This window comes from Patella vulgata, chromosome 5 (genome assembly GCF_932274485.2).
Source record: "Patella vulgata chromosome 5, xgPatVulg1.2, whole genome shotgun sequence".
Taxonomy (NCBI): Eukaryota; Metazoa; Mollusca; class Gastropoda; family Patellidae; genus Patella; species Patella vulgata.
Window position 1 is genome coordinate 80,530,764 of NC_065883.2, and position 144,179 is coordinate 80,674,942.

Consider the following 144,179-nt stretch of genomic DNA (forward strand, 5'->3'; position numbering starts at 1 on the left):
CCTTGGGTTTCTCTTTATTTAAATCTACCTCATTCACCTGTTGATTAATAATATAATTTGTCTTTCATACTATCTCCCTCTCATATACTCTCTCTCCCCCTCTCATATATTAAATTAGTGTTAACATACCTGTGCTCCTAGTTTTACAGGTAAAACACCTGAAGTAACGAACCAACCCAAGTTATTCTCCAGTAGGTTTATAAGGTAAAGATGATATAACTGTGTTAATACTGGTTGTAGAGAACTATCAGCTTCTAATAATCTCGCTGCAAATTGATCACTTATTAAACGATCTCCAAATGATCGTGCTGCTGCCTGTACTAAATCACTCTCCTAAAATAATCAAATTTAAATAATTAGACTGTCGTGCATTATATTTAACAAAAATTCTTTTTATAGGAACAAATAAAATGTTTAAGATCTTCTCATCACATTACATGGTTAATTTGGGGTCAAGATTATAGTATTTTTTTTTCACTGGTTGTTTAATGGAACTGACAGTCCTCAGATCTTTACTTAGACAGGGTGTGCACAAATCAGAACATTTAAAATTCCAGGAGTTTTTTAACAGATTCCAGGAGTCCCTATATAGAATTATACATCTTATGTCTTTTTTTATGCTTGAAGAACCTTTACGGAGACGAACTCGTGATCTTTTGAAGCAATATTTGATGAATACGTTCAGTTTTATATCTTAAAATATATAGCGAAACCACAAATGTTAATTTTGCAGGAGTTTCAAGGAGTAACCTTCCAGGATTTTTCAGTACTGGAAATCACATTTTCAATTTTCCAGGAGTTTTCAGGAGTTTCAAGGAGTGTGCGAACCTTGTAGTATATTTTGAATAACTAGTAACAATGATTTAACCTTCCATCAATATCACAGAAGTTTCATCAAATAAAATAGGGGTTTAACATCCTACTTGTCTGCACCAACAGTGCTAACAAAGACAGGCTTATGTCCTAGAGTGTGATATGAGGGGAATTTTGCCCAGACAGTGGTGCTGTGAACTAATCTTAATCCTAATTCCAAGCCATTGTGTACACAGGACCTTGTTCTTTTCATTAACGACTAGAAACTGTCCTTTTCAGACCGTCTGCCCTGCACCAGTTACCCTAGAAACTGTAGCTAGTTGTTTTAGAAATCAATAAATAATAAGACCATTGATAAAAATATTCTGGTTCTGAGATAAACCACGTCACTTGAAAAATAGAAATATTTCATCCTGTTGACAGGAAGTAAACCTGTATAAATATTTGAATCAATCTATAGACTCAATTATCAAGTACACAACCCTGATATATGTTAATGATAATCATAAATAATACTGGATAATCATACATTCCTATAAACAAAACTTTCATGTGTATAGAAGTCATTTAACCAAGTAGCCCACACCAGATTTTTGGTAAGGATTGTCTGAGATTATTCACCTTCAACATCCATGTATCAAAGATTCCAGCTTTTCCTGCTGACATCATTTTTTTACCGAGTGTACCAAATAAAACTTGTTCTCTTTGTTCCAGTAAATATTGTAAATATTGAAAACTCGATAAATCTTCTTTCGGTGCCTCAAGTTTCTTGGGTTTAAACACTGTTAATCTCTCTTTAGCTACTTTCTGCATCAAAACACTAAAATAGTAAAAAAAAAACAATTGGCAATTTTACCTTAAAGATACATTATGGGAGAATAGATAAAGAACTGGAAGTTCTCATTATAATAGTTAAAAAATAGATACTGTAAAGGGAATTTGCTGGAAATTTCAGTCAAATTGCTCTACTCTGAACCAAGATATTTGCGATTCAATTTTAAGCCAAGCCTCGATCATCATTACTAAAGTCTATACGATAAAAAACATAGTCTTGATTATCTATTTCTTGATTTAATCATTTATGAGCATTGAGCAGCAGATCAGATCCTAATCCACTAAATATCACAGGCTAGCGATGACATGGAGAGTTGATTATGGTCTGGATAAGTTAATTAATGTCTAATTAATAATTCAGATAACATTTCAGGCCTAAAGAACGACCTGCAATAAGCAGATTTAGCTCTTGCATAATGTATGTTTAATTAAAGTAAAGAAAACGAGATGATTAGGGCGAGTTCACACGACACAAACTAGGTCATTTTGGGACTAACATATGGTTTAATTTTATTTCAATAATTCACTTACACGTAGGGGGGTCTTTAGCAGTGGGAGGAAACCGGAGGACCCGAAGAAAACCCACGAGGTTGGACAGACGACCCTACACCTTGTCAGGTACAACCGGGGAATCGAAACCAAGCCACTTAAACCATTCGACGACCCAAAACCCTACCACATTAAAGATCCCTTGAAAATGGAAATAAAGAGTAGGCCATATAAGGTATAACGTACCTATTATCACCCTCCGCTGTCATGGCAGCATGAGCTAAACCAATAAATACACCGAACCTATTACACGACAGATAACCTTGACCTCCACATCTTTCTCTCGATATTGACGCCACTTCTTCTGTATTCCACGATGCTATAGGTTTAATAACACAACACATTGTCACAACCTGTCAAACAATTAACTTTATTAATCAGAGAATAATGTTATACAGGCATAACACAACACATTGTCACAACCTGTCAGAATGATTAAACTATTGGTAAATCATAGAATAGTGAGCAAAAAATAGTAAATAAATGGTGAAAATGATGAATCGAAACATAACTTATTGCATGTCATTAAATGAAATGGGGTTTAACGTCCTACTGTTCTGCTCCTATACTGGGCTAATGAAGACGGGCATACGCCATACAGTGTGCTATGAGGGAAATTTTGCCCGGGCAGGGACACTATCGCCTACTCTTATATCGAATTCCAACTGCCAGGGGATCTTTTACGTGCATTCCAATATATACACGGGACCTCGGTTTTTCGTCTCATCCGAAGGACTAGACAGCTGTCCTTGTCAGGCCCTCCGTCCTGCATCACTGACACGGGGGAACCACGCCGGAAAATCTGGATGAACTTTCTCGGCCAATGCAGGGATCGAACACCTGACCTCCAGGCTAGCGAGCCAGCGTCTTACCCACTTAGCCATGTGATCCCCCTGCACGACACTAAAGCGTGAATAAGCCAACAGGGCTGGTGTTAACTTTGATGTCACAGTTTCATATCAATACTAATATTTGTGACTAACATATGGTTCAATTTTATTTCAATAATTCGCTTGGGTGTAAGGGTCTTTAAGAGTGGGAGGAAACCGGAGGACCCGGAGAAAACCAATCAGGTTGGACATGCGACCCTACTCGACTTGTCACGTACAACCGGGAAATAGAATAACAAAGACTGATGTGTTACAGATTCTTGCACTGTAATATATATTGAGCATCGGTTTTTGAAAATTGTATTTGTCATTGTTTGTTTTTCGGATTCTAGTAGCTAGTGTGGAATCAGGCTCTGACTATTACTAGCATCAAGCAATAAAAAAACGAGTGAATTACCTCAGGATGTTCTGATCCATCCTCTTTCTGGAACGCCCACCGATCTTTAACATAATCCAAACCAAAATTTATAGCAAATGTATTAGCTAGAAGTGGGAGTAAAGCTCTTTGTTGTAACTGATAGGCTAAGATAGGTGTGTCAGATTTACCTTAAAATAAAACAAAGATAAATGAATAGAAGAATACATACACAAGATCATACTCCTTGCATTGTTTTGTTTGATTAGACCAGATCCCACTCAACACTGCCTTAATGAAAGGAGATTTCTGTTCCAAATTATGACTGGTCAATAGTCTGATTAACAACCAATGCCTTACTGCGTAACAATGTCAATCGGGTTTAAACTGAGCTCCACATTGTTTACATAACGTTACGTTATGACTCACGAAATATTTAAGCACGATCAACCAGTGAATAGCAGAATATTGCCGAAAAACTAATAGAGTGACAAACAAGGCCATCAACGGTTACAATGTAAACAATACTGTTTGGAGACAAACAATACTTTCAACAATTTTAATACCTTAAATCACTGTCCCAAGTTTTAGGGAAGACCCCAGATTAAACAAAGGGCCGTCATATTGCTGTACTGATAGACACACTCCCTCAAAGGCTCAATTATCATAAGTCAATCCAGCAATGGCCAGAGAGGGATTTCTCGGACCATTGCTTCAGGAATATGGTTTAACTGTAACATTAATCAGGTACTTGTAGAAATCCCTCTCTGGCCTTCTGGTTTAGTATGGGAAGAACTGAGTCACCATGATAAAATCTGTAAAGTTTACCTTTTGGTCCAACAGTAAGTCTGGTGGCAGCATATCTCATGGCTATAGTTAACGAGGCTTTAGACGCACCTTGAGCCATGCTAGCTATACATATTCTACCTGATAATAACTGATCGGCTACGGTTAAAAACCTACAATATATAAAACTTGTTAAATACACAATAACTGATCAGCTACTGTTAAATACCTACAATAAATAAAACTTGATAAATACATAATAAAACAATTTCACTGAGTAAAATAAACATAAAAATAATATTTTGTTATAAATGCTTGGCAATAATTGTGATATGCAATGTCAAATCGATACAATGTATTGTCTCCCTACTATTTAACCCCAACTGTATAACAGATTGGATCTTGCCTGTACTGTACCAGGGAACCTTCCACCTTATTTACTGTATTTTCATTAAGGAGTTTATTTGTCACAGTCTCTGATCAATGATACTGCTTCTATAGACAAGTGTTTTCCAGACATGTGAGTATTTCTTTTTAAAGATACATTATGTAAGATTTAGATAAAGAACTGACAATTCTTGCTATAATAGCTCAAAAATAGATAACGTATAATGAAAATTTCATTCAAATTACTTCATTCTGAACCAAGTTATCACTATTTGTAGTTTTAACAAGATATGTGCACTGTGGTAACCAGGGCACTGGTATATTCAAGACTGAACCTCGCTTTCCCATCTTTAAATTTTTAAATGGCGAACTATTCTAATCTAGTTCAAATCTCGAGTATCTGATGCCATCAAGAGTTGATTATGGTCTTGGTTTTTTTTTATAAATGTCTAATTAATAATTTAGATAAAATTTAAGGCCTAAAGAAAAACCTGCAATAGGCAGATTTAGCTCTTGCATAATGTATGTTTAATTGCCGATGATTAATACCTGTTTCTAATACCATCAATACTAGACGTGAACGTTCCATCTTCTGCTACATCAGACCAACGATTTAATAAATTCTCTCTTGGAACTCTCACATTGTCAAAAAATAACTTAGCATTATCAACTCCATTGCCAGACATTTTATATCTAAAAATAAACAAAAACAGAATGAAAACCAAAATTAAAATGATCTGATTCAAGTTATAAATGAGAAACTCTTTTTAAAAATATGATAAACAATATCCGAACATCCCCTATTTCAAAACCATTTTTATATAACCAGATCTATAAATAGTAATATTAGTTTTTTTTCCATCCGAACAACCAGACAGCTGCCTTTGTCAGGCCCTTTGTCCTGCATCACTGACAAGGGGAAACCACATCAGAGAATCCTGATGAACTTTCACGGCCAATACCGTGATAGACCCCCCCCCCCCCCCTAGGCTAGCGAGCCAGTGTCTTACAAATAAAAGAAACCCAGACGGCACCTCCAGGCTAGCGAGCCAGTGTCTTACCCACTTAGCCACCATGGCTCCCGTACAACTAATAGAAACCGAGAATTATAAGTTTAAAATCTTACCCCATATCTTCTACTCGTACTCCATCTTTTACTTTCAAATTCTCATCTCTAATAGGAACCAAAACACCATGGATACCTGATATTATAAATATACTTAATCGGAACCAAAACACCATGGATATATCAGATATCATAAATATCAAAATGCACTTTTGTCCAAAATTTACCCATAGAAAAACAGAATTATTTTAATGAATTAATTCTTTCTCTATTCCCATCTATAATTAATTCACATTAATTATTTTATTCTTAAAACACCTAGGAGGGTAATTTCAACCCCTGAATAACTTTCATGTCTATTCAATAATTTATATAACATTTCAGGCTAAAAGAAAGACTTGCAATAGGCAGATTAAGCTCTTGCATAATCTATGTTTAATAGAACCCAAGTAAAATTATAATCTTTTATATAACAAAATAAAAACCTCACCATACTTTTCACCATTAACAATGAGTTGTGAAAAAACAATACAATGCTTAGCATGAACAGCTCCATTTGTAATCCAGTATTTCTGAGCTAATGTTGATGGGGTGTTGACGATAAATTCTTTAGTAGCCGAATCATAAGTTGCTGTTGTCTCCATTTCCACTGCATTGTTACCGTAACCAAGTTCAGTCAAACCAAAACATCCCACGTCATCCAGTGTATCAATACCTAGTAAAATAAATAAACAAATGACATGTGTGTTAGTTTTTATAATAATAAAACTAGGTCATTTTGGGACTAACATATGGTTCAATGTTATTTCAATAATTTTCCCTTGCGCGTAGAGGTCTTTAACAGTGACAGGAAACCGGAGGACCTGGAGAAAACTCACACGTATGGACAGGCAACCCTACTCCTTGTCACATACAACTGGGGAATCGACAGACCTTATGATACAATGTGCATGTGCTGACCATTCGGCCATCCACCCCACCCCATCACAGTAACAGTTCCAACAATAAAGTATGATCTGAAAAATAAAGGTATGTAAATCATTTGATTTCACAGAAATGGAGCTAGGTAGAAGATGGTGCCCATGCTTTTGTAGATTTCCTAGAAACCCAATGAGGTTGGGCAGCCAAGCCTATTCCTTGTCACGTTCAAGCGTGGAATCGAAACTATATTACTTGACTCAATGATTGACCTTATGATCTAATGCGCACGCCTCAGACGATTTGGCCATTCACCCAACCCCAAAGTGTTAACATTACTAACCTTTTAGTAGTGTATCATGATTTGGCCATTCACCAATCCCCAAAATGTTAACATTACTAACCTTTTAGTAGTTTATCATGATGTCTTTGGGTTCCTAATTTTAAAACAGTTCCACCAAATAGATTGAACTGTACGGTCATCTTGGTTGTCATGGCAGGATCAATCACTGATGCCAATTCATGAGCAGCAAAAATTCTCAATGGATTATTTTTAAAGTCAAGAACTGAGATGAAACCAGCATCACAAATTCTCTTCAATCTCTGAAGAGCAATATCTCGCTCTTCAGCCAGAGTAATATTATACCGTGGTATCATCACAGGTTCACTCACAAATTCACGAAATTTTTTTCTCATCTCATGATTGTCATGATCTAAAAGTTCTGTCATTTTTTCGACATTAAAAGAAGGTGGACTCTTCTGGGCGATTTCCTGTCTTAGTTTGGGTGGATTATCTGCGTTAGGTACAGCAGACATCATACGCTGTGTTGGTGCAACCATTGCTGGAAGTATCTGATATCCCTGAGTTAGCATCTTTCTTGTAGACATGACTGCTGCTCCCTTGGATATAACTGATACAGATTGTCGCCACATTGTAACACGCTGAAATATGCAGAATAAATGTAAAGAGAGGGATAGAGAGAGAGAAATGGGGTTTAACATTCACTCGACCCAAACAAGGTTAGTTCGGGACTAACATATGGTTCAAATAAAAATCAATACTTTAGCAGTAGGAGGATACCGGAGGACCCGGAGAAAACCCATGAGGCTGGCCTTAAAAATATCTTTGTTTCACCAAACCCGACCCACAATCGAGGAGAAGGGTCGGTAGGTCGTTTTTTTTTCAGATTTTTTTTTTAAAGTCAGAGAAATCAATACAGAAAACTTATTAGCTGTATACTACAGATTCATTAATTTTGTTTAATGAATTTTGGGTCTGACGTAAAAAGTAACGAACTTAAAGTTTTTATTAAACTTAAGAGCTAATTTGACAGCTTGATAATTTTCCGGGTGGAAACGACGCCCCAGAGACATAGAGGCAGAATCATTTCGTGGGAATGGACGTGCTTTCGTCTGCAACCATTTTGTTGAGAAGCGACACCTGTGACGCTTTCGTCTTGATTAACCAGTTTCAATAATAAATCAAACCATAGCCATAGTAAAGGGAAATAACTCTCGTGATATATTTCAGGTTGACACACAAAATAAAATAAAAAGATCGTGGAAAAGTGCAATAAAATAATTTAAGTCGGGGGTGGTTTTAGTTAGTCGGTCGCGTTAGGCGAAACAAAGATATTTTTAAGGTCAGCCTGAGATTGAACAAGGCGACCCTACTCCTTGTCACGTACAACCGGGAAATCGAAACCACGCCAGTTGACTCAATGACTGACCTTATGATACAGCGTGCACGTCCTAAACATTCGGCCATCCAACCCTAAATGTAGCCTAGGCGCATGTTGGGAGCCATTATTATGATAGCTCAAGCAAGATTGACAAGTACAATTAGAAATATTGTACATAATATAAGTAATATTTTACTTGCAAAAATGTCAAGGCTAAGGTCATTTTTTTTGTCACTTAAAGATACATTATGGGAGATTAGATGACGAGTTGGCAGTTCTCACTATAATAGTTAAAAACTACATAATGTAAAGGCAACTGAAGTCGATAAGACAAAACTAACAGTCTTGATTATCCATTTAATCGTTAATCACGAAGGAAAGTTTTGCAGCAAATCGGACTGCAATCCAACAAATATCGCAGGCAAGCCTTGACATCGAGAACTGATTATGGTCTGGATAAGTTAATTAATGTCTAATTAATGGTTTTTATAACATTTCAGGCCTAAAGAAAGACCTGCAATAGGCCGATTTTGCTCTTGCATAATGTATGTTTAAATTTTAAAAGTTTGGTTCCTTGTTTTTATATGGTACCCATTTTCTAAGAACTAATTTATATTGTTGCTTCTATTTAATTCTTTGTCTTTATGTAACTCTCGGGGGAGTTCCGAAATGACCTAGTTTGTGTCGAGTCTCTCTCTCAAATAACTCTCTGGCACTAGAATGCTTTTCAACCTCAAAATTGTTATTTTTGGTTTGTTCATGGACCTTATAATAATATTACATGTTTGTACATCATAATAAGGTCCATGGTTTGTTGTTGTTGTACTTGTTTTAGTTGTTTATTTGTAATTTGTCTTCCTGTATACTTATTATTATTATTATTAACAGGTTTATAATTAGTGTATGGTCTCAGATTTTATTTGCCTATTTTCTAAGTAACTAGGCTAGTTTAGATTTCTTTTAAGAAATTCTTAGAGTTTTAAAGGAGCTAAATCGCTAATATTTTGGATCTAGAAATTGACACAAATGGGTCGCAACGCATATAATAATGTAATGTGAATGTATATAAACTGATTTACATTCAATCGTTTCTGTTTTTACTGCAATTTCTAATCAGTTATGTTCGGTGAAATACGCCAGAATCTCAATCGAATGGCAATCTCTAGCGCCTGGTTATTCCACTCTATACCGATAGTATTTATTGCACATGCTCTCCAGATAAGAATATGGCGTCACCGATTGACATGACTTGTGGAATATATCTAGCCTCTTTCTACGAGTCCTTTGTTAAAAATGGCACTGAAATGCACCATGGTACACGATTCGTGTACCAACGGTAAAATGTTTATTTTGACTTAATTATAGGATATCAGAAGCCCATCTTTTCCCCGTAAGGTCACAACATCAATGTTGATTTAAATTGACAAATAATTTGTGTTTTCAATGTCGAAGATTTTGGATGATATTGAGTTAGAGACTTAGCTACTTTAACTCTAGCCTTTAGCCTTGGCTAAAAAAAAAAGTACACCGTATTATCGTTGCCCTTAAGGCTTATAATACATTGTTTTATTCAATATTGTACAATAAACCACTGACACTGACACTCACACTGCCTCAACCTATAAAAATTAATGTAGGACACTTCATGATGACCCCAATTATATCAATAACCTTCGCATTCGGCACTCTCTCTTGCATTAATCGCGCTTTTTTTTTTTTTTTTTTTTGTTGGTTTGTGCACACTTCAATTTGTGCAAGCCAGCCCTCAGGTTAAAATTAAAAAAAAAAAAAATGAAAATTCGTCTGCTAAATTTACAAGCAGCGTGATGACACAGTTACTGTGTTAGAGTTGAGCCTCTTGGTTTTGACCGACATTTTGCTTGTTCTGCATGGCAACCAAATATTGGAATGTAATATAACAAACCTTTCAAACACAACAGACTTTGGTCAAAATCGTACCACGAAATTCCGATAAAATCTGTTTTTGCACGAACTTTGCACCGTCCACCAACAACTGTTTTCACGACCTAAACTTCCGGTTCAAAGTCTGCCGATAAAAACGTCACAAACATTCGGTACATCCTCAGGTAGAAACTATTTGATAAAATTCACGAACGGATCATACGTATTGGTAGCAAAGCAGATTGTTTTGAATGTTTTTTTTAAATACTACCAAATATTTTATTGCTCCAATATAACAAAATAAAGAAAGGGCCCTGAGGCGACATGTACCTTATATTAAGCGGCAATTTGTTGCCGAAATGATATTATTAAACTCGGTACAGCCGAGTGGAGACAAGACTCGAGAATCCAGACATAATTTGCTTTAGTAATTGTTAGTAATTCAGTAATTCATCGAACGGACTAAATGATTCAGACTACCGTTTCCAACATTTGTTCTTCCGGTTCAACGAAAACAACATCCTTTCTTCAGGTTTAAGCGTGATTCAGTGTTTTTGATTCTAGAATCGACAATAAATATGGCCGAAAACGACGAAAAAATTCAGCATTTCATCGCCGTAACAGGCGTCGATGAACAGAGAGCCACATTTTATTTGGAATCGTCGGCCTGGAACCTAGAAATGGCAACTGCCAGTTTCTTTGAGGATGGCGATCAGGATGATGTTGAAGAAATGCAAATGGAAAGTGCGGACATTGAAGAAATCTCACAGCCAGAGATGGCAACAGCTGCAATTACAGGGCAGGGACAATCTAAAGATAAGAAAAACAAACCAGCTTCTAATTCTAGATTTGGCACAATATCCAGTTTTCAGCAACAGTCGTCTGAATCGGATTCCAGTGAGGAAGAAGGTCAGGCGTATTACGCAGGAGGATCGGAACGCAGTGGTCAGCAAGTCATTGGACCCCCAAAGAAAAAAGATAAAAATGTTGTTGAAAATCTGTTTAAGTCTGCCAAAGAACATGGTGCTGAAGCCATAGATAAACCAGAGGATCGAAAGTCTGCGTTTTCTACATTTCGTGGCACAGGTTACAAGCTCGGCCAGACGGACGATGATTCTGAAACAGTTCAAGGTGGAGCATTGAAGACAGCACCTCGGCAGGTGGATATGGTCTTGAAATTATGGAAAAATGGGTTCAGTGTTGATAATGGACCCCTACGTGAATTCAAAGATCCAGGGAACAAAGAGTTTCTTGATTCTGTATCGAAGGGTGAAGTTCCCCGTGAACTTATCTCCATGGGTAAGGGAGGAGAAGTCAGTCTCAACATGGAGGATCATCGAAATGAGGATTTCGTCAAACCAAAAGGACAATTGAAAGCGTTTACAGGTGAAGGTCATACATTGGGAAGTCCAGTACCGAATGTTGTATCTAATGCTCCCAGTACATCAAGTGCTAGCAGTGCTAGTAAACCTGTTTCCGTGTCTGTTGACGAGAGTCAACCTACGACCAATTTACAGATTAGATTAGCTGATGGAACCAGATTAGTGTCAAAGTTCAATCACTCTCATAAAGTCAGTGACATTCGTGGCTACATCGTTTCAAATCGACCACAGTACGCAGGCACAAACTTTGTCTTGCAGACGACATTTCCTAATAAAGAATTGAGTGATGAATCACAAACTTTAGTAGAAGCTAATCTGATTAATGCTGTGATTGTGCAACGACTAAAATAAAATTGATTGGACTTGTTATTGGAGTAATTATTTTATTTATAAATATAGATGTTATTTGTACCTGTCCTAACTACGGTACCATACTTCATGTATAACTAACAACTGATATTCTTTTGGTGAATTTTAAAAATAGGATGACAGGTAAATGAAAGTGGAGGAGAAACAATGGACTAATAAAATTCTTCAGTTCATGTTAACAAGGGATATTGAACAAAATGGAGCTTGTTTTTTTTTATGTTTGGAGGTGGTTTTTCGGTTATCTGTCATCAACTGTCTATGAAATTAAAACATGATACATTTAAAACTGGTTGAATTTTGAAGGATAACAATTCTATTTTTGCACTTGATTATGTTTTAATAGTCGAGGATTGATTATACCAACTATTGATTTGACTGTTTAATTTGTTTATTAACCCTGGGAATCGGGCACATGTCAGAATGTCAGTCACAATCCCTCGGATACTTGTCACCTTGTCTCTCACAGATTTGGCGTATTCCTGTGTTTTAATTGATACAGTAAACCTCGCACAAGTCGGATCTTGGCTCAACTTGGATAAAATTGTTTGGACCCGTTTGATCCTGCACGTTTTTCTTATTAAATTTCTGCGTGTAAGTCGGATATTCGCTCAACTCGGATCAAAATGGTTGGTCCATTTGATCTAATTCCAGTCTTTTCCCTTTGCCTAAGTTGGATCGGCAGTATGTTCAAAAATTTCACTGTCAGTTTCGCCTGATCTGATGGTCTAAAACGGGGTTACTTTCCTCTATCATTTTGACTCAAATCAGCCAATTTGACGCAACGCAATAATAGAATTTTCCCTGAAAATTTGAAACTCGCTGTTTCCGAGAAAATTTAGGACATTTTTGAAAGACGGCGACAAAACGGAAGTTATCTGCTCGCACCAAAACGGAAGTTATCTACTCACACATACGAACAAAAGCTTGAAATGTGCCTTCAAATCAATTATTACCCGACTCTTGCAGTTTATTTCTAATCAAGCTAAGATTGGATTTCGGTCTTCGGCTAACTCGGATCTTCGCTCTACTCTGATAAATTGGTCAGTCCACTTAGATCCGACTTATGTGAAGGTTACTGTATTTACACGTCCAACTCAGAGTTAAAATGCCAGGTACCGGTACTAGTTTACTGTATTTACACGTCCAACTCAGAGTTAAAATGCCAGGTACCGGTACTAGTTTACTGTATTTACACGTCCAACTCAAGAGTTAAAATGCCAGGTACCGGTACTAGTTTACTGTATTTACACGTCCAACTCAGAGTTAAAATGCCAGGTACCGGTACTAGTTTACTGTATTTACATATCCAACTCAGAGTTAAAATGCCAGGTACCGGTACTAGTTCAGTATTATTGTGCCTTACAATTTGTCAGCCATGTAAGTCACAAGTAAAATGGTTATTTCGAGACAGACCTGTTTTTATTATGGCCCGGAAAAAAACCCTCAGACCTAATTACTCGGCATCTTTCAGTCTGCAGATGCACAGTCCCACCTGTAGCTGGATCAGGTTAATTGGGAAATGAAAGGACATTGGGCTAAACATTTTACTTTTCTACAACTGTAAAAAAAAAATTATCCTTCCCAGCCCCCTCCACCAATAACAAGGTGATGGTGCCAGCCCCCCTCCACCAACAAGGGGATGGTGCCAGCCCCCTCCACCAATAACAAGGGGATGGTGCCAGCCCACCTCCACCAATAACAAGGGGTTGGTGCCAGCCCCCTCCACCAATAACAAGGGGATGGTGCCAGCCCCCCTCCACCAATAACAAGGGGATGATGCCAGCCCCCTCCACCAATAACAAGGGGTTGGTGCCAGCCCCCTCCACCAATAACAAGGGGATGGTGCCAGCCCTGTTCCACCAATAACAAGGGGATGGTGCCAGCCCCCTCCACCAATAACAAGGGGATGGTGCCAGCCCCCTTCCACCAATAACAAGGGGATGGAGCCAGCCCCCCTCCACCAATAACAAGGGGATGATGCCAGCCCCCTCCACCAATAACAAGGGGTTGGTGCCAGCCCCCTCCACCAATAACAAGGGGATGGTGCCAGCCCCCTTCCACCAATAACAAGAAGATGGTGCCAGCCCCCTCCACCAATAACAAGGGGATGGTACCAGCCCCCCTCCACCAATAACAAGGGGATGATGCCAGCCCCCTCTACCAATAACAAGGGGATGGTGCCAGCCCCCTTCCACCAATAACAAGGGGCTGGCACCAGACTGGAAAATCCTGTGGAACTTTTCAACCAACACAGAGATCTCCTGCTAATGTAGTCTGCATTCAAATGACATGTACATGTATAATAATACATTTCTTAATTTAAAAAAGATAATTCGAAGCCCAACAGATTTTAATTTACTTTTATTTACAAATGATCTATTTATACATCAACAAATATCAACCCACAGGGACTTGACACAATCGACTGATTAATAAATACCTGTATACAGGATACCTGTTTGAGAAACGCCTGTTAATAGAACAATGCCAGGTCTGAAGAGTATGATGCTATTCATAAATTTGAAATAAACAGTGTTTCTTGTTTTCACTGGTAAATAAACGCTTTGAGAACACATACAAATTAATAAATTTACATGCATTAACCCCGGATGAAAAATCTGGCAACAATATTAACCCTTCAATTAGTCCCTGTGGTATAACAAGAACCCTTCAATTAGTACAAGTCCCTGTGGAATAACCATACATAAAACAAAGATTATCAGATACATGTAATGAAAGCCATCACCAGCTTTCTTTCAACATGATTACAAACAGGGAAGGTACAGATACTCAGTATTTGTTAAACATGATTACAAACAGGGAAGTACAGATACTCTGTTAAACAAGATTACAAACATGAAGTCGAGTGAAGTACAGATACTCAGTATTTGTTAAACATAAAAACACAACAATTAGATCCAACTTGTTCAAAATTTTATACTCTTAATATATTTTACCATTCATTTTTCTCTGTAATTTTTTTTTCTTTCAGTAATAACAAAAACAACATGCTAGTATATCATATCGTTACTGCTGATTTAAAGGGTTTTAAATTAATTGTATCCAATGTTTGAAAATTTAAAGGGTTATATCTGACATTTACAAAATTGTTCAGGAGAGCCATTTTTCGCTCTTAATATTTTTGGGAATCAAATCAATCGATGTAAAACATTTTGAAAAAATATCTATAAAACCCCTTTTTATTGGCTTAGAATTATGGGAACTAGACAAAAAGGTGCATAAGAATATTATTTTTTAAAATATGCCGGATATAAACTTTTGACTCCCAAACACTGAAATTTTTTCTGAACAGTAGTTAACTTTGAATACGCTAAAAAATAAATGGCTTCTACATACAATAAAAAAAAACCCAAATGGATTCTACATACAATAAAGATTGACTTTAGTCTGAATATTAAATAATTAGAAACAATAAAAAAATTAACATTTTTCTTAGGAATCATTCACACTGAACGCTCTATCACTCTTCACGATTACTCTGAAAATCACCGTTTTTCAAAAACAACAATAATATAGTTATTAACGTCATATATTTATGTTATTGTCTTATCTGCATGGGGCATGGGTTTTCAGTGCACTTTCACAGTGAGATCCTGCCATAAAGACAAGTTTTGGGACTGTCATATATTGATCTTAGTAAAGGAGCTAAAATACCAAGTAGATAGATTTGATAATTGTTTTAAAATACAGTCAGATATATTTGACTGACTCGTAATAATGGGGTGATCTTTGAACAGATAGAATCTACATGCTGTTGAAAACTGGTTTGTGAAAGTGCTCCGAAAACCTGAGGATATAAAAGATGAAATAGCCGACAAACGATGGCCAGAACTAAAAATCAGAGAATTGGGAATTTTTTTTTAACAGTTACAAGTTTTAGGTTTCTTTCTTTCTGTCCTTAAAATTCGAAACTAATATTTCGAGAAACAGAAAGTCTGGAAAAGAAATTTTGATAGTTGTTTTAAACTGATAATAACACAATGAATACAAGTTACTTAAAACGTTTATTTCTGGCGACGTTACGACATGGTTTCTCCCGTCTTTATCAAGCAAAGAATGATTAAAATACGGATCTATATTTCATTTCGTTTTCTGAATTATTTCAATGGCCTCCACTACATGAAGATCTGACCAGTTTTAGTGAAAGGTCGCGTCACGTGCCACACGAGCGGCTTTCGATCCTATGACATCAGACATTTGATTAATCAATCAGTGTTGACGTTTCTAGTTGTTTTCCTAAAGTTCTGTGCACCTCATGCCAAACACTCGCCGTAACAGACCATTTCATTGGCTAATCCCTCACACCATACACAACGCGGCTTATATAACAACTCTTCCAGATCCTAGTGTAGTAAAGACAAGTAAAACAAAATTTTGAACTATAAAAAACGAAACGAAATAAGATCTGTGTTTTAATCAAATTGACCCTCATTGAAACATCACCAGAAATAAATTTTGAACTTGTGTTATTCGCATTCAGTTAAACAATCTGTACTAAATATTTCCATACATTTTTCATCTTAAATACCAAAATAAATGTATATTACTGGTTGCCGTGGTAACCATCAACTATTTATATACCAAGATGATTTCCATATTAACAATAGATATCGTAACTAGTCATGTGTGATATTTACCCATAATCCCCTGAACACGACAAGAACAGACAAACACTGCTCGCAAGACGAGGCGATAAACCAAGAAAGCAACGCTGTAGTGCCCGCAACACAAGCCATCAATTCCCCAGCTGTAATGTTTATCAGTTTGAGTGCTGATGTCTAGGTCCACGGTACTCGATTATCAAGTAGCAACTTTTCAAAAGCCCAGTCTTAAGCCACTAGGTTAGTAATCAAAATGTCCAAATCGTATCTTAACCGGCTTGAAACTGAAAATAACAAATTCAAATTCATCCAGCCATGTGGCAAGACATGACAGACAATTTTTTTTAACTGTTTGTGACATGCATTAAAATTGTCCATAAAAACAACATAAAGCCAAATTTGTTTGTACGTGACAGAATGAAAGGGACTGGAGACACTGTAATAGTATTGTCAGTGATTGGTTACTTATTAATCCCACATGACTAGTAACGATGATGATGTTAACGCGATGATGATATTAACTATAGTACTGATACGTCATCAGTTAAACATATTGCCCATCTTTCCTGCAGCACCCTGTTGAAATTGTCTCATCATATTCTGTAGACCTTGCATACCACCTGAAATATAATTAACATTTAATCAGATTAATGTACACATATTTCTAAGGTTTTCGGAACATAATCCTGGACTAGATGAAAATGAGAGAAAATGAAGTTTACGTCACCGTCCAGGATAATGCTGTGACCTATATGAGAGACAGTAGGGTTCTCGCCTACTCTTCCTCACATCATTCCTTGCCAACCCTCCATTCTACATAACCAGCCCCTCATCCTACACCACTGATATTGGGAAACCAGCCATCCTCCTACACCACTGACATGGAGAAACCAGCCCCCAGTCCTACACCACTGACATGGAGAAACCAGCCTCCAGTCCTACACCACTGACATGGAGAAACCAGCCCCTGTCCTACACCACTGACATGGAGAAACCAGCCCCTGTCCTACACCACTGACATGGGGAAACCAGCTCTCCATCCTACACCATTGACATGGGGATACCATATTGGAACTTTTTTCAGTTTGCAAGGGATTAAAAGTGCCAACAGTTCTTGTCTCCTGTCTGGATTAGAATCCATAGATTCCAGTGCCTTGACTCTGTATCATAACAGACCATATTGAATCCCAGATGATGATGCTACCTACCCATTTGTTGAAGAACTCGAGGATCCATGACCTTGGCCATTTGTTGATTGAGTTTCGCCATCTGAGCTGGATTAACATTTTTACTAATATCTCCACCTGTAAAAAAATAAATACATAAATAATTATAATAATATTGACATCTGTCATAAACTTGTATCGAGGAGTAGCGGAGCAATGCTGGTTAGATCCAATAATTCTTTAAACATACATTATGCAAGAGCTAAATCTGCCTATTACCGGTCTTTCTTTAGGCCTGAAATGTTATCTAAATTATTAATTAGACATTAATGAATTTATCCAGACCATAATCAACTCTCAATGCCATCGGTAGCCTGCGATATTTACTGGATTTGAATATATTTTGTGACGGATGATTAAACATCAAAATGGATAATCAAGACTTTGTTTTTTATCGTACTGACTTTAGTAATGACTTTAGTAATGATGATCGAGGCTGGCCTAAAATTCAATCGCTAATATCTTGGTTCATAGGGGAGCAATTTGACTGAAATTTTCAGCATCTTCTCTTTACATTATCTGTCAGCTCTTTATCTAATTTCCCATAATGCCCCATTAATCAAGTTTATCTTGGCCTGTTACTATTAATTACTACATCCCTATAGTACTTCTCGTCGGAAGAAAATCAAATGCTGAAACATATTTCAGCTGAAAACTGAAAAAAAAAAAGTATCCCAAAATTTCTCATGTTTTATGAAACGTGCTTGTCGCCATCTTGAGCTGTGACATCATATCAACAATCAGTCTGTCAACTGATGCGCAATTGTCCAAGGAACAAGGATGCGAAGTTTGTGTATCAAAAGAGAGAAATGGGGTTTAACTTCGACATGAATCAAACTAGGTCATTTCGGGACTAACACATGGTGCAATTTTATTTCAATAATTCGCTTGCGCGTAGGGGTCTTCAGCAGTGGGAGGAAACCGGAGGATCCGGACAAAACAGACAAGGTTGGACAGACAACCCTACTCCTTGTCACGTACAACCGGGGGAATCGAAATCACGCCAGCTGACTCAATGACAGACCACATGATACAGTGCACACATGCTAACCATTCGGCCATCCAACCCCCCTTGTGTATCAAAGGACAAACCTTTTCCTCCTTTAAATAAGCCTTTTATTCCTCCCATCTTCTTCACCATCTGAGCGAATTTTTTATACTGACTCAACAAATCATTGACTTCTTTTATAGATACACCTGAACCTCTAGCGACTCTCTGTACACGATTCGGTTGACGGGAAAACAACTTCTCTCCTTCTATACTGTCTAATTCTACAAATACAGAAAATAAAACGTCGAAAATTTGTGCAAGATACAGTAAATGAAACGTCTAAAAGTCCTGCTACATCCTTACAAATATACGGGAAGTAAAATGTCCTCCTGCTACGTCCTTTATTGAATGTTTCTTTCCTTCTAATGTTCATCTATTAAACTTGAAGAATGGGTAACCAGACGGCGATTATGGCCAGACTTTCTCTATATATGGCTATATAATTGTCAAAGCAGAGCTCGTGAAAACAACGTCAACTTGCGTTACCTGAATTTTGCCTTTCCAGAAGGTTTACATTTTGTTAGGAGGCTAAAAGAGGGGCATCTTCAATAGAAGGCTTCATCTCGCTTTAACTCTGTACATCTTATCAAGCCCTTCACGTAATAGGCTGCATATTTCGGCATTAATTTCGATTGGATATCGAGTGGCAAAATTCAAGGTTCGTTCAATGTCAAGGTTTCCGTGGAGGTTGCCATGTTTGATTTGAGTGTGTTTGTGTCACAACCTCTGATTGAATGCTATCGTTCACATGTCTGCGTTAAAGATAGATAATGTAGCTATAAGTTCGGTAATTACAGACCAGTGTAGCAAAGTCTAAATGTTGTAAAACTTAGGGTGGTTGCTTCAGGAACATGAAGGGGGTGGGGGTGGGGGTACTGCTGGACTAATCTATTTACCTGCATCGTTCATGCTATCCATCATCGTCATCAGTTTCTTCAATCTAGCCATTGATTCTTGTTCTGTACCTTTTGACATAAAATCAGGACTAAATCCCGGGATCATACCCTGAAAAAAACATATAAATTATTATATAAATAATCATAAATACAAGTAAATTATTCACGTTCTAACAATTTTAATTCATAATAACATTATATTTAAAGGGGCATTATGGGAGATTAGATAAAGAGCTGACAGTTCTCGCTATAATAGTTCAAAAATAAATAAGGGAAAGAGAATATGTTGAAAATTTCAGTCAAATTGCTTCACTCTGAATCGAGATATTAGCAATTCAAATTTAGGCTAGCCTCGAACGTCATTACTATCGGCACGATAATAAACAAAGTCTTGGTTATCCATTTTTACGTTAAATCATCCGTCATAAAAGGTATTCATATCCAGTAAATATTGCAGGCTAGCGATGACATCGCGTTAATTATGGTCTGGATAAGTTAATTAATATTTAATTAATAATTTATATAACATTTCAGGCCTAAAGAAAGACCTGCAATAGACAGATTTAGCTCTTGCATAATGTATGAGCCAAAATCTGTAAATTGTGAAGAGAGAATACAGCGCCCTTAGGCCACATCAATCTGAATATTTGTTCTACAGGAATATGTAACAAGGTTTTCATTCTTATTTTAAGTTTTAGAATTTTGTAAAAACAAAACATAGTACAAAGATATTCAAGTGGACTCTGAACTAAAAAAAAAAAGTTGCTTTGGCCTTAACTTGGTACCATAGAAAAATGTGCACATATTTCTTTCAACAAAAACAAACATATTAGATGTGCCAATTTAAACTAAAGAGCTATAAACTAAATTTTCATCGCTTGACTGGATTACAAATTTGAAATCAAGGGAGATAATTCCCCAATTAATTAGAAAAAATTACAGAAAATTAAATAAATTAACAAATATTTTTTAAATGTACATCATTATATGTCTTACCATGATTTGACTGAAGGGCCCCATCTTCATAATATTCTGAAACTGTTCGTACATGTCTCGTAAAGTGAACTGACCTGAAAAAATCCATAAAAAAACTTGCATATACATTTTATGACTTGGAGAAATGTAAAGTGATTTCCATCTTCTTTACTTGAAAATCAAACCAAAAACAGGCAGTGAACACATTTGTTAAATTAATCATAGTCAATTCATATTGTCATTCATAGAATAATTTATAAACTTCAATCTATTTCCAATATTGCCTCCAAAATGCTGCCATTATTTTTCTAAGTCAGTAAAATAGCTGGTATATAATAAACTGAGCACCCTCCAACAGTGTACTACCTGGATAATCTGTGATGGGGCTACACACAGGGTACTAGTTACTCTACTACGCCCTAGGGAAAGTCCCCAGACCTGGGGTAGAAATACCGCAAGTTAACTTGTCAGCCCCTCCCCCTCTATGTTATAACACTGTGATACCCTTGGGTTGAGTTCTAGATGGGTGGGGTGTTCGTCAAAGCATAGTGATACAGATAATGTTAAACATAACATGTACACAATGGGGCTTACATCTAGGTAGTTCACTTTTTTTGTTTCCAGGCCAAGGAATAGAGTTATTTTGGACTATATAACATCACTATGTAATTACCTAAGCCACAAAGGGGGGGGGGGGGGGAAATAAATATCTACATAAATTATACACAATTTTTTACCTATGATTCTTCACTTAAGACATTGGGTTTAACTTTGAAACAATACAAGATAGATAGAGATAGAGATAGAGAGAGAGAGGGGGGGAGAGAGAGAGAGGGAGAGAGAGAGAGAGATGGGGTTTAACGTCCACTCGACACAAACTAGGTCATTTCGGGACTAACATATGGTTCAATTTTATTTCCATAATTTGCTTGCGCGTAGGGGTCTTTAGCAGTGGGAGGAAACTGGACGACCCGGAGAAAACCCACGAGGTTGGACAGGCGACCCTACTCCTTGTTACATACAACCGGGGATTCGAAACCACGCCAGTTGACTCAATGACAGACTTTATGATACAGCGCGCGACTCAATACAAGCTAAGTCACTTTGGAACTAAAATATGGTAGTATGCTATTTCATTTCAATAATTCTCTTGCATGTAGGGGTCTTTAACAGACCCAGAGATTTGAAGTTAAACATTGAACCAATACAGGAATTGTATATTTAATATTTACAGCTTTTACCATCTTTTCTTGTTTTAACTTTTACCATCTTACCTTGTTTTAACTTCTTCATTAATTCCTCATTATCATCTAATTTTAATTCATTAACTTTATCAATCAATCCTTCAATATCTCCCATACCTATAATATATAAAACATTCTATTATCATAACGTTCTTCAATATCTCACATAAATATAAATACAAATACAATTTATAATCAATATCTCCCATACCTATAATATATAAAACATTCTATTATCATAACGTTCTTCAATATCTCACATAAATATAAATACAATTTATTATCAATATCTCACATAAATATAAATACAATTTATTAGTTTGGTTTAATGGTCAAGGTAGAGAGAGAGTCCACTTGACACAAACTGGGTCATTTCGGGACTAACATATGGTTCAATTTTATTTCAATCATTTGCTTGCGTGTAGGGGTCTTTAGCAGTGGAAGGAAATCAGAGGACACAGAGAAAACCCACAAAGTTTGACGGGCGACCCTACTCCTTGCCATGTACAACTGGGGACTCAATGACAGATCTTATGGTACAATGCACATGCGCTAACCATTCGGCCATACAACCTGGCTTTAAAGGTCCAGAGCAAGATATTAAACATACATTATGCAAGAGATAAATCTGCCTATTGCAGGTCTTTCTTTAGGCCTGAAATGTTATCTAAATTATCAATTAGACATTAATTAACTTATCCAGACCATACTCAACTCTAGATGGCCTCGCTAGCCTGCGATCTTAAGTGATTGTAAGCCGATTTACTGCATAACTTACCTTCTCGATTAAACGATTCAGAGGATAATCGAGACTATGCTGTTTATCGTACTGATTTTTGTAATGATGACCGAGGCTAGGCAGAAATTTCATTCGCTTAGTTCTTGGTTCATAGTGGATCAATTTGAATGAAATTTTCAGTAAATTGCCTTTATGTTATCTAGTTTTTAATTATTATGTTGGCATATCATTATTTCATATAATGGTACATTATTTATACTAATTAAAATTTTGGACATGCGTGACATATTTCATTGCAAAGCATGTGCAAGTGTCTGTATTTTAAGTTGTTTAATGGTCTCAAGCTTTAAACATTAAGTAATATATTGTACAACAACTAACATCACTCGTGTTGTTACAACATATTACGCAATGTCCATTAAACCACACATATTCAGCAAGCCTTAATATATCACATGGCAGTTGAGGTTTAATATTCTCAAGCAATACTTACCCAATAATTTACTAACAAATGGTTGAACTTTAAACGGTTCAAAATCATCTATATGTTCTCCTGTTCCAATAAATATTACGGGACTCTTTGTAGCAGCAACACTAGAAAAATACAATCAAAATTTCATTTTAACTTGTGTTCGCTTGTGTGTAGGGGTCATTAGTAGTTTGAGGAAACCAGACGTGTGTACTGTCTGCTTCTATGCTTGTGACAACACAGACAATTGGGGTTTACATTGATGTATAACGTCTGTTTCCACACTTATGATATCGCACAAAAGTCAGGATTACAAGTGTGAAAATGGTGACATGATTCTGCAGAGGTGACATGACAAACAAGTGAAAAGGATCTATATATAACATCTGTTCCCACGCTAGTAATATCACAGACAACTGCGGCTTATACATCTTATAATAATTTTATACTTACGCACTGAGAGCTCCACCACCCTTGGCGTGACTGTCTAATTTAGTTATAATAACAGACGCTACATCAACTTTATCTTTAAAAGCTCGAGCCTAAAAATTAAATATCAAATTAAACATCATAATCATAAACATTTACTTAAAAAAAACCCAAAGAGTATTTATCAGTACATACTTTAAACCAAACTCTGTAACAGACTACACGTTTGTGATTAGGCTAATGCTCCTAAGAATTAGGACATTGATTTGGATTTTGGATTAATGTCTGCTTCCACTGAGTGATATCGTAGACGAGAGTAAAATCAGTACATGTCCAGATACCAGAGTAAATCCACAGGGTTGTGAAGGAACCTCAAACGAAATACTGCGAGGAGTATGTAGGGTTGCGAAGGAACCTCTATACAGTCACACCAAACAGTGAATATTTTAAAGTTTTTACCTGAGCTTCACAAGCTTGACCAATAGAGGCATCCATAACAAACACAACATTATCTGGGTTCTAAAAATACAATAAACAAAAATACAAAAATATTACGAGAACGAAATAGAACTATATTAATACTGTAATTTTTACTAGTCATATCTACAGCAAACATCACTTAATAATTTGTAAAAGATGGGTTGCCAGACAACAAAGCATAGCTAGGTTGTCCGGGGAATCAACAAGGGTTGTCACTTATTTTTTCTGAAATTCCTTTGGCCTAAACGTTTGACAAGGAACTTTCTCAACCATTTCCTGGATTGAACTAGAGACTCCCGGTCAGTCAACAAGCACCCATACCCACTGGGTCACAGTGTCTAGGATCCTATCTGAATTTCTGAAAACATCGTCATAATACTGCAGCTATTATACAAAAATCCCAAATTTTTTGTCATACATGTAGCTAGACTTCATCTGATTCAGAAACTTTTGTGTTTTTCTAAAAAATATATATAATAAAAAAGTTTTTGATAACTTACAACAGCCTGATGAACTTGTAACATTTCTTCAAATAAAGAATCTTCTTGTTTGTGTCGACCACTCGTATCAACAATCACTATCTCAAAATTCTCATCTTTAAATTTATCAACACCTTCTTGAGCAATCACAACAGGATCGGACTCGGAATAACTACAAAATAAAACAGCAGGATCACTCTCTAAATAACTACAGAATAAAACAACAACAGAGAGTCAGACTCTGAATAAATACAAAATAAAACAACATATTTTGAACATTAAACAAATAAAACAAAGATTTGAATACTACAGCTTTACTGACCTAATTCCATTAATAAACCAGATAGTGATAGATTTAAAGACAGATTGCGATAGATTTAAAGACAGATTGCCGGGAAACAAGTCAAACAGAGAAATGGTATTTAATTCTTCTTGACACAGATTAGGTCATCTCAGGACTAGGGTTGTCACGATTAATCGGTTTAGTCGTAGTCGATTTGGTTTCTAGCTCAAACCGATTCACATTTTGAAAAATGTTTGACTTTTACTGTCTGCTAAACACACTGCTAAATTGCTGCCTATTAAAACCGTATAGAAAGTAGGGCCCTACGTAAGTACGTCGTTTGAGACTCTATACAGAAATTCCCATTTACAGTGGCACGATCTCAATGTCGCATGGAATTCTTCGCCTACCATATTAGGCATATCTTACTACGAAATGTGTAAAATGGTTGATTTTGGCGCGAAATAGCTGTCAACAACCGACATGAAAATCATGGGCATTATAATACATGGACTGAATGCATGCTGCACGAGACAGGGAAGTTGGCTATGCCTTTTTATGAGTGATAAACTGCCAATGTAATTTTAATAAAATACCGTTTTATAAAGAAGAAAACACTGCTCCAGTATAAATTAATTTTAAATCCATCTGTAATTTATCATTTAATTCACAACCAGAATGTGCCGTTACTGTGTACGAGACTCCTCTATCCTGTGTATGAGGATCTTCTATTCGTCCCCCCTCGGCATACGTTGCCGTCTTTTTAAATGACACGTGTTCTTTTCTATTTGTGCTGTCTTCCGCGGCTTCTCTTGTTGTTTTTCGGCAATATGATTATCGCTATATATGTTAAAATATTATGTACGAGAATTGTTGTACTAGAGAATTGTAATCTATTGCCAGTATTGGATTTTTAATTAGTAGTTAAAGCTGTGGGGGTAAGTCAGAACACGGGAATGTCTTACTCATCTCAATCGCATAATTAAATATCAAAACTAATGACTTAGTAAATGTTGTTTATTGCCAATTTAAACAATTTATTCCAACATCTATTTAGGACACACTCAACGAAATGTACTACATTGATATACAATCAGCTATTCAGTGTTCACGCGCCATTTTATAATTTACTTATTAAAAAAAAATCACAAGAAAAAAACCTCGGTGGGCAGTACAGACATTGCCATTATAGATTTATACGACATTCGATTAATCGGCACCGATACGATTTTGGGCTGGCCGATTAACCGATTCAAAAATTTTGTAATCGTGACAACACTACTCAGGACTAACATATGATACATTTTTATTTCCATAATTTGCTTGTGCGTAGGGGCAATTAGCAGTGGGAGGAAACTGGAGGACCCTAACAAAACCCATAAGGTTGGACATGCCTAGTCATGTTCAAGCTTGGGATCGAACCCACACCACTTGACTCTATTACAGATCTTATGGTCTAAAGGACAAGGACTAGACCATTCAACCCCTCGCATTATATGACACAATCCTGGGTAATAACTTCAGAAGTAACAAATCTGTCAATGGTTTGCAACCCAATCTGTAGAACCCTTATATACACAGAAACCATCATACATATCTTAACCATTGTCTGACCTACCTTCCATAAAAGGGAATTCTTGCTTTGGTTGCATTTTGTTTCAGCTGATCGAAGGCTCCAGCACGGAAAGTATCAGCACAAATCAAACATGTCTTCCAGCCTTTCTTCTGGTAATAATAAGCTAACTGAAAAAAATCACCCAAGATTTTCATATTTTAGCGTGCAAAATATCGAGATTTCGTCTAATGGTTTGGATGCAGCTATGGCGTGTGTGGCGCCAGGCAGGGTAAGCTTACTCTTCCGGACACCTGTTACCACTGTTTGTCATGTATTTTGTACACGCTGATTACACTATTCTGCCGATACTTTTTTTACACTATTTTGTCTTGTCTAATGATTTGGATTGTTCATACTTGGATTTATATGAGCGATTACTGAGCTAGATCTATAACCATAAGGCTTTGTGTCGAATACTTATTTCTTTGAACAAGGCAGATTATCTCAACTAAGGTCTTACAGGGTTACTCCTTCATCAACCAAAACCATAAAGTGAATATGCTGTTTTTTTAAGACTCCTTTTTTCAGGACAAAAATCTATAGATAAATTCATCAGAGATAGAGAGAGAAATGGGGTTTAACGTCCACTTGACACAAACCAGGTCATTTCGGGACTAACACATGGTTCAATTTTATTTCAATAATTTGCTTGCGCGTAGGGGTCTATAGCAGTGGGAAGAAACCGGAGGACCTGGTGAAAACCCACGAGGTTGGACAGGCGACCTTACTCCTTGCCACGTACAACCGGAGAATCGAAACCCCGCCAGTTGACTCAATGACAGATAAATTCATCCGATGTTATCTATAAATTTGTATTTTGTAATTGTAAGGATAACCATTTACCTGCTTAATAAATAAAAATGGTGGTTTATAAATAAATTGGTTTACCTTAGTACAGGTGGTAGTTTTACCACTGCCTTGTAACCCTACAAACATAATAACATTACTCTTTCCTTTTGATGGTTGCCATGCCTTCACACCTGGATCAATCAACTACAAATAACAAAAAATAGCCAATATCAAAATTTAGATTTATTTGCAGAATTTGCATACTGATCTAGTATATCTAATAAAACTGTGCTATGGGAACACCAACCATTTTGACATGGTCATCATTGTCACTAACTGTCATTCTGTAATGAGGGTTGAACAGCTTGTCAACACAACAAATATATCGGTCATTTTGAGTTAAGTGCATGCTAGTTTTCATTTCAGTGGACAATTTTCGTCATCCAGCGGGGTTTCCGCAAAGTCTTCAAATCAAAGAATTCCAAAGATTTTTTTACGCAAACCTGAGAAACTATAGTCAAGGGTCCAGTGATTCAACTCTTGTACTTGACTGTCTTTCAGGATTAATGAAAGTATATTTTATTCTCCTGTGAGCAATCTGCTGATTAGATGACACTAGGTTTTCTCTAGAACAAGAGCTCCTTATACAAACCTTGACTAACCCTACCCTAACCCCCCCTCATACAAACCTTGACTAATTCTTTATAAACAGCAGATTGTATCATTCTTCGTTTATTTAAACCTCCAGCCATTTCATCAAAATCTATAACAGACCTGAAACAATCCAACAAAGTAACTAATTATACCTTTAATTACAAAATCAACGGAATTGAACGTCAAGTCTACACATCCATACTCAGACATTTCTATATCGATAGAATCATTTTTGGGTATGTTAATAATATTTTTTTTAAACAATATTTTATTCAGGTTGTCTGAATGGGATTGTGGAAGAGGTTTAGCCTACATGTATGTAAAACCCCTCTCCATTATGTTAATAATGCTGAAGAACTTTGTCTGCATAAGATCTCTATCTAGAAAAACTAGACTTTTATATAATTAAGATAAAAAATGATGTATACTGATTTTCCTATTTCAATATTCTATGTCACTATGTTAGAATATTTCTTTAATTTATGGACCATTTTTAGTGCTCTTAGAAATGTCTATAAACCCTATGAAATTAATGTATTTTCATTTTATCTGTTGATCTTGTAGTAGAATCAATAAATATCTTGTAGTAGATAAACAAGAGACCAAATCTCATACTGACATTGATTAACAATCTTAGTTTTAAGTGTCTGGAAAAATTTTTGAATTTGAGTATTCAATTATTTGTGTGAACTCTACAAATTTCAATTTATAAATGGTACATTTCAAAGTTTGGCAAAAAGGAAGCAATTCTGTCAAGCTGTTGTCTGGGGCTATACTATATACCAGAAAACACTGTCGAACAGTGGAAAACAACTGGAAAACTACCGGAAAACGCTATGTTATACTGAATACCGGAAAACACCGGAAAAACACTAAATACCGGAAAACACACTAAATACCGGAAAACACACTTAATACTGGAAAAATACTGGAAAACACACTAAATACTGGAAAAGACCCTAAGTAGGTAACTCGGAGTCTGGTTCTCTGGAAAACACCAGAAAAACCTAACCCTAACCCTAACCCCCCGCAAACAGAGGACCAGGCTCTGGGTTACCTATTTAGGGTGTTTTTCCGGTATTTAGTGTGTTTTTCCGGTATTTAGTGTTTTTCAGGTATTCAGTATAACATGGTGTTTTCCGGTAGTTTTCCAGTATATAGTATTGTCGGTTGTCTGTTAGCCTCTATCACTACAACTTTGGTATCACTTAGACTAATTAATTACTCGACACACCTAGTGAAAGAAAAGAGTTGTAAACACTCATAGACCATTTTAAACTATGCAACAGTATGGATCACAATCTTGTTTGATGATTTGCAACGAATTGAACAATTAAATACAGAACCTCTCACTAAGATATCACAAGTACACGATGCTCACCTGACATTTTCTCTGAGCGCTTTGACTAGTCTAATATTTACATCAGCTTCTAACAAGGCTTTACAGATCTCTTTTAACATATCATTTAAAACCTGAAGATAAAAACAAAATATACACTTGTTTAAAGGTACCATCCCCATTTTAACACAGTCCCAGAAATAAAAGTCTGTCTACGTATGAAATTTAAGCGCCAAAATATAGAGGAATGGTGTATTTACCTTGTGTCCAAATTTCAGCTCAAATTATTGAGTCGTTTGGACATGGATGCAAAACCGCTTATCCGGACACGTAACCCTTTTAAGATTTGGGATCAATTTTTTTGCTGGATGACCTGATAATCTGTTGCCGTACTGCATGACCCACATGCTGTACTTGATAACGAAAGGTAAATTTCACCTACACATTATTTTTATAAAATAAAAGTCTGGTTTTATAAAGACATTGTATAATACAGCTTGGGACACCAGTCTCCATTTCTAAATGAAGACTGACAGGTTTAAGTTGTTTGAAAACGTATCACAAATACTGAGTTATTGCTCGGCCCTAAGGTAGAGGATTTTAAGGGCTTTTCACACAAAATTAAGCAGTTTTATTCTCCAAAATATAATCGAGATTGGCCCTTAAATGAGACATGGGAAATATGGCTTACCAATTAACAGATCCCTTATTTGATCCCTGTATTGGTCAAGAAAATTGTGTTTGATCCCTGCATTGGCCAAGAAAGTTCATCCAGATTTTCCGGCTTGGTTCCCCCCGTCAGTGATGCAGGACAAAAGGAAAGCTGTCTAGTCATTCGGATGGGATAAAAAACTGAGGTCCTGTGTACACATTGGCGTGCACGTAAAAGATCCCTTGACAGTTGGAATTCGATATAGTGCAGCTGTCGAGTAAAATTTCCCTCATAACACACTGTATGACGTATGCTCATCTTCATTAGTCCTGTTCGGAGCAGAACAGTAGGACTTTAAACCCCCACTTCATTTCATTTCATTTCGAGAAAATTGTTTGAAGATAGGATATTTGTACAATATGGCTACTTGACTACTGAACAATCTCTTACCTCTTCATTAATAATAGTAGCATTACTCAGCGACTTCAAGGCTGAAGTAATCTTTCTTCCTAAATCAGCTAAAACCATCTTGACTGTTTGTTGTCTTGTTGAATCTTCAAATTATATTCTAATTCTGTTATCTGTAAATATAACTAATACATTATTAACTCCTAAACTCGAATTAAAATGTCATTTCGGTCTCTCGTCATTTCGGACTAAAAAAAATATGGCCTAGTGCATACAAAGAAAACTCTTTTTGGAAAATATTAGAAATGGCAACGATCAAAGTGGGATAATTAAAGCTGATTAACCGATGTTATATTAGTATGCGCAAAGAAACCTTACAGTTCTTTAGTGGACGAGGAAAAATGTGAGTTGTCAATCGGCGATAATGGCGGCCGTGTGTTGATATGATTTTCCGACTTGCGTAAAAGACATTTGGGCTTCCAGAATTATAAAAACATTAGCAGTATTACTAATAGTAAGTGCAGGAGGACCACACTACATGTAAAACAAAAATCTACGAGATAAACCTGCGGACAAGACAGAAAATAGATATTGTACCAAATAAACAAATATCAAATCAAGTGAATGTACACAAATTTTCAACAATTTTTTATTGTTAAGTTCAATACTCGCCGATGAAAAAAACCGAAATAGAACAAGCAGTGTAAAATCAGTTTTATCTTTTTATTAGCGGTCTCAAGAATTGCTGATCAATTAAATAAATCAAAACAACTATCGGACTCACATAAAACGAAAAAAAAAACCAGCTGTTACAAATATATCACACAAATTTTCAACAGTCTTTAACTCATCTGAGTCCGAAACGTTGCCAGTAATTCTGAACCGTCGTCAAAGTGAGTCCGAAATGACGTGCTACCATAAAACTTGTGCAAGGAAACTTTTACTAAAGTTGGACAGAAACAGTATCTGATGCAAGATAAAAACAAAACAATCTGAAATTCTATTCAGTCAGGATGTATATCTACTTTATTCTAGAAGATCCGACTTGAAGATGGTATTTAAACATTCAATTGGAAAATCCTTGATCAATGATGCAATTCTGATGACATAAAAACTAATTTTTACCAATCATAACCTACTCAAAATAGTGTGCAAGTATCAGTGAACATAAAATAGGATAGTGAAGAGAAGCAGGCGGAAAAAGAAATGATTAGATTAGGCTTTCTAGATAAACGGATATTGGTAGGATCAGAACTGTATGCACGTAGAAAAAGTAAAAATTTAAGGAAGTACCAAATCCACCGAACAGAAGGAAATTAGGAATACTCAGTAGTGTAGAAAGGGCGATACTTTGAAGTTCTCTAGATAACCTAGATAAAAACTTTGTGGATTTTTCAGAAGGTAGAAATATTCGAGTATAAAATAAAACAATAATTTAGTTTAACGGATCATACAAATAAACTCACGTCATAAAAAAATATCTTCACATATGTCCAATCTGTAATAATTGTAAACACGTTTACGGCGGTGATCGTGCAGCCCAACCACAAGTATTATGCACCTATCCTATAAATATCCATGCGTAACGAACCTTTTTCACGTATATTAGCTTGTTATATTGTTTTGTTTTATATTTTCACCTACACAAATGTTCTAAAAGTATTTTTGGTGGTTTTATCCATATAAAGGTAAAACAAATTTGGAGATTTTGTTTGGGGATTTTATTCCATCGACACCGTTTAGTAGATTCGGTGTTAGTCAAATCTTTATAAAACTGTAACACGCAATTGTTATAATTCAGTCGGCAGAAAATTCTTCTTACTAATTTCCGTCATGCTTGCTGCTGTAAATTTGAAAGAACATATTTTAATATGCTGCTGAATTAACAAAAGATAAATAATGAATTGTTCGTCATAGACATTGCGACGTCTGATTTTAGATGCTGCATAGTACTATTATTAATTTTTCGGTTTTTTTCCTTAAGGGACGTAACTCATGCGAGAAATCGAAGCCGATGAAATAAAATCGGCTTATTGTTTGTTGCTATAACCTTGATACTGTATAGGTAATATCGATAGACCCTCATTAGCGCCTTAGAAAATATTTATTGGTGATGTAGAAGAACGTAAACAAAGAAACGGGCAATTTATTGTATTTCCCGGTGAGCAGAAGTCATGTTTATTATTCACAGTATTCACACAATACAATATGCTTGATGCATTCATTTTCAGTTTCATTCAAAAAACATTATTTTTATTATTTAGGCTATCTAATTTACATGCATAGCCCTATTATGTCGATTTATTACATTTGCAAGAAGCCAAAGATAAAATAAAACGAAAATCATCACTAAAGTGTAAAGATTATTTCATGCAATGCAAACAAAAATTAAAAATTCAATTTCAGAAGTTGACAGATTAACTCAACTGTGAAATGTCAATTATCCAATAATTTGACAAGGTTGATAAAATCATGATTGAGCAGTTTTATGACCAACCGTACTTTTCATTATCATAGTTAAATTATCTAGATCCGTGGTCTAGATCAGATCTAGATCACTTATTGATAACCTATTTTTATTTCTTATCTTTTTTCCCCCCCATGCACATCAATATTATTATTGCCATTTTTTTCTCAAGTCACTGGACCATGTAATGATATAGAACACCTTTGTTATTTTCCACTGTTCTTTCTTTACTGATGGACATTATGTAAATGATCATTTTATAGTTAAGGCCATTGACCGTTTTAACGAAGGCTACATGTAAATGTATGTCGTTATTTATCTTGTCAGTAAATGTAGGCAATATAATATAGATCGTTATATATATATATATCTGTCATATTGTTCTTTATGTATACATGTATGTGACAATAAACCAAAACAGCCAAAATTCGTCAAACAGCCAACAAAATATTAATATTGCAAAAACAATATAATATACATAGTTTATATATCATTTGAAGCCAAAATAAATACCTACGCTCACCCCCCTTAGCCAGCCATTGACGACCATAGTTGTAAAATAACTTTTGTTTGTAATAGACAGCAGTCAGGGATCATCATGTGGGGACGCGGAACCGTGCAATCTGATTAAAACAATTATCCTATTTTTGTTTCGTTTTTTATAGTTCAAAATTTTGTTTATTTGTCTGTACTACACTAGGATCTGGAAGATTTGTTACATGTATATAACCTGCGTTCTAGATGGTGTGAGGACGTCAACGCTGATTGATTAATCAATTTCTGACGTCATAGGATCAAAAGCCGCTCATACGACTCCTGACGTGACCTTCCAGTACAACTGGCCAGATCTTTATGTAGTGTAGGCCATCGAAAGTATAAAAAAAAGAAACGTAATATAGTTCTGTACTTTAATCAGATTGCAACACTGTGCACACAGCCTCATATTATTGGTTATGTTCTAACATCTATCTGTCGTATATTTTGTACTGTCTTGTCACTATATTCATTGCGGCCATTCAAATGTTCGGAGGGTAGGATCAGTGACGGTTCTGGTGAGGGCAACAGATCCAAATATTTTTTTTATAATGAAGACCAATTTCCATAAAATCGTGGCGTTTTTCAATGACACCACTGACAAGGGGAAACTACGCCGACCGACAAATCCCGATGAACTTTCTCTGCCAACACCGGAAGCAAACCTGCGAGCCCCCAGCCCAGGCTACAGAGACAGCGTCTTACTTACTTAGCCACCGGTGTTTATGTGTTTGGTCAAAACATGTATCATATTCGTAAGAGTTTTTATTATTTTACTTTTTTTTTTTGCCGATTTTAGTCAGAAGTTGAAGCAAAATCTATGCATGGTGCAAACATTCTGCCAATGTAGATACTGTTGGCCTCCATGGAACTAAATATTAATTATAAATTGAGTCATTTTTGACAAACGGGAATAGTTTTACAGATGGGACAACAAATAATCTAAGATTTCACATATCTCAGTTATTTGTCAGAAGATATCCGTTGTGTTTTAATTTTGGGATTCTTTTGACGATTCCCATATGGGCTCTGACTGACGGTTTTTCGAAATTCAGAAGTTTTAGCATCACAGATTTGTGAAAGTTTTCTTCAGCATTTTTTCGGCATTCAAGAGGGTGCATCTCCTTTAGTATTTGATGTATCAGGTTGAAACTTAGTAGGAATAATGAACACATTGATGCCTTCAAAATGGTGGAATTTTACAAAAATTACAGAGGCCTTCCGATTTTTCTCGAACATGAATAGTTCACTCAATTTTAAAAATAGACCCAAAATGACATACGTGTATGGTGGTGTTACTGTTAGCTCCAGATATTATCTTTCATATTCAGAAACCTTGCTCCATAACAATTTGAACCGTTTGCTGCCATATTGGATTTTACAAACAACCTTCAAAGCTGCAATTTTGGTTCCAATTTACGTAAAAAAAAAATTTTGAACCTACTCCAAATGGCAACAATTCTCAGGGAGTTGATTTTTGAATTTCACATATATCGATACATGACAAAGATGATTGGAAGATATTGATAAAGTCAGAGTTTATCACAAAGCACTTTTTTATTGTTTTTACAACTTTGGTCTTGGACACTTACTGTTTACTGTAAAACCTATAATATCACTGATTATGTGAATACACATTTCACTTTATTTGTTTTTATAACTTAGATCTTGTCTTAGCAGAATTATTGTTTACTGCAAAGCCTAAAAGTAGGACTGATTATGAAATCTTTATAAACAGTCTAGCTAAAATTTGAATATAAAATAAAAGTAGAAAAATATAGCGATACAGTGTATCACGGACGGTCGTATTGCAATATATTGATATAGCAATATTTTTTGTATTTATTTCACAATATGTAAAACATTATTTATATATAACAGAACATACATTGTAATAGATATTATACTAAAGATAAATCAATAATTTATGATGTACATAAAATGTAAATAACTGTGATAAACAAGGTTATAGTACTTGAATACAGGAAATAGGAGAATGTCTACTATAAGTTACAGTAGTAGGTCAAAGTTGAGTACAGTTGTATACAACTAATATTAATAGTGTATATATACGTTTAGGTATTAATCAATTATTAATTGTCAAGTCAAGCATAGTTGGCCTTAAATATGAATGAATATAGGTCTAGTTAAAGTTATTCATATCCTACATAGTATTCATATTTTCGGGCCTCCCAAATTGGGTCCCGCATTTTGTACACCCGGCCCTGTTGGGCGAGACTTGAGAACAAAATAAATTTGCCTCTTTATTATTATTATATATTTTTGTCTACTTTCAGTTTTATTGCCGTCCCTGAATCTAGTCACTAAATCAACATGGTTTCCTTTAGCTTTATTTTCCGATTATTTTATCGATTTTTGATTTTCTTGTCCACGAATATCTACACAGTACCATCCTACTTCATCTGGTTCGTCTTCCTGCAACCCTTGCGATTTTTGGCACCCGAATTATTTTGGAAAGTGGATGCTGTATTATTTAAAGGTTTACTATCGATGATTATAACATGGCATTATACAGGAGGATATCGAGGTAAGTTATTATGGGTTAGGGTTAGGGTTATCATGGATCGGGTGGTTTAATGAGGTATTATACAGGAGGATATCGAGGTAAGTTATCATCTGTCGGGTGGTTGAATGAGGTATTAATTATACATACAGGAGGATATCGAGGTAAGTTATGAGACGTGGTTTCGATTTTCCGGTTCTACGTGACAAGGAGTGGGGACACCTGTCCAGCCTCGTGGGTTTTCTCCAGGTCCTCTGGTTTCCTCCTACTGCTAAAGACCCCTACACGCTAGTTAATTATTAAAATAAAATTAAACCATATGTTAGTCCCGAAGTGACCTAGTATCTGTGTCTCTCTCATCAGTCATCATACAGATCTATATTTTTTTTTTTTTTTTTATACTCTCGATAGCCTACACTACATGAAGATCTGACCAATTGTAGCGATAGTTCGTGTCAGGGGTCATACGAGCGGCTTTTGACTCGATTACGTCAGACATTTGATTAGCCAGTCAGCATTGAGGTTTCTAGTGGATTACCCACAGTTTCGTGCACTTCACGCCAAAAGCTTGTGGTAACAGACCGTTTCATTGGCTAATCCCTCACCTCAACCAAAACGCGGTGTAGTAAAGACAAGTAAAACTTTAAAAAAACAAAACAAAAAAGTATCTGTTTTAATCAGATTGCATCATCATCTGCTTCTCAATCATCATCATCATCATCATCATCATCATCCGTATAAATTTTGTATATTTTGTGTTACAGTAATCGAAGCTGGTGATAATATCTGTAGTTTAGAAGAGAAGGAAGCCATTTTTATAGCCAATCACCAGACAACTTCTGATACGACCTTGTTAATGACAGCGCTTGGGTCTCGTGGACTCGTTAGTGGTCGAGTATTATGGGTTATGGATCACATGTTTAAATATACAAACTTTGGTTGGATCTCACAAGTACGAGGAGATTTCTTCATTGCTCAGGTTCGATTTTTCATTTTATATTTTAAAACCAAACAAAAATAATAAAACTATAACACATGGAAAACACCTACTAATATATTTATAAGACGCTTCAAGGGTTTTTACATATGGTTTGATGGTATTGTAAGTAAGACACTGGCTCACTAGCCTGGAGGTCGGGTGTTCGATTCCTGCATTGGCCGAGAAAGTTCATCCAGATTTTCAGTGAAAGCAGGACTGAGGGCCTGACAAGTACAGCTGTCTAGTCTTTCGGATGGGACGAAAAACCGAGGTCCCATGTACACATTGGTGTGCACGTAAAAGATCCCTTGACAGTTGGAATTCGATAAAAAGTTGGCCGTAGTGCCGCTGTCCGGGCAAAATTTCCCTCATAGCACACTGTATGGCGTATGCCCCTCTTCATTAGCCCAGTTCGGAGCAAAATATTAGGACGTTAAACCCCATTTCATTTCGTTAATTTTTTGATGACAATGACGTGAATACTATTCAATATGTAGTCTAAATATATCAGTAACTGTTTCATAGACAAGACACAATAGAATTATTATTACATGTGACTTGATGACGTTGACGTGAATAGGGTTAGGTAGTCTGAATATATCAGTAACTGTTTCATAGACAAGACACAATAGAATTATTATTACATGTGACTTGATGACGTTGACGTGAATAGAATTATGTCCTGTGTATTTCAAGTTCAATTACTAAAAGTTTGATCCCGATGTTAACCCAGAAAATTCATCAGGATTTTCCGGTGTGGTTCCCCCGTGTCATTCGGATGGTGCGAAAAACAAGCTCCGATGTATTGGCTTGTACGTGAAAGAACCCTTGGCAGTTGGAATTCAGTATAAGAGTAGCGCCACTATCCGGGGAAAACTTCGCTCATAGCACACTGTATGGCATATGCCCACCTTGTAAGTCCAGTGGATGTTAAACCCCATTTTATTTTATTTGTGTATTTGTGCAGGGTAAAGATACGAGACAAGCTCAACTGACAGCGTTTAAAGATCATTTGATCAATATTTACTTGACGAGGTTCAGGAAATGGATCGTTCTGTTTCCAGAGGGAGGTTTTCTTAGAAATAGATTAGAAGCTAGTCAAAAGTAAGTATTGTTTATTATACCTGTTACTATAGTTACTGTATCTAAAGTCACTGATTGATTGATTTTAAATCTCTTGGCCCTTGAAAACTAAAACAACATTGTGAAGATATGATGAATTGAGAATTTCCTGTGCAGACATTCTCCATCCTATTAAAAATACAGTGCCACCTGTAATTGTTGGTTGAAATCTTTTGATGAGCCTCTTTATAAAGCAATTGAATCGAGTCGGAAGATTATTTATCAGTGATATTTTGGTTTATTTTCTTAACTTAATGTTAAATAATCAATTTGTATGCATTTTAGCTTGCCCCTTTATTTATTAGTTGGGGGATAGATGGCAGAATAGTTAGCACGTGCGCAGGTTTGTCATTGAGTCAACTGGCATAGTTTCGATTCCCCAGGTGTACGTGACAAGGACTAGGGTCACATGTGTCCAACCTCAGTTTTCTCTGGATCCTCCAGTTTCCTCCCACCGCTAAAGACCCCTATGACCCCTATGACCCCTATGCGCAAGTGAATTATTGAAATAAAATTGAACCATATGTTAGTCCTGAAATGACCTAATTTGTGTCGAGTGGACGTAAACCCTCTCTCTCTCTCTCTCTCTCTCTCTTTCTCTTTTGTTTCCTGGCAACCCTTGCTATAATAGATATTACTGTCATATTTTTAAGCTTTGCCAAGAAACATGGTTATCCAGTATTAAATCACTGCACTCTGCCAAGGTTAGGTGCAATTAAAGTTATACTGGATACTCTTGCTGAAGACACTAACAATCCAGACTCAAATAATAAAGGTATTGACATATTTATTTTGCTTGGTAAGAGTGTTACTGCACTCAATTTACATTTCTTAATGTTGTGAAAATATTTATAATTTGTGTTGAACTTCATTGGTGTCTTATTCCGTTTAATTATTCTTAATCATGGAAACATCAGCTACAAAAAAAAAAAATGTAGACCAATCTCTCTCTCATTGATTTTTAAAATGCCATAGTTTAAAGATACAGTATGGGAGATTAGATAAAGAGCTGGCAGTTTTCACTATAATAGTTAAAGATACAGTATGGGAGATTAGATAAAGAGCTGGCAGTTCTCACTATAATAGTTAAAGATACAGTATGGGAGATTAGATAAAGAGCTGGCAGTTCTCACTATAATAGTTAAAGATACAGTATGGGAGATTAGATAAAGAGCTGGCAGTTTTCACTATAATAGTTAAATATACAGTATGGGAGATTAGATAAAGAGCTGGCAGTTTTCACTATAATAGTTAAAATCTAGATAATGTAAAGGGAATTTGCTGAAAATTTCAGACAAATTGATCTACTCTGAACCGAGATATTAGCGATTCAATTTTAGACTAGCCTTACTCATCATTATTAAAGTGGGTACGATAAAAAAAACATAGTCTCGATTATCCATCTTTTGATTTAATCATCAATGAGCATCGAACAGCAGATCTGATTCCAATCCAGTAAATATCGCAGGCTAGCGATGACATCGAGCGTTAATTATGGTCTGGATGAGTTAATTTATGTCTAATTAATAATTTAGATAAGATTTCAGGCCTAAAGAAAGACCTGCAATAGGCAGATTTAGCTCTTGCATAATGTTTGGATTATTTTAATTTATTTCAGGAGAAAAAGAATCTCACAAGAGGCCATTAAAATGGTTGATAGATGTAACTATTGGTTATCCACCAGGTGGAGCTCTCAGTGCACACGGAGTCGCTCTCGGTTGGTATCCACCAACTGATACAATACTTCACTATCGAGCTTATCCAGTGGCGGATATTCCTAAAGATACGGAAGGTCTAACAACTTGGCTGTATGCACGTTACACAGAAAAGGATCAAATGTTAGAGAATTATTACAAGAATGGTACGCTAGAAGATACGACAGAATCTCCGAAACGTGTTTTACCACTGGGTCGAACAGGTGTTTTAGATATTGATGTAATACAGATTATAATGTTCCATATGTTTTATCTTGTGTCGACATATATTCATTATGTTTATCTTCTTCGACCCATTCTATCCTTTATAGGATTATGATATGGTATTATTAGCTACTTTTGCTTTCTCTTGTGAACGATTCGCGTTTATCTTTTTAATTACTCATCTATCTGATCTAATTCTCCCCCTTTAAACGATAATATGATAAATAGATATATCATTTTAATTTATTATTATTATTATTAGCTACTTTCACTTTTGAGTATAATTTACTTTCACTTTTGAGTATAATTTACTTTCACTTTCTCTTGTGAACGATTCTCAGTTCTCTCCCTTTAAACATAAACAAACTCAATTGTGCTAATCATAGTGCATGTATGTTAGAATTATTATTAGCTACTTTCACTTTTCAATATAGTCTACTTTCACTTTTCCTATATATGACTGATTCTCTCTTGTTCGAAAGCAACATAACATTGGTTAGTTTGCGAAAATCTGATTTTGTAATAGTTGAGTAAAATGAAAGTTGTCTGCGAGATCATGCTCAATGGAAGCAGACATTAAGTCGTATGACCGAACTGAAAGAAAAATGTTTTAATATACAAGTCCAACACGGTAATGCTGCTTAAGATGTATACGGTATGAAGTTAATGATTCGGCATGGACATGGCACATTGAAAAAAAGTGTGACATTTAAATTTTAGTTGTTTTCACTTCTAATTTCTCTGTTGATATTTATTTGTCAGAAAAATAATTTTTCCCTAATATTTTGATGTTGAGGGCTATGTAAGGTATTGATATTGCCATGTTTATAAATGGGGAAAACCCATTTGATTATTAAGGGTATTATTATTAATACTGGAATATAATTTCTGTTTGGACTATATTATCACTTTAAGTATCAAATGAGTTACATAGACGAAGTTGGCTTGTTGACAATACAGTCTCGAAACATAGACGGAGTTGGCTTGTTGACAATACATTCTCGAATCCACTGGTGATGAAAATCAGTCATAATTGCAATCAAAAATCCAACTAAATATTTGGGAGAACAAATAGTTTTATATTAGTTATTGCATGGTTTTATCTTTGAAGTATGAGTTATTAACAAATTCATATTATATTGTTAAATTAACATCAATTGTGAATTCAAACTCTAACTAACCGCTTTATATTTAAACTTGAACTTAGACTGCTTTATATTCAAACATGGACCGGTTTATTTTAGAACTTGGACCGTTTTGTATTCAAACTTGGACCATTTTATATTTGGTCTACTTTTTTTTTTATATTTGGACTACTTTCATTTTATCTGTTTATTTGCTCATCTTTTTCACTATTCTCTCTCCTTTCAAATATAATGAAATTATTCATGGCATTTTCGGAGGATTCCAAAATCTGTCCAGCAACCTGTCTGTAGAATATATTCTACATGAGATTATCAGGATAATCGCACAGATGCAATACGGATTATCTAAGTGATGGACAGATGCCATATGTATTATCTTAGTGGTGGACAGATGCCTGGACAGATGCGATATGGATTATCTAAGTGGTGAACAGATGGCTGGACAGATGCGATACGGATTATCTAAGTGATGAACAGATGCCTGGACAGATGCGATATGGATTATCTAAGTGATGAACAGATGCCTGGACAGATGCGATATGGATTATCTAAGTGGTGAACAGATGGCTGGACAGATGCGATATGGATTATCTAAGTGGTGAACAGATGGCTGGACAGATGCGATACGGATTATCTAAGTGATGGACAGATGCGATACGGATTATCTAAGTGATGGACAGATGCCATATGGATTATCTTAGTGGTGGACAGATGGCTGGACCTATGCGATATGGATTATCTAAGTGGTAAACAGATGCGATACGGATTTTCTAAGTGGTGAACAGATGCGATATGGATTTTCTAAGTGGTGAACAGATGCGATACAGATTATCGGAGCGGTGGACAGATTTTGAGGTCTAGCCATATTGTTTTTAAAATCATTCATGTTTTGAATTTGTATAAACATTTCTAGCGTAACTTTATACTATAATATTTGGGTTCTCATTCTTCCAAAATAGGTGATGTGGGAGGGAGGAAAATATCTGATGTGGGCGGGGGTTTATTTATTTTGTTAATGGAACATGTGACTAATTGACTTCCCATAAACATCACATTTGAAGGTTCTACGTCAGAAAATCTCTTACATGATGACCAATTGTTGTATTACTCAGTTAAACCTAATACAAGCTTATTTACCAACTGTTTATTCACGTTTATATAATTGTCATGTTACGTATCTAAACTTTATTCTTCCTGTATACAAAGTTTATATACAATCAAGAATTAAAAATAATTGAAGAGTCTAGGGGAAGAACGATCGAAGTCATATTTTTGTCTTTTGGACGAGAATGCTTGACGCGAACAGAACGAGTGGGTTTAATTACCACTTCAAAATGATGTTTAATACAAATCATAATTACCAGTACAACAACTGACTTCCACTTTTCAGCCAAATTAAAGTCAAATAAAGGCTACGATGGACGTATTTGTCCGGGAGGACATTTCAGAAGAGCCTTGGGTTGATGTGACTCCGATAGTTTTTACCTGAAATTGATTGTTACACAGAAAGATTTTTTACAATTTGCTACCAGATGGCTTAGTTCGTTCTTCCCCGGGGCTCTTCAATTGTCATCTAGATCTACACAAGAAATCAAGCCAGATTATTTTTTTTTTATTTTTCTATGACCTTATATTTCAACAAGTGACTGCCTCTTTATGTTTTTAGGTTTTTTTAGTTGCATTTTTAAGAGAGAAAAACAAAAGTACCATAAAGCATAGTTTTTTGTTTTAATCGGGAAAATCAACGTTTTTTTGTAAATATTAATCTATTTTAATCATATTAAAACCACTGGTCACCATTTTGAATTTTCTTAGACGCCTTTTGATTTTTCAGAGCTAAAGCCTGTTATCCATTTACCTTTTCACAAGTTATTTGGAAATGGCCCCATTACCGACTTTTTAACCAGGGAAAATGGTTCTTAATCCAAGCTAAAATGTATGGAACCCAGATTAATTCATTAACATTTGATTCAGAATACAAAACTGTAATATCAACTGCTTGGATTCCAACAAATTGAAGAGTTGTAGGGTAAAAGATTTTACCCAAATCCTTGGACAAACCAATCTAATTACTAGTTAATCAGGGTCCTAATCAAAAAGTTTTACCGAAACCCTCGGGTAAGTCAATCTAATTACTAGTTAATCAGGCTCTTCATCTATAAATAAGTAACTGAATGCTTGTCACAAGTTGTGTGAAAACTTTTAAACCTTATAGATTTGAAACTAAACGCAATCAAGAGCAACTAAGTAATTTTTGTTTTAAATTAGTCTTTTAATTTGTAAGCAGAAGTTTCAATAGATGTTCCCAAAGAGAGGAAATTTACATTGTATTTTGTATAACGTCTGTAGAGGATGAAATATGTTTGGTATTTTCATTTCATTATATCATTGTCAAATACTGAACAAACTGATATTCCTTGTAGAAATTCATCTTTCATAATATTATAGGTTGTCAGGGATTCAGAAACCCTTAAATGATGAACAGTGGTTTTAATTAATAAGGCTTTTTTCATGTAATTTGGATTTCATGGTCTGGTTGATTAAGGGAATACTCTACTCGACTTTATGTATTTTACAATAAATCATGGTGCTATCAATGTAAAATTTTCAGGAAATGTTCATATAGCCAAAATAAGCCTAATCAGCAGTTTTTGGGGAATTTGTTTATTGGTTAACATGGAAACGGAAAATTTTATTTTTATACTTACAATAAGTCGTTCTCTAAAAGTTTACAACCGATCTGACTGAAACTCATACATGTAATTTTCAGTTATCTAAATAAATATTTAGTGTCAAGCATAATTTTTACATAATTAATGAATAACAACACTATGTAGATAACTGCAGGGTGAAATGTACTGGGAACGTTTTAAAACAAGTCACAAGTTTCTATCAGAGAATGATTCTTTTTAAGTTTAAAATTAAATTCCCCATTTCCATCCAAAACTGCTGTTTAGTGTTATTTTGACTATTTGAACAATTCCTGAAGATTTAATGTTTATAACACTGTAAGAAGTGAGTTATTTTAAAATGTTGAGCAGTGTCTTCCGTTAATTCTTTTACTATTATAATAAATATTCATCCTGTAGATTAAGATAACTGTGTTGAAATATGCTGATATTATTATATTTGTTAAATGTTATTGTTTGGTTTTTTTTTTCATAAACATATTCTATACTGTTGCTTTTTTACTAGAATTTGGTAGCTCTGATCAATTAGTATTGTTTTCTAATTTTATAAAACGTGAGTGGTCATTAGTGACCTGGATGGTTGTGACTATTATCGTTCTGATCATACCAGTGTGTAGCTTAAGTCATCGGGGGGGGGGGGGGGCTTGGATGGCTGAATGGTTAGCGTGCGCGCGCTGTATCATAAAGTCTGTCATTGAGTTGACTGGCGTGGTTTCGAATCCCCGGTTGTACGTGACAAGGAGTAGGGTCGCCTGTCCAACCTCGTGGGTTTTCTCCGGGTCCTCCAGTTTCCTCCCACTGCTAAAGACCCCTACGCGCAAGCGAATTATTGAAATAAATATTAAACCATATGTTAGTCCCGAAATGACCTAGTTTGTGTCGAGTGGACGTTAAACCCCATTTCTCTCTCTCTCTTAAGTCATCGTTACTGATATGTGAAAGTTATAATGTTGGATTTAAAATAGGTACGTTGTTCTGGTTCTCATGGGTTCTGAGTCCGAGAAGTAAATTGTGAATGAGTGACGTCATAAACGTAATACTTCATCACGTGACCTACTGATTAGAGCCAGTGGCATAATTTCAAATAAATCTGGAGCCATGGTGGCTAAGTGGGTAAGATGCTTGCTCGCTAGCCTGAAGGTCGCATGTTCGATCCCTTCATTGTCCGAGAAAGTTCATCAGGATATTTCGACATGGTTTCTCCTTGTCAATGCTGCAGGGTGGAGGGCCTGAAAAACCGAGGTCCTATGTTTACATTGGTGTGCACGTAAAAGATCCCTTGGCAGTTGGAATTCGATATAAGAGTAGGCCATAGTGCCGCTGCTCAAGCAAAATTTCCCTCATAGCACACTGTATGGCATATGCCCGTCTTCATTAGCCCAGTCGGGGCAGAACAGTAGGACGTTAAGCCCCATTTCATACATAAGGACTGTATTTCATCTAGATTAAGGAATCCTTTTGACTCGGTACTAAAATCGACTTGTCCCCACCTCACAATGGTGCATGTCTTTTTACCCAAAATTCTGGTATTTACTGAGTGGGAATGCGGGAATCCAGCGTTACTATTGCTACATGACTCGCATAAACCAGGCTACTCACCGTATAATTAGAAAAGAATATTTTTTGAACAGGGTTAGATGTTTGAGTTTTATTTATTATATTTTAAAACCAATAATTAATAAAACATAATATATGTATATTTATAAATGTGGAAATTCTTTTGCTTAATGGACGACTGTATAACTTTATCCTTAATGGACGACTGTATAACTTTATGCTTAATGGACAACTGTATAACTTATGGACGACTGTATAACTTTATGCTTAATGGACGACTGTATAACTTTATGCTTAATGGACGACTGTATAACTTATGGACGACTGTATAACTTTTGCTTAATGGACGACTGTATAACTTTTGCTTAATGGACGACTGTATAACTTTATGCTTAATGGACGATTGTATAACTTTTGCTTAATGGAAGATTGTATAACTTTTGCTTAATGGACCACTGTATAACTTTATGCTTAATGGACGACTGTATAACTTTTGCTTAATGGACGACTGTCTAGTACACGTTTCATGTGTGGAATATTGTCTATTACTTATTTCATCTGTGGAATATTGTCTAGTTCATGTTTCATCTGTGGAATATTGTCTATTACGTATTTCATCTGTGGAATATTGTCTAGTTCATGTTTCATCTGTGGAATATTGTCTAGTTCATGTTTCATCTGTGGAATATTGTCTAGTACATGTTTCATCTGTGGAATATTGTCTAGTTCATATTTCATCTGTGGAATATTGTCTAGTACATGTTTCATCAGTGCCAGTGGAAATGACAAATGATAGAAACTGTTTCTTGTAAATTTTTATGTTTGTGTAATGTTCTTCATTGTTTCCTGTACCATAAACTATCTAATTGCCTCTCGAGACGTCGATTGAGCTGGTCAACTGTTCAATCATAACTTTGAGGATCTACAGAAAATAGCAAGTCTTTGTAAGCTCTTAGAATTATTTGTTTTTAAAATCATATGTTTTTGTTTGAAGTGTGTGTAGATGTGTTATATCAGCAGATGTGTTATATCTGTACAGGTGTGTTATATCTGTGAGCAGGTGTGTTATATCTGTTTAGAATGTTTATAACCCTACAGGACAAGTTGCGTATGTACAATAAACAAATTCTGCCATATTTTGCCCAAATTTATACAAGGATTATCGAAGGTACTTCAGGATAGGATAAGAAAATTCAGTGGAATATTCAATGTCCTTTTACAAATTTAACATTGTTGAAATACGAACAGTTTTAAGTGATTTTAGACTTTTATTAGTCTGACTAAAAAAGACAGAATGAGACTAGGCCTATTAGCAAATTTAATCGGCAATATAGACCCAAAAATATAGGTTGGATAATCCTGGTTGTAGATTCAAATCGACTTGAAATTCTGTTAATATTTACCTGAAAATGCCGGACTGTTGCCTGATAAACCCAAATTATAAAACAGTATTAAAATCTAGATTTGAATTAGATTTATTCATTAATAGAAATAGAAATAATTAATTTTGATGCATGTGATAGATGGTAGATATCCCTAATATTGTTTATTTCTTCAGTTTCAGAAAAAGAAAAATCGGGGATAATTTTTTTTTTAGATTTCAAATGTTTCAAATACCGGTAGATTATGGTAAAGAGACATTTGAGTCATAAATTTTTTCTAATTTCTAGTTTGTTTGTTTGTGTTTTTTCAAAACTTCCATAGAAGATAAGAAAAACAAAAAATGTAGCCATTTTTTCTTAATCTGGATATCTGTTTTTAAATTGCAAGCTGTAGGCGAGTTAATTCTTAATACTGGACTATCTGTATCAGATTTAATTGAAATTAATTTTAAATTTTAATTCCAAATATTTTTTTGTTTGTGTGATTTTGAAGTTCACACTATAGTATAATTAGATGGTAAGACGGTGAAATGTAGACTAAATTATTATTACTATGTAATTATTAACAACTAAGTGTCTACATCAGAGGGGGAATAAGTCAATTTACAACGTTTCAGTTGTCAATATGTAGCATCTCTTAAACCCCAGTCCTGACCAGTTAGTACCATTAATTTAGCCAGAAACAGAATTTGTTTCAAGGTTTAAACATTTTACCTTTTAAAATTTAGAAAGTTTGAACTATAAAAGGTATATTAGCTTGTTATTGTAATTATGATTTAAATTTGGGCTTGTTCATATTTTACAGCACCCCTGAGAAGACTCTCCCCCCCCCCCCCCCTCGTTGCTCTGAGCTAGTTACGGCCCTGGGTTATTGGAATTATGGTTCAAATTTGGGCTTGTTCATATTTTATGTAAGTAACTACAAACTCTGTCAAAATTCAGTTTTAATCTATAATTGCATTTCAACAACCGCTAAATATAGATAAACCATTGTTGCTCTTAAATGCTGCTTTCCCAGTCGGTGCAGAAAAGTAGGATTATATTTTTCTTAAATGAAACAGGGTTTGACATCCTACTTTTCTACACCAACTGGGATAATGAAAGCAGGGAGTTTGTCAATTTCTTTTAAATGTATGTGTGTGGATATTTTTTGCTAGAATAGTTCCCAGTTCATAAACACTATATTTTGTATTTTTGCCTTAAAAAAAAATACTCAATGATTAGAAATCAGGGAATCCTGAAATTTGTGGAAACCAAAAATTGATTTTAGTTTTCTTGTGATAAGTAAGATGTCTTGACGAGAATTATAAGCATTTTGATACCTGTTTGCTCACCTATTTTAATTAATATAATAAATGAACGAGATTTTAAGGACTGCATCTTGAACTGCCCTTAGTTCTGTTACTTTGTTAGCTATCCTCGGTAAGGATGGATGGTATTTGTTGTATTACTAGTTGATCAAGACTAAACCTACTCCACTGTACTAGTTGATCAAGACTAAACCTACTCCACTCGACTATTGAGAGTCTGGAGCCAATACAATGAGTTTGTCATGATACAATAATTATAAGTTTGCCGTGATCACAATACAATAATTATAATCTCCATCATTTGTTTTAGTTACACATAATAAAGAAGGGACTAAATAATAAAAATCCATTGGACCAGGTAGTTCCAAATAATACAGAGATAGTCCCATCCTTACCAAGGTTAGCTAATATACTGAAACCAGGACAAGATGTAAAACCATGGACATGTCGCTATTAATTCACGAATCCATGGTAAAACCACGGACGCTATTTATTTACTAGTCCATGGTAAAACCCGGTGATATTAGTTTAACTGTTGACTTGTAGATTAGAAAAATATTTAATCACAGTCTGGCTAAATAACAAATGGCTAGACAATAGTTGACAGTGTGTAATTAATTATTTATTCATAGTCTGGCTAAATAACAAATGGCTGGACAAGAAGAATTTATTGAATTGTTTTTATAAATATAAACTTATCTTTTAACCATAAACAAAAGAAGGATATTTATAAATGTCAATTTTTAAAACATATTTTTGGATATTTTTCATTAATTGTTTTTTTTTTTTTTTATCATTGTCTTTTTATTTAAGTAAATTGCTACCTGCAGATGATGGTGGAAGCTAAACATTGTAGAAGCAATTGTATAATTGAGTCTGCCCTTGGTCGCTGTTTAGTTTGTATACATATTTATAACTATTTGTGAAGACTACCAGTGGTTGAGATCATTTCCTTACTGAAAATTCATCTTGCAGGAAATCTGGGTTCGGATAGGGTTAAGCTTGCACTATAACCCAGGTATTTTTAATCTCATCTATTTAGCACTAATTTCTTTCACATTTATTCAATATCAAATCTTTGTTTGAAAATTTATAAAATCATTTAAAATCACCCAAAATCATCTAATTTGTTCTTGTGTCCAGTTTAAAGCTGACCATTCAGTTTTGATAATGAGTGTCGAATTTACAAGCGTTTAATTTCTCAATCACTGTTCAAAAATAAAACCCCTTGATTAAACATGCATTATGCAAGAACAGTAGGACGTTAAACCCCATTTCATTACATTTCTGTGATTATTGCAAGTCTTAATTTAGGCTTCAGATGTTATAGAAATTATAAATTAGATCTTTATTTAAACAACAAGCCCAAAATCAACTCTGTAGACCCACGGATGGCTCGGCTACAGCTCGGATTTAAATAGGATTTCACTTATTGATAAATTCAAATATGGCGCACCCTGATGAGAATACGTCAGTTAGATCGAGGCTAAATGATAGAGTGTACTTAGCGAGGCCGCTGTAGAGCGTGCCATTGAAAACTTTACTTGATAATCGAGATATGTAGGTGGAGTTAACGCCTGCCAATCAAACAATCGGCTAAGGTGAAGACACATTTCACTACCATTTCTAGTCAAATATTACAACGATGATAACTATGTTCAGAATAAAGTAATTTGACTGAAATTTTCAATATATTCGTCTTTCATCATCTACTTTTGAACTGTTATAGCAAGAATGGCCAACTCTCTATAAAAATCTCCCATAATGTATCTTTAATAATGATTAATATTTGAACAGTGGTCAGGAAATTAAATACTTGTAAATTGGACACTCATTATCAAAATTACTCAGTCCGCTTTAAACTGGACACGAACAAATTAGGTGATTTGGGGTGAATTTAAGTGATTTTTACAAATTTTTAAATAGATTTGATATTGAACGAATGTGAAAGAAATTAAATGATACCCAAGTTATAGGGATGTCTTTCCTTAGCCCCAACCCTTTGTGGTTCCCACTTCAGCCAAAGCAGCCTAAAATAGCCTGTCCGCTACCGAAATCATTCACTCTAGTCTAATGTACGTATAGTATGTATGTTGTGTACACATGTAATTATTTATTATCAATATGTATTATATCATTTTAATATTAGATTAAATAAATATTATTTGTATTGACTTCCAACTTGTGTATTCATAGGGGTGGGTAAGATACTGGCTCGCTAGTCTGGAGGTCGTGCGTTCGATCCTCGCTAGTCTGGAGGTCGGGTGTTCGATCCTCGCTAGTCTGGAGGTCGGGCGTTCGATCCTCGCTAGTCTGGAGGTCGCGCGTTCGATCCCTGCATTGACTGAGAAAGTTCATCGGGATTTTCTGAGGTGGTTTCCCCTTGTCAGTGGTGCAGGACGGAGGACCTGACAAGGACAGCTGTCTAGTCAATCGGATGGGATGAAAAACCGAGGTCCTGTGTATACATTGGTGGGCACGTAAAAGATCTCTTGGCAGTTTTATAATACGAACAAACTAATAATACAGATAAAACTATATTTCATGTGTAATATTGCACATCTTTTCACAGTAATATTTACATCATAAAAATAAAAGGCGTACACCACAACAGATACATACACTGGATGATTTTCATATTCTTCTCTTAAAAGACTCAAATAAAAACAGGCATACATCATGCAGTGTGCTGTGAGAGAAACAGGTATACATCATGCAGTGTGCTGTGAGAGAAACAGGTATATACCTTGTAGTGTGCTGTGAGGGAAACAGGTATATACCTTGTAGTGTCCTGTGAGGGAAACAGGTATATACCTTGTAGTGTGCTGTGAGGGAAACAGGTATATACCTTGTAGTGTCCTGTGAGGGAAACAGGTATATACCTTGTAGTGTGCTGTGAGGGAAACAGGTATGTACCAAGCAGTGTGCTGTGAGGGAAACGGTCAACCACCTTGCAGTGTGCTGTGAGCGAAACAGGTATATACCTTGCAATGTATGGAAACTAGAGTGAGCCGTAAATACCACTGTACTGTACAAGCCAATTTATATTTCTAGTATGTGTCATGATTGGCTGTATATTGACATGATATCTTAAAATCAGCATATTGAAAACAAAATCATAGCTTATAATCTATTCAGTTAAATGAGGCAAAAAGCTAAAACATTAAGCATACATTATGCACGAGCTAAATCTGCCTATTGCAAGTCTTTCTTTAGGCCTGAAGTGTTACCTAAATTATTAATTAGACATTAATTAACTTTTCCAAACCATAATCAACTCTAGATGTCATCTCTAGCCTGCTATATTTACTGGATTTGAATCAGATCTGCTGCCCAATGCTCATTGATGATTAAATAAAAAAAAATGGATAATCGAGACTATGCTGTTTATCGTACTAACTTTAGTAATGATGATCAAGGCTAGGCGGAAATTCAATCGCTTTGTTCTTGGTTCACAGTGAATCAATTTGACTGAAATTTTCAGCAAATTCCCTTTACATTATCTAGTTTTTAACTATTATAGTGAGAACTGCCAACTTTTTATCTAATCTCCCATAATGTATTTGAAAAAAATATGAATGTATTAAATAAAAGTTAGGGAATGAATCCTTTACCAAAAACAGAAAACAATAAAACAAGCACTGAATACAAGAAAGAAGCAATGTTACTGGTCTTGATGGCAGTAGTCTGCAGAATGACATCTCTCGTTGTAAAAAATGATAAAATGATAAAATGCATCAACAAAGGCTCACAACAATCAGGGCCATAGTCCAGTTACAATATCAAATTTCTAGGTTCATTTTACATTAACCACAAATACACGATGAAAGTTCTTGTTGATATTTCCACTGATTATTCCAGAAACCGAGACACTGGAAGCCCCCTGGACCTTTTAATCGGAATTCTGGTCCCGTTATGACATAGTCGGGTAGTAGATTAGAAAACTGAAAAATACAGAAAATATATAAATAGAGTGATCTTCATATGAGGCATTATATGGATCCCTTGTAAACTATGTCTGAGAGAGAGAGAAATGGGGTTTTAACGTCCACTCAACACAAACTAGGTCATTTCGGGACTAACATATGGTTAATTTTATTTCATTAATTCACATGCGCGTAGGGGTCTTTAGTAGTGGGAGAAAACCCACGAGGTTGGACAGGCGACCCTACTCCTTGTCACGTACAAACGGGGAAACTACGTCTGAATTCATTAGCCCAGTTGGTGCAGAAGGTAGGACGTAAAATACCATTTCATTGTAAACTAGAATATTGTGAAAATTGAATCTGTAAAAGGAATATTAGTCCAAAATATCTGAAGAGCCCCGGGAACGATCTAAGTCACCTTTTCAATGAACCCCGGTTAATGGTGCCATCTGATAGCAAATTCTGTGGAACAATCAATTTTAGGTAAAAACGATCAGAGTCACATCGAACCAAGGCCCTTCTGAAATGGCCTCCCGGACAAATACAAGTCCATTGTATTTATTAGACCTTAATTTGGCTGAAAAGTTGAAGTCAGTTGTATTGGTAATTATGATTCGTATTAAACATCATTTTGAAGTTGTAATTAACCCACTCGTTGTTCTGTTCGCGTCATGCATTCTCATCCAAAGTCTGTTTTGCATTTTATGTGAAAAGACAAAAATGTGACTCAGATCGTTCTTCTGCTGGGCTCTTCATATAAAGAAGCCAACACCACCTGTAAATGTTGGGTAAAAACGTTTGATAGCCCTCTATTTAATTTGATTGATTCCAGGCTAGGAGATTATCTACCATTGGCATTTGAAGTTTACATTGCTTATGTAAGTTTCCTTCAAAATCTAGTATCACTGTATCAACCTAAACGATCACTAAGATCAGAAAGCAACCTACTATTGGAATGGACGTACCTGCCTATAATTTGAAATCATTTGGATCCAGAACTTTTCGATACAGTGCATCAACTGTGTGGAACTTCCAGAAAACATCTGACAATTTGATTCTGTGTCAGTTTTTAAATCCAAAGTGAAAACTTGGTTATTTAAGTCACTATGATTAACAATCCAAAGTGAGAACGTTTTCTAGTACATTCCCTGGTAGAATGAATAGTTGCATGATACAAGTATCATTATTATTATTATGTCAATAATTCTGCTAACATTTCTTACATTCCACCACCTTCATGAAGTTTCTCTTTCTTACATGCCACCCCCTTCATGAAGTTTCTTTTTAAACTTAAATGTGTTAATCAATTGCGTCTGAACAAGAATTAAAACTTAACTTGTTGAGAACTTACCGGAGAACGTGTCATCGGAGGAATGGTTGGTTTAGCCAATGAAACAGCATCTAACAATCCTTCTTTAGAATTTCCAAATATTATTAAAACAATGTTCTTCTTATTGTTAGGTGCTAGAGTTATCACCCCTGTTCTAGTATGGCTGCCATAAACACAATTGTCTAATATAATATCATCTTTTTTTATTTTTAAAGGAATTTTTGATAAAAAGTCTTCAGTATAAGAATTTTCTTTGGAGTTTCCTAATATTATTGCATTCTTCTTTTCTGAAAAATAGAACATATAATTTTGCAATGAAAGATATAAAACACCTACTTTGTATATTATGAAACCAACGTGAATAAATATACCACACTTTTTAGCTTTTAAAATTCTACAATAGTGGCCCGTAAAGATCCTTTCATGGTGTTAAAATATCTGATACAAAAATAAAACTGTATTTACTTATTTATTATTGGCTTTCATTAAAACTATTTATTTACAGAAACTTGATTAGAGAACAGGCAGAAGCTTATTGATCCTATCCCTCTCTCCCCACCCCCTATTTGTTGTAAAGAGAGAGAGAGAGAGAGAGAGAGGGAGGGAGGTTTAACCTCCACTCACACAAACTAGGAAATTTCAGGACTAACACATGGTTCAATTTTATTTCGATAATTTTCTTGCGCGTAAGAGTCTTTAGCAGTGGGAGAAAACCGAAGGACCCGGAGAAAACTCACGAGGCTGGACAGGCAGTTGACTCAATGACAGAACTTATGATACAGCACGCATGTGCTAACCATTCGACCACCCAACCCACCCTGTTGTATAGAGATATCAGTATCTAATACTATATTAACCCCATCAACTCCCCCCTCTTCTTACCTATTTGTTGTATAGAGATATCTATACAATATTAACCCCATCAACTCCCCCCTCTCCTTACCTATTTGTTGTATAGATATATCTATACTATATTAACCCCATCAACTCCCCTCTCCTTACCTATTTGTTGTAGAGAGATATCAGTATCTAAGACTATATTAACGATTGTATCGGATGCCAGGTAAAATAAATTAGCTATATATACAGCACTGGATAATAAAACATTCTTCATCTCCGAATCACCCTTTGTACCTATAAATACAAACAACATAATGACAAATACAGATCAATAAATCTGGCTGGGGCAAGCAGGTGACCATACTCCTCGTGACATACAAACTTTGAACAGATGATATATTGTAAGATCTAAAAATCTAACCTTAGATCACACAAACAGATACATTCCCCATTCCCCACTCCCTTCCAGCTCCCTCATTCCCCACCCCCTTCCAGCTCCCTCATTCCCCACCCCCTTCCAGCTCCCTCATTCCCCACCCCTTTCCAGCTCCCTCATTCCCCACCCCCTTCCAGCCCCCCATTCCCCACCCCCTTTCAAGCTCCCCCACTAATATTTACCGATTCAAAGGAACAAGTTTTCCTTCCACATGGACTTACCAACTATAATGAGGAATTCCCTTTCAGCAACTCGTCTGGCAGGACCCAGATTTTCAGGACCTCGTTCAGCAATAGAATAAATATCATCATTAGAAATCTTCCATTCTCGACCTAAACAAAAAATAATTATACACCAAAACACCAAACAACATGTTCATTGACCTATTGCCAAGTTTACTTTATAACATCTGATTACAGAAGTGGTATCAGGTCTTCTATTAAGGTATGAAATGTAACAGGGTTCGAGATCTCATCAACAGAATAAGTAGTTGTTTTCAAACCATCGTATCGTAAATTTCTGTGATCAATGCAAGTTGAGGGGTGAATTTTGTTCGCTCAATCTTTTGATAATTCGATCTGATATGGGTTCTTTTGACAATCTGTACGCCACGGCAAGACCTCAGTTATTGATCTCACGGAGTGACTGCGGGGTTTCACAGCAAACCAGTCACTATGTACACCAATGCAAGACCCCAGTTATTGTTCTCATGGAGTGACTGTGGGGTTTCACAGCAAACCAGTCACTATGTACACCAATGCAAGACCCCAGTTATTGTTCTCATGGAGTGACTGTGGGGTTTCACAGCAAACCAGTCAATCTGTACACCACAGCAAGACCTTGGTTATTGTTCTCATGGAGTGACTGTGGGGTTTCACAGCAAACCAGTCACTATGTACACCACAGCAAGACCTTGGTTATTGTTCTCATGGCGTGACTGTGGGGTTTCACAGCAAACCAGTCACTATGTACACCACAGCAAGACCTTGGTTATTGTTCTCATGGCGTGACTGTAGGGTTTCACAGCAAACAACATTATTATAAATAAATAATCAATATTACCTTTAACAAGATGAAAATGACCAGAATCAGTTAGTAGAATATTTTTTATTTCCTCAGCAAAAAATTTTGTGTTGTCAACCTGAAATAATAATATTATTAGTCATTTTGCGATATTTTAAGATTATTGTTTAGTGTTTTTAAACCTAGAAGCTATGTTTTAAGGCTAATTTCTCCATCTGATCAGAGCCTGGAATTAAGGCTAAATTCTCCATCTGATCAGAGCCTGGGATTCAATATTACAGACATCTGATTTTATCAAGGGAAATAAAAATATGAATACAGTAGGCTCACCTGTATTTGTTTACTATTCCAATCTATTCTTCTATTGGTTGATTCTCCTATACTAAACCTGACTACATTCTCTGTAGTTAGAGTTATCTTCTCTTTACCTAATGAAATCTGTTCAAACACAAATAATACAAGCTGTTACTTTCTCAGAAAACATGGTCTTCAACATTAAAAGTCAATTGTGTCAGTTTCTCAGAAAGTTTAATTTTAAATCAAGAAACTGTAATAGACTGGTGCTATGACTAGGATTCAAATGTTCATCAATCACCGGTGATTATAAAATAAGTTTCGTCACAAAATTCAAAGACTAAGAGTCAGAATGTCATTAGAGGACTTGCGGAAAACGGAGTAACTTTTAGAGTGGACTGACCATTAAAGATTTTCTATTTTACAAAAAATTCAAATGACACACAGACTGATTTAATGGTGTGACATGCCAAAACAAATCTTATCCAATTATACAGTAGATTACATGTAACTATAAAATGATTATCAATACTACATGAACTACAATGATATAACAGGTAAATCTTATCAATACTACATGAACTATAACGATATAACAGGTAAATCTTATCAATACTACATGAACTATAATGATATAACAGGTAAATCTTATCAATACTACATGAACTACAACAATATAACAGGTAAATCTTATCAATACTACAAGAACTACAATGATATAACAGGTAAAGTGTTGCCTAGTTGTTTGAATGGCAATAAAAGCTAAGGTTGTTCCATGTACATATTGGCATGCATGTAAAAGAACACTTGTCAGTTGGGATGCATGTAAAACCCTTGGCAGTTGGACCCTTCCTTGTCAGTTGGGATTTCAAAGAAATGTAGGTGGAAACACAGCTATCTGGGCAAAATACTCCATCATGCCTTGCCCATAGAAATAACCACGTTAGTCCCATGAATTTGACTCATTCTGTATGGTATATATGACTTGTACTCACATGAATTTGACTAGTTCTATAGGGTAAGATTTGCTGTAAGATTCTAATTCCTTTCAGCCCCTCCCCTAAAGCTGGATTAACAGTTGTCAACGTAAACTCCCGGGATGTGTCATCATTGTTACTATATTTAGAATCAGGGGTTTTCTTAGATTTGGCACAATCTCCATCCTTTGAGCATGATTGTTGATCAGCATCAGCTGATGTTGTGGAATGTTTTGCTACAAAATTCCTGATTGATTCATCATTGACAGCACCACCATCATTAGTTTTACTGAAATATAGAATTTAATTGCTTCAATTTTATTTCAATAATTCGCTTGTGCGTAGGGATCTTTAGTTGTGGGAGGAAACCGGAGGACACAGAGAAAACCTACGAGGTTGGACAGGCGGCCCTACAGCTCCTTGTCACGTACAAACGGGGAATCGAAACCACGCCAGTTGACTCAATGACAGACTTTATGATACAACGCGCACGTACTAACCATTCGCACCATAACCAATGGTGTTAATTTATATGGGCATAAACCATGTACACTGATGTAAGAGAAATTTTGCCCAGTCATCAAGTCTATGACCTAGTTTTAGTTTCATATTTCCAACTGCCAAATGTTTAACGGTGTACCTCGTTATTTTTATCCCATATGAACAAGATGAAGAAAATATATTATAATACAAGTTATATTTATAGCACGGCTTTCATGAGTTAACAGGTTTAACCAGAGGCCGAAGGCCAAGGGGTTAAACCTGTTAACAGATGAAGCATGCTATAAATGACTAGTAACATTGACAACTGCTCAACATGCTTATTGTTATTGCACAGATCTCCTGTCCATGTTACAAGGCCTAATACTGTTGAAAATTAATATTTCTTTCTTTAGGAAAAAAACTTAATTCACTTGGTATTTTATTGGTGACATGAAATAGTAGCCATTAACATACCTAGTATCCCACCACCAATGTTCTTTTCCTGTTAATTCACTGTACTCTACTTTTACTTTCCCCTGATTCAATAATCGAACCATTCTACGTACATAGTAAGGATGAACTGTTCTATCATCCGCTCCTATCCTCGCATAAACAGGTATTTCCTAAAAAAAAAAAATAGGTTATATCATCGCCTCCATATTATTATTATTATTATTATTTCTGAATTAGATGATGTAGTGCACTATGTCATCACACATTTACATACAATGTCGGCATTCACTACAAATTTGTATTTCTATATTATATGTATTCATACCGTTTTTACAGTGGGCAAAATCATTTTAATTATTAGAATAGAACTATATACATATAAAATATAATTATTAGAATAGAACTATATACATATAAAATATAATTATTAGAATAGAACTATATACATATAAAATATAATTATTAGAATAGAACTATATACATATAAAATATAATTATTAGAATAGAACTATATACATATAAAATATAATTTTTGGGGGGAGAATGTCTTCCTTACATGAACCTTTTCTTTTATTTACCGCAGCGATTTTGAGTTAATCGGATGTTTGTATTTATATTTAATTTCTGTCCTGTGTATTCCATTGGCTCGAATATATTAATTATTCCCTGACAGCTGGTTTATGCCCGTCTCCATTGGCTTGGATGTTAAACCAGATTTTATTCCAATTATATTTACTTGGGTCACATGTGGAATGATAGGGAGAGAAGGGACTAAGCATACCACAGGGAATTTTAACCACGCCACTTGACTAAATGATAGACCTTATTATCTAATGCGAACGTGTTAAATCATTTGGCATCCCATCCCCCACAATTCTACAATGAACACACTGTTAGTATCAGTCCCTGACAAGTGGGAACAAGGATCAAATACACGTGTATTTGTTACAAGCTCTGTGATTGGATGAGGAGAAGTAAGATTTTACCTGCAGGTTAGTAATATGTCTATCTGCATCATTTTCTGCGATACACGACTCCATGATAGATTTAACGACAGAATCGGTATAACTTGTAGATATGTCATGTCTATAAATAAACAAATTCAACAAAAATAAACATCATGTATAATCTGTATTAGCGTGTTACGATCGTATAAAATAAACAGCATCTATAATCTGTATTAGCGTGTTACGATCGTATGATACCTGGGTTACAGTGAGAGTCAAACAACTGATTTGCATAGGTAACAGGTCTTATGATCTGGAGTGGGTAAAACCTCGTTAATCAGACTTGTGTGGTTATTTATTTATCAAGTGTTCAAAGAATTAAAAATTAAATTGTTTTGGCCTGATCCAATCAATCAATAATCATAATAACATGTCTCTAAACCAACAATCAATAATCCTGCTGATATGTCTCCACATACTCCTAACAGTGTTTCGTTTGATTAGAGCTAATCCCACTTAACACTGCGGTAATGGAAGCAAATTTCTGTTCCAAATTATGACTGGTCAATAGTCCGATTAACAGCCAATAACTAACTGAGTACTATTATCATTACGCTTCAAACAGAGCTCCAAATTGGACCAAATATGCTTACATAACTTTACGTCATGACCCCCGCTTTTATTACGCCCAATTAACCAGTGCATAGCAGAATATTGCAGAAAAACTAATTGCGTGACAAACGAGGCTATCAAACGGCTATAATGTAAACAATATTGTTTGACGACGAACAATACTTTCACCTTTTTAATACCTTAAATCACTGTCTAAAGCCTTAGGGAAGACCTCCCAGATTAAACGAAGGTCTGTCATGTTGCTGTACTTGGGATAGATTTGATTGAACGGGAAGAATAGACACACTCCCTCCAAAGCTCAAGTATCAGAAGCTAATCCAGCAATGGCCAGGGAGGGTCTCAGGACATTGATTCAGGAATATGTGTCTCCAAGGCTTTCATTTACTATTTTAATGAATAGAATTTTCCTACATTGTGAAATATTAGAAAGGAATGAACTTATTAATACCTTACTTAAAAAATAAATTACTGTCTCCATATTCTTCCTTTTTAATCCAACCAGCCAAACTAACGAGGGCCATCAGTCGATCGGGGTAGTGGGTAGCTAGATGCCACGCTCCATGACCTCCCATAGAATGACCTGTAGATAGACAAAAACTTAAAATGGTTTCAATAGCATTTAGTAAGTGAACTGGAACTACACAGGACAGAATTTAATATAAGATAATTACAGTTTGTTATGGATAAAGACTTGATGATCCTACCTAAAATCCTAAAGGGTTAAAGTCCACTCGACACAAACTAGGTCATTTCGGGAGTAACAAATGGTTAAATTTTATTTCAATAATTCGCTTGCACGTAGGGCTCTTTAGCAGTGGGAGGAAACTGGAGGACCCGGAGAAAACCCACGAGGTTGGACAGGCGACCCTACTACTTGCAAAGTACAACCAGGGAATCGAAACCATGCCAACTGACTCAGTGACTGACCTTATGATACAGCGCACATGTGCTAAACACTTGGCCATCCACTCCCCCTCTGGTTACAAGAAATAACTCTAAAAATCAAAGGTTCAGATATCAAGTCAGTAACCCTGATCAATGGATTTCATACATGAACAATATTTCATATTTTAAACATTTCTTGAAAGAGAAAGAAGAAAATCTGAAGCGATGCGTGGACAGACGACATAATTAAATTACTGACCTGCAACCATTAACTGTTGAGTATCAACTGAGTTATAATCCAACCAATCAGCTCTCTCTATCATCTGTTTTAAAGCTTCGAGAGCAGTTAAAGCGGTTAGAAGTCCAGGACCTTCCCAATTATGTGCCCCATGCCTAAAATAATATTAAATACAGATTTCTTGAAATGGAGAAAGAAGCGGATATAGACTTTTAATAACAGAATTCACTGATTTAACTGGAGGTTTACAAACTTGGTAAGGTAGTGATATATTCCGAGTTAAACATACATTATGCAAGAGCAAAATCTGATTATTGCAAGTCTCAATTTAGGTTTCAGATGTTATAGAAATTATAAATTAGATCTTTATTTAAACAACAAGCCCAAAATCAACTCTGTCGACCCACGGATGGCTTGGCTACAGCTCGGATTTAAATAGGATTTCACTTATCAATTAATTCAAATATGGCGCATCCTGATGAGAATACGTCAGTTAGATCGAGGCTAAATGATAGAGTGTACTTAGCGAGGCCGCTGTAGAGCGTTTCCGCATGCCATTGAAAACTTTACTTGATAATCGAGATATGTAGGTGGAGTTAACGCCTGTCAATCAAACGACCGGCCAAGGTGAAAGCACATTTCACTACCATTTCTAGTCAAATATTACAACGATGATAACTATGTTCAGAATAAAGTAATTTGACTGAAATTTTCAAAATATTCTTCTTTCATCATCTACTTTTGAACTGTTATAGCAAGAATGGCCAATTCTCTATAAAAATATCCCATAATGTATCTTTAATGTGTAATTGTTAGAGGTTATATAAAACATGATATTGTCAGAGTTAATGTGTAATTGTCAGAGGTTTTATAAAATATACCTAATTAAAAAGAAAAACTTTCAAACAATATTGGTGCTGATGATAATTTATTTATATCTATTTTATTACGATTAATCAGTAAAAATAATAGACAATTATAAAACTAAATTTGTACCTAGTAGGAGCGAGTAACCACATATTCTCCACGCCAAATACAAACTCTCCATTGACCATGTGTTTATAACTATCGGCTTGATTCTGTGGTGGAACTGTTGTACCATGGAACGTTATCATAACCGGACAGACGGATCCAAGACATGACGAGATCGGCTTAATGGCTGCTGCATGCTGCACAGATCCATCATGATCCAAAAACGTAAATACAACAGACTGTTGAAGATTCCGACAACGCAGACTGACAGTTATTTCATCTGCGCCCTCTGACGTAGATATCTTCAATTTTAAATCAACGCTACTTTCTGTGCACTGGGATAAAACTTTTTTTTCTGATGTTAGCTTAACTATAATTGGTCGACTTTGACCTGGAGCAATTGAATAATTATTATTCACAGCTTTAACCTGAATTGTCTCCCCTTGTGACTGGTACGCTGCGGAGAATCTGATATTTTTCAGCCATTTTGTAGAATGTAAATTAGAAACGGGAATGTGGATATAATTTCCAAATAAATAACCGTCATACAGATCAGGAAGAAACGGAGGTTCCGAAACTTGGAAATTTTTAGGAGCAATTTGAAATGAGCAACGAATGTTGGCCGATATTTTGTTTCGAACTGGAACATAAATTGTGTGTATTCCGCGATCTAACGGGGTACCGAACCAATACTGACGTCTTTGATACACATCTCCAGTTAATGGAATGTCGTCAATATAAAATGTGACAGCATTTAAACATTGAAATACAAAATTGTCTTCAGCATTAACAGCAAAATCACCAACCAACCACCCCTGAAATTCTGTTATACCTAAAGACCCTAATGTATTAACTAAATCATTCCACGGAACATTTGGAGCAACACGGATAGCTTCATTGGCACTGCTTTGCGTAATTGAAAACCATCTGACGACAGCAAGGGGCATTAACTCTGAATAATAATCATTCTTCGTATATCTGTAAACCGAAGCGTTTCTAATGCCACCGTACGATTCCACAGGATCCCCATCAAATTCAGTTTTACCAATTCCAAAAGGACCAAGAAAATACCAGTCTTGGATAAATGGTGTGTGTTTTCCTGTAATCTGTAAAGCTTGTTTGAAGCAGAAGTTAGCTTGTGCTGTAAACTTCTTTCCTCTGGTGGAATAAATATCAGCGAGTGACGACCACACAACGCCATCTCTTTCATTATCTATTAAATAGTTGATATGACACATCTCTACCTGTACATTTTCTGTCTGAAAAACAAATAAAAATAAAATTGGTTGCCTGGCAATGAAATATACACCTACCTCATTCTTTGTAGTCAACAATGGTTTTCAAATATTTACTATTTTGTAGCATTAAAAAAATATAGAATAAGTCTGTGTATTACCATGTTTTTATATAGGTATAGAATGAATATAAACAAGGGAATGTACGGACTATTTCTATTTTTCTCCTGTTCTCTTATCTAATGACATTCGATTACTTTTTTTAATTATCAGATACCCTCTCACAGTCTCGTATAATAACTTCTGGTCTCCGAAGTTAGTGAGCAGATATTCGCCCGTGTATCTGTTTTCACTCGTCACTTCAGTCCATTATATTGAAGGATAACTTGTGTTTTCCTTTTGCATTCGCCACTTCCTTTTCTTCAAACCTGTATTACACATCTGTCGTAGCAATGATCTCTGTGTTAAAATTATATTTGGAATGTTTAACGAGTTCTATCACATATGTGATAATGACTGACACCAATATTGTCAAGAAGGCCTGACATGGGGCAACGTACAGTAGCTCGGATAGTTAAAAAAAACATCTTTATTAGCCCAATCGGTGCAGAAAAGTACGACGTTAAACACCATTGAATTTCTAAAAATAAAAGAAGTTTATTACCATTAGATATTTCAGTCGATGACGATCTATATTTTTTCTACTCAGTTTTTTTAACAAACACTTTTCTCCATTTTTACCCAGTTGTTCGATTTGACTGTCTATAAACTGTTTCACTGATTTCTAAAATAGAAAATTCATAAAATATTTAATATACTTGAATGTTCTGACATTAGGTAAATCATTTATGAAAATGATGACAAAGCCTATAATAAAATTCTGTACCACTATGATATAGCCTTCAATAATAACGACAATATTTTTTAAAATTAAGCCTCTGTCAACGTGTCAACTGGTTGATTGACCTAATTCCAACGGATATGTCATTCGACAAAAAACAGCCGATTAAGAACAGTGGCCAATAGATTTCTTTGACCAGGCATACCAACAATCGAAATAACCTGGAAACCAACACTATTCAATATTTTTAAATAATGATTATGTCATGTTTGTTTTTTTGTAAAAATAAAGACACTATTGCACATCTGGACATCAGTAGATCAAGAAATGTCATGGATTCAACATTTCAATTCAGGATAGAGAATTAACGATAATAGTCATGTAGTCTAAGCCCAAAAGATTAGTAACTCAGTTGTCTCCCCTGGCAATGTTTATTGCAAATTTCTCACTATAAACTTACAAATGTCACTTTTCCGCAGCACATTGGCAACAGTGCAAATAAATAGAGACATTGCCATAAATTCATCGTATTGGCATTAATCAGAACGGTGCACCATGCTGGTAAAATTAAATAAATGTTGTCATTTTCTACTCGAATCAGTTCTTTATTACGATGGACTGTTATCACCTTCTCGATTGAAGAGCACATATATTTCCGACATTAATTATATTCGACGTGATAAAATTAGAGCGAAATTTAAAAAAGAACATAATAAAATCGGTTGGCAAGGAAAATAGTTTCAACTTTTGTTGAGATTTCAGACGCTTAATCTATGAAATTAAAGAACGTTTATTATTTACGACATTGGATAGAGATACGAATATTAGGTCTCAAATTTCCAATTGACAATCATTACTGGTTAATCGCGCTGCCGGCGTCAGGCGATAAACGGATTGGCCAATGGATTGTTTACAATCTGGTTACAGGCACTGATGTGGATGATGGAAAAGCAAAACATGTTTTTGATTTGATTTTTCTAAAATTTATCGATGAAATAAGACAGCTCATAAAAATGGATGATCATGAACAGTCTAGAAATTCCTGGATCACAAAAGGTGCAGCCGGATTCTACAAGTCAGATTATCATTAAATAAAAAATGACCTGAATTTATGAATTGTTGATGATATTCCCACTCCAATAAAGGGGTGGGGCTAGCCTTTCTATTTAGAATTGCTAGAAATCTGAAAATTCACCCAAAAAGACTAAAAAATTAATGAGTATTTCTTTTGTATCATATGTACGAATGTGACATTCCAATAGGATAGTAAAATCAGCATTTTTGTTGTGAAATGTATGAATTAAGCTAATGTAAATGTGGCATGTAAGAGAAGTAATTGTGCGATTGTTAGGCTATCTGGATATGCCTACGTATTGGTACATTGCTCAGTCCTGTGTTGTCCGAGTTTAAATATACATTGTACTGTTCTGGTTGTAGAGAATTCCCTTTTATCACAGGTTAGATTTGCGACAGGACTTCATCTTCATCTTTAACTTTTATTATAGGTGCTACATGCGTCAAGTGTCTAATAAAAAATTATTCGCATATCTTTGTGATCTAATAAGGTCTGAAAAGTTGGACAGGTTTTTGGAGTTTGATTTCTCTAGTATACTGGGGTTTAGATTATTCCAATGTCTAATTGTGTTTGGTATGAAGATACTTGTAGGCATCTGCATAATAGCATAGCATAGCACTGTTTATCTTAATGTTTGTGGGGGGTTGGATGGCCGAATGGAATGGTTAGCACATGCACGCTGTATTCTAAGGTCTGTCATTGAGTCAACTGGTGTGGTTTCAATTCCCCAGTTGTACATGGCAAGGATTAGGTCGCCTGTCCAACCTCATGGGTTTTCTCCAGATCCTCCATTTTCCTCCCACTGCTAAGACCCCTACGCACAAGCAAATTATTGAAATAAAATTGAACCGTAAGTTAGTCTCGAAATAACATAGTTTGCGTTGAGTGGACAATAAACCCCATTTCTCTCTCTCTCTCTCTCTCTCTTTATTGCCAGATTCAGATCATACAAACAACGCGTGAATGTTTTTATTTATTTTATAGATGATCTGAAGCTGGTCTCGGGTAAACAATGAGTGAATGTTTTTATTTATTTTATAGATGATCCGAAACTGGTCTCAGGTAAACATAAAGATATGTTTGATGATATTCTCGAGGACAGACGACATAACAGCGATTTACGATGGTTCACACGATCACGAGATGTGCCTAGTTTTAAATTAAATAAACCCCGATCTCCAGATGACATCAAAGAACATGTGATGAAAAGTGACAGAGTTAAATATGCTATAGAACAGGTGAGTTGTAACACTGTTATAGAGGACAGGTAAATTGTAACACTGTTATAGAGGACAGGTAAATTGTAACACTGTTATAGAGGACAGGTAACACTGTCATGGAACTAATATAAAACTCTAGAATTTACACTAGTTGTTGCAATATTTACATTAGATGTTGTAATATTTACACTAGTTGTTGTAATATTTACATTAGATGTTGTAATATTTACACTAGTTGTTGTAATATTTACACTGATTGTTATGATATTTACTCTGATTTTTGTAATATTTACAGGTGTGTAAGGAAACCCAGTTACCTGTAACAGATGTAACGATACAGGCTCAATCTATATTAGATGAAATGGCTCACAATCTGAGACTTGGCGCTGTTCGTGGGTTCGCTTATTTCCTGATTAAAGCCATGAAAAAACTGTTTAAAAGAATTTACGTCAATGAAGAAGGTGTGCAAAAGGTGTGTTGAAATATTTGGCGAGTCGTTTGGTCAGGGCACTGAACTCTCGAGCAGATTATCTTGGGTTCAAATCCAAGGTGTGTAGGGTGGCATCTGCAGGGTAGTGCTTGTCTAGGGTGGAATCTGCAGGGTAGTGCTTGTCTAGGGTGGTATCTGCAGGGAAGTGCTTTTCTAAGATGACATCCACAGGGTAGTGCTTTTCTATGGTGGGATCTGCAGGGTAGTGCTTGTCTAGGGTGGAATCTGCATGGTAGCGCTTGTCTTGGGTGGTATCGGCGGGTGGGGGTGGTGGTGGTGGCTGGCAACGAGGGTCTATTCGTATGACATATACACATTTGCATGTATGAAAAAGAACCGTTGATATTTGGAAATCAACAAAGAATACTGGGGCTGATGGAAATGCTACTATGTTCCTCCTATTACACATAACCACTGGACTAACCATATGTTGGTCTCAGTGTATTGATCAGGGAAATCCCCTAAATACTGTATTGATCAGAGAAATCACCTAAATACTGTATTTATTAGGGAAATCCTGCTTCCATGTTGAAATAATTGAATGAGTTATAATATTGAATATTTCAGGTGCGTGAAATAATGAAAGAATATCCTATATTAGTAATGCCAACACATAGAAGTTACCTGGATTTTCTCTTAGTGTCATTTATATTTTATAACTATGACCTACCACTGCCAGTTATAGCCTCTGCTATGGGTATGTAATATATTTTATAACTAAGACCTACCACTGCCAGTTATAGCCTCGGCTATGGGTATGTAAAATATTTTATAGTTTGACCTGTTAATTCATCATATCTTTGTAAATACTGAAAAGAATTTAACAATTTATGAACTGATAGTTCTATCAACTAGTCAACTTTTAAATTATTGTAGTTAAGCACAGGTAAACAATGTACCTACATCATGAACTTGTACGGCAGGAAGCAGACACATATACAGAGTATATTTAATTCATTCTACATTCATCAAAACGTCGTACAAACAAACATTGAAAGCATTGCCACAATTTTAACCTCACTCCACTCCAAGCCTATACAGTACATGTATACATCTAAAGGAGCACTGAGATTGTCTAAGAACTACTTTTCAAGTTCCAGAACACTACCACCTTGCCTATACATGTACATATTAGCAAGTGCGCGTTGTATCATGAGGCCTGTCATTGAGTCAACTGGCGTGATTTTGATTCCTTGGCTGTACGTGACAAGGAGTAGGGTTGCCTGTCCAACCTCATGGTTTTCTCCGGGTTCTTCGGTTTCCTTCCGCTGCTAAAGACCCCTACGCGCAAGCGAATTATTGAAATAAAATTAAAACCATATGTTAGTCCCGAAATGACCTAGTCTGTGTTGAGTGGAGGTTAAACCCCATTTCTCTCCCTATACATGTAGTATTATTCTGTTTATCTGAGCTGATTCTCAACCAATTAATCTCAAATCCATTAGGAATCGAACCAAAAGATTCAGTGAAGTCAACAGTTTCATGCCTGTTAAAATCACCCGACTGTCCTCCATTTCAAATTTTATTGGTTAAATAACCCGACTGTCCTCCATTTCAGATTTTATGGGTATGAAATTTTTTGGTTGGTTATTACGGAACTGTGGTGCATTTTATATTCGACGTAGTTTCGGTGATGATCAACTCTACTGGGCTGTTTTTACGGAATACGTACAAACTCAGATATGCAATGGAGATTCACCCGTTTCTTTTTATGTTGAAGGAACGAGAAGTCGAACACAAAAATCATACTCACCAAGATTAGGTAGGTATTATTATATTTTCTTATTATATTATCAATGAACTTAGATACATAATAAAGATGGCAAAAAAAAAACCTCAGCAGAAAAATGTGACGTTCAGATGGTCATAAATTTAATTAAAGATACAGTATGGGAGATTAGACCAGAGAATTAAGCAATTGAATTTTGGGCCTATAAAATACATAGTCTTGATTATCCATTTTTTGATTTAATCATCCATGAGCGTTAAGCAGCAGATCGGATCCTAATCCAGTAAATATCACAGGCTAACGATGACATCAAGAGTTGATTATGTTCTGGATAAGTTAATTAATGTCTAATTAATAATTCAGATAACATTTCAGGCCTAAAGAAAGAAAGACCTGCAATAGACAGATTTAGCTCTGATATAAAATATGTTAAAATTAATTTTAGATGAATTGTAATTATGAAATACATCAGAGCTTCAACTTATACTGAAACCTGTCAATAGTAAACAGCCTGATAGTGACATCCAAGTGGGATAGGTTCCGAGATATTTCATGTTTTTAATGGGTTTTTTTCAGGGATGTTACAAGCATCTGTTGAGACGTATTTTAAATCACATATTCCCGATATAATGATTATGCCTATTAGTATTAGTTACGACAGAATTCTTGAAGAAAGTTTATACGCATATGAATTATTGGGAGTTCCTAAACCTAAAGAATCAACTTCAGTAAGTACTCAGTTGTTTTAATTTTACAACCTGTTTGATTCATTCCTTTCGTGTATTTCTATGTTTTAGGGGCTATTAAAAGGGAGAAGTAATTTATTCATGTTTTAGGATTTATTAAAAGGGAGAAGTATTTTATTGTATGTTTTAGGAGTTATTAAAAGGGAGAAGTATTTTATTTCTATGTTTTAGGGGTTATTGAAAGGGAGAAGTATTTTATTGTATCTTTTAGGGGTTATTAAAAGCAAGAAGTATTTTAGAGGAAGATTATGGATGTGTCCACATGTTTTTTGGTGAACCGATCTCAATAAGAAAGTTCATGGATGGAAAGATCGATAGAAGTTCGCATAATTTAGCTCCAAGGTATTGTTTGTAGTTTTATTTCTCAAATCAGAGCGGGGTTGGGTGGCCAAAGGGTTAGCGTGTGTGCGTTGTATCATAAGGTCTGTCATTGAGTCAACTGGCATGGTTTCGATTCACCGGTTGTACGTGACAATGGATAAAGTGGCCATCCACCCCTCCCCATGGAATAAAGCAACTTCATTTGAACAAAACTGCAACCTAAACTTGAGGTATTTGATAGAATAAGATAAAAATGTTTAGATGTTCCCCTTTGGTGGTACGACTGTCCTCCTCCACCCTTACAGTACTGGGTCGTACTACAGTCCTTCTTCCAACCTTACAGACTTGGGAGATACGACTGTCCTCCTCCACTCTTACAGTACTGGGTCGTACTACAGTCCTTCTTCCAACCTTACAGACTTGAGTGGTACGACTGTCCTCCTCCACCCTTACAGTACTGGGTCGTACTACAGTCCTTCTTCCAACCTTACAGACTTGGGTAGTACGACTGTCCTCCTCCCAACCTTACAGACTTGGGAGATACGACTGTCCTCCTCCACCCTTACAGTACTGGGTCGTACTACAGTCCTTCTTCCAACCTTACAGACTTGAGTGGTACGACTGTCCTCCTCCACCCTTACAGTACTGGGTCGTACTACAGTCCTTCTTCCAACCTTACAGACTTGGGAGATACGACTGTCCTCCTCCACTCTTACAGTACTGGGTCGTACTACAGTCCTTCTTCCAACCTTACAGACTTGAGTGGTACGACTGTCCTCCTCCACCCTTACAGTACTGGGTCGTACTACAGTCCTTCTTCCAACCTTACAGACTTGGGTAGTACGACTGTCCTCCTCCCAACCTTACAGACTTGGGTAGTACGACTGTCCTCCTCCACCCTTACAGTACTGGGTCGTACTACAGTCCTTCTGCCAACCTTACAGACTTGAGTGGTACGACTGTCCTCCTCCACCCTTACAGTACTGGGTCGTACTACAGTCCTTCTTCCAACCTTACAGACTTGAGTGGTACGACTGTCCTCCTCCACTCTTACAGTACTGGGTCGTACTACAGTCCTTCTTCCAACCTTACAGACTTGAGTGGTACGACTGTCCTCCTCCACCCTTACAGTACTGGGTCGTACTACAGTCCTTCTTCCAACCTTACAGACTTGAGTGGTACGACTGTCCTCCTCCACCCTTACAGTACTGGGTCGTACTACAGTCCTTCTTCCAACCTTACAGACTTGAGTGGTACGACTGTCCTCCTCCACCCTTACAGTACTGGGTCGTACTACAGTCCTTCTTCCAACCTTACAGACTTGAGTGGTACGACTGTCCTCCTCCACCCTTACAGTACTGGGTCGTACTACAGTCCTTCTTCCAACCTTACAGACTTGGGAGATACGACTGTCCTCCTCCACCCTTACAGTACTGGGTCGTACTACAGTCCTTCTGCCAACCTTACAGACTTGAGTGGTACGACTGTCCTCCTCCAACCTTACAGTACTGGGTCGTACTACAGTCCTTCTTCCAACCATACAGACTTGGGTAGTACGACTGTCCTCCTCCACTCTTACAGTACTGGGTCGTACTACAGTCCTTCTTCCAACCTTACAGACTTGGGTAGTACGACTGTCCTCCTCCACTCTTACAGTACTGGGTCGTACTACAGTCCTTCTTCCAACCTTACAGACTTGGGTAGTATGACTGTCCTCCTTCACCCTTACAGACCTGGATTGGAATTCCAACAAAGAGTTGACAATATTCTCCACCTCGCATGTCAGACAGTCAGTAACAGAAACATGTAATTTACTAATTGATGTTGTATCTTTGTTTTTATATAGATATATAGCCAGTTTATCAGCAGAAGAACAAAATTTATTAAAGAATTTAAGTCACCATGTTGTGTTAAGTCATCAGAAGAATATGGTTATCTCCCCTTGGTCTCTAATAGCTAGTATTTTGCTACAGAGTCAAGATGGGATCACTATTACACAGTTAATTAAAGAAGTAGAATGGTTGAAACGTCAAGCATCAAATATAGGTGGATATATTGATTGGCCTGGTGAGATTTGTTATTTTATTCAATCTAATTGCTGGCTGTTGTTGTTCTGTTGTCTGTTGTTGCTGTTGGTTGTTGCTGGCTGTTGTTGCTGTCGGTTGTTGCTGTCTGTTGTTGCTCTGTTGTCTGTTGTTGCTGTCGGTTGTTGCTAGCTGTTGTTGCTGTCAGTTGTTGCTGTCTGTTGTTGCTTGCTGTTGTTGTTCTGGCATCATTCTTCATTGTACTCAAATTATCCCTTCGATACCTATTGTATATAGGACTCTTGTTTAATACGCTTTCCAACCCTGTTTCTATGTAAATGTGGGGAGTTGGGTGGCCGAATGGTTAGCGCATGTGCGTTGTATCATAAGATCTGTCATCGAGTTAACTGGCGTGGTTTCGATTTCCTACGTGCGAGCATATTATTGAAATTGAAGTGAACCATATGTTAGTCCTGAAATGACTTAGTTTGTGTCGAGTAGACATTAAACCTATCTCTCTCTCTCTTTCTCTCTCTCTCTCTTGCTATAACTGTTGTAAAAGCAGATGTTACACAGCCAAGTTACTAGGTTACTGTTGATGTCACTAGACATTCAACTGTATGTAGCAATATTCTAAAACGTTTATTTGTAATTTCAGGGAATGAAACAGCAGAGCATGTTATAAGACATCATTTGGCATTACATAAAAATATCGTCAACGTAAGTGATGAAGATGTGGTAGAGTTAATGCCCATTGTTAGTCATGCAGGCAATCAGGTTGATCCATTGATGCAGACTGCAGCACAACATCTGATGTTGTCTTTATATCGTAATCAACTATTACATGTTTTTGTTCGGGTTGCCATCATTTCATTGGCTATCAACGGTTGTCACCAGTCCACGCTATCTTTAGGTAAGTTGTGTCCATATTCATCACCAGAATCTTGTAACATGTCAAAGATTAAAGGTGGTTAATTTCTTAAAGGTGGTCATATTTAATAATAATATTTTAGATTCTAAACTAAATCATTGAGGCCCATATTTTAGATTCTAAACTAAATCATTGAGGCCCATATTTTAGATTCTAAACTAAATCATTGAGGCCCATATTTTAGATTCTAAACTAAATCATTGAGGCCCATATTTTAGATTCTAAACTAAATCATCAAGGCCCAGATTTTCATAAGTGGATTAGTTCTAATCAGAAATTTTATCTCCGATTTTCTGAACAATGTATTATGAAAAACGGATTAAATTTTAAACTAAGATTTTTATAAACTTTGATTAGCCTAATCATTGAAAGCGTTTTTGTGAACCGATTAGATTAGACCGATTAGCTATTATACGCATTTGTGAACCAAGTTGATTATGCTAATCGTTACATTTGTGAGACGATTTAACTCAACTGATTAGGCAAATCGACCTAATCGTCCCAGGAGGTGTTTAGGCGATTAGATTTGACTTTTTCAAAATGGCGGAATGTTCGACGTCGTAAGTAATTTTTAATGCTTATTGATGTTTTTCTCCATAAAAAATGTTTTTTTTAAAAAGCATTTGACGTGTTTAATGTTAACTTTATAGTCCACAAGAATGTTAGATCACCTTTAAGCAATTTTATTCATTTACAGTTTTTTCAATATATTCCTCGATCCTAGGTTTTCTCAGGACACTTTTTACATGTTTTGTCACTTCAGTCTTCAAAAAAATACTTGAACTTGTTGGACATAGGAGATTGTTTCTAACGGCAACCATTTTTCCTTTTTTGCGTAGATAACCTTCATTTGTCTTTAACAAGTCATCAATAATTAGCAGAGACAATTTTTTTTTTCTGATCGGTGTCCGTGATGGCAGCCATCTTACAAAATCGTAATTATCAAATTTCACATTTGTGGACCATAGCTAATCAAATCGAAATCATACCAAATCGTACTAGCAAATCAAAACCTAATCTAATCGACTCACAAAAACGCCATGAGTTAATCATTGTTCGAGAATACCGTAAAATGTGATATTCTGGAACGTTGACTTGTACTTAATCTTGGACTAAATCACCCCCAAAATTTAGTCATTATTATTATACAACACTTATATAGCGCTATCTTCCACATACGTGTTCAGGTGCGCTTTACAATAAATACATGTATAGAAAACTCAGACGTTGAGCAAATTCAATGAATCGGAAAGTCGCAGAACGCTTAAAGGGTCCATCCCGATTTTAACAGAGTCGCAGAAATAAACGTCCATGTTCTTATGAGATTTAAACATCAAAATATAGAGGAATGGTGTACTTACCTTATCTCAAATTTCAGCTCAAAGTATTGAGTTGATTGGACCTGAACGTCAAAACCGCTTATCTGGACACATAACCCTTTTAAGATGTCAGGGCCATTTTTTCGTTGGGTAACCTGATAATCTCTTGCCGTTCCTTTAGAGGTCTATACAGTGCATGACCAACGTCTTGTTCTTGATAACTAAAGGTAAATTTCACCTACACGTTATTTTTATAAAATAAAAGTCTGGTTTTATCCAGACACCGTATATTGAGTTATTTGCTCGGTCCTAAGGTAGAGGGTTTTAAGGGATTTTAACCCAAAATCTAGCAGTTTTATTCTCCAAAATATAATCGAGATTGGCCTTTAATATTCATAGGGTTCATCCTCTCATGACCCCAAAGCTTCCACCAAATTTGAAAGAAATTTGTTAAAAACTATAACCTCTATCGCATTTACTTTGGGGATACTCTGGAACGTCAAGGAACACTGAACATTTGTGTGGAACAGATGGTGATCAAATCCATTACCACGCGTGGACTCGTTGAGAAGTTTACAAATATCCACTGAGCGCCACATCTGCATATACTCTTTTCATTCAGATTTCCCATATTAGGACCTTCTACACAATTCAGACTAGCTCTTCGGTGCGCTGCTGTGCGCTACTAATCACCGACCAGAGTAGTGCAAAAAGTGATAGACAAGGAAAGCATATGGCTACATATCATATCAAAGATTTAAATGATTTTATAAAAAAATGTGCACTGTTTTCTCTGGGTCCTCCTGTTTCCTCCCACTGTTAAAGACCCCTATTCGCAAGTGAATTATTGAAATAAAATTGAATCATATGTTAGTCCTGAAATGACCTAGTTTGTGGCAAGTGGACCTTAAACCCTCCCCCCCCCCCTCTCTCTCTCTCTCTTTTATTAATTTGCGCCTGCTTAGTCAGTTGTACACGTTTTATTTTATAGTATTATTTTATCTCTTGTGAATCAGCCATTTGTAATTATTTCTATTTTTTGTTGTCTTCTGGGGTATGTTCTGCGGCCGAAACAATTATATCCCTAGAATACACGAATCTTGTAGTGATTTTGAAATGTTCACTTTGTCTGGAATAGTTGATATTAGGATCCCATATTTTGTGATTGCATTATGTTTATTAGTGAAACAGGTGGTTTGTTGAGACATGCATGGGCCTTCATAACCCGTATATATTCATTAATTCTCACACAGTTTTATCTGTGGTTTTATAAATAGTTTGTCCAGTGCATGTCGGTCATTGTAAGCTGTTAGTATTACACAGCTTTGTCAATATTTTAATTATCCCTACAAATAAGAGATAATATTAGAAACAAAGACAGTCGTGCGGAACGAAGTGAAATAAAATGAATTGATGTTTAACCTGCTACTTTTGTGCACCGACTGGACTAATGAAAACGGGGCGGAATGAATTAGTAAATACATTTATACTCGCTCATTGAAGCTTGGTAACTGCAGATATAGGATTACCTTTCACGTTTTTTTTATAAATAAAAGATGTTATACTTAATGTATGACTCAGTTGTACAAAAATTGCACATTTAACCTTCTACTTTTCTGCACCGACTAGGCTTGGTAACTGCAGATATTAGGTGGTGGGGAATGGTTAAGTCAGTCATTGAGTCATGTGGCGTGGTTGTACGTGACAAGGAGGAGTAGGGTCGCCTGTCCAACTTTGTGGTTTTTCTCCGGGTTCTCCGGTCCCCCATACGCGCAAGCAAATTAATGAAATAAAATTGAAGCATGTGTTAGTCCCGAAATGACCTAGTCTGTGTCAAGTGGGAAACACTGTTCTAAATCATTGAGCTTTGTAATCTACTTCCAATAATTGGGCCCCTTTCATCAATGATTATATTTGCTCATTGAGTAAATGTTGATTTCTATATGCCCACATTGAAATGTGGTCGTATATTGTCGTCGTCGGACCGTCCGTCGGTCCAGCGTCCACCCAGCATCCACAATTGCTTTTGGATGTTCTAGAGGCTAAAGTTGATATCCAATTGACTTTAAATTTATACACATTGTTTGAGGTCATGAGACGAAGAAGCCTATTGATTTTCACCGATTTCCAATATTTACTGCCAGAGTTATGGCCCTTGATCACGTTGAAAAATCGTGTGGACGCTTTAGAGGCTAAGGTTGATATCTGATTGACTTTAAATTTATACACTATGTTTAAGGTCATGAGACAAAGAAACCTATTGATTTTCACCGATTTCTGATAATTACCTCCAGAGTTATGGCCCTTGATCACTTTGAAAAATCTTGTTATCATCTGATTGATTTTATATTTATACACCGTGTTTACGCCTATATATAATCGTTTCGATTGACCTTACATTGATACACAGAGTGTAAGGTCTTGAGATGAACTAGTATATTGATTTCAATGATTTTTGATAACTTGACAGCTAACTCCATGGTATTAAATTTTTTGTATACTAAATGTTAGCAAATTCTAATGATTTTCTGATAATTACTTAATGAGTTGTTACTCTTAACCATTATAATTTATGTATTATAAATGTTTCATTACCGACAGAAGTAAAAATTTGCGACAACTCTTGTTGACTGTCCGGACACTTTAGCTGCTGTGGGCGTATGTTTTGTTGCCTGGCCGTCTATCTATAATCAAAGTTAAAAAAATAAATTTTAATCTTTAATTAAGAAAAATTTGAGTCAAAGATTAGCTAATCCACCTTTTGAGAATGTCAAACTTAGCTACTAATCTCGAACTAGCTAGTTACCGATTAGACCTAATCAGAGACACAGTTTGAAAATACGGGCCTGAGAGATTAAGAGCAAATACAGACAAATATTCTGAAAAGTGTATTGAAATTATATCTGATAATGTAAATTACCAGGTGATAAGCGAGGAGAGAGAAGGAAACATTCCATATTTTATACCTTTTGTGCCAGGTACATGTTTACAATAATAGAAATTAATGCCCCAGATCGTGATTTGAGGGATTTTGTATCCCTTGGAACCTACGATATTGTGAAAGTTGAATCTCTTAAAGTAATATTGGTCCAAAAATGGTTGAATTCCTTTTAGTATTCACGAAGGTGATTTCACAGTTGGACATTCTACAGCACACAGCATCAACAGGATGTCGTCATAGCAACCATTCTACTGCTCACAGCATAAACAGGATATCGTCACAGCAACAATTCTACTGCTCATAGCATCAACAGGATATTATCATAGCAAGTCACTTATATTTGCTAAAATGTTTTGATGGGCCTCTTTTTAAGCCAGTTGAATCCACACATTACAACCAAATAAAAACCACGAAAACAAACCCCTGGACCCCACACACATGGATATTGTAAGCAACTAAGATAATATAATAAAATTATTTTTATCATTTTCAGATGACTTATTTAAAAGTTATACGTTTTTAGAAACTTTATTAGGTAGAGATTTTATATTTCTTCCGGGAAACACCAAACAGGTAAGTTTCATTTATAAAATTATTTTATAATATCTAGAAAATGATTTCTTCACATTTTAAGGTTTACTTTTGAGATAGATTATGTAAGATTTAGATAAAGAGCTGGCAGTTCTTGGTGTAATAGTTCAAAACTAGAAAATGAAAAATGAATATAATGAAAATTTCAGTAAAATTACGTCATTCAGTAAAATTTCTTTATTCTGAGGAGAGTTATGAATGTTGGAAGATGTAGCGTAGATTGTTTATCCATTTTTAAATCTACAACCTCGTGGGTTTTCCCTGGGTCCTCCGGTTTCCTCCCACTGCTAAAGACCCCTACGCGCAAGCAAATTATTGATATAAAATTGAACCATGTGTTAGTCCCAAAATGACCTAGTTTGTGTCAATGGACGTTAAACCCCATTTCTCTCTCTCTCCCATTTTTAAATCAAATCATTAAATGGCAATTGTGTTTAAATCTCGGACATGCAATGGTCTAGAGAGTTAAATATAGGCTTATCTTATTAATAAATGTCTAAATAATTATTTATATAACATTTGAAGACAAATTCAAGATCTGCTATAGGCTGATATAGCTCTTTAATAGTAATGGTTGGGTGGTTGATTGAGCTCTTTAATAGTGGTGGTTGGGTGGTTGATTGAGTTCCTCATTAGTGGTGGTTGGGTGGTTGATGGGGTTCTTTAATAATGGTGGTTGAGTGGTTGATGGAGCTCTTTAATAGAGGTGGTTTGGTGGTTGAAAGCTCTTTAATAGTGGTGGTTGGGGGATTGAGTGAGCTCTTTAATAGTGGTGGTTGGGTGGTTGATGTAGCTCTTTAATAGGGGTGGTTTGGTGGTTGATGGAGCTCTTTATTAGTGGTGGTTGGTGGTTGATTTATCACTTTAATAGTGGTGGTTCGGTGGTTGATGGAGTTCTTTAATAATGGTGGTTGAGTGGTTGATTTATCTCTTTAATAGTGGTGGTTCGGTGGTTGATGGAGCTTTTTATTAGTGGTGGTTAAGTGGTTGAGTGGTCTAACATGTGGGTTTTAGATTCCAATGTCTGTCATTGAGTCAAGTGACATGGTTTCAATATTACACTTGTACATGACAAGGAGTAGGGTCACCTGCCTAACCTTGTGGGTTTTCTCTGGGTCCTACGGCTTCCTCCCACCACTAAAGACTGCTACTCGCAAATGAATTATTGAAATAAAATTGAACCATACGCTACTTCAGAAATGACCTAATTTGTGTCAAGTGTATGTTAAACCACATTTCTATCCTTGTAACTTATGTTGTTGTTTGTTTTTCAGGATTTTGAGCAAGCGTTATTGACGTTGACTCATAGCTGTGGTGTAGTTATTGAAGATGGCGAAGTTTTAATACAAAAATCAACTAACAAACATACTACCTTTTATAGTCAAATGTTTGAACCATTTTTAATAGGATACTGGGTGAGTAGTATAAGATAATAAACATATATCATATCATAGTCGGTAGTTTGAATCATTAATAGGATACTGGGTGAGTAGTATAAGATAATAGAATATACGTCATATCATAGTCGGTAGTTTGAATCATTAATAGGATACTGGGTGAGTAGTATAAGATAATAAACATTACATCATATTATAGTCGGTAGTTGGAACCATTTTAATTGGATACTGGTTAAGTAGTATAAGATAATAAACATACATCATATCATAGTCGGTAGTTTGAATCATTTTAATAGGATACTGGGTGAGTAGTATAAGATAATAAACATACATCATATCATAGTCGGTAGTTTAAACCATTTTAATAGGATACTGGGTGAGTAGTATAAGATAATAAACATACATCATATCATAGTCGGTAGTTTGAACCATTTTAATAGGATACTGGGTGAGTAGTATAACATAATACTATAAATAGAATATACATCATATCATAGTCGGTAGTTTGAACTATATCAATAGGATATATTATATTTTTAAGGCAAATGACCTCTGACTTATATATTTTTATTTATTAAGGTGAATGATATATTTATATTTATTTCTAGATTTTGTGTCGTTATTTATTATCTGTGGATCCTAATGTTCACGGTAAACCGTTGTCAAAACCTCCGAAAACTGTGATAAAAGATGGTCAATTACTTGGAGCCAGATTAATAACAGATGGAACAATAAAACATCACGAAGTTCTCTCCCTTGATATGATGAATAATGCTCTTAACTCTTTCTATTTGATGGGTGCCGTGAGAAAAGAAAAACGGTAATTGTTATTTTAATCGTTATTTTAATTGTTATTGTAATTGTAATTGTTATTGCACTTGTTATCACTAAGCTTCAAAAATAGGAATCATTGTGACTCTAATTAGTAATTACAAATTAAGACACCTGCTGTGACATCATGAGGGAGCCATGGTGGCTGAGTTGGTAAGACGCTGGCTTGCTAGCCTGGAGGTCAGGTGTTCTATGCCTGCATTGGCTAAGAAAGTTCATCAAGATTTTTTGACGTGGTTTCCCCTTGTAAGTGGTACAGAAAGGAGGGCCTGACAAGAACAGCTGTCTAGTCGTTCGGATGGGATTAAAAACCGAGGACCCGTGTATACTTTGGCATGCAATAAAGATGCCTTGGTAGTTGAAATTCGATATAAGAGTAGACGATATTGCCCACGCAAAATATCCCTCATAGCAGACTGTATGGCGCAAGTCCGTCTTCATTAGCCCAGTCGGAGAAGAACAGTAGGACGTTAAACCCCATTTCATGATATCATCAGTCAATCACTATTCTCTCTGTAAGGCGGGGGTGGGGGGGGTGTCTAATAGGTCTGTCATTATGGGTGTTCTCCCTATACTCTGTAAGTTGGGATGTCTGATAGGTCTGTCATTATGGGTGTTCTCCCTATACTCTGTAAGGTGGGATGTCTGATAGGTCTGTCACCATGGGTGTTCTCCCTATACTCTGTAAGGTGGGATGTCTAATAGGTCTGTCATTATGGGTGTTCTCCCTATACTCTGTAAGGTGGGATGTCTGATAGGTCTGTCACCATGGGTGTTCTCCCTATACTCTGTAAGGTTGGATGTCTAATAGGTCTGTCATTATGGGTGTTCTCCCTATACTCTGTAAGGTGGTGTTCTAAACTCTAATAGGTCTGTCGTCATGGGTTTTCTCTTTGTGTTTTTAGTTTCCTTTCAATGCTAAAGACCCCATTCGCGCAAGTGAAATAATGAAATAATATTGTACCATATTATGTTAGCCCCAAAATGACCTAGTTTGTGTCAAGTGGACGTTAAAACTCTCTCTCCCTCCTCTCTCTCTCTCTCAAACTCTCTCTCCCTCCTCTCTCTCTCTCTCGTTCTCTCTCTCTCTCTCCCTCGCTCTCTCTCTCTCTCTCTCTCTCAAATTAAATAATGAATTTGTTTACTACAGGGATGGTAATACTTATATGTATCCTTGTATGGCTCCATTATCCAGTCTTACACAACAGCTTGGTAAGTCTATCTATATTTAGCTCCATTATCCAGTCTTACACAATAGCTAGGGTAGCATATACTGGGATCATGTTCGCTAGTTAATGTCCTACTGGATTTTAGATTTAGACATATACCAACTAATTGTGACTCTCGGGTAAAATAATGTTGAAAAGGTATGGCCTGAAACAACATCTTGTCATTTTGACCTGACGAGGTTCTGTGCAGGACAAAGAAAGAGCCCCGTGCAGCAATCCATAGAATCGGAAGGAAACCGAAGTAACTGTGGAAAATGCATGATGTTTGACAGGTGAACTTTCTATTTGTCACCATAGAAACCCAGTATAAAAAACAATCATTGAGATTACAGGCCTTGGTTCTCATACTTTCTTACTGATGTCATGTCATCACTTAGTTTTATTTCAATTTACCTGTAAAGCAGTATTCACCTGTAACGCAGTATTCACCTGTAACGCAGTATTCGCCTGTAACGCAGTATTCATATTCACCTGTAATGCAGTATTCAAGTGGTTGAAAACGCGTGCTGTAGACTATCGACTTAAATTACAAGATTCCAAGACCGTTCTAATGTTATAGAGCCAGGTTGGGTGTGGGCTGGGTTATTATAATATAATGTTATAGAGCCAGGTTGGATGTGGCTGGGTTATTATAATATAATGTTATAGAGTCAGGTTGGGTGTGGGTTGGGTTATAATAATATAATGTTATAGAGTCGGGTTGGGTGTGGGCTGGGTTGTTATAATATAATGTTATAATCAGGTTGGGTGTTGGCTGGGTTATTATAATATAATGTTATAGAGCCAGGTTGGGTGTGGGTTGGGTTATTAAAGTTTTAAACATATTGCTAGATCTAGTGATAGCTAGGTTTTCTTATGTAGGTAAACTACCACATTCATAGAATTCCATTGTTGGATTTTATATGTATTTTATTTATTTTTTTACAGTGAGATATGTCGATGTGCCAGCTCTGCCCAGTGTCAGTATTAATGTGGATACGAAGACTGTCACAGTTAACGCTAAATTATAGATAATCAATCGGACAATCTATTGATGCTAAATTGTAAATTATCTATGGACACTCTATTGATTATAATTAAGGTTAAAAATGTGTAATTAGTCCCAAATCAAACCAGGTAAATCTAAGAGCAGATATGTAACCCGCTCAGGCGAAACCAGGCGCTTGTCGCACAACTTTATCTTGTACTATTGGCACAAAAGCATAAACTGTATGCCTTCTTGTTGTTGTGAATGAGCCAAACTCAACTCCAGATGATATGACAAATTTTAAAAGAATTGTATTTTTGGAAAGCTTAGGCTGTGGACTATTCAAATATGCTGCCAGCTCTATTTTTATAAAAATGACCAAAAGCCTGGTTTTGTTGGAGCAGCTCACATATGCGATGGATAGCCCAGATTATTATGACTATTTATTTGCTGTCACAAACAGAGACAGTGTTTGATGGTCATGAGCAGACACCATGTGTTCTTCAGGGTTTTAATTTATTGTTAAATAAAATAATGTAATATTCTTGTGATCACTTCTAAATAGTTCTAACCCTAACCCTTGTTTACCTTGTTTATCCCACCGTGACTGATTGGCTGGCCGGAGAACTTCCCTATCAATCAATTTACAAGCTGTAAAATTTAACCTTAAACCACAATACAGTTACATTTATAGTATGGATGTGACAATATTATCAGGGGAAAAAGATCTTGCTAACTAACCAGCCAGGGTTCTGGGGCCTGTTTCACGAAATTTTAACTAAGATAAAATCCAAATTTTAGTAATTTGATTGGATAATATTAGATTGATTTTAGTGCTTAGCCAATCAAAGTTGAAGTATCTACTAAAATTTGGATTTTATCTTTAGTTAAGATTTCGTGAAACAGGCCCCTGATATAGAACATAATTCTACTGGACACTGTTTATTACTCTGTGACGAGTAGGTCTCTCTAGTCTTAATCAAGTAACTAATTGCTCAGCAACTGTATTCCATTCATTTATTCATTCATCCATTCTTGTGTCTTCCCAGTTCAACTTCTTCAATACCATTCAATCATCAAGTTATTTACACACATATTTACATTGTTTCATCATTCACTTGAACTATTCAATCATGAAGTTATTTACACACATTTTTACATTGTCTCATCATTGACTTGATAAACACTAGAGAATACGAATCGTTGCTCAGTAATAAACAGAGTTGTAAACTGTGTATTTATAATTCCATTACGAAATTACTAACCCTTGTATTTTAAACCCAGATAATTTGCCCTACACCTTTTTAGATCCACTAATTGAATGATCTATGTTATTAATTGGCTAACAGCTGATATGATACAAATATTAGCTCATGTTTGTTAACCAATCAGCTGATATAATACAAAATTTTAGCACATGTTTGTTAACCAATCAGCTGGTATAATACAAATATTAGCTGATGAATCTGGGGGTTCAATAGTGAGAATACTCAGACGAAATACAGATTTTAAAAATAGACGATGAATATGAGTAGTTATTATCTATGAAACCATGACAAGGGTTTTTTCGTGATTTGTGCATTTAAACAACATTTTGTCTTTTAATCTAGAAATATAGTCTATAGAATTAATATTCAGAAATCCCCAATTTCAACTTTTTTTTATGAGATATTGACTTTGTTTATGAGATACTTTGTTTATGAGATACTTTGTTTATGAGATACTTTGTTTATGAGAAATTGTCTTTGTTTATCGACAAATTTTTTGATTTCAATCGTATGTTTTGTTATATGTCAGTTGGAAGAACCCTGGCATCTACTGGCATTTTATTAGGTCAAACTCTCCATTTTCTTTTTAGGGTTCATTAAGGACCAAACTCACTACTGCAATGCAATGCTCAAGAGTATTACTTTATTTACATATACTCTCAGCCTATTGTAATAATAAAGTCAAGCCTATTGTAATAATAAAGTAAGATTGGTTCTCAGACAACCATTCCTGGAAATCTGATGAGGGAGGTTTTTTTTTTAATGTTGATATTTTGTCAAATGGTCGGTTGGATGACCGAATGGTTAGCACGTGCTCGCTGTATCATAAGGTCTGTCACTGAGTCAACTGGGGTAGTTTTGGCTCCCTGGTTGTATGTGACAAGGAGTAAGCTCGCCTGTCCAACCTCGTGAGTTTTCTTTGGGTCCTCCGGTTTCCTCCCACTGCTAAAGACCCCTACGCGCAAGCGAATTATTGAAATAAAATTGAACCATGTGTTAGTCCCAAAATGACCTAGTTTGTGTCGAACACCAGGATATTTTTTTTTATTTGGCCTGACAAAACATATTATTTATTTATAGTAGGGTACATGTATAGCTATATTTATTTTGTACAAACTAAACCTGATAATATAAATTGTAATATATTTATTCACCTTGTATTTAACAAGACAAAGATGATAAATAAATAAATAGATTTTACAATATTATAATTATTTGTTGTTATTAATTATAGGGGGGTGCGTGTTGAATCATAAGGTGTCATTGAGTCAACTGGTGTGGTTTCGATTCTCCAGTTGTACCTGACGAGGAGTATGGTCGCCTGTCCAACCTCGTGGGTTTTCTCCGGGTCCTTTGGTTTCCTCCCACTCCCTACAACGCGCAAGAGAATTATTAAAATAAAATTGAAGCATATGTTAGTCCCGAAATGACCAAGTTTGTGTCGAGTGGACATTAAACAGTCTCTCTCTCCCTCTCCCCCGTTATTAATTATTATGTTTAATGTCCAAAGAATATTCAGTGACACCCAGTGATATGAAAGATTCGTCCATATTGATGTCCTGTTGACCCAGATGTTAAACAAAGAGATAGGCCCTCCTTGATGTTGAAGCCACGGTGGGGGGGGGGGGGGTGTTCTCACTTTCCCAGCAGCTGAGTGGAGGTCGACTGTTCGATCCCTGCGTTGATGTTGAAGCCACGGTGGCTGAGTGGAGGTCCACTGTTCGATCCCTGCGTTGATGTTGAAGCCACGGTGACTGAGTGGAGGTCCACTGTTCGATCCCTGTGAGATATTCATCTCGATTGTCCGGCGTAGTTCCTCCTTGTCAGTGGTGCACGACCGAGTTCTTCACGAAATGAAATGAAATGCGGTTTAACGTCCTACTGTTCTGCTCCTATACTGGGCTAATGAAGACGGGAGTGCTTCACAAGGGACAACGTATAGTCGTTCGGTTCGGATAGGACGAAAAACTGACGTCCCGTGTACACATTGGCGTACACGTAAAAGATTCCTCGGCAGTTGGAATTCGATATAAGAGTAGGCCGTAGCGCCACTGTTCGGGCAAAATTTTCCTGGTGACATACTGTATGGCGTATGCCCGTCTTCATTAGTTCGTGTATATAACGGTTGTGTTTTGTTTTACAGACAAATCGTTCCGGATGTCTTGACGGTGGTTGTTATATTGTTAAAGTAGCTAGTCTCTAACTCAATATCACCCGAAGTCTGCGACATTGAAAACACGAATTATTTGTCAATTTAAATCAACAGTGATGTTGTGATCTTACTGAGAAAAGATGGGCTTCTATTATCCAATATTAAAGACAAAATGAACATTTTACAATTGGTACACGGATCGTGTACCATAACGCGTTTGAGCGCAATTTGTAACAAGCGAAGCGAAGAACGAAGCTAGACATATTCCAAGAGTCATGTCAAATGGTTATGCCATACCCAAATTATCACAGGTACAGTATTTAGTTGATTCGGATCTGTCTTTATTTTAGATGACTGGGTAGATAGGGCATAGTACCGACGATATTATTATTATGTTTTCATTACGGCGATCTACATAATCACGTCCAGTTATCCAGAACCGGATTTCCAACTTCAGCCGGAAGCGCCATCAGACAGCCCTGAAAGTGGCGATATTTATTTCTACAGCCCGATAGGTGTACATGACCGTATATGAATAAGGAGACTACAAATGTCTGCCCGAATATTTGGATAAAAATTCACGGATACTGTCAATGTACCTAGTTTATTGCGAGAAAATGCCACTTTTAACCGAAATATCTATAATATTCTGACCTAGAAGTGTCCTTTTTCTTTCCCGCGAAAATCAAATATAACTTGCTTAATACGCCTATGCACAGCTCAGGTTGTCAATGTAGGTAGTAGTTTACCTTGCTAGTAGAATGACATGATATTCAGATAGTTTAATAGACTGGTGTGACTAACTTAAATGGCAGAATCGTCTGGATTAAATTGTAGAATCGTCTGGTAAAAGATTCAGTACCTATGATAGTGGGGATAATGAGTATGCTACCTGTAGGTGGTTGGTGGTCTGTTGGTACTACATGTGCTCCTTGTTATCCTATCGGTACCTTCACTGTTCAATGCATAGGTGTGGATGTTATATCAACATCTGTTTGGTTGTATTTTCCATAATGAATTCTGGTTGTTTGGAATACGCAGGGTATCATCGACCCAAAACTGACGAATTATACATTGTTTTAAAACAAAGACATCTTTATTAAAAATTAGTAGTATACATTTACAGTTGTGTATTACAATATAGACATATAATGCCTGATTACATACATGTATTTTGTGTTTTATTTCTATAGATTTGAGTCCATATTAATGTTATTATTATAACCATATTAATGTTATTATCATAACCATATTAATGTTATTATCATAACCATATTAATGTTATTATCATAACCATATTAATGTTATCATTATAACCATATTAATGTTATTATCATAACCATATTAATTTTATTATCATAACCATATTAATGTTATTATCATAATCATATTAATGTTATTATCATAATCATATTAATGTTATTAGCATAACCATATTAATGTTATTATCATAACTATATTAATGTTATTATCATAATCATATTAATGTTATTAGCATAACCATATTAATGTTATTATCATAATCATATTAATGTTATTATCATAACCATATTAATGTTATTATCATAACTATATTAATGTTATTATCATAACTATATTAATGCTATTACCATAACCATATTAATGTTATTATCATAACCATATTAATGTTATTATCATAACCATATTAATGTTATTATCATAACTATATTAATGTTATTATCATAACTATATTAATGCTATTACCATAACCATATTAATGTTATTATCATAACCATATTAATGTTATTATCATAACCATATTAATGTTATTATCATAACTATATTAATGTTATTATCATAACTATATTAATGTTATTATCATAACTATATTAATGTTATTAGCATAACCATATTAATGTTATTATCATAACCATATTAATGTTATTATCATAACCATATTAATGTTATTATCATAATCATATTAATGTTATTATCATAACTATATTAATGTTATTATCATAACTATATTAATGTTATTATCATAACTATATTAATGTTATTATCATAATCATATTAATGTTATTAGCATAACCATATTAATGTTATTATCATAACCATATTAATGTTATTATCATAATCATATTAATGTTATTATCATAACCATATTAATGTTATTATCATAACTATATTAATGTTATTATCATAACTATATTAATGCTATTACCATAACCATATTAATGTTATTATCATAACCATATTAATGTTATTATCATAACCATATTAATGTTATTATCATAACTATATTAATGTTATTATCATAATCATATTAATGTTATTATCATAACCATATTAATGTTATTATCATAACTATATTAATGTTATTATCATAACTATATTAATGTTATTATCATAACTATATTAATGTTATTATCATAATCATATTAATGCTATTACCATAACCATATTAATACTATTTATAAAAACTGAATTATAATTATAATCATGGAAAATCTTTAGAATTAAAAAGTTCAGTTATTAAAAGTCATCATAATCACTAAATAAAGCTTTGCTAAACAAAAATACTCTTGCGGCATCTTCGTCCATATTCCCAACTCCCAATATATAATATGTGGGTTGATTTCTCCAATCAAAGCTATAGAGAAGGATAGTTTGAGTGTCAGATAAATTCATGTATTTAAACATATTTATTGAATATGAAATCTTGTATACTATTCAAAAAAAGTAGGGGATATTTGATTTTGGGGGCATAATACTAAAATATGGAAATGACTACGAAAAAAGTCACTATAGAACCTAACAGAAGAAACATTTCCAGTTACATGTGACGCCCAAACGCACCAATAGCTACCGCATGGAATGCAGGTGATGCTTGGGATCATCATGGGGGTCCAACCCAAGATTTGCACGACTCTGACTTTGAATGTTACAGTCATTGTGGCATTGAATTCCAGGGTGGAAACATCAGTTTAATTGTTTTAGTGACCAGAAAACAAATTTTGATATGCGTCGGCTTACCCAAAATGAAAGGTTACGTGCCCTTGGCATGCTACAGATCGGCACAACACAGGCGGTTGTGGCGCGGACGATGAATGTTTCTCAGTCTGTCATAAGCAGGCTATGGTCCAGATACCGTGATACACAATCTGTACAGGACAGACCACGCTCAGGTCGACCAAGGGCGACAACTCAAGCCCAGGATCGATTTATCCGTACCTTGGCCTTGAGAAATCGTGTCATCACAGCAAATCAGATCAGCGCTCGTCTTCAAACAGACACTGGTGTGAGAGTGAGTGGCCAGACGATTCGGAATCGACTGCATAGGGGTCACCTTCGCGCCCGACGTCCTCGCGTGATCCCTTGTTTGAGAGATCATCACATTCAGGCAAGACGTCGTTGGTGTAGGGATCGTCAACACTGGGATAATCGACGCTGGAGCAATGTGATGTTTTCAGATGAGTCAAGGTTCACTGTTGATTTTTTGGACAGACGTAGGAGGGTGTGGCGTTGTCGAAACGAGCGCTTCCAAGACGTTAACGTCATCAGACATGATCGATTTGGGGGTGGTTCTGTTATGGTGTGGGGAGGCATCACTGTTGCTGGAAGAACGGCTTTACATGTTGTTGCAGGGCGTGTTACAGGCCAGTACTACCGGGACAACATCTTGGCAGTCCATGTTGTGCCGTTCGCACGACGTCATGGCCGCCGTTTCATCTTCCAGGATGACAACGCAGGATGTCACAGGGCCAGGATCGTTACAGGTTACCTCCAACAACAGAACATCACCACATTACCTTGGCCAGCACTGAGTCCCGACCTCTCCCCCATCGAGCATGTCTGGGACATGCTTGGACAGAGGTTACGTCAACGTCAACAACGTCCTGCCAATGTCCAAGAACTTGCTGCTGCGTTGCAACAGGAATGGGACAATCTGGACCAAAATGACCTTAGACGTCTCATTAGGAGTATGCCACGTCGGATCAATGCTTGTTTGGCAAACAGAGGAGGATTTACCCGTTGCTGACTTGGTTGTGATGCTGTGGTAACTTTGCTGTTTGACCCTGGGTATCATTTTACCCTTATAATGGTCAGTCTGTGCCTTACTTAGTCTAACGATCATTTGGAATAAATCGATGAATGTAAACTTCATTTCATTTTGTCATTTGTTTCTTCGTCAGTTTCATTAGGTGACTTTAATAACACTTAAAAATCAAATATCCCCTACTTTTTTTGAATAGTATATTTAAACAGGGAACCGCGATTACTAGTTGTTAATTATATATTATACAGATTTAAAAGGTGGTATCATGTGTTCTAGAAGGAGTAAAATAGATAGAAATAATATAATTTGTATAAAGGTTTTAAACAGGTGTTCTAGAAGGAGTAAAATAGATAGAAATAATATAATTTGTATAAAGGTTTTAAACAGGTGTTCTAGAAGGAGTAAAATAGATAGAAATAATATAATTTGTATAAAGGTTTTAAACAGGTGTTCTAGAAGGTGGTATCAGGTGTTCTGGAGGGAGTAAAATAGATAAAAAGAATATAATTTGTATAAAGGTTTTTAAAGTTTTAAATAGCACATACAGTCAACACATGTATGTGCTTGAAGATCTGTTCATAATTTATGTGCACTCGTTAATCGTGTTGTTGATAAATCGTGTCTGGATGGTTACTGTAGTGGTCTTTGTGATTTGTTGATAATCTTGTCTGGATGGTTACTGTAGTGGTCTTGGTGATTTGTTGATAATCTTGTCTGGATGGTTACTGTAGTGGTCTTGGTGATGTGTTGATAATCTTGTCTGGATGGTTACTGTAGTGGTCTTGGTGATTTGTTGATAATCTTGTCTGTATGGTTACTGTAGTGGTCTTGGTGATATGTACTGAGAATAGTCTGTAATAGTATAGATTTATAAAAGTTCAATTCATGTCATCATAGTTTTGGTATTATACCACTCGCTCTTACAAATGAGGTTAACACTAGCTTACTTAGTCATGAAATGAGGTTAACACTAGCTTACTTAGTCATGAAATGGGGTTAACACTAGCTTACTTAGTCATGAAATGATGTTAACACTAGCTTACTTAGTCATGAAATGAGGTTAACACTAGCTTACTTAGTCATGAAATGAGGTTAACACTAGCTTACTTAGTCATGAAATGAGGTGTTAACACTAGCTTACTTAGTCATGAAATGAGGTTAACACTAGCTTACTTAGTCATGAAATGAGGTTAACACTAGCTTACTTAGTCATGAAATGAGGTTAACACTAGCTTACTTAGTCATGAAATGAGGTTAACACTAGCTTACTTAGTCATGAAATGAGGTTAACACTAGCTTACTTAGTCATGAAATGAGGTTAACACTAGCTTACTTATAGATAAAGGTATAGAGAAGGAGTCTTACCTTGTGTTGTATTGATGACATCAATATGGTAGTGGCCGTGGTAACGGTACAGGCTGTGCGTATACATTCTTCTTCTTGGCTGTAATTACACAAACTAGAATTAAGTCAGGATTTGACCAATTGATATTCTTATAACCCTTAGCAAACTGAATACGGATTTTTGAATGGGGCCAATTTCATTTTTTCTTAAATCATTAGTATATCGTTCTAATCAGTATAGTATCACTTATTTTGATTGGTATTTTTTTCAATCAACCTTGTTATTGTATCAACTGTAATTTCATCCCATCCCCTTTATTGTATATATTATTGTATTTTATATTAAATAATATAATTACACCATTTTTTATTGTTTCAACCGTACCCCCCCCCCAACCTGTATTGTATATAGTAGTGTATTTAGGGCTAACCCAACCCTAACCCAATATAATTCCAGAATACTATCTTTCGTTTTACACCTTTTATCAATTTTATCAATTATAATTAGTGTCTCCGAGCTAAACCGTTTTACTCTGTTTGTATATATATATATATATATATATTGGATTATACGATTAATGTCATGATACATTGATCTTAATAACCGTTCTATACAACTTTACATCAAATACCAAGGACAGACTTTATGTGCCTGTAATGTATATCAATTCCCATTAGTGTTGGTTTGTTTTGTTTTTAAACAATATTTTTATTCATTAAATCTGAATTTGGATTGGGGAACAGGCTATGCCTATGTGTAACCCCTCTCTCTGGGGTGTTGTTCTGTTCTTGACAAGATTATAGAAAGAGAGAAAGAGAAATGGGGTTTAACGTCCACTCGACACAAAGTAGGTCATTTCGGGACTAACACATGGTTCAATTTTATTTCAATAATTCGCTTGTGTGTAGGGGTCTTTAGCAGTGGGAGGAAACCGGAGGACCCGGAGAAAACCCACGAGGTTGGACAGGCGACCCTACTCCTTGTCGCGTACAACCGGGGAATCGAAACCCTGTCAGTTGACTCAATGACAGACCGTATGATACAGCGCAGCGCGCACGTGCTAACCATTCGGCCACCCAACCCCCCAAGATCATAGAAATATTAACAACCAATAAGATTCATCTTTTTATTCATTCCATCATGAACTATTTAAGTAGTTATACAAGAAGTCCACATGTATAAATTATACATTTTGACGACATTGTAATCTGAGATGCCAGTTAGTATTGCCTCTGAGATCCCCATAATATACTTTACCAAAGATTAAAACAACTGTCTTACTATTTAACTTCAGACTTGTACAATATATATTATTGTTTAAATGTCTTGTATACAGTATGCCGTTAATCAACTAACCCATATCCACTATATATATTCCCTGTCCTTCTGCACTAACTATGAAACCAGTTTAACTGTACTGCAGATTAAATATATTTCCATCTTGAATCAGTTCAAATGATAAAAATAAGAATCAGAGGCATAAATATATCATACCAAATTTTCTATTGATGAAAAGTATAAAGACAGAGATCAGGGCGGCTACAACAGTACCTATCACTATACCAATACCAATACCAGCACCAAAACTTATTTCCTCTGGGTCTTCTTCCCCTGGGCCTTCTGTCCCCACACTTGTATTTATTGTTGGAAGTGTTGTAGAAGGAGGCGTGTCATCTTGTGTTAAAGATGGCCGATCTTGTTGTTTCTCACCAAGCTCTATTAATGACAAAATGTTGTTGTTATAACCTAGCTATTTTATGTATACTAGTATAACCCAGCTATATAATGTATACTAGTATAACCTAGCTATATAATGTATACTAGTATAACCTAGCTATATAATGTATACTAGTATAACCTAGCTATTTTATGTATACTGGTATAACCCAGCTATATAATGTATACTAGTATAACGTAGCTACACAATGTATACTAGTATAACCTAGCTACGTAATATATACTAGTATAACCTGGGTATGTAATGTATACTAGTATAACCTAGCTATATAATGTATACTAGTATAACCTAGCTATATAATGTATACTAGTATAACCTAGCTATATAATGTATACTGGTATAACCTAGCTATATAATGTATACTGGTATAACCTAGCTATATAATGTATACTGGTATAACCTAGCTATATAATGTATACTAGTATAACCTAGCTATATAATGTATACTAGTATAACCTATCTATATAATGTATACTAGTATAACCTAGCTATATAATGTATACTAGTATAACCTAGCTATATAATGTATACTGGTATAACCTAGCTATATAATGTATACTGGTATAACCTAGCTATATAATGTATACTGGTATAACCTAGCTATATAATGTATACTGGTATAACCTAGCTATATAATGTATACTGGTATAACCTAGCTATATAATGTATACTAGTATAACCTAGCTATATAATGTATACTAGTATAACCTAGCTATATAATGTATACTGGTATAACCTAGCTATATAATGTATACTAGTATAACCTAGCTATATAATGTATACTAGTATAACCTAGCTATATAATGTATACTAGTATAACCCTGGGTATATAATCTGTACTAGTATAACCTAGCTATATAATCTGTACTAGTATAACCTAGCTATATAATGTATAGTAGTATAACACAGCTATATAATGTATACTGGTATAACCTGGGTATGTAATGTATACTGGTATAACCTGGGTATGTAATGTATACTAGTATAACCAGCTATAAGTGCCCCCCCCCCCAAAAAAAAAAAAAAAATTTAAAAAAATAAAATAAGATAATATGTTTGTTTTTCATTGTAAATCGCAATTATTTCAAAGGTTTTACTCATTTCTAAGATTATAATCATTTCTAAGATTATAATCATTTCTAAGATTATAATAATTTCTAAGCTATGATTATAATTATTTCTATGATCATTATATTATAATTATTCCTATCTCTTGAAGATAAGGCAACTGTTTTCTGTAAAAGTCAATTCTTTGCTGTAAACAGATCTTTATATGTTTAACATTTCAACTGTATAACCTCAACCCAATCTGGTTAACAATTAGTACTTACTTATAGTTACGACTTCCGCTACTTCGGAATAAAAACCATAATTGCCCAGAGTTTGGCCTACAACCATGAAATAGTATCTTGTGTTTGGTTCTAGTGAAGTAACAATTATGGTAATAACTGACCCAGAATCAATATACGAGCCTCGTTCCTTCCACACAGTCACACCATTTTTCATATAAACTTTATATGTTTGCGTGAGGTTATAGCTGTTACCCGGTTGCCATGACACATGAGCAGAATTTGATGTTGTGCTCCATGCTATCACATTTGTAGGTGGTTCTGGCGGTCCTACATATAAAATACAATCCATATTTATAGTAACACATTCAGAGTAGATATGAAATAATCTATATACTTTAATGATTGACAAATAATTTCAAGAAATGTTCTACTCTTGCTGGTCGAGTGGTCTAGCGTAATTCAAGTGTACATGTTCTAACTCACCTGTCACTGTAAAGTTTGTTATCAGAATACCTTCTGAATTCTCAGCTTTCAATTGGTAAGTACCAAAAACATCTTTATCAAAATTATAAAACTGAATTCTACATGCCACATATATTCGTTCAATCTCATGGGGTGGTGGAAGTGGTATGAAACCATCTGGAGTTAGCTTTTGTACGGTGTAATTGGGCATGGGATAGTCGAGTATTTTCACAGTCAAATATTTGTAATAGTTGTTTGTAGCATGCAGACGTATTGGAACTCGTGTATTTGGGTATAACTGTGGAGGACCTGCAAGTAAATCCATTCTTTGTAATGGGTGATAATACAGAAGAAGGCCATTGAATTATATCTGACTGTTTCATCTGCTCCGCTAATATATAAATAAAATAAAACGGTAAGTACGAATAATTCAAACCATTACACAAAATTCGAAGTCCTAAGAGGGATTAATTCGGGTGTAGTAGAAAGATAGACATATTTTGCTGTGATTAATACAGAGGTTTCATGGTTGGTCCTCATGTTAGACTTGTTATTTGTGATGTCTGTCTTGTCTATATGTGTTTAGCAAAGTAGAACTAAATTTTTGAGACTTTGAATATAAATCTAAATTACAATGTGAGCCAAGTAAAGGCTAAAATTAGTTGTGTTTGGATATAATTGCCAGGATATATGTAGTCACTGTATAAATCGTGAGTAGCATCTAGTGTTTGTAGTGATATAGAGATAGGTGATCACAGAGTAATGAAAAATAAGCTGAGATATTTGAGTATTAAAGTTCTGGCAATAGAAGTGTCGGTATTATGTGTATTTGGGGAGTAAAATAATTGACTTATTAAAATTTGCGAGATTATCGAGCAAGTGAGTGATTATGATTTTGTTTAATGCATAATGCTTTAAAACGTATAATGCTATATATTTGTGAAAAGAAAAAAAGTCGTCTACTATATGTTATTAAAAATATATAATTGATATTATGTCATGGTCTTTAAGTTTCTGGTGAGTAAATATGTTCTAATTGTGGTGTCGTTAGAATACTTGACCTAAGTTAATAGATAAGAATTTTATTAAAGTGCACATAAGATGGTCCCGGAAGAATTGAGATACGTGTAGCCAATGGTTACTATATCCACTTTACAGCAAGTTCACGCCAATCTGGTTGAAATTAATTCAGTTATCTTCATTCAAAGTCGTAAAAATAGACCTTCCGTAAAAACGGCTTTGCCAATTATCGAAAACACTCTTAATCCCCTCAGACGCCAGTGACGTCACAGTGACCGAATGCATATTCGGAATGTTTATTCCTTAATTACCTATATACAGCCGGCGTGTGTATCGAAAACACTCTTAATCCCCCCTCAGACGCCAGTGACGTCACAGTGACCGAATGCATATTCGGAATGTTTATTCCTTAATTACCTATATACAGCCGGCGTGTGTATTCTTTAACTCCTGAAGGATTCCTTAATCCCCCTATATGGAATAATTTGTTTTGTAATTCATTTTAATTTAAGATCCAATTTAGAGTGCCTACAACTTTTAAACTTTGAAGTCCTGAACTCTTAATTAATTTTTTACAATATGGAACTTATTGGACGAACACTTTTAATATGTAAAAAATATACGGGTCCAGTTATGTGGTTTTTACTGCGAGCACTTCGCTTTTCCACATAAAGTGTAGTGTCGTTAATCTCTGTCATTAATTAATCAATCCGACTATAAAAGTTATACAAGCATGGGTCATAAATTAATTTCAAGTTGGTGTTAGCAGTGGGTGTTAGTGGGATTAAGAATGTTGATTAGGTAATTATCTTTTTTTACGCCGGCCAGATCAAAGACATCACTCTCAGTGAATACCTCACGAACCAACTAATGGTAGAAACATACACACACACATTAATTGTATAAAATAAATTAAGTTTTACTAATAAGTTGTTTAAAATTACTATCTACCCAATAATTATTACTCACCGGTGTTTTTGTAATCAAGTAGCCTCGTATTGTTTGTTGATTGGCGTTTAAACAACATTTAATTGATGGATGGATTAACGTTTTTGATACGATTAGGTTATAATGTCTAACATCGGTTATCTTCTTTATAATAAAAGTATTTTACAATTGCATCTCCTATTTTAACTTTCATTATGACAAAGTGAGAAGATGACCCGCCTTCTCTTCCCACGACAACGATTTTCAAGCCATTTTTAAAACCGTGTTTTAAAGTGATTTTTAGATATACAAGAACTTTTAATTATTTTAAATTGTTTTAAAGTGACGTTTAGATATACAAGAACTTTTTATTATTTAGTGTTTTTAAGTAACTTCTATTTTTTATTTAAGTAAATAACTTAATCAAATCAACCTGTCCATAATATCATGCATTATGTATTGGACGTTAAATTTGTAATAAACAACAACAACAACAGCATTGACAGTTTAATCACTCACCAAACGGAACCAGGAACTCCACGAATGATCCCGTGCAATTTTCGCGGCGAAGTTTAACCTCATTTACTACACCCGTAGTACATGGAACGGTACATGATAATAAGATAGCAAGCGTTGATTGGCAGAGAAATGAGTGCGATCTATTGTACATGTTATGCATAGTCATCGGAAAATTCCATATTCACTGTAGTTGTTCTTTATGTATAGAAATGGTTTTTATTATTATATATAGCTAATAATGAATATATCGACAAATGACTGGCACCATTTGTATTTCTGTACTTAAGTTTGGGATATCAAGTATTACGGGGTTATCCAAATTACCGGTAAATGCGCTAATTTCTTGAGTCATCTTCATTTGACACGTGGCCTATTTAAACAAATGCAGCTTAAATTGATCTACGGCATGATACGGCATTTTAAATTCACTCTAAAATATTCCAATCACAAATGTCTAATCTATACCAATAAAAGACGATAATTCGGTGATTATGATTAGGCCAGTCACGTGGTAATTGGACCGTCAATAGACGCTTGCCCAGTTGCCGTGTGTATTGATAGTGCTATATTGTACATAATGTGAGATATTGTATAGATAATGTATATCCTATGTGTAGTGCCTGTGACGTCACCAGCCAATAAACCGGATTAAGGTCGTAATTGAAAAATCGAAAAGCGTTTTGGCGTGTCGGATACTTAAACGTTAACAGCGGACTTAATTTTAATCAGATTGGTGTGAACTTGCCGTAAAGTTGATATAGTAACCATGGGCTATACATAGATGAAATTTAGATTTTTGATCTTAAGTGGTCTTTAATGATTTATAAAAAAACCCAAAAAACCCCTATATTCATGAATGGGTAGTTAATTAAATTTAACGGGTTTATGTAGTAGTTATTAGAACACTTTCCGAGGTGTATCGGTGAATATCACCGTTGAAATTTATTTGTAATAAAGTTTATGACTTTCTAGGCGTTTTTTTTTCATCCTGCTTATTTTCAATGCCTGTGAAGTGTCCAGCAAGAGAACTGCGCCTTCTATCATCACAATTAATTAAAATAATTATTCAATATTCTAATTTATATATTTTGCAAATTAATATAAATTAAACCAAATTATGAAATAGATGCCAATTGATATGTATAATAATTGATTTTTGTAATATGTTGTTATGTTAATTTAATGTCATTGTATATGTTTTTGAACTGCCATGTAGTTCCCCCCATTTTGTTTTGTTACTATGATTTTGACTAGTTGTTTCATGTACATTGCCCGTATACATTGAATAGAGCTATCGTTATCAATTGCGATCTGGGTCGGACTAAACGTCCGCTACTTATTGCTTGATAGGTATCTAAAACGGTATAAAAGTATCCGTGTCTCAGAAATGAACAGTACTCTTTCTATACATTTCTGATACACGGATACTCTTAAGCATGTATTGAAAATAAACAGGACAGTTTTATCAAAGGTTGCCAGTAGCAACGAGTAGAAGTGGGATGTAAATAAAATTACACACTGATATTAAAATAGAATATTGACCACATTTATTTCAATTATTCAGTTTTATTCTTTTTAAGTTGAGAGACAATTGTTGATCATATATAATCTTGAATGTTAATCGTATAGTAATCAGAAGGGTTTGTATGTTGCATGAATAATTATATAATTATATAGATGTTGGTTTAGCGAATGAAAAGTTTGTTTTCAATATTAGGAGAATAACAGTACATGAAGTCTAGAATCAAGGCTAATGTGTTTATCTAAAATGCAATTAATTTATGTTCAATATTCGGAGAAAAACAGTACATAAGGTCTAGAGTCAATGCTAATTTGTTATTGTTTGTAAAATACTAGTGATAGAAAATTACCAGATATTCTTTTAAAGCCCATGTCCATATTTGGGTAATTCTTGACGTCATTAGGCATATAAAAGAGAAAACCCAGGGCTCGAATAATTAGACACCGCCTGATGCTTATAACCAATTGTTCTACTTTGATATATAAAGATGTATACAAGAAACTGTTGTATTGTTGTTCCTGATAAACAAACGATTTGGCTGCTGTAAATACGTACACAACGTTGAAGTTCAAGAGAAGAGAATTACAATATTATCTACACGAGTGTCAAACCTAGACAATCACAGGCCAACAAAACATGTGTAGTAGGGAATGGAGAGAAAAACCTAGACGATCACAGACAAACAAAAGTCTAGAAAAGAATGGGTTACACGTCGGATGTGGTAAGCTTTTTTGCGTTTCCGCTCTCCATATTCGACCGTCGGTTAGTGGTACATTAATTGCCAAGACAAGAACAAATAATCCACACATTTTATGCGTGTCTACTCAAAGTTGGTAAGCTGATGTAAACTGAAGAATATTTTTAACAAGTTGATTATAACTCGATGACATATAAGAAACTTGGCATGCAGGTTCCTTGGACAATTCCGCATCGATTGATGAGATTCCAGGATGGCTTTGATGACAACGTACTCATTTTCTGGTCCATACTACTGTGGCACGTGTTGATACTAAAGGCTGTTTATAATATCTACATATGCTATTTTTGAATACCTATATTCATCGTAATGCCTACATCCCGTGTAATACCTACATGACTGTAATTTAGAATACTTACATGCTATTTTGACAGTTATCGTGTTGGAATATATATACCCACTTCTGCCACGGCCTATACATCTCAGTACTCTATTATCTAAGCAGTCAATGTCGATCTTAGTATAATTTGCGATGTTGGATTCCAGAATAGTTTCAAATGTAACACCCTGTTTCTGGATATTGATACTATCAAGAACCGGATAACCATCACTATGACATGTAAAATTAAGTGTATCGCCCTTCCGAAGAACCACCGATGGACTTGAATAACCATTCACGGCAACGATGAAAGTATCCCTATCTGAAATAAATTAAATTAAATATTTAGTAGAAAAAAGTTAAAGACACAGAAGTCAAAAAGATAATTCGTTTATATAAAATAGCGAGTAACAATGGACGTCCTAATATTATCCATTTGTCTAATGGAAGTCATTATATTATCCAGGGTTATCTTTCTATACGTACATCGCAGTTGAAGTAAAAATTCTTCACTTGGTAATGACAGTTTTCCTTGTCTTTCACGTGCCATACATATATAACTGTTATTAAACATTGATTTATCCATATCTTTAAGATATAAAGATAACGTGTCTTCCGGTCGTTTTATTTCATTCTCCAGCCATGTATAAGTAAAGGCTAGACCATGGTCTGAAGGCTGTGTAGTCGAGTCACTTGCACAAGTTAAAGACAGGTCCCCACCACTCTTTAGATCGTCTGTAGACGCTGTTATAACAGGCTTTGTTGGTGTACCTTTAAAATCGATAAAATCAAGATGTTACTTAATCAATACCATGAAAATAATTTATATAATTAAAATCATTTTGTGTGTACGACAGCCGATACCCGTAGTTACTAAACAACCAGAAATTTTATCAGTTTTAATAACCTGCCTTTTTTTCTACCCAGCCTAAACAACAGATTTTAGAATTTTTACAATCAGTATAACCAACCTGTATGGTTTACAATCAGCCCAGACAAACAATCATTGTTTAGAAACCAACCGTTGATTACAATGTCGGTATAGAATACCTTATACTCACCTAAAACAATCAATCTTTGTTTACAATCAGTTATCGAACAGGTATAATCACCGGCATCTTTTAATTTCACGGATTTTATTTGAAAATTGAGAATTGGGTCGCAATCTTTAGTTAGTATTTCATACTTGGATGGATCAGCTACTAACAGACAGGTGCTACCATTCTTGTTAACAATACTAATACCAGTCGGTATTTTTATCTCAGTGTTTGTAGGCAAATCACTAAACGTCATAATAGCTGTGTCGGATATGTTCACATAGGTTGCGGCTTGACAAACTGTAGAAACATAATTTGTTTTCAAATAATATTTATTTCTTTCATCTGATATTCACTTTAACATTTTATGGTGCTTTACAAAATTATAATTTCTGTTTAGCGATATCGAAAATGGCGTGTTTATTGGGTATAATTAACATACTTGAATTGGTAATTGGATATTATGTCTTGTTCTCATTCATGGTTAAATCTAGAGCCTAAAACAATTTTTCGAAATCAAATAAATCGAATCGTAAAGATGCATTATTTAAGAGGTAAATCGGGTTTTTGCTGGTATTAATTTGGCTCCAAATGTTAGAAAAACGATTATCTAAACTTTACCATTTTATGATTTCGTTTAAAAATGAAGAAGCGGAGCTAAGTTTCGAATAACAAATATTGTTGTAGTGATAATAACCCCCAGGGGCAGAGTCACGCCCAATTTTTGCCTTTAGCGTCCTTATACCCTAAGGACGGCAACTATTGATGTTGTCATTTCAATAACAGGATGGTACCTATTTATATTGTTACATACCCAACCCCCACGGGCAGAGCCACACTCACTTTTTGTATTTATCGGCTGCAAATCTGAATGGATCATCTTGGAACTTTGCATATTCATTCCTATATTGATGGTAAATATTAATCTTTTTGTGGTTTAAATCTAATCAATAATTATAAATTTGTTTACATACTTACTGAGAATTAGTTTCCTACGGTTTGACGCCAACGCGAAACTTGTTTAAATGATGAATTTAAACTATTAGTCACGATTTAAGAATCCCTTCCTTTTAACTTATTCACGTGACGTGAGATAATGTCTCTTATTACATCTTATATTTTATATTGTGTTTCAAGCGTGAAACTGGACAATAGCATCTGCTATTTTTGGAATATTTGTTTCATATATACTATTCAAAAAAAGTAGGGGATATTTGATTTTTAAGTGTTATTAAAGTCACCTAATGAAACTGACGAAGAAACAAATGACAAAATGAAATGAAGTTCACATTCATCGATTTATTCCAAATGATCGTTAGACTAAGTAAGGCACAGACTGACCATTATAAGGGTAAAATGATACCCGGGGTCAAACAGCAAAGTTACCACAGCATCACAACCAAGTCAGTAACGGGTAAATCCTCCTCTGTTTGCCAAACAAGCATTGATCCGACGTGGCATACTCCTAATGAGACGTCTAAGGTCATTTTGGTCCAGATTGTCCCCTTCCTGTTGCAACGCAGCAGCAAGTTCTTGGACATTGGCAGGACGTTGTTGACGTTGACGTAACCTCTGTCCAAGCATGTCCCAGACATGCTCGATGGGGGAGAGGTCGGGACTCAGTGCTGGCCAAGGTAATGTGGTGATGTTCTGTTGTTGGAGGTAACCTGTAACGATCCTGGCCCTGTGATATCTTGCGTTGTCATCCTGGAAGATGAAACGGCGGCCATGACGTCGTGCGAACGGCACAACATGGACTGCCAAGATGTTGTCCCGGTAGTACTGGCCTGTAACACGCCCTGCAACAACATGTAAAGCCGTTCTTCCAGCAACAGTGATGCCTCCCCACACCATAACAGAACCACCCCCAAATCGATCATGTCTGATGACGTTAACGTCTTGGAAGAGCTCGTTTCGACGACGCCACACCCTCCTACGTCTGTCCAAAAAATCAACAGTGAACCTTGACTCATCTGAAAACATCACATTGCTCCAGCGTCGATTATCCCAGTGTTGACGATCCCTACACCAACGACGTCTTGCCTGAATGTGATGATCTCTCAAACAAGGGATCACGCGAGGACGTCGGGCGCGAAGGTGACCCCTATGCAGTCGATTCCGAATCGTCTGGCCACTCACTCTCACACCAGTGTCCGTTTGAAGACGAGCGCTGATCTGATTTGCTGTGATGACACGATTTCTCAAGGCCAAGGTACGGATAAATCGATCCTGGGCTTGAGTTGTCGCCCTTGGTCGACCTGAGCGTGGTCTGTCCTGTACAGATTGTGTATCACGGTATCTGGACCATAGCCTGCTTATGACAGACTGAGAAACATTCATCGTCCGCGCCACAACCGCCTGTGTTGTGCCGATCTGTAGCATGCCAAGGGCACGTAACCTTTCATTTTGGGTAAGCCGACGCATATCAAAATTTGTTTTCTGGTCACTAAAACAATTAAACTGATGTTTCCACCCTGGAATTCAATGCCACAATGACTGTAACATTCAAAGTCAGAGTGCAAATCTTGGGTTGGACCCCCATGATGATCCCAAGCATCACCTGCATTCCATGCGGTAGCTATTGGTGCGTTTGGGCGTCACATGTAACTGGAAATGTTTCTTCTGTTAGGTTCTATAGTGACTTTTTTCGTAGTCATTTGCATATTTTAGTATTATGCCCCCAAAATCAAATATCCCCTACTTTTTTTGAATAGTATATATAACATATCTTCGTCATTTTAGGACACTACCACTACATATTTCCCATATCTACCCCCCTAGTGAGTAATCTGGGAAGTGGGAGGGGTTGTCGCGCTTCAAGCTATAGCCGGCCAGCTACCTCGGGATTGTAGTTCAGGGTTCGGGCCCTGGATAGAGCGTATGTGACTTGATAATACAGACGCCTTCTCAACCATGTGGTGAATTGTAGAAGCTCGGCACGATCGCGCCACTTGCGCCAGGGTAAAATGGATGGGACACATTCGCCAAATGAAATCCATCTAACACAACCAAGATACAGAAACGAAAGAAGATATGAATATAAATTTATAAATACAGTAAACCTTAGCCAAGATATAGACGTAACAACCCTAACAGAAACTTTTTAAATTATAATTACGGGAATACACAATCGTGGTATAGGGGTCAAAGCCCTAACAGAAACTTTATAAGATCACCACGGAACACTAACAGTTGAAGATCGCCACAAAATTATGGATGGAATCTCGAGAAAATAATATATCTCCAAGACCGAGATTTATGGCAGAAAACAAAATGGATGAATATTGTTTAGACAGGAGCAGAGTAATCAGGAGCAGGATGAAATAAAAGAAAAGGATATTAAGATAATAAATTTAAGTTCATATAAATTGTAAGAGAATGAAACAAAATTATTAAATAGGGGTTTAAAATTTACCCCCACTCCAATGATTAACAAATCATTACTTAATTCAGAACTTTTCAAATTTTGTAGAAAAATAAGATTAATGGAATACTTTTTTGATATAGATCCTAATGATACGAACATAATCAACTCTCGATGCCATATGATGTTGGAGATTTTCAACAGATTTAAATACGAGTGACATTTAATGATTTAATTTAAATATGGATAATCGAGACTGGATTATCTTGCGGTAGTAATGATAATCGAGTCTACGGTGTGCTTTTAATGGCGATAATTTGACTGAAATTGTCAGTTCCTTTATCATTATCTATTGTCTAACGATTACAGCGAAAACTGTCAGCTCTTTATCTAACATTACCTAGTACCGCTTTAAGTGATCCTGTGTGTATTATCAGCATGTGGTAAGCCTGGTTGTGAAGAATTCAGTAAAATTCATAATTGCTATAATAGCTATATTGATGGTGAATATTAATCTTTTGTGGTTTAAATCTAATCAATAATTATGAATTTGTTTACATACTTACTTTGATCTATTTTCCTACGGTTTTAGGCCCACGTGAAATGATGGATTTAAACTGTTAACCTGCTTCAAACCCGGTCACGATTTAAGAATTCCTTCCTTTCACCTTATTCACGAGATAATGTCTCTTATTACATCAGTTATATTTTATATTGTGTGGCAAGCGTGCAACTGGACAATAGCATCTGACGTGAGATAATGTCTCTTGTTACATCAGTTAATGTATAATTTCTTTCTACTTGGACAACTGGACAATAGCAATAGATAATGTCTCTTGTTACATCAGTTAATGTATAATTTCCTTCTACTTGAGATAAATAAGTCGTATTTTTACCATAAAATCTGTTGTTTTAGTTGTATTTCTGTATTTGGACAGAAACGTCTGTATTTTTACACACATTTGAGTATACACTGTAAAAAAAATTTCCATTAATTAACAGAAAATTTCCGGCAGCTGATTTACCAGAATTAAAATGTTGCCTTCAGTTATATAACAGAATTTCTCGTAAAATATTTGCTTTAAATAACAGAAATATTTTACGACAAAATCTGTTAAAATACAGAATGACTAACAATATTTCCTTCTATTAACAGAAAATAGAATGGAAATTCTGGTAAATCAGCTGCAGGAATTTTTTCTTCCAGTTATGTCGAAAAACATAATTTTTATAACTGCCAGAAATTATTCTCATTTTTCTGTGAAATAACAAAACTGATTTAGTTTATCTGTTTATTGGATCTTATTTGTGCATTCAACTACAGAAAATGATGTGAACTACAGAAAATGATGTGAACTTAAGTTTTAAATATACATATAATTAATGTTCAGATACAGATATTTGATGGAAAAACAATTTCAATAGAAAAACAACTTTAAAAATTATCATACCTTGATAAAGTATAATGAAATAAAACTTTTTAAAAATGACTTATTCTACGAGGTTTGGTGTTGAACGCCTGATAACGTAACATCGGATAAACAAATGTGGTTTGCAAGAATACATCATTGACAATAAGAAAACCGGAAAAGTTTATCCAGCTTCGAGATTTTAATGATGATTCTGAGGAGAATTCCAAGATGCTGTATTTGGCCAAAAAAATGAGTCAAAATAAGTATGGAGGTGCAGAGTCAGAAACACAATTCAACATCATGATTGTTGATGAAAAATGTAATTTTGTGTCCAAAGATGACATTCATGACACAAATCATCAACAGCGAATAAACCTGGCACGTGCCATGATGATAGCTTTTACCCTTCCCATCATTCCTCCAGTAATTCTGGCCAGCTATGAGTCGAGACCTAAACCCACTTGAGCATTATTGGGACATTTTTGGGTGTCGAGAAAATGCACTGAACCCACCTGAACAGAAGGAATGAGACGAAGGATAAAAGCTGTCATCCAGACATGTGCCGGGTTTACCGGCTATATTGATGATTTGTGTCATGAATGTCATCTTTGGACTCAAAATGACATTTTTCATCAACAATCATGATGTTTCTGACTCTGTACCTTCATACTTATTTTGACTCTTTTTTTTTGACAAATACAGCATCTTGGATTTTTTCTCAGAATCATGATTAAATATCAAAGCTGGATAAACTTTTCCGGTTTTCTTATGGTCAAAGAAGTGTTCTTGCAAACCACATTTGTTTTTCCGAGGTTACGTTATCAGGCTTTCAACGCCAAACCTCGTAAGACAAGACATTTTGAAAAATATAGGTGTCGATTTAACTTTTTTCCATATGTATATAATTGTTATAGAAAATCATTTTAAAAGTTATCATACCTTGATAAAGTATAATGAAATAAAACTTTACACACATTAAAAACAATATCTCACATTAAAACAAATGTGAACATGAAACATACTCCTCATTAATAGCCATCACAACCATACTTAGAATGACAATCAAAAACATACACATCACTATTGACATCAATATACTCATCATTAATGATATAAAAAACATACTTATAACATGAACAAATGCTTATCACTAATGACATCATCATTACTCATCACTAAGACATCACAAACATACTTGTAACTAATGATTTCACAAAAATGTTTATCACTTTAGGCCACGATAATGATATGGAGGGGTGTAACGGCACTAAAAATGTTAATTGCAAAAATTGTAAAAATTTCTTTAATCGGATACCTCTCCACATTCAAGGAAGGCCTCGTACCTCGCTACATCGGACGCAAATTTAAGAACTTGATCATTGACACAGGTCTTTTTCTTCAACTTTTTGGGAGTGTTCTCATTTTTAAACTTCAATATGAACCTGTAATAGACAACTATAAATTATAAGTACCTTTCACAATGATTATGTACTGGCACAGTTCATAGAGCACTGTAATAATCTAGTCTACATGTAAATTAAAGTTGTGGCAGGCAAAGAACCCAAACGTTTTTGTATCTATTCAGAACCCTTTGACATATTCATACTTATGCCTGGACAAATAGGCTCTTGGTGTAGGACTAAAGAGAATTGTGCATGTGATCTACGATCCATCAATTATGAATAGGGTTCAAAATAGATATACATTGTAGACCTCCATATACCGGAGAGATCAAGTAACCTAGTATATTCAGTGCAGATAATGGGGATTTTCATATTTTGTAGATTTCTGTAGCCAATTGTGGCATATTTTCATAAACAATATTCCCTTTAAACACTGTCAATAACAGGGGTGATTTAACCAAATGTATAAATTTATTAGTGGACTGTTGAAGTAGGTTTTGGAGAGGATATGTATCCAATTGGAATCGCAACGAACATCAACAGAACACCAGTTCGTAAATACTGATGGATGGTCTCAAATCAAATGACTGGTAAAACATCACCCTATTTGATAGGAATGTTTTGAAAGCTGTTCGTTGGACAAATATGCAAAAATCTGTCAAATGCCAGAGTTGGATATCGAGTTTTCTGAAGATTTCCCAGTGAAATATATTGAGAAATAAAGTAACAAATGGATACCAAACGATGCAAAGAATGGGGTTCACAGTCACACACTTCAAATAGCACCATTTCCTTTTTCAACTTTAAAAAATCCTGCAAATCACTATATTTTTTTTTTCAAATGTGAAAGCTAAAATGATTCTATGGTGGCTGATTTCCACTTCGTGTCTTTGGTTCTTCGTTTTTTTCAATAATACTAAAATGGAAAGTCAAGATACAAAGTCGTCTGATTGGAAGCGAAGACGCTAAGTGGTCGAAATCAGCCACCATGAGATTCACTCAAGTACCATAACTTTACATACCTTTGGAAAGCATCCATGGTATTGATAACTTTTTTCGGAAAGCAAATATTGAAAATAACAAGCCAACAGTGAGGCTGATGTCCCCCGCCGAAATAGGAAAATAATTAGAGGACACATATAAATTTATCACAAATTATCTTTTACAAAGTATTGAACAATCAAACAGTATATCTTTACTTATAGTCTAACAATCAAAGTAGGAGAGTTATTGTTTTCCAAAGTCTCGACCAATCAAATTGCGTATCGCTCTGCTTACCCTGAGCAGAAAATGCTCATTATCAAACTTAGTCAAGGTATTACTGTAATGAAACTATACACCAAGTTTCATCAATCTCACTTAATTAGAACTAAAGTTATCGTGTCCCAAAGCATCAACCAATCAAATTGCTTATCTCTGCTTACCCTAAGCGGAAAATGCTCATCTTCGAACTCCATCAAGGCATTGACCTAATCAACACATACACCAAGTTTGAACATTCTAGCTCAATTAGGAAGAGAGTTATCGTGCCCCAAAGTATCAACCAATCAAATTGCTGCTTACCCTGAGCAGAAAATGCTCATTATCAAACTTAGTCAAGGTATTACTGTCATGAAACTATACACCAAGTTTCATCAATCTCACTTAATTAGAACTAAAGTTATCGTGTCCCAAAGCATCAACCAATCAAATTGCTTATCTCTGCTTACCCTAAGCGGAAAATGCTCATTTTCGAACTCCATCAAGGCATTGACCTAATCAACACATACACCAAGTTTGAACATTCTAGCTCAATTAGGAAGAGAGTTATCGTGCCCCAAAGTATCAACCAATCAAATTGCTTATCTCTGCTTACCCTAAGCGGAAAATGCTCATCTTCGAACTCCATCGAGGCATTGACCTAATAAACACATACACCAAGTTTGAACATTCTAGCTCAATTAAAAGTTATCGTGTCCCAAAGCATCAACCAATCAAATTGCTTATCTCTGCTTACCCTAAGCGGAAAATGCTCATCTTCGAACTCCATCAAGGCATTGACCCAATCAACACATACACCAAGTTTGAACATTCTAGCCCAATTAGGAAGAGAGTTATCGTGTCCCAAAGCATCAACCAATCAAATTGCTTATCTCTGCTTACCCTAAGCGGAAAATGCTCATCTTCGAACTCCATCAAGGCATTGACCTAATAAACACATACACCAAGTTTGAACATTCTAGCTCAATTAGGAAGAGAGTTATTGTGTCCCAAAAAGTGTGACGGACAGACAGACGGACGGACGGACAGACGGACAGACAGACGGACGAACCCATTTTAATAGTCCCCTGCTTTCTTCGAAAGGCGGGGGACAAAAAAGGCTGCAAATTGCATGGCCATTGCCACTGAAAGTGATGTAATATCTGTAGTGACGGGTTCTTTATCCACAACTATCACATATTTAGAAGTATGAAATATAGATGGCCCTAGAAAATACAATGTAGAAAAATCCTAGCATTTGTTCAATCTATCACATGGGGCTCGGTGTGGTCGAAAGGTTAGGACGCTTCCCCCTCTTGCTGAAGGTCACGGGTTTGCATCCCGACGAGGTCGGGGTCAACCTTGTGAATTTTTCAGACTGGGTTCCCTCTTGCCAGGTGAGGGCTGACATGGAGAAGCGTTATAGTCCATCGGAGACGACGATAAACTGAGTCCCGTGTTCATTTGATAGATCACGTAGGAGACACCTCAGCAGTTAAAATCGGTTGTAAGAGTAGGCCATGTGCCGCTGCCTTGGCAAAATTCACCCTCATTGCACACACTTGGCATATACTCGTCTCTAATTAGCCTTACAGTGCACAAAAATGGGACGTTAAACTCTATTTCATTTCATTTCAATCTATCACATACTGTGAGCATGAAGTTTGAATGTGTAGAGCTGACCATATGTTTTAAATGCTAATCAAAATCTCCCCAGCCAAATTTAAAAGCATACATAGGCATTTACAGTCTGTATATTGGTGCTACAAGAAGATGTAGAACTTAGATAGGACTCTTCACTCGGACATACTAGACCCAACAATGACAAATATGACATCACGTCATGGCAGAAATCTGGTGAGTGAAAGTGTAGTGGAAGAGTTGATCAAAAATGTTTTGAGTTCATGAGCTCATAAAATCAAAATTTCATGTAATTTCAAATGAACCAGCAAATGAAATATGGGGTTTAACGTTCTACTTTTATGCACTTATTTCAGTCGGTGACAACTCCTCGCCATTTTCAAACTGTCTGAGCATCTCTAATTAGCCTTAACAGTACATAAAAATGGGACGTCAAAACTCCATTTCATTTCTTTAACGTGCGTCCTGATGCAGTAGACAGGAACTTGGTTTTTCGCTTCATCCGAATGACATATGCTATTCCTTGCCAGCCCCTAGGGTCTGTGCCACTGACAAGGGCAAGCCGGTTTGGAAAATCCGGATGACCTCCTGGTTAGCGAGCAAGGACCATACTGAGCCAGCGAAGCCCATGACAAATTTGATAATTACTTCGAGAAACATTCTGCTGAGATAAGACGTAACATATTTTATGACAATATCAATACTTACCAATACCAACTATGCATGGTGTGCACGGAAGTTTATCTGTCTTCAATGAATCCTAAATAAAACGAAGTTAAATTTTAGACAGAAAAATACTGAATATACTAAATTGTAATTGCACGAATCTATTAATTATATATTACTTCTTCATGTTATCATCATATTAGCGTGTATATAGGGATATAAGTCTTCAACATAGTCGCTTTAATAAAACAAAAAAATAATCAACAGTTGTACATTAGATCTTCTACACACCTATTTATGAACAAAATCAGTTAAATGCCCTAGGTGTTAGCATGTTTACAGAAACCCATAATAATTTTGGGATAAGGACAATAACTCTGCAAGTTACTTTTGAAATGTGACCAACTGGATCATCTGGATATAAACTTATACACCAAGTAGAAGTTGGAAGTTTATAAATGTATGCCAATACATACCGATTTGAAAAAGCTGTATAGTATAACATACCTGACATACTATCAATTCCTTAAGATCCTCTTTAAAAACCTGGGTCAACATCTGATATGTCCAGGTTATATCTGGCTGTTCCTGCAGATTTTGTATTTCTGAAAGATTACAGGTCTTCTGGGCAACAAGATAATTATAGATTCGCACACTTTGTATTTCTCCGATTCCATTGAACAACTTCAGTAAATTAACACTGGTTAACATTTCGAAGTGTTTAAAAAAGTAATCACTTTGAAATATAAATGGCCAACTTGCTTTAACCATGCATATGGTTGTATCTTTGTCGATGAAATCTATTCTTTGTGCCTGATATGTGGATATCATTGTTTCACGAACTTTCTGTTTTTCCACATCAGTCAGTTTATCTTTTAAAAACAAATCCTTAAGTTCATTTTGATTAAATGACTCTGAATTTATGACTTCAATGTCTAAGCGTGGTTTCTTGGATTTTTCACAAGATTCTGGTCGGTTTTCGTTGTCTTTTTTCGCTTCTAAAGCTAACATCAGTTCTTCGATACCGTCAGTCAAAATCGTTCCGTCCATCCGTTTTTCGAAACATCTTGGATGTCTTCGTACAACTTTTGCCGCCACTTCTCTCAGGATTTTCCTCGAGATTCTTTGATTGGTTTGTTTTATCTCATCCCACAATATTTTTATTAACAAACATCGTTGTTTTCGCGTTATTAGCTCTTCCTCTTCAAATGCCTGATTAAGACTCGACGGAATCTTATTCCATGGAATTTGTATGGTGGCTTGAGTCCCAGTCTCCAACGGAGAGATACAGCTCCTGGAACTTATTGACGACGTTGGCGATTGTAGAGGTGATTGTAGACTAAATTCAGTTGATGCTTTAGATTCACCTGAAATAAAACAATCTTATGAATTTGACAGAAGCAAATGAGATAAGCGTTATTGTGTCCATGAACACGTAAGAAAATCATAATCTTTTTTGCAATTTTACTCCACAGCATTCACGTTAGACCCATAAAGAACTTCTATGCAAAGAATCAGAATCCTAACATCATTCTTAAGCGAATGGTAAGCCATCACAAAACTTTAACCAATGCACTGACTGACAGACGGGCACAAAACCTATAGTCCCCTTGGATTCACCGGTAGGGGACTAAAAACTACTTACATTCAGTACGATCCCTTGCATTAAGTTGGTCTACAGATTTAACAATTGCGTTGAAGTACACATTATCGACCTCTGTATTATCACTGGTAGTGATCTCTATGTTATTTTCAGGGATGTTAAACTTTTCACTCACTGAAAATACAAATATAAATAGAAAATATGTTGTTAGTGTGTATACAAATATGTAATGGAATGTATTTCATCATTACTGAACCGAGCGTCAACTGTAAAGCAGGACTAGAACCACAAATAATTCAGCAATTTGAACGAGGACATCGAGTTTGCAAATTCAGCAGGTTTATAAGGACAGATGTCATGTTACTCCTCGTCTTCTGAATACTCTTGTACACGGTATTCTAACAATTGTACACATTAGGAGTTTTAGGACGAAATATAGATGACTGTACTGGATTCAAACAAACCGATATAGACTTGCCGCTCACAGTGGTGGTGCCAGGGTTAGCATATCATAAGTTGACCTTGTGAATTTTTTCAGGTGAGTGTTGACAAGAAAAATTGTTCTAGTCCATCGGAGGGGACAAAAAATGGGATTGTGTTCATTGGCAAATTCACCCTCCTTGGCAAAAAAAGGCCCATCTGAGATATTAACTTGACACGACAAATTAACTCGCACACAAGACAACAACCCGAGACTAGCGTTTCATTATGCACAGCATGTTAAGAGATCTCAACAGTTGAAAATCGGTAGTAAGCATATTCACCCTTATTGCCCATGCCATATTTCATTTAGCCTAAACATTCATTTGCATTTGAAATAATGAAGTGTTTCTGGCAAATTGAATTGACGTTTTGTAATTTTGGTGGAAACAGTTTTTTCAACTTACCATTCTTCAAAAATTCATCATAAGTGTTCCCATCACAATGCACTGCCACCTTGCGACCGTTACAGGTCACTTTAATGAAGTGTGAAATATCCATGCTGAAACACTAGAAATTAACCACATACACCTGTTTATGATCTTATTGGTACAGTGTGTTTTAATACTATGCAAGTGACCCCAAATGCCAAATAAGTAGGTAATGGATAATAATTAAATATTTCATGAGTAAATTTTAGCAGTTTAAAGCAGTTGACGTTTATTGGTTCCAATTTATGAACTCCAAACTTAGGAAGGCGAATGGCCTCAAACATTTCAACAATGCAATACGGTTCATTGTCTTTCACTAAATGAAGAACTATTTTCCCAATTTGGAAACGGTCAGAAGTATCTAATAGTATAAGATGGTCATTCTTGGAGTAGGTAATACCCCTGTAAACAATGCTGTCACAGACTAGAGATCTTTCTATATTCATTTCGCTGTTTTTAATACTTTCTTGTACAGTACTATTAAAATTCTCTAACTTAAACGGGATTGAATTATGTATAAAAAGTTCACTGTCAAATAGACAACCACTAGAATAATATGCTTGCAAATATTGCTGTTGTTCAGATAGGGTGTATCCTATATTTTTGAAATATTGAAACCTTCTTACACAACGCTTGAAATAAGTATGTTTTGATTCCATTCGCATTGTCCAAACTCTAATCAGAGGACCATATTGCAAGGTCAGCAACGGGTAATGTTGAACATAATGATGTTTTGGCTTTAAGGTTACTGCTGGAAACAAACGTTTACGTTCACTCATATAAATTACAATCAATTCCTCCATATAACTGATTTGTCCCAAACTGATAGATGGAGATCAAAGATAAAGAACCATTTCCTGGAGTGATAGTAATAGATTCCACACACTGTCTGTTCTGTCACGGATATTTGTTCCAAATAGCATAGGGAAAAGTCTCAACAGACACCAAATTTGCATTGCATTTCCGGGCAATTTGGTCTTGTTAGGTTTCAATATACAAGGCTTATCAACTGCATCATTCAATTTAAATGGAAATTTTTTAATAAGACTATTCATGTAATCATATGTCAACCATTTAACTTTGACAAAATAATCAATTATAAGCTGCAAGTCATAAGCAACCACTCCTTCAAATAGGTCATGTGCAATACAAGGAGGAAAGCCAGAACATACATGAAAGTGAGATAATTTATTCAAGACAGAATCTTTTTTAATCCCTTTATAAGTTTTTATATCAGGATGATCTTTCAGATGTTTCAGGCAATCCTTGTAATTTTGTACAGTTCTTGGTTCTTTAGGTAAATTATCTTTATCACTCTTTGCATGCAGACAAAATCGACACCAATATTCACCTGAAAAGTTTTCCACAAATCCACCCAAGTAATGTGAACCTAAATTATCCCCCAAACAAGATATTACTGTACCAAATAAAGGACCAGTTATTCCATTGATGTTCAGGAACCCTACATTCTCAAACCGTTTACAATCAGTAATGAAATTTTTGAACACCACTTCAGCACCAAATTCAGATAAATCCTTGTCACGACACAGTGCAACAAGCTGAATTGTATCAATTTTAGATCTATTCCATGGATGAAAGTTACCTAAGGTGAAATAAATACCAATCATCTTATGTTTTGTTTTTGCTGCACCTATTGGATTCACTATTTCAAACGCATCTTGATAGAGCAGAATTTGTATACGAGAATTATCCTGAAAAAAGGCATTGTTTTTTTAAATGTGTGCCGTCATGAATATCATGCAACTCATTGCTATTAAAATTTATAATTGGATTATTGTACTGATCTAAAACCGAACTGTCTTGAAAGAGAGAGGCAATGGGTTTTTCCAAAGGCACATAGTAACTATGCACGGAGCCTTCAATATTTTGACCAATTTTGCACTTTACTGGAGGAACATGTCTAAATTTTGATTTGTAATAAATATTTCTTCTGTAAGTTGAACGAAAGGGACAGTCCTCAAGGTTGGTTGCGTGCAAAAACAGATTATGATCTTGAATTTCCTCCAGCAACTGTTCTGCCACATCATTGGAGAGTCCTTGATCGACCAGTTTCCTTTTTAACATTTTTCTCATATATTTCCAACCTAAAGAATACAGATTGCCAATTTCTTCGACTATGAACTGAATTGTGGACTGAGGGATTAATTGCTTAGCTTGTAATTTTAAGTAAAATAAAGCAAAGCTGGTCATGAAATTACTTTCATAATCTTCTACACTAATATCTTCATCATTTTCATCTGCTATGGTATCGTATTCATCGATATCGATATTGTCAACAGACCCCTCCTGGTCAACATCATCTAACTGATAATTGTCAACTGCAGAATACTCTGAATCAGAAGTAATATTGTCATCAACACTTTGTCGATTGAAGCTGTCCTTTGTCCAATTGTGATGTTTTCGTGTCAAATGAGAAGAAAATGAGGACTTTATTTTGAACAAACTTTTACACGGAGATATTGGACAGCATATTTGATCTCCTTTAACCAAATGTGTTTTTAAATGGGCAATCAAAGATGGTGGGCTATCAGAAGCCTCTTGACGGCCAGCCACGGAGCATTTATATTGTGACGAATTTGGAGAAGACAATGCTGGCAACCTTGATAATCTGAGACTTTTTTGGTGTTTGGTGTGATATCTAGACATATGAGTGTGCAATGCATTGTATGTCTTGCAAAATTTACCACAAGAAGTTAGAGCACATGGAAATTTGACGTTTGCAGCATTTCTGTGAAATGCATAATGCCGACAATAAGACTTTATTGACGTACATTTGTGTTTACAAACGTGACATTCATACATTTTTTAAGCATTAGCGTACAGTGTGACACATATAGTACATGAACTTACACTGGGTAAAATTTACTTCAATCAATGAATTTTTCATTCAATAAACGTTCCATTCAACTATTTCAGTACCGGTATTCGTTTTAATGGCGCCAGCAAAATGTCGTCTTTTCCCAGAATCCTTTAGTGAGTTCCACGAGGGGAGAACGCTAGATCGAAGCCGGTCCTTAGCATTTTATGACGTCATATGAGGATTGTGGGTTAAGATAAGGGTTATGGTAAGGGCTAGGACCTGCAGATTTCGTCAGTCTCGAGATGTAGACAGGGCTAGCCCTCACCCTAACCCTGGGCCAAGCCTAACCCTTACCCTAACCCATAATCCACATATGACGTCATAAAATGCTAAGGACCGGCTTCGATCTAGCGTTCTCCCCCACGAGGTTACAAGACTCCATCACCCAGCGCAATGTTAAAGTTTGAACCAGAACAATTAAGAGCTAAATGAACTAGTCTAGTATGTAGTCTCGGGATGTCAGCTGTTTCGTAACCTGGCTGTTTCGTACTTAGTTCATTCGTACCTCACGCGAGCTGTTTCGTACCTTCGGAAATTTCAAGTTTTACACGTACTTAAACTTAAGCTTCCTCACATGAGCTGTTTCGTACCTTCGTTGATTTAAACTTTTACAATGCACTTAAGCTTAACCCTCCTCCTTTTGCACCCGGGCTTGGGACCGCCATTGTGCAACAGGAGCGGCAGTTGGGCCGTAAACAAACGCGCATCTTCTTAACAGGGAGCTGGCTGATATCTGGTTCTGTGCGTATTCCCCCCGCAGGCTAAAAATACGATCCTGGTCTAGAGTGTCAATACGTTGATATCTTTTTAACTTCCCCTCTGACACAAGCTTTATCTGTAACGGCAATATCGATGCTTCTTTATGCAGCAATAGAGCAGGTAAAATGGAGGATTGGCAATAACTGCTTGCGCCGCCTGACCCTTTGAAGTTAACAATCGCCGGTCAATATTGACAAAAATCACAACTCATAGTCAATAATCACAAGTCACCCAGCTGAATGGACTCAATAATCAACACCAGATTAAATATTTTTCAATCTCTTTTTAACCGTTTTAACAATCGCCAATCAATTATCGTCAAGAATAAGAATCACTACTCACTCGCTTAATGAGTTCAGTAATCAACACCAGATTATAAACAACAAAGGCAGATCGCAGTGTGTGTTGGGTCATGGACCTTATAATACAATAAGGTCCATGATTGTTTTTTTTTGCCAACTTATATTTTTAAATTTCTTTCAACATATTTAAAAAAGTACAAAGCTATTTGGGGTTCTAATTCTGGTTCAGCAGCAATTTTTATAAAATTCGCGCAACAAGCAGCCATCTTTGTTTTATAAAGTTCGCGTTGCAGCCATTTTTATAAGATTTTTGTAGTAGTGGTTGGATATTATTAAGTCGTCGTGTTTCAACATTATTTCAACAACACGTAGGAAAAGATATGAATAAATCTGAGGTACGAATCATGTTCAAACTTTATTTCAACAACACGTAGGAAAAGGTACGAATCAATCTGAGGTACGAAACGAGGTACGAAAGAACTAAGTACGAAACAGCCAGGTTACGAAACAGCCTGCACCCTAGTCTCGATCACCCAGATTCTTTACTTTACAGAACATAAACAGTAAAGAGTCTGAATGATCAAGACTAGTCTAGTCTAGTATGACCACTGATCTATCTATTAATAGATCAGTGAGTATGACGTTTCCAGCCTCTATCAAGTCACCAATCGTAGCTACTCGGTAATCCCCTTACTGTAACGTAATTACGATTGTCAAATCACGTGCTATTCTCAGATCGTCGTGTCGATTCATGATAATTACCAGTACAAATTTACAAACGATCCGATCCGTTAGACTAATGCATAAATCGATTTTATGTATTTTGTTCAACGGTTCGGATTGTTTGTACTTGGTGTTTATAACATTAATAGACTAATAATAATATTAATAATATTGTTGTTTACTATTATACTGACAATTCTATTATCTGTGTTATTAGTAAATAGTCTTACCTTTAAAGTGAGTAACAACGTTGTCCGTATACACTGCATCATCCTCTGAGATTTGTTTGCGGATTAAGGATTTTCCAAAGAGCGCGGCGACAGTTTAGTGGGGAGTACTACAGGGACAAACACAGACAGCGACAACTGTTGATAACTTTAATTGACGTGCCACCATTACAATAACATAATCGATAACCCGGATGTCTCGTATCACGAGAACTAACAATGAACGAAGGGACCTGTAACCTACAGGGACTTGTAACATATATAATTAACTATAATGGCGCGACCCTTTTTTTCCTTTTCTTGTAGAACAATTTATGGAATTAAAAATAACTTTTAGACATGAAAACACTTAAAAGTCTTAATAAAGAACATAGTCTATTAGTTTTTTAGGCAACTGGCGTGTACGATTTCGTGGTAATCCTGGTATGTTAGAAGAAACACTTGTTGCTGTATTTGACAGGGTCTGGATGTTCAGGGTATCATCGATAAGATCAGATTCTGACGAACTGCTTGATGCTTCTGCCTCGCCACGGTCGGGTAGTTGAGCTGATGCAGTCGGGTCGAGTGGTGTGGTCAATACAGAAGGAATGATGACCGTATCATCTTCGCTATCATCTGAAGCAACGGAGCAAGCTGTGGGGGAAATATTTACCTTGTAAACCTCTGTAGGATGGACGGAGTATGTCTTCGAGCGGATTTGAGAGTTCCTCAGCTTATGAAGTTGTAGAAAGCCGTTCTGAACACCCGAGACAATATATTTGTCACGTGCCCTGTTTTTATCACGATCACAAAATAAATAAACTAAATCCCCAATACGGACGTTCTGTGGAGGACCAGACTTGCCAAGAGGGTTTTTTGACCGTTCACTGTAAGGATGATTTTGGTGACGTCGCACTTGTTGAGCATGTATGAGATTACTGTCATCGATGAGTAACTGCTCATTGGTGATTTGATCCCGCTTGCACCACATTTCCCTAGCCGACAAACCACTGGCCCGAAGACGAGAATTAACGCGCGCAATGACACAGCTTAATAAAACTGGGGTGATGGGGGATCCTGAAGGGTCCTGTCGGAGGATCTCATCCTCGATTTCTTGGATGGCGTGTTCAGCTACAGGGTTTTTATTTATGTTCTTTGTTCGGCCAAGTTCGACATAAACACCATGTTGGTTCAGTAAGCGGTCATTAACTATAGCTTGAAAACAGGGGCCTGGGTCACAGCGTATAATACTACAGCCTTCAACTGGTACCATCTCAATGCACAATTGGAGAAGGGCGTCCCGGATAGTTTGGTGCTTTTCATCCGGAACTAGGGTCGCAGAAGTTTTGGAGGTAACACATTCACGGAGTACGAGAATTTTCTGTTTGGCGCGACATAAAACATCTGCGGCGAAATAGGTTCCAACAGCTTTAGGTGGGGGTTCGCTAGTTTGTTGAATAATAGAAGATGGTATTTTGCGAAGAGCTGCACATTGTTGACAGTTTCTAGATACAGCGTCCACGGCTTGATCTAAATCCAATGCGTAGAAATATCTACGAACGATAAGACGTGTTTGGTAGCTTGAGGGGTGATCCAAACGAATGTGTAACGCAGTGAGTAGACCTAGTATCAGGTCCCTTGGGATGACGATTAAGTCTCGAGTCACAGCTAAAGGGTCAGACTTTTGAACGACTAGGGTTCCGTCTAATGCGATGGAGACGGTATTGAGGTACCGTTTGACGTCATGAATATTGGTAGATTTCTTTGATGGTCGAGTGCCCTGTGCAAGGTGGGCATGCACTCGACGCAGGTCCTTACAATCTTGCTGAGCCTGGCGCCACATGGAGCGATTAACAAATGGCAGCCTGACCGATCCATTCATAATATCTTTCACAGACACGGCACGAACAACAGAGTCCATGGTAACCGATATGAATGAGCACACTTGACAACTCATATCTTCACAATCTGGAGCATTTCGACTTCCAAAATCTGACGGAATGTTGACCTTGCCGGCTAGGTGGCGAATGAAAACTTGATATCGACTGGCAATGGATAGAAATGTGGTCACTCTTGGACTAGTAGAGTATTCACCCCTTTGTAACTTGGAATAAGCCTCAACACAAGGCTTACTGTCGGTAAGAATTTGAGCTACGTGACCAGACTGAATGATATAAGGAGCAAAGTGTTTGATGGATGCCGCAATAGATAAAGCTTCGATCTCACAGGGACTCCATCCATGTTTTCGTTCAGGGAGCTTCGCGCTGTAGAAACCAGCTAATTGTAGTTTGTCGTTTCTAATAAGGTATAATGTGGAGGCCAATCCAAAGCTTCTGACTGCCCCATCTGTGACTATCCATAACTGATCGTTGGGTCTTGGTAAAGTGATAGACTTCGCATCTTTTAAATATGCCTGTGCCAGGTGGAATGAAGCAGTCGTGTAATCCGTCCAGACGATTATATCTTTAGACTGAGCTCCTCCTCCCACTAGGCTATCGAGTGGACTCAAATATTTAGCACACTGCGGAAGTACACGTGAGAGGAACTTGTATGCACCTATAAAGGCTCGCAAGTCTTTAATAGTCTTAGGGATTGCACACGTCGATAGGGTGGCGATTCTGTGAGGGTTTGCAGTTAAAGATCCCTGACACCAGGTCCATCCAAGAATGGTAGTTTTTCTCGGTGCGATGATTGTTTTAGAGGCCTTTAAGTTGAGAGAGGCTGTGTGTAAGGCATTGAGAACAGCCTGCCAGTTCTTTAGGAGTTCTTCAGGAGTATTCCCCCCACAGTACAAATCATCGGCAATTTTGGCGACAAATCCCTGTTGTATCAAATCTCCCAGCACACGGCACATTAACTCTTCTAACGCTGTCTCTGAGCCCGGCATACCCATGGCACACCTAGTATATACCCGGATACCCTTAAATGGGGTAGCGACGCCGCAAAACTTCATAGAATCCGCGGATAAGGGAATTTGGTAAAAGGCATTTGACAAGTCTGTAGCAATTATGTAAGTCCAACTGGCAATTGACCGTAAGGTTGAATCGATATCTGGCATCAGGGATGGTTGTGGTTTAGCATACTTGCCGACTTCGCCAAACGCAGTCACCAGTCTGTATGTACCATTGGGCTTTTTGATCAAAAATGACGGATTTAAGTATTCGACTACCATATCCAGGTCCTCGGGTTTCCGGAAGACTCCGATGCTCTCAAGCTCATCAAATTTGGATTGTAGTTCATCTAGCTTATCTTTAGCATACTGGGGGACACGCCCTTTTCGTTGGGGTGGAAGGACTGGACCCATATTGACTTTTGCGGTGAAGTGACCAAATGCACCGTTATAGCCCTTGGGTGTTGTGCTGAAAACAGAGTCGTATTGTCGTAGTAGGGTGCGAAACTGCTTGTGAACAAGAGGTGACAGTATTTCATCCGGATCAAGCGTAACAGCAGATGAGGGCGGATTGGGCATGGATGTGGTCAGTGTGTGTATGTCATTGGCTGAATTCGGTGATACCAGGGGGTTATACACAGGTAGCACCTGAGAAAAGTGGCTGTTTCTGCGAACGATGATTGGTAAATCAGTAGAGTTAGGTATACGTAACTTTCCGCCTATCGGTCGTAAGACGGACGGAGCAGGCCATAATGCTTCGGTCTGATGGGGAGAGAGATCTAGCCGGGGTTCTACGGCCACTGTGTCGATGTTGTCGAGTTCAGCTGGGACATCTACTTCTATGAATTTACCAGGCCAAATAGTGGTAGCAGTATTCGATCTTAAAACAGAAGCTTGAGTGCGTCGTACCGATGGACTTGACTTTGGAGAAGAGGAACCGTATGGATAAATATGGCCACCAATAAGTACGTGTTGCTTGGAAGGTCGCACGGCTACATCGTTGACAGACATGAAAGGGGTTCCTCCAAGTAGTTCCACATCCATAGAGGACACGACTAATGCGGTGAATGATAAGATATGATCGTCTCTTGTCAACTCAAAGCGAGTTTCTCCGACAACGTTTAACAATGTTCGGCCATCAGCCTGAGTAGCGTATTGTGTACTTTTAGTAACAGGAATGCCCAACTGGAGAGCGAGAGGATGACTTATCATATTCGTTTCGGAACCAGAGTCGACGGTTATGCGGATGGCATGGTGGTCGTAGAATGCATCAAGATAGGGAGACTGATCGACTTGGACTCTTCGTGATGAAACCGACAAAGTTGGCGTATCAGCATTATTGGCATCTGAAATGATATCAGTGTTCTCATCATCGTCAGAATCGACGATAACCTGCCTGGCTCGTGACATAAACTTTCTGTCGCTCTCGGGCAAATATGGACATAGACTGAGGTAATGGTCAGTGGAACCTCGGTTGGATTGTAAGCATAGAGGACACATTGTAGGCGATCTTTTTGTAACACGTTGTGGCTTTAAGGTTTGTGGCCTGGGCCTTGGCGGGGGGTTATGCAGTCTGGAGTCTGGGCGAAACGGTGGTCGGGAACCCATACGCATGCAACGAACCTCTTCAGCAGTTTCCACCTCTTCTAAAAGGGATGACAAGGCCATTGATATCTCTGGTTTAAGTGACGCGATAGTACATGTACGTAATTGGATTCCATACCGTTGCTTAACGAGCTTGGGCAAACCGGGGTGGATTAAACGAAGCCATAATACTGTTATCAGATTTTCTAAGGATGGAGACATTTCCTCCTCGGTAACTTGAGTTCCATAGTGTGTAAGACCGCATCCGACAGTTAATAGATTGTCATCAACGAAGGCGATCAGCCTCTGAAATAAGTCTTCTGGTTTTTCATCCATTTCTAGTTTCATATCACAGATGTCAAGGAACTGTGCCCCACTATTCTGAAATCCATAGTGAGCACGGATTGATTGCCAAACAGAGCTTATACTCACAGACTTGTGAATAATGGTGTTGCGGGCTATCACCGGGCAAAAATTGGCGATTTGACCCAACATGAGCTCTAAAAAAACCACCTTTTGTGCTGCAGTCTTCCCACGTTCGTCGGTAAAGCCTCGATTTGGGTTATCCCTGCTTTTCTTAGACCATACAATATCGGGAGCGAAGAATGGGGCGAAGTTGTCATCTAGAGATAAAATGTATGTAAGGTTCTGTTTCCAGGCCTCGAACGAGGTGATAGTTTCATCTTTTGTCAAAACACGCTGCTTTGGGGCGCGAGTTGAAGCCATTGATTGATAAATTGATGGGGGTTCGTCTTAAAAATAAAAATTATATGGCGCGCTTCTACGCGAGCCAACAGAAATCTATTTACAGTACACTGTAACCTGCCTGTTGAATGATATTTCTTGTTTGCCGAGTCCTGCAGTTCACGGAGACGTAAGGAATAAATCCACAATCAGCCACCACGACAGTTTAGTGGGGAGTACTACAGGGACAAACACAGACAGCGACAACTGTTGATAACTTTAATTGACGTGCCACCATTACAATAACATAATCGATAACCCGGATGTCTCGTATCACGAGAACTAACAATGAACGAAGGGACCTGTAACCTACAGGGACTTGTAACATATATAATTAACTATAATGGCGCGGGACAAATTTTCAAGCGGTCATGCTCTTTTCATGAATCGTTATTGACAGATATTATGACAGTTATTCGCATCCGGAGAGCGCGAGGCCAACCTTGTGGATTTTTCCGACTGGGCTCCCCTTGGCTGGTGAGGGCTGACATGGAAAAGCGTTCTATAATACGAAACAATTCATTAGACGGAGCACATTAAAGACACGTCGGCAGTTAAAAATCCGTTGGTTGTAAGGGTATGCCATTTGTCACTGTCTTAGCGAAATTGGGTTGGTGCTGTTCTATATATAGGACTATGTGAATTATCCAGTTATTTACATTTTCCGTTTAGAAGTCTGATTTGTGTCGTACATCAACAAATCAAAATCATATTTCCGTAAATTAACAGTGATCCTGTTATAATTTTCCGTAAGAAAACATATAACGTTTTTTTCAAAATACAGTATGTTCACGCATGCGCATAGTCCGCTTATCTACAGACAAGTTTGTTTATATTTGTGTCGTATCAACAGATCAAATTGATATTTTCCGTAAATTAACAGCGATCCTGTCATAATTTTCCATAAGATAACATATTACGTTTTTGTCAAAACATAGTATGTTTACGCATGCGTAGGGTCCGCCTATCTACAGATATTTTCCGTAAATTAACAGCGATCCTCTTATAATTCTCCGTAAGATAACATATTACGTTTCTGTCAAAACCTAGTATATTTACGCATGCGCAGGATCCGCTCATCTACAGACAAGTTCGCTATTGTTATTGACATGAATCATAATAACACAAAATTTTCGTGAATTTACAGACAAATAACAGATTTGCTGTTAATTTTACATGCGATCAAGTTTAATTTCCGGTAAATAACATATTTCGCTATTATAGAACGGGCAATCTGTTGACATAGGGCAAAAATACGTAAATCAACAGAAAATTACGTATATCAACAGAAAACAACAGAAAATTACGTATATCAACAGAAAATTACGTATATCAACAGAAAATTACGTATATCAACAGAAAAAATGAAGTAAATTCATGTAAAAAAACCGGGTTTTTTTAACAGTGTATATAGAAGCTTTTTATTAACAATATAAATCGTATCATTATTCAAAAGACCTGTAATATTCCAGAATAACTTGTATATTGACGGCACTGTTCTGTTATTTCACATAGTTATACTGGTGGATAAGGTTAACGCATGCGCGTCGCAGAGTCAACTTATGGCGGTGAATGTTCGAATGTGCGATGACGATGCAGAATAAAGAACAGAGGGAAATCAACCATAAGATGTGAAGGTAAGTCTTCCCAATAATATATATGTATGAAGGCAAATCTACAGCCTCTGATTTAAAGACACAGTCTCTGTACTGTCTGTCATCAGTTTGCTGTTTTTTATGTTTAGAATCTATAATTGATACACATAGTAGGGTGGCCCATGTACTCACAGAAATACAGTCCACCGCTGATAGTTCGAGACTACCACTGAAGCGTGCACATTCGCCGTGCCGAGACCAACTTTCTGACAGTATGATACTATAAATAGCCATGGCACGTGCAATTCTCTACAAATCTATCAACTATTACAGCCGTAAAAAATTTATTGTTGACGATTTTGAATAGCAGTAAAATTAAGCTTCTTGGTTATTACAGCAGATTTAGAAATTACGTTCGTTTCATTTTTTAAATCGCTTTATCATTAACTGTACCGTTAAGAGCGGCATCTTTTGGTTTAGTACAAATAATATCTCTGAAACACTCAGGTTAGGCAAGAACATGATACTAGCAGTAGTTTCATTTTACTTTTACAAGCTTCTTAAAACGATTGTTGAGCTACCTAACGTGCTTATTTCTAAATTCAATTTCTTGTTCTAGCTTTCTGTTATGTTTCGTAAAAAAGTAGTATTGATTATCCCGACCTGTCAATCAGACGTAGAATGGTCGATAGACTGGTTAAGCGAGACTAATTTCAAAACGTAACCTATCTTTTACTCAAAAGTGTCTGGATGTTATGGACGACTCTTGGAACCAGTTTTCAGTCTATTATTTATACGTGATTAATGGCCATAGCTTATTAAGTACAACATGATCGTTTATTTAGTGACTATAATTGTGTGGAACTGATTTGAGGCTTGGCATATATATAAGTATTGTGGCGTAATTGTCGAGATATATGGAGATATTTATTTATGGTGGGTCACCCTACACATAGTAGCCATGCAAATGTATGTTGGATTGTGAATATGAAATCGACCATGTAAACAATATTAAAGTGTAAGAAACGCGATGATTCAGAGAATATGATGCTGGAATATTAACCATTAGCCAAGAAAGCTACCTATGCTGACGTCAATGACGCAGGTTCTAATTTGTTTAGTTTGGACTAACAACTAGGGCCCTATGTGCCATTGACCGCACATGTTAAAGAACCTTAAGCTCTAAACAGTTATCTCCGCTGTCATGGCAAGATGTAGCCGAGAGGATACTTCGTGACATATACAGGAAAGTTAACAACTTTTGATTTCATGTCCTGTATGTGCCCATTATATTGTTTCAGGTTTGTATTGCAAGAAGACGAAGAGACGGCAGAAAGTAGTAAGCCTGGTTTTCAGAAATCACAAAATTTGAAGCGGTTCAAGATTTCTTGCTCTTAATTTCTGTTTATTTTTAATATGTTTGTACATTCATGACTGAAAAATTATAAATAAATTATTTTTTTACAATGATTTTGTTTTATATTTAACCAAAATAATTATGTTAAAGAACAGGAAATCCTCTGGCAGAAGCCCTATTTTAACCGGGAATAATTATGTAAACCAAGAGATAAAATTATGGCAGCTGGTTTACCAGATTTTTTCTATGTATATTCTCTGTTTAAAAAAAATCAGAATAAATTAACAGTAAAAAAAATTCTGGTAAACCAGCTGCCAGAACTTTTTCTGGTTTGTAACAGAATTATTTCTTACAGTGCATAAACCAACAAACCAATCATTTTATGGGTGTATTATGAAATAATTTATGAAGAACGGGGGGGGGGGGGTGTTCCCATACGACACACCAACACCAACGGGGACATCGGAACTAAGGGCAGTGTTTCCGCCACAAGTTGTCACCGACAAGAATTTGGACTGTCGCCCCCCCCCCACCACCACCACCACCACCACCACGCCTCCCTACCAACGAAAAACCCTTGATTTTTTGTTCATATAGTTTATTATACAATCTATGTTATATGCAGGGGAGCCACACTGGCTAAATGGGTAGCATCACGTCTGTCGAGCTGGACGGACGTGTTTATACGAGCTCTGCTTTGCTTGTAAACACTATGGGTATGATCCGTGTTGTACTTTGTACTCGGACTTGGATTGAGAAATATTTACTTTAGTAGCTGCTTGAAATCTAGTTATAAAATGAAGATGTATTTAAAAGATAGTTCGATATGTGTATATTCTGATGAAAGATTAAATACGGGAGATCTAATTGATGCTATAGAAGAAGTCACTGGTATGGATACTATTTGTGCATGTGTCCCAATGAAAGGATGTTATGAGGTAACGTTTGAAATTTCCGATTGCTTAAATAAACTTAAGGATGAAAACATCAGACTAAATGGGGTAGTATTAGAATATACTTTCGTGGGTTCAACTGTTAAAATAGTATCATTCATGCACATACCACACTATATTGAAGATGGTGAAATTTACGAAAAATTACATGCATGGAATGTCAAGCCCAAAAGCGAGATAAGACGTCGGTATTATAAACATGGTGATCGGAGTATATCTGATGGTACCAGATATCTTAAAGTTGAATTTCCCCCTCATGTCCAGAGTCTACCATATGCGACGAAGTTTGATGGTCGGTCCTTCCATGTAAAACATGATAACCAACTCCGTGTCTGTTATAATTGTATACAGACGGGACATGAAGTTAAAAATTGCGCAAATATAAAATGTCATAGATGCAAAGAGACAGGCCACACAAAATTTGAATGTGAATTAACTGCATGTGAAGAATGTTATAAATCTAAAAATCTATGTATTTGTAATCAGACAGTCGACTGTGAAAACAATCCACTAAATAAACCCGAGTCAGGAAACAACAACACGACTACAGACAACAATGAACAAATAGAAGAGGGTGAGATAGAGAAACACACGGGTGAAGTAGACGAAGAAATAGAAAGAGAAAAGACGGAAGACATAGAAATAGAAAAAACGAAAGATATAGAAATAGAAAACACGGAAGAAATAGAAAAAGAACAGGTATGTGTTTCTGTTAGTAGTGATTCTGTTAGTAGTGATTCTGAGGAAAAAGAAGATGAAAACGCTTTCCGAACATATTCAACTAGGTATAGAAAAAGAAGAATGAAACTAATTACAAAACCCAATTTAGAGAATGAGGAGCAATTATCAGAGAAAAGGAATCGAGATAGAAAGAAAAAGGTTAATGAACAGACACATAGATTTAAACGCTTGCCGTCGATTAGCGAAGATTCTGAATCTAAAAAATCGTGTGGAACAAATGTAAAATCCAGGATCCCAACCAAATCGCCAAACAAATAATAAGTTTGATATATAATCCTTTCCTTTTGTCCCCCAGCTTTAATCATGTGTATATGTGCAGATACGTTCAGAATATTCATGTACGAATTAAATCGCTTTCGACGACCTCTCTGATGTACCAGGAATTATTTTCCAGAGATTTCTACAACAGAACTTTTCAAATGTTTTACACGTTTTCAACATTAACGTTTCAAGGGTTATTCCCCTTTAATAAAATTGATCTAACCGTAGCTGCTTGTGGGCATATACTTTTTTACATGCTACCTGTATACATTTATGTGCTGGTGTTTCACTCTCTTGTTTTTTATTTTAGATATTTTATGACTTTAGATGGATTGATCTATATAGCCTTCATTGTATATCCGTGTCTGTTAACTAGATGCTGTAAATATAAGTATACATTTATTTATTTGTGATTATCTACAGGTTGTACTCATAAGCATACATGTATTCGTCTACCTCTCTTTTAACAATAATTATAATGATTAAGATAGCCTCATGGAACGTAAACGGTCTGCGGGACCGTACTAAACTTAATAATGTATTTCATTTCATAAAAGACTTAAAACTTGATATTATATGTCTACAGGAAACCTTTTGGGACGATGTCTTTGTTAATAACATAAAACCTCTATGGGAAGGCGAAATTTTATTTAATAACGCCCCGGACGTACACCGTTAGGGTGTCGCTATTCTATTTTCCGTAAAATTCAAATCATGTATTCAACATGTTCATAGTAATACTACTGGCAGAATAATTAAATCATGTATTCAACATGTTCATAGTAATACAACTGGCAGAATAATTAAATCATGTATTCAACATGTTCATAGTAATACTACTGGTGTATTCAACATGTTCATAGTAATACTACTGGTGTATTCAACATGTTCATAGTAATACAACTGGCTACTGGCAGAATAATTAAAGTTAATGTTTTAACTGAGGGAAAAACTATTTCAATTTTATCTATATATCCAAATAAGGATAATGATCGTATAATCTTTATTAATGAATTTTATCTATATATGCTCCAAATAAGGATAATGATCGTATAATCTTTATTAATGAGTTAAGTAGCTACATAGATTCGGATAGTTATAGTATATTATGTGGTGATTTTAACGAGATATTAAACCCCTATTTAGATAGAACGAAGAATATGTACACCAACAAAAGGTCATCCTTAGCTTTCAATTCTTTTTTAAATACCAATATTTTATGTGACATTTACAGACATAAACGCCCGGACCAGTCTCAATTCACTAGACGTGCTACAATTGATGGTAACATACGCATGAGTAGGATAGACTAAGTTTAAGTTACACGACTAGTCAAAGCGTGTGTTAACACTGTGTATATAACACACACCAGGCTATCAGATCATAGTCTAGTCAATATAACTGTAGACTTTAGTGAAGGTGAGAGAGGTACGGGCGTTTATTGTTTTAACAACCAACTTCTTAATGATAATGTTTTTTGTGAAAAAATCAATAAGATAATATTAGAAGAATGTAAATCAGAAACTTATAAAAATGATATATTATTATGGTGGGATAATTTAAAATATAAATTCAAATCTACTGCAAGGTCATATTCAAAACATGTTAAAAAGAAAGAAAGAGAGATTTATTGGGATATACAAAGAAAATTAAGTAACGAATACGCAAGAATTAAAAGAACAAATAGTATTGAGTTAGATAGAATTATAGAATTAGAAAATAAGCTAAAGGAAATAGAAGATCAAATTTGTAAAGGAGCAATATTAAGATCGAAATGTCAGTATGCTCTTGAAAGTGATAAGAATTTCTCTTTCTTTCTTCATCTAGAGAAATATAAACAAAATAATAAATGTATTAAAGAATTGTGTGACGATGATGGTAATATTATTAATGATGCTTGTTCTATTTTACACCACTGTTCTTCTTTTTATGGTAAACTGTACATCAAAGATGTTGACAATATAGATGATATTAATAATTTATGCAATAATATAACAAATACTATTTCTTTTAGTGATAAGAACTTATGTGATAAACCTATAACTCTTCAAGAATTAACTGTGACACTGAGTGGTATGTCTAAAAATAAGAGCCCTGGTTTAGACTCACTCACACCTGAATTTATCTGAAGTTTTGGAACATACTGGGATCCTTATTTTTAAATGTTGTGAATCATATATATACAAATAATATTATGTCTCGCTCTATGCGAAAGGGTATTTTATCACTTATTTATAAAGATAAAGGTAATAGGACAAATTTAAAGAATTATAGACCTATCAGTTTATTAAATTGTGATTTCAAATTATTATCTAGATGTTTATCCTTAAGATTAAGAAATGTTGTTTATAGTATTATCTCCCTTGAACAGACCTGTTCAGTCCCAGGAAGAAACATTTTAGACAATATAGCTTCAGTAAGAGATGTCATTAATTATACCGACGATGAAGATATAGAAGGATTCATTTTAAAATTAGATGCTGAAAAGGCCTTTGATAGAGTTTCTCATATGTATTTATTTAATGTTTTAAAGTATTTTGGTTTTGGAGAAAAGTTTATTAAATTGATTAAAATTTTATATACTGATATATCGAGCACCGTTAAATGTAATGGCCATCTATCGCCCTTTTTTAAGTTAACTAGATCTGTTAGACAAGGATGTCCATTATCTGCCCTATTATATGTTTTAACAGCTGAACCACTAAACCTTTTAATTAAACAGTCTCCCTTAAAGGGTATACCTATTGTAAATTCTAATAATGTATCCTTAATTTATCAACATGCAGACGATACCACTTTAACCTTAAGTGATATAGACTCGGTAAACTCTGTTTTTAATGTTTTAGAATTATATTGCAATGCATCAGGGGCGAAAATCAATAAATCAAAATCAGAACTCCTACCTATTGGCAAAAGTGAATATTTAGACTATGAATATAATGTTGATGCAAAAATTGTAGCTAACTCCATTGAAATACTTGGTGTACATTTAGGATCTAATGCGAATCTATGTAACAATTTAAATTGGAATGTGAAATTATCGAAAATTAATCAACTTTTAAGATTATGGAGCAGACGAAAAATTACATTGTTGGGTAAAGTAACCGTTATACAGTCACTACTATTATCAAAACTATGGTACGCATCCAGCGTGGTCCCTTTACCTAAAGATGTTGAACAAGAGGTCACAAAGTCAGTTCTTGCATTCCTCTGGCGAAGAAGACCACCCCGTATTAAACATACCACTCTTGTTAATATATGAAGGGGGGCTAAATTTACCTAATGTCAAATTAAAATGTCAAGCTTTATGTTTAAAATGGTTAAAAAAATTCTGTGATTCCAACTACATGTATATATGGAAAGATATACTGAATTATTACATATGTAAATATACCGGGTTAACCACTCCTACAGATATATTAAAACTAGATTTAGATAGTAAGCTTTTATCAACTTTACCTGTATTTTACCAATATTTGTTCACTGCCTGGGATGATTTAAATTGTAAAGTTAGACCTGATCCTCTAACTATTGAAGATATATCTATACAGCCAATTTTTAATAATAAATATATCAAGGATAATAATAAAACTTTAGATTTTAAACTGTTTAAAACAGTAGGAATTAAGTGTATTTATGATATTATATATTTTGTACAACCTGGGTTTCTACCCAATCATTCTATAATTGACTATATGGATAATATGGATGTAGATTATGACCGAGATAAGATTATTAATTTGTATGATATTGTAAAATCATCAATTCCTGAAAGATGGAAATCTATTATTGAAACTCAGACTTCTGATCTGAAAAATAAAGATGTTATCACTTTAAATATTAATACTGTGAACATTAATTCAAGTGAACTTACATCCGAATTATGTTATAGTATTTTATTAAAGAATTATGTAAATGATCCTACTTCCTATGAATATTGGGTGAAAAACAATTTTACACTTAATACTAATGTAATATGGAAAAATGTATTTAAGAAATTTAGTATTGATGACTGTACTTTTAGATCCTTCTTATTGTTTGGTACTTATCATAACACAAAGAAACTCCCAACCGATTTATGCAGTATTGTTTTATCATCTGCTAGAGAATCTATATATAAGCGTAGAATGATTATGTTAGATAATGAACATGCAATTGTGAATGTTATAACCCTGTTCAAAAATATACTTAGAGATAATTTATATTACATAAGTAATTATTTTGATAATAGTAAGTCTAGATTTGTACAAACATTTATTAAACCCTCACTTCTATTTATTTATGAAACAGATGGATCTATAACCTTGGATTTTCGATACCCCCCCCCCCCCCCCCGGTCTCGAAACACTTTATCGAGACAACCCCTCCAGTGTTATAGTTATTTTCGGGCATATTTATGTTGCCCGGATGGTCTCGAAAACTTTCACCCTTTTAAAACCTTACAACTGTTTGGTTTAAAATTTTCGCTAATCTCTTCGAGACTTTAGGGGTATAAGCTAACATGTATAAGTCTAGTTTTGTTTCTTTGTTACAACACCATAATTGTTAAAACATGTATATAACTAACATTTATGGAGATAAATAATATTTAATATCACAACAGAAACTAGTCAGTAAGCTAAGATTTGAAAATTTATTACATGACACTATGCAGTCAATGTCAATGAAAAAATTTAGGACAATTTTTAATTTAAACCGTAATCTTATATATAGTTCGATATATTGGGATTTTAAACCTAAGTATAATTTTAAAAAAAAAAACTGTATCAAAGTAATAATGTGAAGAGAAAATTTTATATAATGGATAGAGATAATTAATATTTTTGATGATAACATAAATTATTGACGGTTTCCCCTTGACAGTGGCGCGGGACATGCCCAGTCATTCGGATGGAAAGAGCGGCTGGGGTCCTGTGTGCACCTTGGCATACACGTTTAAAGATTCCTTTGCAGTTGAAACGCATTATAAGAGTAGGCCGACCAGTTCGGAACAGAACAATAGGACGTTAAAGCATATTTCATTTCATTTCCTTTTCCTGAGCTAGTGGGAACAGATCATTGAGAGGTTAAAACCCATTACACTTCTTTCAAATATTAATATAAGAACCTTACTGTTTTACATTTTAAAAAAAAAATCTAAATCATACAAATTTGGTGACTTTAAACTCAAATTGCAAAAGTGTGAGATAAATAATAATTTACACGAATGATCGTTAATGATCGTTAACAAGATTACGACAGAAGTGTAATTCTAGATTATTAATTGGGAAAGCAAAAAATCCATTAAAACCTATACAGAAATAGCAATGGTTGGAAATAATTAATATTTAATATCAAAACATAAATTATCCGGTAGAAAAAAATGAAATATATTATATTATGACAGTATGACCAGTCAGTGTCAACGAGAATATGTGCTTCAAACTTAATAAAAATCTTAAACATATAAATATACTGCATTTTTTGATGACTTTAAGCTAAAATATAATAGTGCCAAAATAGAACTATATTAAGGTAATAATGTGCAGAGAAAATGTTATATACATGTTAAGAATCAAACATTATCAATTCATAATCTCCTTGGAGTGACAATTGTTGAACATTGTTCACATGAAAATAGGCTTCAAACTTAAATGACAAACCTCTATGTCCCAAAATTTACTATATTTAGTGACTAACAAACAAAACAATAAAGATGTAGGTAAGATAGTTGTGTTAAATTATTTATCTCCAGGGAATTCTGCCTTAACAGGTTTACAATAGCCCTTTTCAGTGTTAAATTTTAAGAGCACTGGAAGAACAAGACTTCTATGATGTATAGTGTTAAAATAGAACTGGAAGGTAAAGGCTTGCATACCTGGCACAGTCTACAGTTAAGGTCATTAACTGGGACACAGCGTCGCGCAGACGGCAGAAATCTAGTCTGCTACTTATTGTGTAAAATCTTATCAGCACGTAAATAAAAGCTAAGCTTTGTAATTGTTAAAACACCATGAATCCACTTTTAAATATAAATGATTAGAAAACGATAAAGTAACTAATTTTTGATTTTTAACTATGAATTGTAGTATTCGTATCGACTTAGATTACCCTTACTGAATATCAGATTAGCAACAATAGCTTTAACATCATATGTACATACTATGTAAATTTGTGTAATTATATCTTGATTGAATTTTCAAATTGAATAGCACAACCTTTTAATACATATTTTAATTAACCTAATATAAATATATTTATGAATTAATATATTGATCCATTGAATTATTGATTTATTATTTCATCAATGTGTTAATGTGTCAATGGTTCTGTATTTTGATTCAGAAATTTATTTCTTGTCTTTTCCTTGTTCTTGTTTTTAAAAATAAATAAAATCAAATAAACAAAAATAATGCTTTTAATTAACTAAGAATGTTTTGTGCTGTTCCATGATTAAAATGTATGTACAGTGTATTATGATTATATATTTATTGAATAAACATATTTACAAGAAAAAAAAAGGATGCGGGCTCGCTAACCTGGATGTCGCGTGTTCGACCCGTGCATTGGCCGCGAAAGTGTTATAGGCAAATAGCCACTGCCTTTAAAAAACCGAAACGAAATATTGATCTGTATTTTAATACGCCTATGCAAAGCTCAGTTTGTCATTGCAGACGGTTTGGGTAACGCCGTAGTTTACCTTGTTAGTAGAATGACATGATATTCAGGTAGTTTACCTTGTTAGTAGGATGACGTGATATTGAGATAATTTACTTTGTTAGTAGGATGACATGATATTGAGATAGTTTACTTTGTTAGTAGGATGACGTGATATTGAGATAGTTTACTTTGTTAGTAGGATGACATGATATTGAGATAGTTTACTTTGTTAGTAGGATGACGTGATATTAAGATAGTTTACTTTGTTAGTAGGATGACATGATATTGAGATAGTTTAATAGCCTCTGCGAATAACTTTAAACCAAGGGCACGTAACAGATTGTGTCCTGGGGGAGGGGGTATGGTTTAAACGATTCAAATATAATATTGTCCTTTATAGTGGTGATAAATATCGGCAACTAGGGCAATGGGTGTCATGGTATGAATATGTTCGCATAGTTAGCGATATGTTTGGAGACCCTCTTTTATCGAGTGACACCTGAGCTGTTGTCGTTTTAGTTTTCAGATTGTAAAGAAGGATTTGATTTAGGGAAGTTGATATATTTGTCGTTCAACCATCTACATCACCTAACCAGTTCAGTGTTAGTTGTGACATGAATAATAACGGAAACAATATTTAAACAACGATATAGGTCACAGGTCACCAAATGTAGGGCGAAAGTTATTTTTAGTCTCTCTCTCCCTTTCCCTTTTTCCCCCTTTTGCATGGCGATTTTTGTTGACTTTTTGGTGTAGAATCGAAAAAAGGGGCTTGAAAATACATTTTCTAGCAGGTTTTGGTGAATATTCATGATTTTGAGGTGGAAGGATACAAGAGTTGTGAGGTTGGTTACGTTGAAATGTGAGCCGGAAATTGCATGCTTACTTGTCTCTACTTCCAGCTTGTGTATCTCAAGTTTTTCTTGGTGAACCTCATACATGCTTTTGGGCAAGAGTTTGCCACATGTTGCTCCATCTGTGGCAGAAAGCTTTCTACCCAACGAAAATTTGGGAAAAAGTTAGAGCCGGTCTAAGAGACGAGAATTAACATTAAAGTCAATGAGGAAATAATTAGTGACCTGTGACCATATCACTCCAACATCCATCTTGATTTTAACAGAAATTAGGTTTGGCAATTTGGACCGAAACTATTGGTTTGGCTTAAAGAAAATGTATTATTTAGCATCCACAGCAAAGCCCAGCTTAGGGACCCGATTTTTAGGAGCCTCGCGGTTCATGGCAAACAGAGAAAACATTCAAAAATGTATTTGACAAAGATGACTATAGCCGCCACAGCCGAGTGATCTTTCAGTGTACTTGCTAACTTGAAAAGTGAGAAAAGATCAACCGTCACCCAGGAGAAACTCCAAGCTTTAGCCCTATTGGCTATTGAAAATGAACTTCTATTTTTTTTTATCAAATTTGGTGCGAAGTATTGAGACAATGGTTGCTTCACAACGTGGAGACACTATCATATTAACTCGGGGTCTCGAGAAAATTTACATAGGATGTCAATATCTCGAGAAAATTAAATTTATTAAATTTATACCTAGCAGAAACCCCTTTGTTTGTTTGTATTTGTGGCTGGTCGTAAAACAAGGAGACGGTCACATTCCGAAAAATATCAGTAACATCTTCCACGAGTTTATCAACATCACAAGTGAGGCAACCGATACTACTTCAGACAGATCGTTTAAATGGTCTCTGATCTTTTCCCGAAAAATATCAAGTTTAGAATCATCTCATTTAACCATACACTGAGTAGTGTTATCCGATGAGTCGTGAGCTGTATTTGAGCTATTAGATATAAAATTCAAATTAAAGAACAGCGCTGCATGGTCGGAAAATTCCGTAGAATCTACAATGTGTTATAGTTTATTATAATAACACTGATTTAAATCATATTTAAACAAAAATACGACATTCACCTTCAACCGACAGGTGAGTAAAATCGGTCACGGTTGACCACACCCTGGAGCGACAAAACACGTCCACGTACACAATGAAAATCGAAACCACGCCGCTAGAATAAAAAGAAATAAACAGACATAACTAGTTTAGATATTAATTAGTATGTATGTTTATCTCAGATATATCTATTGGGGTTAAGAGACCGTATTTCCGTAGATACAATCAATCAATTAGTATTAAGACAAGATAATTAGCTATACATATGGTAAGTTATGTCAAGCAAGCAAAACCCAATATTACACATTTAGTATGATCAGTTAAGATAAGGAAAATTGATAAGCAAAATGTGACAAGAAGCGGCGAGAACACAATATGTATAGTAAATAATATAATAAAAAGGTGTGCCCAACACGAAACGATATGTATCATCAATCTTAATAGTGAGTAAAATCAAATATATATACGGTAAGTATCATCAATCAAGAAACGGTAAGTATCATCAATCAAGAGACGGCAAGTATCATCAATCAAGAAACGGTAAGTATCATCAATCAAGAGACGGAAAGTATCATCAATCAAGAGACAGAAAGTATCATCAATCAAGAAACGGAATGAAATGTGTGGAAGACCTAATGTAAATGACCATGCCGCTATAACCGTCGTCCCTGTTTAAGAGAAAGCGTGAATGATATTTTGTCAATGTTCGTGTTTTAGCATAGTCTGGAGGTTCAGTGCGAACCCAAACGTTTCTATAGTAAAATTGTGCTTGCGATGCCGAGTGCTAACCAGTCTGCCTTTGGGACGATTTCGAGATAATCGTGGTCAAAGGTCAAACGAGGTCATTGCACTAAAAGTGAATGCGCAGCAATTCTTGTATCATGAAAACATACTGAAAATGATCGAAAGTAATCACCCTTTCAATAAAAATGTAAACGTGTTCAATACACCTTTGGTCTTAGTGACCCAAGAGGTCAAAAGTCAAATTTTCCTTTTACTTTGGAACGTCGAAAAAGATCTTGCCTAACAGAACCATGACACTTCGAAACCTGTTTTAAAAAATACGTAAAACCTGTCAAATCAAACTCTCCGATTTAGTTTCACAACGATTGCTATGCACAATGAAACTATTAATTTGTGGGTACCGAGATAGTGAAATTTAAAGGTGTTCAGCCTCCATGTCAAGATAATCAGAGTTGTCTCCCATTTATAAAATATCGCCCAAGCAACTTACAAAATTAATTACACAATTTTTTATGTTGTCTTTCACCAGATTAATTTGTGGGTACTGAGATAATGAAATAAAATGATTAAATATTGGCTCAAAATAACCCGGATGTCCGTTGATAGATACCCTAACGCATGCTTTAAACTCCTGTATAATTTGCATTGTATGGGCCGTACAACCTTACGATTCCACTCTTATATAATTATTTCGTACATAATTCCACTCTTATATAATTATTTCGTTTAAACGAAATACTAATTCGTTTAAACGAAATACTAATTCGTTGTAACGAAATATTAATTCGTTATAACGAAATATTAATTTGTTTAAACGAAATATTAATTCGTTTAAACGAAATAATTAATTCGTTTAAAAGAAATAATTAATTCGTTTAAACGAAATGATTAATTCGTTATAACGAAATATTATTCCGTAGTACAGTCAATTATACAAACTTTTCTTATCTCACGCAAGTTAATGACTCGCCTCCAAGGATATTTCTGAATTCCACGGTCTCCTTGTTAAACGCTAGGTCGGTAAAAAACAAAACTATCGAACTGAATGATTTCATATGTGAACACGACCTTGATATTTTGGCTGTCACTGAAACATGGCTAGGTGCTAATCATGATGCCGTTTTATGCTCGCTGGTACCCGATGCCTACTTTATCCAGCATAAACCAAGACTTTTTCGAAATGGTGGAGGGATAGCCCTCATCTACAAAAACTCATTCATGCTTCAGACCCAAAAACAGACATCATATTCGTCATTTGAATATCTTGACTGTGTTGTCGGCTCTTTAAGCTCAGCGTTTCGTATTGTTGTTCTATACAGACCCCCTAACAATGGATGAATTAGTTTATCGATGAATTTTCTGATTTGATCAATCAATTGGCAAAATGCAGTCTGGAACTGGTTATACTGGGTGATTTTAATTGCCATGTAGACAACATTAATGAAAAGTTCTCTCTTCAGTTTTGCGAGCTGTTACAAGTGCGTTCTTTAATTCAACATGTTAATACCCCTACCCACTATCGAGGACATACTTTAGATCTTGTGATAACCCGACAAAAACATTTAATAAATAATTTATCTGTTAGAGATAAACTTATATCGGACCATTTTCCTATATTCCTGAATCTAAACATAAGGAAAGAACACTTTGAAACGAGACAAATTTCTTTTCGAAAACTCAAATCGCTGAACGATGCTGAGCTGAGCTCTTCTCTGTGTTCTTCTAAACTAGATAGCATATACCAAATTAATGACGTCAATTCGAACGCAGCATATTTTAACAAATGCGTTCAAAATACCATTGATGATCTTGCACCAATCCAAAATAAAACTTTTCGACTTCGACCTGGAGCCCCATGGCTAAACGATAATATTCTTGAAGCCAAGAGGATTCGTACTAAAGTCGAGCGTACGTGGAGGAATTCTGGACTGACGATTCACAGAGAAATATACAAGAGTACCAAGCTAAAAGTTACTCATCTAATTGAACGCTCGAAAAATGATTTTTATGTGAATAAAATCGAGAATAGTGAAAATAACCAAAAAGAGCTGTATAAAGTGGTAAATACCCTGTTAGATAATAACCATGGTGTAATGATTTTACCTACAGTTGACAATGATGATCTACCAACGCGTTTCTCGGACTACTTCGAATCTAAAATTGTTAAAATCAGAAATAGCATGGTGACTAACCCGAATTACACGAACCTTGTTAGTAATGACAACACAACTTGTGTCTTGGACTGTTTTAAACCCCTTCCTGTCTCTGAAATAACCGCAGTAATACGTACTATGGCAACTAAATCATGTTCACTGAATGTTATTCCAACATGGCTTCTCAACAAACACTTGACTGAATTACTACCAGCAATCTGTGACATTATTAATAACTCAATTACTACCGGGTGTTTTCCGGATATTTATAAGCATACCCTTGTTACCCCCCCCCCCCCCCCCATAAAGAAATCTTCCCTTGATCCGAATATAGACAAAAATTATAGACCTGTTTCTAATTTAAGTTTCATCTCAAAAGTTCTCGAGAAATGTATAGCAACTCAACTTATCGACTATATATCTGTTAATAATCTTTTAAGCACTTATCAAAGCGCATATCGTAAATACCACAGCACAGAAACAGCACTACTTAAAGTTCAAAACGATATTTTAATGTCTATTGCATTCTTTTAATACTTCTCGACCTGTCTGCCGCATCTGATACCATCGACCACACTGTTTTATTTAACCTTCTATCCACTGATTTTAAAATTACTGATCTAGCTTTAGATCTATTAAAATCATATTTAACTAATAGGTCACAATCTGTCATCGTAAATAATAAAACATCATCTCACAAAGGTCTTCGGTATGGAGTGCCGCAGGGGTCAGTGTTGGGTCCAATTTTATTTAGCATTTATACAGCTCCGCTATCCAAAATTGTTCGCAGGCATGGTCTTGAATTCCAAGATATGTCACCTTCTTATTTATCTTCACTTCTAGAAATGTACACACCGAGTCGCACTCTGCGCTCTTCATCTGATCATTTTTTACTTGTAAATATATCAGCAAGACTTTTATCTTTTGCAGATCGATCTTTTACCGTCCAGGCACCGAAATTATGGAATTCTTTACCTTTTAATATAAAATGCTGCACAAATTTAATCTCTTTTAAGTCACTTCTTAAAACATTTTTGTTTAAGAAAGCCTTTAACTTATAATTCTTTTAAAACCTATTTGTGATATCAGATTTTATTCTGCGCTACCGTGTTATGTTTTACTTCTATAGATTTATTTAGTTTTCCTATATGTATATTTATTTTTATTACATATTTTATTGAATTGTATTGTACAGCGCATCTGAACACGTTTTGTGGAAGATAGCGCTCTATAAATGTTAATAATAATAATAATAATAAATTAATACGAAATATTATTCCGTTAATACGAAATATTATTCCGTTAATACGAATTAATATTTCGTTTAAGCAAATTCATATTTCGTTATAACGAATTAATTATTTCGTTATAACGAATTAATTATTTCGTTATAACGAATTACCTATTTCGTTTAAACGAATTATCTATTTCGTTTCAACGAAATATTAATTCTTTTAAACGAAATATTAATTCTTTTAAACGAAATATTAATTCTTTTAAACGAAATATTAATTCGTTTAAACGAAATATTAATTCGTTATAACGAAATATTAATTCGTTATAACCAAATATTAATTCTTTATAACCAAATATTAATTCGTTATAACCAAATATTAATTCGTTATAACCAAATATTAATTCGTTATAACGAAATAATTGATTTACGATTTAACACGTCGACTAATGTCCAACCAATTTGAAGAATAAAAATTTGTTAAAAAAACATTCGTGATTTCTATCGTTACTTTGGGATTAACACATGGTTCAATTTTAATTCAATTCATCGCTTGTGCGTAGGGTATTTAGCAGTGGGGTGGGGCAGGTGGACCCAGAGAGAACCCACGAGGTTGGACCAGCTACCCTGCTACTTGTCACGTAGAAGGCGTCAATTGAAACAACGCCACTTGACTCAATGACAGACCTCGTGTTCACGAGATTTTCGTAATGGGGACCATGTGAGAGGTGGAGACTCTATGAAGCAGCCCAGTCTTCAATAGCCCAGTCAAAGCAGAACAGTAGGACGTTAAACCCCATTTCATTTCATTTCATAAGAGTATGAACCCTATCGATTTTTCAGTGTTCTGTGACTTGCCGTTCCGTCGAAATGCGGGTTGGATGGTCTAGTGCTGCGCGTGAAACCATGCGGTCTGTAATAGAGTCAAGTGGTGTTGTTTCGATTGACCGCTTGTACGTGGCAAGGAGTATGGTTGCCTGTCCAACATTGTAGGTCTACACCGCATCCACCTGTTTCCTCCCACTGTTAAATACCCCCCCCCCCAAAGCGAAGTATTAAAATAAAACTGAACCAAGTGTTAGTCTCGAAATGACCTAGTTTGTTTCGTTGTTCTAGGGTTACCGCCTCAAGCCCGACCGCATATCGATAAAGATAGACACCACGATTGTTTTTTTTCAACATGCTTTATTTTCAAATTGGGTGTTTGGAGCATTGAAGTGTACACGGGACCTCGGTTGTTGGTCCAATCCGAACTTTACAGCACTCCTTGTCATGCCCTCTGTCCTGCATCACTGACAAAAACCAGATAAACTTTCTTGACAGCTCTCCTTGTCTGGCCCTCCGCCCTCCATCAGAGACAAAAACCAGATGAACTTTCTCGGCCAGCAACGGGAGCGAACCCGAGACCTCCAAGCTAGCGAGGTAGCGTCTTAGTCTTACCCACATGAGCTTGTGGACCCAATGGTTAATACCCTAAAACATATGTTAAAAACTATTGCTTCTATCGGGTTCACAATGTTTTCGTAATGGGGATAATGTGGAGGGATTGGGTCTCTGGATCAGAAGGAAACGACAACGTTCGTTCTCTCATTAACCCCAATGTTTCACACCAGTATATGAAGTATACTGATTTAATGTGTATCCTCATTCGTGTTCATAAGGTTTTCAGAATAACGGGAGGAGCAACCCGGGAACCCGGATCATCTTTTTATGTCACCAATAGAGTCCCACCCCTCAATTGGTCCTCATTACGAAAAATTTGTGAACACGAGGTCTGTCACTGAATCAAGTGGCGTTGTTTCAATTGACGGCTTATACGTGACAAGGAGCAGGGTCGTTTGTCCAACCTCGTGGGTTCTCTCCGGGTCCATCTGTTTCGTCCCACAGCTAAGTATCCTTACGGGCAAACGAATTATTGATGTGTTAAATCGTAAGCGGATTAGTTCGATTAATCAAATTAATTAATTTGTTTAAACGAAATAATTAATTCGTTATAACGAATGTCATTGTGCTTGATAACGATAAGAGGATACTTGTCGAAACGTCGTGCTTTTAGAAGAAAACTAGTGATTGTATCCCATAAAAACTGTGTTCTGTTAATGTGTTTCCGATCGCTAAATGCCGCTTAAAGATTATTTTAAAGATGTCATGAAACCCGTGTTTGTTATCAAGGGGATTGATGCTTTGGCTATTGAAGCTGGTCCAGTTGGTAATGATTGGGCATCATATGAATTGGATCTTGTTCCATCACTAAGGCTCAGCACTACAACAACCCGACGAAAACAACTCATTACAAACATTACCAATGGATGTCAGAGTCTCCCAAGAGTCTTTATTAGGGGACTATCTACTTATCACTAATCGTTTTTATAATAGGTATGTAGGGATACATGTATATTAGTAATGGTAGGTATGGATACATGTATACTAGTAATGGTAGGTAGAGATACATGTATACTAGTAATGGTAGGTATGTCGGGGTAATTGTGGGTATGTAGGGATACATGCGTACTAGGAAAGTGTATAGAGTGAATCAACTATTATAACTGAAGGAATGCATCCTTAAATCAAGATACACGTCCAGTTATATATAGTTTGGTATATATACAGTACTGTATAAATTTTAATAATTAGGGATATACCCATAGATCCATGTATGTAGTGATATATAAAGTATTATATCTTGGGATGTACATCTTTAGACCAGGACATATACACGTTAGTAATGGTTGGTATATACTACCATGTAGATGTTTTATAACTGTAGGTTGCGTGTCTTTAAATTAAGATATTTGCACAATGATGAGGAATAAAATTTATAATATTTAAATTACAATAACTGGGTGTATTCATGTTTACGTCAACTAGAGCTATCTAGGTATAAAGTAGATACATTATAATATATCTTGTGGTTTGTTTATTTAGATATATCAAGATGTTTGCTAAAGATGGATTATTTAACATCATCATGTATAGTGACTTCTCCCTTCTGTTATGTTTTTTTTTTATCAATTGTTGATGTCATTTACCGTTAGTCTAAGGCGGTAACAAACACATGGCGTAAAGTTTCAGCCAATCAGATATTCTCTTTTGTCATTTTAACCAGTTACACAATGCACGTGTATGAGCTTGAGGCATGTGGACATACCGCTAGTTTCTATTTGCTTCTTTAGTTTGTAAACAGAAACAAGTTACTATGTTTGGGTAGGCTCTTCGTCCATTGGAATATTATTAACAAAAGAATCATTCGAGGTTATTCATACTTTACTTCTTATGTTTTTGAGGTGTTTCGCCGGTTTTATGAAGGACCTCTGAGTATAATAACCCTTAAATCTACAGTCTGTATACTGTTTGTTTGTTTTGTTGTACAACCTCTAGTAAGTAATATAATGAGAAGAAACCTGTTACAACATGCCGTGTTGCACAACATCAAGTAAGTGGTGTAATAGGAAGTGACTTGTTTCAACATGCCGTGTTGCACAACATCAAGTAAGTGGTGTAATAGGAAGTGACTTGTTTCAACATGCCGTGTTGCACCATTATCTCGTCATTTTAGCATGTAAAATCATGTGCCTTCAGTCTTCAGCATCTGAACTTCGGATTCCAAGGAAACCCTTCTAAACAAATTCCGTTGTCCAGACAAAATGGAATAGAGTTTAACGTCCTACTGTTCTGTACCAACTGTGCTACGAGTGACATTTTGCGACCTGCTTTCAGTTCGAAATGTCAAGGGTTCGTTTACATGCACACCAATATGTACATATAACAACCTACAATATCAACCTCGGGTAGGTTGATATCCTATACATAACCTAGGTTATTCGTCCAATATGTATACATAACAACCTACAATATCAACCTCGGGTAGGTTGATATCCTATACATAACCTAGGTTATTCGTCCAATTGGAACGACTAAACGACTATACGTTGTCCCTCTCAGACACACGGTCCTGCAACACAGACAAAGGGAACCACGCCGGAAAATCCCGAGGGACTTTTTCGGTCACCACCGGGAACGATCCCGAAGTCTCCAGGCTAGCTAGCCAGCGTCTTACTCACTGAGTCACCGCAGCTCTCCATTATATAGAAGTATGATGTAATCAATGGCGTCCATATATAAATACCTATATTTAAATTATTTATAAAATTCATTGGAAAATACAACTAGTTTATAAAAAATAGTATATGATACTTCCCTATTCTATTTAACCAATCACATTGCAAGAGCGTTACGTACGTGTACTGGTCAAACATTCACATAAAGCTTGTTTTATCAGTCAGGGGTTAGTACAAACACTTTCTTAGAAGTAGACTACTTTTAATTATTCAATAGGTTTACACTGATGGGTTTACCTGACAAGATATAACACCACGCAAAGTTTGATAGGAGGAAAGAAACGGAGTTGTACTTTACTGGAATTAATATCTTGTAATAGTGCGAATACAAGTTAGCTATAGGATTTGTACTTGATGGGAATTGATATCTTGGAATAGTGGGAATACAGATAGCTAAAGGATTTGGAATCGTGATCGAAGAATTTAACATATTGGATGTATTGTAAGAAACGGAAAAACATAGCTACTTTCTGTCTTTTAATTTTTCAGTGAGAGCTGGGTGGTCTACTATATATTTATGAATGTGAAAGGTT

General features: G+C 35.8%; 8 protein-coding genes across 9 annotated transcripts; 3 read left to right on the forward strand and 5 right to left on the reverse strand.

Moving 5' to 3' along the window:
* Nucleotides 1-2,586: 2,586 nt before the first annotated feature.
* LOC126821302 (uncharacterized) lies at nucleotides 2,587-10,326 on the reverse strand. The gene is made up of 8 exons (XM_050549705.1): nucleotides 10,205-10,326; nucleotides 7,003-7,540; nucleotides 6,171-6,395; nucleotides 5,741-5,816; nucleotides 5,164-5,307; nucleotides 4,270-4,400; nucleotides 3,484-3,632; nucleotides 2,587-2,619 (listed from the first exon to the last, which is right to left on the reverse strand). Exons 2-8 carry the CDS (start codon nucleotides 7,529-7,531, stop codon nucleotides 2,587-2,589), a joined length of 1,287 nt encoding a protein of 428 aa, XP_050405662.1. The 5' UTR covers nucleotides 7,532-7,540; nucleotides 10,205-10,326.
* Nucleotides 10,327-10,669: 343 nt separating this feature from the next.
* Nucleotides 10,670-12,308, forward strand: LOC126822544 (NSFL1 cofactor p47). The gene has a single exon (XM_050551490.2). The coding sequence runs from the start codon at nucleotides 10,761-10,763 to the stop codon at nucleotides 11,913-11,915; it is 1,155 nt and encodes a 384-aa protein (XP_050407447.1). The 5' UTR covers nucleotides 10,670-10,760; the 3' UTR covers nucleotides 11,916-12,308.
* Nucleotides 12,309-14,279: 1,971 nt separating this feature from the next.
* On the reverse strand, nucleotides 14,280-31,891 carry LOC126822540 (signal recognition particle subunit SRP54). Of its 2 annotated transcripts, none has more exons than XM_050551483.1 (16): nucleotides 31,750-31,891; nucleotides 30,326-30,456; nucleotides 29,266-29,357; nucleotides 27,920-28,004; nucleotides 27,330-27,434; nucleotides 26,445-26,569; nucleotides 24,565-24,715; nucleotides 24,044-24,103; nucleotides 23,609-23,697; nucleotides 23,180-23,280; nucleotides 21,978-22,064; nucleotides 20,725-20,798; nucleotides 19,729-19,837; nucleotides 18,874-19,053; nucleotides 17,764-17,859; nucleotides 14,280-17,175 (listed from the first exon to the last, which is right to left on the reverse strand). In XM_050551483.1, exons 2-16 carry the CDS (start codon nucleotides 30,401-30,403, stop codon nucleotides 17,096-17,098), a joined length of 1,512 nt encoding a protein of 503 aa, XP_050407440.1. In that variant the 5' UTR covers nucleotides 30,404-30,456; nucleotides 31,750-31,891; the 3' UTR covers nucleotides 14,280-17,095. The 2 variants fall into 2 exon arrangements, with proteins under 2 accessions (XP_050407440.1, XP_050407441.1); XM_050551484.2 differs by lacking the exon at nucleotides 31,750-31,891 and adding an exon at nucleotides 31,577-31,647.
* Nucleotides 31,892-35,881: 3,990 nt separating this feature from the next.
* Nucleotides 35,882-50,093, forward strand: LOC126820338 (acyl-CoA:lysophosphatidylglycerol acyltransferase 1). The gene is made up of 5 exons (XM_056101306.1): nucleotides 35,882-35,909; nucleotides 36,573-36,787; nucleotides 37,755-37,891; nucleotides 38,563-38,684; nucleotides 39,528-50,093. Exons 1-5 carry the CDS (start codon nucleotides 35,882-35,884, stop codon nucleotides 39,941-39,943), a joined length of 918 nt encoding a protein of 305 aa, XP_055957281.1. The 3' UTR covers nucleotides 39,944-50,093.
* Nucleotides 50,094-50,436: 343 nt separating this feature from the next.
* LOC126820337 (uncharacterized) lies at nucleotides 50,437-64,052 on the reverse strand. The gene is made up of 14 exons (XM_056100798.1): nucleotides 63,886-64,052; nucleotides 63,249-63,368; nucleotides 61,374-62,608; nucleotides 60,399-60,532; nucleotides 59,708-59,834; nucleotides 58,661-58,760; nucleotides 57,696-57,844; nucleotides 56,757-57,027; nucleotides 55,798-55,905; nucleotides 55,507-55,585; nucleotides 54,666-54,776; nucleotides 54,171-54,302; nucleotides 53,190-53,455; nucleotides 50,437-51,856 (listed from the first exon to the last, which is right to left on the reverse strand). Exons 1-14 carry the CDS (start codon nucleotides 63,949-63,951, stop codon nucleotides 51,719-51,721), a joined length of 3,036 nt encoding a protein of 1,011 aa, XP_055956773.1. The 5' UTR covers nucleotides 63,952-64,052; the 3' UTR covers nucleotides 50,437-51,718.
* Nucleotides 64,053-64,294: 242 nt separating this feature from the next.
* LOC126821098 (dihydroxyacetone phosphate acyltransferase) lies at nucleotides 64,295-83,715 on the forward strand. Its single transcript, XM_050549414.1, has 14 exons — nucleotides 64,295-64,481; nucleotides 65,542-65,738; nucleotides 66,016-66,192; nucleotides 66,778-66,907; nucleotides 67,769-67,972; nucleotides 68,516-68,667; nucleotides 68,897-69,027; nucleotides 70,853-71,073; nucleotides 71,689-71,943; nucleotides 76,715-76,794; nucleotides 78,087-78,227; nucleotides 78,818-79,029; nucleotides 80,191-80,252; nucleotides 81,197-83,715. The coding sequence occupies exons 1-14, from the start codon at nucleotides 64,439-64,441 to the stop codon at nucleotides 81,277-81,279; spliced, it is 2,088 nt and encodes a 695-aa protein (XP_050405371.1). The 5' UTR covers nucleotides 64,295-64,438; the 3' UTR covers nucleotides 81,280-83,715.
* Nucleotides 83,716-89,136: 5,421 nt separating this feature from the next.
* On the reverse strand, nucleotides 89,137-99,912 carry LOC126821772 (uncharacterized). The gene is made up of 8 exons (XM_050550263.2): nucleotides 99,640-99,912; nucleotides 99,065-99,349; nucleotides 98,619-98,900; nucleotides 93,536-93,823; nucleotides 93,092-93,379; nucleotides 91,517-91,738; nucleotides 90,043-90,121; nucleotides 89,137-89,529 (listed from the first exon to the last, which is right to left on the reverse strand). Exons 1-7 carry the CDS (start codon nucleotides 99,869-99,871, stop codon nucleotides 90,063-90,065), a joined length of 1,656 nt encoding a protein of 551 aa, XP_050406220.1. The 5' UTR covers nucleotides 99,872-99,912; the 3' UTR covers nucleotides 89,137-89,529; nucleotides 90,043-90,062.
* A 9,568-nt stretch (nucleotides 99,913-109,480) lies between these two features.
* Nucleotides 109,481-114,880, reverse strand: LOC126821300 (uncharacterized). The gene is made up of 5 exons (XM_050549703.2): nucleotides 114,742-114,880; nucleotides 111,831-111,933; nucleotides 110,986-111,117; nucleotides 109,848-110,707; nucleotides 109,481-109,501 (listed from the first exon to the last, which is right to left on the reverse strand). The coding sequence occupies exons 1-5, from the start codon at nucleotides 114,760-114,762 to the stop codon at nucleotides 109,481-109,483; spliced, it is 1,137 nt and encodes a 378-aa protein (XP_050405660.1). The 5' UTR covers nucleotides 114,763-114,880.
* Nucleotides 114,881-144,179: the final 29,299 nt, after the last annotated feature.

Bases quoted from the DNA above. Each gene is read 5' to 3' on its own strand.
- LOC126821302 (XM_050549705.1), bottom strand. From the start codon at position 7,531: ATGTGGCGACAATCTGTATCAGTTATATCCAAGGGAGCAGCAGTCATG. The intron at 6,396-7,002 runs GTTAGTAATGTT...TTATTTTACTAG, and splicing joins TCATGATAAACTACTAAAAG to GTATTGATACACTGGATGAC. The intron at 4,401-5,163 runs GTATTAATCATC...TATATATTGTAG, and splicing joins ATTGATGGTATTAGAAACAG to GTTTTTAACCGTAGCCGATC.
- LOC126822544 (XM_050551490.2), top strand. From the start codon at position 10,761: ATGGCCGAAAACGACGAAAAAATTCAGCATTTCATCGCCGTAACAGGC.
- LOC126822540 (XM_050551483.1), bottom strand. From the start codon at position 30,403: ATGGTTTTAGCTGATTTAGGAAGAAAGATTACTTCAGCCTTGAAGTCG. The intron at 24,716-26,444 runs GTAGGTCAGACA...TTTATTTTGTAG, and splicing joins AGAATTCCCTTTTATGGAAG to TTATTCCGAGTCCGATCCTG. The intron at 24,104-24,564 runs GTAAGTTATCAA...TTGTATTTTTAG, and splicing joins TACAAGTTCATCAGGCTGTT to AACCCAGATAATGTTGTGTT.
- LOC126820338 (XM_056101306.1), top strand. From the start codon at position 35,882: ATGAGGTATTATACAGGAGGATATCGAG. The intron at 37,892-38,562 runs GTAAGTATTGTT...CATATTTTTAAG, and splicing joins AGATTAGAAGCTAGTCAAAA to CTTTGCCAAGAAACATGGTT. The intron at 38,685-39,527 runs GTATTGACATAT...AATTTATTTCAG, and splicing joins TCCAGACTCAAATAATAAAG to GAGAAAAAGAATCTCACAAG.
- LOC126820337 (XM_056100798.1), bottom strand. From the start codon at position 63,951: ATGAATTTATGGCAATGTCTCTATTTATTTGCACTGTTGCCAATGTGC. The intron at 63,369-63,885 runs GTAAGTTTATAG...TTTCTATTTTAG, and splicing joins GCTGCGGAAAAGTGACATTT to AAATCAGTGAAACAGTTTAT. The intron at 54,777-55,506 runs GTAATATTGATT...TTTTTTGTTTAG, and splicing joins TCATTTTCATCTTGTTAAAG to GTCGAGAATGGAAGATTTCT.
- LOC126821098 (XM_050549414.1), top strand. From the start codon at position 64,439: ATGGATGATCATGAACAGTCTAGAAATTCCTGGATCACAAAAG. The intron at 67,973-68,515 runs GTAGGTATTATT...GGTTTTTTTCAG, and splicing joins ATCATACTCACCAAGATTAG to GGATGTTACAAGCATCTGTT. The intron at 68,668-68,896 runs GTAAGTACTCAG...TGTATCTTTTAG, and splicing joins AACCTAAAGAATCAACTTCA to GGGTTATTAAAAGCAAGAAG.
- LOC126821772 (XM_050550263.2), bottom strand. From the start codon at position 99,871: ATGACGTTTAGTGATTTGCCTACAAACACTGAGATAAAAATACCGACT. The intron at 98,901-99,064 runs GTACGTATAGAA...AATTTATTTCAG, and splicing joins ATTTTTACTTCAACTGCGAT to ATAGGGATACTTTCATCGTT. The intron at 93,824-98,618 runs GTAAGTATTCTA...ATTTACTTGCAG, and splicing joins GATAACTGTCAAAATAGCAT to GTCCTCCACAGTTATACCCA.
- LOC126821300 (XM_050549703.2), bottom strand. From the start codon at position 114,762: ATGAAAAATTCATTGATTGAA. The intron at 111,934-114,741 runs GTAAATTTTACC...GTTAATTTCTAG, and splicing joins TGAAAAATTCATTGATTGAA to TGTTTCAGCATGGATATTTC. The intron at 109,502-109,847 runs GTATGTTATACT...TATAATTAATAG, and splicing joins AGGAATTGATAGTATGTCAG to ATTCGTGCAATTACAATTTA.